This window comes from Oncorhynchus mykiss, chromosome 25 (genome assembly GCF_013265735.2).
Source record: "Oncorhynchus mykiss isolate Arlee chromosome 25, USDA_OmykA_1.1, whole genome shotgun sequence".
Classification (NCBI taxonomy): domain Eukaryota; kingdom Metazoa; phylum Chordata; class Actinopteri; order Salmoniformes; family Salmonidae; genus Oncorhynchus; species Oncorhynchus mykiss.
The window spans coordinates 37,000,530-37,112,738 of NC_048589.1; the positions used below are offsets into that span (position 1 = coordinate 37,000,530).

The 112,209-nt window shown below is 43.3% G+C and overlaps 4 protein-coding genes and 1 long non-coding RNA gene across 15 annotated transcripts; 2 read left to right on the forward strand and 3 right to left on the reverse strand.

Annotated features, from left to right (window-relative positions):
* Positions 1-1,434: 1,434 nt before the first annotated feature.
* Positions 1,435-20,772, reverse strand: LOC110505866 (forkhead box protein O3). 6 transcript variants are annotated; one of them, XM_036962693.1, is made up of 5 exons: positions 20,539-20,772; positions 20,020-20,149; positions 19,312-19,892; positions 3,272-4,866; positions 1,435-3,178 (listed from the first exon to the last, which is right to left on the reverse strand). In XM_036962693.1, the coding sequence occupies exons 3-4, from the start codon at positions 19,852-19,854 to the stop codon at positions 3,427-3,429; spliced, it is 1,983 nt and encodes a 660-aa protein (XP_036818588.1). In that variant the 5' UTR covers positions 19,855-19,892; positions 20,020-20,149; positions 20,539-20,772; the 3' UTR covers positions 1,435-3,178; positions 3,272-3,426. The 6 variants fall into 6 exon arrangements, with proteins under 6 accessions (XP_036818588.1, XP_036818586.1, XP_036818587.1 ...); XM_036962691.1 differs by having other exon boundaries at positions 20,354-20,772; XM_036962692.1 differs by having other exon boundaries at positions 20,011-20,149; positions 20,539-20,770.
* A 14,374-nt stretch (positions 20,773-35,146) lies between these two features.
* On the reverse strand, positions 35,147-36,398 carry LOC110505869. The gene is made up of 2 exons (XR_002470897.2): positions 36,273-36,398; positions 35,147-35,817 (listed from the first exon to the last, which is right to left on the reverse strand). It is a non-coding gene; the product is annotated as an uncharacterized LOC110505869 (long non-coding RNA).
* On the forward strand, positions 35,724-55,278 carry LOC110505867 (sex comb on midleg-like protein 4). 4 transcript variants are annotated; one of them, XM_036962683.1, is made up of 9 exons: positions 35,724-36,014; positions 43,995-44,213; positions 44,387-44,610; positions 45,970-46,099; positions 49,994-50,194; positions 51,113-51,274; positions 52,016-52,234; positions 52,465-52,610; positions 53,666-55,278. In XM_036962683.1, exons 3-9 carry the CDS (start codon positions 44,392-44,394, stop codon positions 53,789-53,791), a joined length of 1,203 nt encoding a protein of 400 aa, XP_036818578.1. In that variant the 5' UTR covers positions 35,724-36,014; positions 43,995-44,213; positions 44,387-44,391; the 3' UTR covers positions 53,792-55,278. The 4 variants fall into 4 exon arrangements, with proteins under 4 accessions (XP_036818578.1, XP_036818580.1, XP_036818581.1 ...); XM_036962684.1 differs by lacking the exon at positions 35,724-36,014 and adding an exon at positions 43,374-43,669; XM_036962685.1 differs by lacking the exon at positions 43,995-44,213 and having other exon boundaries at positions 35,762-36,014.
* A 676-nt stretch (positions 55,279-55,954) lies between these two features.
* Positions 55,955-65,359, forward strand: vsnl1b (visinin-like 1b). The gene is made up of 4 exons (XM_021585340.2): positions 55,955-56,191; positions 58,655-58,821; positions 59,105-59,320; positions 63,130-65,359. The coding sequence occupies exons 2-4, from the start codon at positions 58,660-58,662 to the stop codon at positions 63,325-63,327; spliced, it is 576 nt and encodes a 191-aa protein (XP_021441015.1). The 5' UTR covers positions 55,955-56,191; positions 58,655-58,659; the 3' UTR covers positions 63,328-65,359.
* A 252-nt stretch (positions 65,360-65,611) lies between these two features.
* On the reverse strand, positions 65,612-103,548 carry smc6 (structural maintenance of chromosomes 6). 3 transcript variants are annotated; one of them, XM_036962385.1, is made up of 27 exons: positions 103,464-103,548; positions 102,158-102,311; positions 101,949-102,066; positions 101,588-101,693; positions 101,297-101,433; positions 97,271-97,332; positions 96,611-96,691; positions 96,331-96,432; positions 95,372-95,491; positions 95,145-95,240; positions 93,169-93,315; positions 92,851-92,939; positions 92,041-92,211; positions 90,740-90,918; positions 90,273-90,474; positions 89,839-89,953; positions 81,470-81,630; positions 80,103-80,238; positions 79,728-79,808; positions 79,417-79,587; positions 79,080-79,217; positions 77,712-77,857; positions 75,780-75,905; positions 75,391-75,496; positions 74,911-75,063; positions 67,007-67,104; positions 65,612-66,806 (listed from the first exon to the last, which is right to left on the reverse strand). In XM_036962385.1, the coding sequence occupies exons 2-27, from the start codon at positions 102,287-102,289 to the stop codon at positions 66,716-66,718; spliced, it is 3,264 nt and encodes a 1,087-aa protein (XP_036818280.1). In that variant the 5' UTR covers positions 102,290-102,311; positions 103,464-103,548; the 3' UTR covers positions 65,612-66,715. The 3 variants fall into 3 exon arrangements, with proteins under 3 accessions (XP_036818280.1, XP_036818281.1, XP_036818282.1); XM_036962386.1 differs by having other exon boundaries at positions 103,005-103,479; XM_036962387.1 differs by lacking the exon at positions 103,464-103,548 and adding an exon at positions 102,877-103,011.
* Positions 103,549-112,209: the final 8,661 nt, after the last annotated feature.

The following is a 112,209-nucleotide window of genomic DNA, read 5'->3' on the forward strand; positions in this document are numbered from 1 at the left end:
CAGAATTTCATTATCTTTGAATGACTTCAAGGGAACGTCAAGGGAGATAAATGCACTATGCTCTTGTAAAATATTGTAATTGATAATATACACCGAGTGTACAAAACATCAGGAACCCTCCCCTGTCTTTTGTCCTCAGAACAGCCTCAATAGTCAGGACATGGACTCTACGAGGTGGTGAAAGCATTCCACAGGGATGCTGGCCCATGTTGACTCCAATGCTTTCCACAGTTGTGTCAAGTTGGCTGGATGTCCTTTGGGTGGTGGACCATTCTAGATACACACGGGAAACTGTTGAGCGTGAAAAACCCAGCAGTGTTGAAGTTCTTGACACAAACCGGTGCGCCTGGCACCTACTACCATACCCCGTTCAAAGGCACTTAAATCTGTTGTCCTGCCCATTCACCCTCTGAATGGCACACATACACAATCCATGTCTCAATTGTCTCAAGGCTTAAAAATCCTTATTTAACCTGTCTCCTCCCCTACACCTTTAACCTGTCTCCTCCCCTTCATCTTTAACCTGTCTCCTCCCCTTCATCTTTAACCTGTCTCCTCCCCTTCATCTTTAACCTGTCTCCTCCCCTCCATCTACACTGATTGGAGAGGATTTAACAGGTGGCATCAATAAGGAATCATAGCTTTCACCTGGTCAGTAGGTTATGGAAAGAGCAGTGTTCCTAATGTTTTGTATACTCAGTGTATTTAGCAGATCTTATCTTTAAAAAGTTATAATTACAAGTATAAACTTCCGCCGTACAAATCCAAAACCATTATCAGTGATGCCAGGTGCATCGTGATCTCTCACCTGTAGATATTTACCCTGCTGTACCTTTCAAATATTGAATTATTATATCAACTACCCTAGCTGGATTGAAATAGCTCAACATGTTCACTTCTCTTGGATACAGGGAAACTGATTGGCTCCAACAAAGGATGGGCACATCCAATAAGAAATGGTCACAAGGTGCACTTCCACCAATAAGTGCACAAGGACAAGGGATTGTTCTAATTCCTTTGTCACAAGGAGAGGAGAAGGCTGTGATCGCCTGGACTGAACTGCACAATGAATCAATGACTGTGGATAGATGATTAACAATAATGAAATATGGTTTGTTGTTGAATTTATGAATCAAGTTGGTCTCCACACAGCATTGTATTCCTATCCCAACAAAACAGAACTATAGAAATGCACAGAATCTGGATGCAACCCCCCCCCCCCCCATTTTATAGCAGCATGTCTCCTTAGCAACCATTTCCTATAGCAGGATGTCTGAGGACAAATGACATATAGGAAATCTAATAACGATCTAGTGAAAGACTTCCCTTTGTCTCAGAACAGAGACCTTCAGAGTAAACATTTTTAAATACACATTGAGATTGATATAAATATTCAATACAATAGAAGAATAACATCCATTTAAGACAATTATAGTGCTTCACAAAGCTTTTATTGACATGCACCATTTCTCAGACATACATAACATAATGCAAAGTGGAAAAATACATGAGGAAAAGCCAACCGAAATCAAATATGGTTGTGGTCAATCAAATTTATTTATAAATGTATTTTACATCCGCAGATGTCACAACTCAAACAGCAAGCAATGTAGAAGCAATTGATGGAGGACCGGTGAGGTAAATAAGAACAGGTAGGCAGGGTGTTGATCTACAGTACGTGTAGTAGTGTTAATTACTTTAAAGACGCAATCTGCAGTTTGAACAACAACAAAGAGGACACCTCCACCACTGATTTGGTTTCAACCATGCTGAGGCTATATAGTGTTTGTTTACATGTTGGGTTTAATGGGTTACGACAGTTGAGGTAAGCATCTCTTGTTACGTTCAAGAATCAAGGGGTATGCATCATTCATTTAAAAGTCTATAAACAGACATAGCAAGATGCTCCGTCAATCTGCAGATTGCTCCTTTAATGATACAAACAACTTGTTTCAGCATAAAAACAGCCTGTCAAATGGTTAACCATCCCAAAACCAATCACTGTATTCTAAATATGTTGTATTAGGAGTTTAAATCCGTCAAAATTAATTACCAAGACCTCCTTTGGTGTTACTATGAAGTTAGTTAACATCGCGTCACGTAATCCTACTCCATGTGGGAAATCTACTCAAAATATTGACTTATATATTTTTTGGGCAATAATTCAGAACATTGAGAGTTTATTGCTTCTGATTCTACATGTAATGTTATTTTCCATATTCATATTTTAGGCCTAGCCTATATGTCAATATTTAGCATGAGTAAATGCTTATTCAATGTAAATGTTCAGAAGAAATTGATTTTTGTAAGCTGTAAAAAAAGTGTCAGATTTGGAGTGCTGATCTAGGATCAGGTCCCCCCCCCTTTACAAGCAGAAACTTGTCATCCTTCTGAGGGTTTATCACAGGAGTATTGAATACTAAAATCACTGAAGAAAATTAAACACAAGTTACATACAGTACAATCAACACAATGTGGATTACCTTGGACTTGATATTACTCATTATTATATAGGTGTATGGAATTGTGCACTGATGCAAGGCTTTTTAAAAACAATTGTTTATTTTGTCCTCTTTTCTGCTGAGAACACACCAGTAAAAGCACAAAAAGCTGAATCGAGTATCTACAACAAAAAAAGGTCACATTCGCTGGAGCTTGTTAGATGTAAACAGGCAGTCAACCACTGGACTGACAAATGGTTTGGTAAAAATAGCGTTGGTTCATGGTTGGTTAAGAAATATGACATGGGAAAGCAGGGTAAAAAGTGTTTACAATCCACCACATAAGGACAAATCCCTGAGACTTAAAAGCAGTGTCTTTCACATTTACATCTAAAATCCCACTGATAACACTGGTGTTAAAAAAGGTTGTTTTTTATTAAAAAAAATAAAAACTAATTGTCACTGTCCCAACTTCCAACAGATTAGACACAGCTCTACAGTCCAGGGCCTGTATTCACAAAGCACGAGTGCTAATCTAATATCCGTTTTTGCCTTTCAGATCATTATGAATAAGAGTGGTCCTGGTCCTAGACCATCCCTTCTACTGGCAGACGGTTTGTGAATACATGCCCTGAAATCAGACTCAAGCTTCCTTGTTTTTGGAACATGGTTTAGGGTACAAAGAAGCTCCTCTCCATCTTGTCTTCCAGACACTTGCAGTTCTAGATATGGAATGCCTGATAATAAAAACAAGAAAATCATTGAATACTTGACACTTAGCCCTGCTATACAATCAAGTTGCACAATATGCATGAGTTATGAAAGCTCACCTGCAATGATCACTCTATACTGATCAGGGTTGGGTTCAATTCCATGTCAATTCAGCAAGTACACAAATTCCATTGAATTTCCTTAACTGAAATTCAAACTGTCCCCAAGCCTGACACTGTTCTGAAACCGGGCACTGGGTAGGACACTACCTCAGCTAGCTTGGAACCCAGCTTGGGGAAGAAGAGGTTTGTTTGGAGCTGGAGAATCCCCCTCCTGTACTTAAGTTATTAGTGGTCTGAGTACCAGAGCGCAGGGGAGAGCGGTCAAAACATAAGCCAAGGCAGTCAGCGTCCATCAGCTCATTACGTATGTCACAGTCCGGCCTGCCGTTGAACACCTCCAGATCAGGGTCTGAAGGTATTGGGAAGTGGTCCTGAGCATTCAACTGCAAAAGGCTTCCAGATCTGCCGTTGGTACCAGAGCCACCAAGCTGCATACAATAATTTCTACTGGGAGATGGGAGGTGCTGGAGAATCTGGTTGGCCTGCTGGGCCAATTCATTGCTTGAGCACAAGATTTCATTGTCAGGTGTTGACAAGCCAGCCTGAGCCCACCAACCGGGCACTGGGGGAGTCTGTGAATTTGGACCTGCAGCACAGTCCCGGATTGATGATGACATAGGGTCCTTGCGGAGTAGCATAGCATTCCGCTGGTAATTCAGGGGCAAAGTCACAGAGGCGCTGGCTTGTGACATCATCGGGTCAGAGTGTGTGAGCATGACGTCACTGACATGGCTGCCATGGGTCTCCAGGTTCATTTGGTCTTGCAGAGTGTGGTGGTTGTTGAAACGAGAGGACAGGCAGGAGAAGGAAGCTTGGTGGTTCTCCTGGATGGTCTGCATGGGGGACTGACGTAGGGAGGCCACTGAGGAGGGTGGAGGGCTGAGCAGGAAGATGGTGCCGGGAGGGCCGAAGCTGCCGGAGGACGGGACGACCAGACTACTGCTGCTTCCTGGACACGTGTAGGTAAACACTGAGCTCCCCGTCTGATTGGTTCTGCTCTCCACTTCCTGCCCCTGGGGCTGCTGGGACGCCGTCAGGCTGATGTTGTCAAGAAAGTCGCCCATCAGGTGGTCAGGGAGCCCGTCGTTGAGGTTCATAGTAAGGGCCATGTCGCCCAGACCGAGGGTGGCGGTGGAGGGGGACAATCTGCTGGGACTGGAGTAGAGGGGCGCGATCGAGTCGTCATCCAGAGGCTCGTCCAGTTCCGGGTTGGCCAGGATAGGGGAGAGGCGGCCACTGACCGTGCTGGCGTTGGAGTTGGTACGTGACCTGAAGTCTGTCCAGGTGTCCAGTTCGTCGCTGCTGCGAGACGTCGGACTTCCTGTCCACTTGGACAGGCTAGAGGACAAAGATAAACTCTCGGAGCTGCCATCTTGGAAGGTCTGTAGGCCTAGAGATGCCTTCTTCGCGGCTCGGCCTCGAGCACCTTTGATCAGCTTGTTGCCGTTGTCCATGGATACGGCCCGTCGTCGTGGAGCTTTGCCACTTTTCCCAACCTCTGGGTTGACCATCCACCAGGAACTCTTCCCCGTTCCTTCATTATGCACCCGCATAAATCGACTGTGGAGAGAGAGGTTGTGTCGGATGGAGTTCTGGAGACAGAGGAAAGGGTTGGTTAGAATTAGGTCACTTCAGTTGTGTAATTAGTGTTACTACACAGGTTTAAGAGCAACACTATAACGTGATCATTTTTTTAATGGTGTGAGCCCAATACACTTGGATTTAGCAGTTTTGATTTAATTGCTGATGCAAATTTGTGAATTATCTTTGATGTTAAAGATTATTGGCGGTAAGTGGTAACTTCGCTCCAAAAAGTTGTTATTCATATGGAGACTTATGATATTCTCCACAACCTCTGTACTCAATTAAACAAACTGGGCACTAAGCAGAAAAGCTAAATAAAAGGAGGAAACACTAATATACACTGGTTATTACAGTATTACAATATATGGATACAGTATTCCACTGCAGTTAGTTACACAATGTGTTTGTCTTCTGGGAGATACAGTATTCTACTGCAGCTGTGACCTATTTTCTGTCTTCTGGAAAAGGTCTAATGGCGTTCCCTGGAGATATTCTCAACCATGTAGCGTTTAAATGAAAGTCTGTATTCAGGCTACACTAACAGAGTGCTGCAGAGGAACCAGCGCAGTAAGTCATCTCCGGCACTGCAGCACCAGGGCTCAGAGGGCTGGGCTAATGAGATGTATGGATGGGAGTGGTTCTAGTCTCCCATTTAGGGTAGCGTTAGCTGACCGCTTGATTGGTGGTATACAAATTAGATATGTCCCATATGGTTTTAGGTTTAATTTTTTCTGCATAATAGCCTTCGGTAAGCATTCCGCTAGAATCACCTAATAGTCTACAAAGCTGGGAAGTTCTGTGATGTGAGAGATATGACTGACCAAGCCTGTCCACGATGTACTGTGTGTCATTGGGCCTGACCAAGCCGGTCTAGATTTTACTTTGGGTCAATGGGCTGGTCTTGTGAAATCAAACTGTTAGCAAAGCCCTCGCTTACTCCAAGCCAATTAATTACAGGGTTACACCAACCCGTTAACCTTTTCATCACCCAGTCAGTAAGGAGTTAAACATGCTTCTCTTCTCCTTAACTCTTAATAACTCAGCCCGTCTTTCTTTTATGGACTAGCCTGGAAAGGTGGTCATGACTAAGGTTAGCGGATCAGGGTAACACAAACCTACCTCATTAAGATCCAAAATGTATTCTTTGTTACATCATTTCGATTATACATTAAGGAAAATACAATCAAACTACAAAGGCTCATTCTTGAGGACCCATGTAGCCCAATCCAGAACTTTTCCTTGTAGGCCAAGTCATAGAATATAAACATTTGATTGTTGTGATGCCTCAAAAAACTATACAAAGCCTCTAGGTGTTTTTTTGTTTTAGCTCAGCCGGGACTGATGTCAAAAGGAAGGTAATTATTTGTGGCCGAGACGGTCAAAAGCCCCTTTCCACTCCCACATTCTAGGCTTTTCCAAGATCTTGGAACTTCACGTTGACTATTCAGTTAAATGAATGGCTTTGTTGCCAAGCTATGTAGTTGGAACTCAAGCCCGCTATGGAAGAGTAGGAATAACATTTCCCACAACCCTCAGGCAGCGACAAGTCCCAGCCCATGTATATGAAAACCTCCTCAAAAAAGTATTGTGCAGCGTGCAGACTTCGCATTTCTCTCCCAAGTGCTCTTCCGCGTGGAGAAAGAAACAGGGGTACGCATGTTGGCTTTCTCTTCAAACCTGTCACACCAGTAGGCTAGCTGGCTGGCCAACGTGGCCACATCTATAAAATTTAAAAAAAGATGTCCATCCCCATGTCAGTCGACGTGTGCAACACTACCACGAGGCCTGTGAACTGAATACCTTGTAATTAATTCTGCTTTCGTCACTGATATGACATTAAACAAACACATGGTAAACAACCCTCTTCCAGTTGTGGAAAATCTATCAAAATCAAGTCAACTAAGCAACATCCTATGGATCCTCTGATGGAATTGCAGAGTGAAAAGATATGACATCTAAAATGTGATCTCTATACTGTACGTGCTTCCTGTAGAAAGACTGTGCCAAAAGCACCCAGTGTAGTTAGTGCTCCCTTCCCCCACCCTGTCAGCGCACAGCAGCAGCCGGCAGCAGCCTTTAAGCAAAGCCTTGTGAACAGACCGGGCCTCTCCCTCACACTTCTCGCTCTTCCTCCATCCCACATATCTGTCACCCTCTACACCCCCCCCCCCCCCCCCCCACCCCTACTTCTCTCAGGCTCTCCTGCTATCTCACTGCTGACCAACAGTTTCCAGTCAGCTGATTGATTGTGCTCAGGCCACCAGCCAATGAAAAAAAGGAGGTATGGAGCACAACTGCCAATGGCAAGCCTTCCATTGATTTAAAGCTAATCGTAGTAGGTAGGCCCATAACACTGCATCAGAGCATTAGCTAGGGCTGGCACAATTAGCTAGGGCTGGCACAATTAGCTAGGGCTGGCACAATTAGCTAGGGCTGGCACAATTAGCTAGGGCTGGCACAATTATGGTATTATCGTGTAAGTAACCAACAATTACAGACAATAAGGTGAACAAAAACGCATAACGGTCTTAAGTAGACAGTTACCCTAATAGCAGTTTATACTTTCTACATGGAGGGTAAAGTTGTTCATTTTTGGACGAGCGCAGTACAATGGTACAGTCGGGAGTAAAAATCTTTGTTTCCAAAAGTTTCAAGTGGTCAAAACCATTTGTTTTTGAGAAGTGGGTTTCACCAAAAATGTGTTGTATTAATTAAGGATTTCATAGCTCATTGTCAAAGACGCATTATGATGGATTACAAGCTCAACATCTCTCAAACCAAAATGATTACGGTCAATTGCAAGACAATTCATCGTTACCCAAAACTCCAGAACCGTCACATGCCTACAATAGCTACAGCAAAAGGGTTGGTGATCCATCCAGCAAGCTTCACAATGCATAGAATCAATACTCTAAAAATAAGGTTAGTTACATGTTGAACGAGTTGGGTTGACTGCAAGGTTAAATAAAAACTACATTCAAGGTTGAATACAAGAACTGGTGTATGACAAAACAGCGATATCACAGTGTGAGCTGGATTAACTACTGTACATCAGAGATAATATGTACATGTATTTTTACATGAATTTCACCCCTTATTTGTTACTAAGTCTCTATACAGCACATTCGGAAAGTATTCATCTCCCTTCACTTTCTCAACATTGTTATGTTACAGCCTTATTCTAAAATTGATTTACATTTTCTTTTTTCAAACATAATACCTCATAATAACGAAGTGAATAGGTTACATTTTTGCAAATGTATTCAAAAAATAAAACAGAAATACCTTATTTACATAAGTATTCAGACCCTTTGCTATGAATTTTGAAATATAGCTCAGATGCTTCCTGTTTCCATTTATCATCCTTGATATGTTCCTACAACTTGATTTGAGTCCACCTGTGGTAAATTCAATTGATTGGACATGATATGGAAAGGCAGACACCGGCCTATAAAGGATGATAAATGTCCCACAGTTGAGTCTTAAATGAAGAAGTTTGTAACCACCAAAACTCTTCCTAGAGCAGGCCGCCCGGCCAAACTGAGCAATTGGGGGAGAAGGGCCTTGGTCAGGGAGGTGCCAAGAACATGATGGTCACTGACAGAGCTCCAGAGTTCCTTTGTGGAGAAGGGAGAACCTTCCAGAAGGACAACCATCTCTGCAGCACTCCACCAATCAGGCCTTTACAGTAGTGGCCAGGCTCCACCTGACAGCCTCCTTGGAGTTTGCCAAAAGGCACCTAAAGACTCTCAGACCATGAGAAACAAGAGTCTCTGGCCTGAATGCCATGCGTCACGTCTAGAGGAAACCAGGCAGCACTTAGCACCTAGCCAATACCATCCCTATGGTGAAGCATGGTGGTAGCGTCATGCTGTGGGGAAGTTTTTCAGCAGCAGGGAGACCAGCCAGGATCGAGGGAAAAATGAACGGAGCAAAGTAGAGAGATCCTTGATGAAAACCTGCTCCAGGGCACTCAGGACCTCAGACTGGGGTGAAGATTTACCTTCCAACAGGACTACGACCCTAAGCACACAGCCAAGACAGTAGGAGTGGCTTCGGGACAAGTCTCTGAATGTCCTTGAGTGGTCCAGCCAGAGCCCGGACTTGAACCCGGTCGAACATCTCTGTAGAGACCTGAAAATAGCTGTGCAGTTATGCTCCCCAGCCAACCTGACAGAATTTGAGGGGAACTACAGAAGAATGGGAGAAACTTCCCAGATGCCATGATTCTGAAACAGGTCTTTGAAAACCTCTTTAGGAATGGGTTTTCATTGAGGGAAGGGTCTGAATACTTGTGTAAATGTGATATTTTTGCAAATGTATATAAAAACAAATACATTTGTCATTGTTGGGTGTTGTGTGAAGATTGATGAGAAAAAAATAATAATTTAATATACATTTGAAAAAGGCTGTAACGTGACAAAATGTGGAAAAAGTGAAGGGGTCTGAATACCTTCATTAACCAAACGGTACCGGGGGACCTTAAGACAGATGTTGTGAAGCCTGTGTATAACCACCATGTATGTGTTGGTGAGAGTCTCACCTTTACACAGAGGGGTTATATTATTGTGTAACCCAAACTGTTCAGACGATCGTGAGAAGACCGATGTCTCATGGTCTGACACACACCGCTCTAGCTCGGTCATTTCAACGCAGATGCGGAAGTGTTATATAGGCAGATGTGGTGGATTGGGACACAACCAAAAAAAACACAGATCTCTAGCTTAAAGTGATGGATTTATAATGGTGATTTTTGTATTATGCTAATTAGATTTCCACATGGGTGCAGACATGGGCCTTATTAAAATGTTCCCCAAATAAGCTTTGTTGTACAATAAAAAAAAAAGTTAAAAAAGGTCAAATACACTATTTCAAACAGTCAGCAATAAACGAATTCAGGGCTTATACCTGGGCTAAAAATAAACCTTCGACAATGATAATTTCATCCAAACAGTTTACCCTTTTTTGCAATAATTACGGATGTGGCTTTGAAGTCTTAAGAAAATGCCCTTTCATTCCTCTTGTAAGATTGTTTTATTTTAAACTGCATCGTTGGGAATGGCTCGTAAGCATGCATGTCACGGTAAAGGTTACATCAATTGTATTCGGCGCATGTGACAAATACAATTTGATTTTACTAACGTGTAGCAGGGCATTACAGAAAATGAACAAACGTCTCGTAAACGATCACTCAAGCACACATGCTAGTGAGTAGCCAGCTAATCTTCATATTTAAAGTTGAGCCAAATTGGATCCATTTGCTATCTAACAGGGTTATGAACACACCCTTCTGTCCATCTCAACTTATTGAACAGCATGCTAACCTGTCCACCTTGTTCAGATGTTGAAATCAATTGGCCTACCTTATTTCTCAGATTGAGAACGAGTTGCCAATTCCTTATATAAATTGTGTTTATGCTTATTGCACAGACTAGACTGCTAGTATAACAGTCTTCGGCTAAAATGCTGTTAGTGGTGTGTGGTACCGCAATAAACACGACACACTGAGCAAACGTTTTCTAGAATGAATAAAGGTTCATAGATACTCCTATTTGAGTAGTGTCTGCGCCGCATGTAATTTGAGACATAAGGGTGTCATTAAAAAGTCATCTATTACAGTCAAATCATGTCTTCGTGTGTTTAAGCCCAAATGATTGATCTGGTCGGACCAAATCTCAAATGGCGAGTTCAAACCGCTCGTCAGAGAAGAAGTGATCTCTCATCTTTGTTGTAGTGTGTGGCAGGGGGAGAGGATTGGTGTGTGTAAACAGGAAGAGGTGAAGCGAGAGGTTTCACTCTCGCCAAAATAAGCCCAATGTGTTTCTATGGGCTTATTTTGGACCTAAACTTGTCACCTGCCTTCAGCACAACTCCTATTGTTAGGACGGAGACATGAGCATCTCCTCATTATATCCAGATCTCTGGTGTAAATGGGAAGGTACACACAGCACAGGAGTTAAATAGAGGAGACCAAAAAGACAACATGAACGAACCAGCAGACAAATGCTCATTAAAAAAATACAAATAATAAAAAATACACGCATTAGGAATATCCTGCAAAACAAATACAAATTAATTTAATGAGTTTGATATATGACCCAGCCCTATGTTATCACTATGATCATTATTCCTTTCCAATGTCTTCTGGAAAACAAGCGTTTCACTACACCCGCAATAACATCTGCTAAATATGTGTATGTGACCAATAACATCTGCTAAATATGTGTATGTGACCAATAACATCTGCTAAACGTGTATGTGACCAATAACATCTGCTAAATATGTGTATGTGACCAATAACATCTGTTAAATATGTGTATGTAACCAATAACATCTGTTAAATATGTGTATGTAACCAATAACATCTGTTAAATATGTGTATGTGACCAATAACATCTGTTAAATATGTGTATGTAACCAATAACATCTGCTAAATATGTGTTTGTAACCAATAAAATGTGATTTAAATGGAGACAAACCTCTATTCCGCATCCAACAGTTGTAACGGATTACAAACCTAGGTTATTTCTATTTCCAGACCCCCCCCCCCATTTCAATCCAGCAAAGCTGAAGCTTTCATTAGACTTGATTCCATGACGGATGGATTGGTTTTCCAGGCCAAACTAATCCCTGGAATGAAACCGAGGCAGGAGACGAGAGAGAGCAGAGAGCCTTGCAGACCAACATAGACTGACTAGACTGCGTTTAACCACATAAGGGCACTAGGAGAGGCCTGGGGTGTACTCACTTCGAACCAAGCGGAAGCAAACGGGCCAAAACAGAGACCTACTACCTGAACTCGGGGAAAAAAACAAAACAAAGCATTTATGGGACATTGCAAAACATTTTGCTACGGTGTGCACTAATGAATAGCCTAATCAAACCTGGGAAGGGAGTCCCACTAGTCCTCAGCAGCCTAATCATACCTGGGAAGGGAGTCCCACTAGTCCTCAGCAGCCTAATCATACCTGGGAAGGGAGTCCCACTAGTCCTCAGTATCCTAATCATACCTGGGAAGGGAGTCCCACTAGTCCTCAGTAGCCTAATCATACCTGGGAAGGGAGTCCCACTAGTCCTCAGTAGCCTAATCAAACCTGGGAAGGGAGTCCCACTAGTCCTCAGCAGCCTAATCATACAGTGCCTTGCGAAAGTATTCGGCCCCCTTGAACTTTGCAACCTTTTGCCATATTTCAGGCTTCAAACAAATATATAAAACTGTATTTTTTTGTGAAGAATCAACAACAAGTGGGACACAATCATGAAGTGGAACGATATTTATTGGATATTTCAAACTTTAACAAATCAAAAACTGAAAAATTGGGCGTGCAAAATTATTCAGCCCCTTTACTTTCAGTGCAGCAAACTCTCTCCAGATGTTCAGTGAGGATCTCTGAATGATCCAATGTTGACCTAAATGACTAATGATGATAAATACAATCCACCTGTGTGTAATCAAGTCTCCGTATAAATGCACCTGCACTGTGATAGTCTCAGAGGTCCGTTAAAAGCGCAGAGAGCATCATGAAGAACAAGGAACACACCAGGCAGGTCCGAGATACTGTTGTGAAGAAGTTTAAAGCCGGATTTGGATACAAAAAGACTTCCCAAGCTTTAAACATCTCAAGGAGCACTGTGCAAGCGATAATATTGAAATGGAAGGAGTATCAGACCACTGCAAATCTACCAAGACCTGGCCGTCCCTCTAAACTTTCAGCTCATACAAGGAGAAGACTGATCAGAGATGCAGCCAAGAGGCCCATGATCACTCTGGATGAACTGCAGAGATCTACAGCTGAGGTGGGAGACTCTGTCCATAGGACAACAATCAGTCGTATATTGCACAAATCTGGCCTTTATGGAAGAGTGGCAAGAAGAAAGCCATTTCTTAAAGATATCCATAAAAAGTGTCGTTTAAAGTTTGCCACAAGCCACCTGGGAGACACACCAAACATGTGGAAGAAGGTGCTCTGGTCAGAAGAAACCAAAATTGAACTTTTTGGCAACAATGCAAAACGTTATGTTTGGTGTAAAAGCAACACAGCTCATCACCCTGAACACACCATACCCACTGTCAAACATGGTGGTGGCAGCATCATGGTTTGGGCCTGCTTTTCTTCAGCAGGGACAGGGAAGATGGTTAAAATTGATGGGAAGATGGATGGAGCCAAATACAGGACCATTCTGGAAGAAAACCTGATGGAGTCTGCAAAAGACCTGAGACTGGGACAGAGATTTGTCTTCCAACAAGACAATGATCCAAAACATAAAGCAAAATCTACAATGGAATAGTTCAAAAATAAACATATCCAGGTGTTAGAATGGCCAAGTCAAAGTCCAGACCTGAATCCAATCGAGAATCTGTGGAAAGAACTGAAAACTGCTGTTCACAAATGCTCTCCATCCAACCTCACTGAGCTCGAGCTGTTTTGCAAGGAGGAATGGGAAAAAATTTCAGTCTCTCGATGTGCAAAACTGATAGAGACATACCCCAAGCGACTTACAGCTGTAATCGCAGCAAAAGGTGGCGCTACAAAGTATTAACTTAAGGGGGCTGAATAATTTTGCACGCCCAATTTTTCAGTTTTTGATTTGTTAAAAAAGTTTTAAATATCCAATAAATGTCGTTCCACTTCATGATTGTGTCCCACTTGTTGATTCTTCACAAAAAAATACAGTTTTATATCTTTATGTTTGAAGCCTGAAATGTGGCAAAAGGTCGCAAAGTTCAAGGGGGCCGAATACTTTCGCAAGGCACTGTACCTGGGAAGGGAGTCCCACTAGTCCTCAGCAGTCTAATCAAACCTGGGAAGGGGGTCCCACTAGTCTAATCATACCTGGGAAGGGAGTCCCACTAGTCTAATCATACCTGGGAAGGGAGTCCCACTAGTCTAATCATACCTGGGAAGGGAGTCCCACTAGTCTAATCAAACCTGGGAAGGGAGTCCCACTAGTCTAATCAAACCTGGGAAGGGAGTCCCACTAGTCTAATCAAACCTGGGAAGGGAGTCCCACTAGTCCTCAGCAGCCTAATCAAACCTGGGAAGGGAGTCCCACTAGTCTAATCATACCTGGGAAGGGAGTCCCACTAGTCCTCAGCAGCCTAATCATACCTGGGAAGGGAGTCCCACTAGTCCTCAGCAGCCTAATCATACCTGGGAAGGGGGTCCCACTAGTCCTCAGTAGCCTAATCAAACTAATCAAGATCACTATAAAAAGGGACTCATTTGGAACACACTTGTGTTTAACTGCCCCTTGGTTATGATTTTGTAACTGTCAACTGTTCTAATAAATCCACTTAAATCACTAGCAGTTTTGTATTTATTTAAAAATATATATATATATATATATATATATATATATATATATATATATATAAAAAGCAAGTCAGTTAAGGACAAATTCTTATTTATAATGACGGTCTACCCCGACCAAACCCTAACCTAGACGACGCTGGGCCAATTGTACTCCACCCTAATGGACTCCCAAATATGGCCGGTTGTGATACAGCCTGAAATTGAACCAGGGTCTGTAATGACGCCTCTAGCGCTGTAATGCAGTGCCTTAGACCGCTTCTCCTCTTGGGAGCCCAAAACAATTGGTTAGCCTAAAGTGTTTTAAAAGTTGCAACTAGTGACAAAGATTCCGTTACAAGAAGAGTTTGTTGTGATTATTGATTTGCATGGAGGCCTGCAGGCCTGAAGTCCTTTACTACACGGTTTCCCCGGACTCAGTCCTCGGCACGCCAAGGGGAGCAAGTTTGGGTTTTTGCCCTAGCACTACACAGTGGATTCAAAATAATCAACAAGCTTTGGTAATTTGAACCAGCCGTGTAGTACTACGGCCAAAAACGTGTACCCCTTGGGGTCCTGAGGACCGAGTTGGTTTTTTCCCCTCTCTCTCTCTCTCAACACTGCTCTACTGCATGCAAATACCCTTAGTCTCAGGTTGACACTAGTTACCACAGCCACAACGGCTAGATCGTTTTCAGTTCATTTTTACAATGTTATGAATTTAAGGTTAGGCTACCCCATTCATAGACGCAAACTGTTTTAGCGCCTATTGACAAAAGTATCTTCTGACTGGGAGAGTTTTGTTAAGCACCCTGATGCTTGATGTAAACATTAACACGTCGCTTGCAGCACTGTTTTGGAAATAAAGAACATATATTTGGGATATCAGCAGGAAATACGTTTTTTAAAAAAGAGGTTCAATTACTACACAACTCTTTATAGGGTTAGCGTTCCCACACGGCCAAATCTCCATGTTACAGACCTTATATACAGATTAGCGATGTTTCTAAACGTTCAACACACAGCGTCGGGATTGTAGTTCACAAAACAGACGTGGGCGAAGCTAATGGCTGAAAACTTAGAAGGCAGAATGCCGCCGAAAGTTTAAGAGCTAGGGTTAGACATAAGGTTAGCAGTGTGGTTAGGGTGAAGGTTAAAAATCAAATTAAACGATATCAGGGGTCGTTACCTCAACCAAAACTTCATAAACCCTGCCTATAACTGTGTCAGTCAGAGGAACTCCAGAATCCTAGTAGCCTAGCCTGGATCTAAAATTAAGTAGATCTATTAAGTGGATCTAACAATTAACCTATAACCCAACTCAACCAAACCAGAGAAATAATGTAAAGTATTCAGAACCCTTGACATTTTATTACAGCCTTAATCTAAAACGGATTTTTTTTAAATTCCTCAATCTACACACAATACCTCATAATGAAAACGCAAAAACAGGTTTAAAAATGTTTACAAATGTATTAAGATTTTTTTTTAACCTTATTTACATTAGAATTCAGACCCTTTGCTATGAACCTCGAAATTGAGTTCAGGTGCATCCTGTTTCCATTGATCATCCTTGAGATGTTTCCACAACTTGATTGGAGTCCGCCTGTGGTAAATTCAATTGATTGGACATGATTTGGAAAGGCACACACCTGTCTATATAAGGTCCCACAGTTGACAGTGCATGTCAGAGCAAAAACCAAGCCAAGGAAAAGGAATTGTCCATAGAGCTCCGAGACAGGATTGTATCGAGGCAAAGATCTGGGGAAGGGTAGCAAAACAATTCAGCAGCATTGAAGTTTCCCCCAAGAACACAGTGGCCTGAATCATTCTTAAAATGGCAGTTTGGAACCATCAAGACTGTTCCTAGAGCTGGCTGCCCGGCCAATCGGGGAGAAGAGCCTTGGTCAGGGACCAAGAACCTGATGGTCACTCTGACAGAGCTCTAGAGGTCCTCTGTGGAGATGGGAGAACCTTCCAGAAGGACAACCATCTACGCAGCACATTTGGCGTTTGTCAAAACGCACCTAAAGACTCTCAGACCATGAGAAACTATTTTCTCTGGTCTGATGAAACCAAGATACACAGTTGAAGTCAGAAGTTTACATAAACTAGTATTAATGACTCCAACCCAAGTGTTACAACCACTCCACAAATTTATTGTTAACAAACTATAGTTTTGGCAAGTCGGTTCAGACATCTACTTTGAGCAAGACACAAGTATTTTTTCCAACAATTGTTTACAAACGGATGATTTCACTTATAATTCACTGTACCACAATTCCAGTGGGTCAGAAGTTTACATACACTAAGGTGACTGTGCCTTTAAACAGCTTGGAAAATTCCAGAAAATTCTATGGCTATAGAAATTTCTGATAAATTATGTCAATTAGCCTGAGTCAATTGGAGGTGTTCCTGTGGATATATTTCAAGGTCTACTTTCAAACTCTTTGCTTGACATCAAGGGAAAATCAAAAGAAATCAGCCAAGACCACAGAAAAAAAATTGTAGACCTCCAGAAGACTGGTTCATCCTTGGGACCAATTTCCAAATGCCTGAAGGTACCACGTTCATCTGTACAAACAATAGTAAGCTAGTATAAACAATATGGGACCATGCAGCCGTCATACCGCTCAGGAAGGAGACGCGTTCTGTCTCCTAGAGATTAACTTACTTTGGTGCGAAAAGTGCAAATCAATCCCAGAACAGCAAAGGACCTTGTGAAGATGCTGGACAAAACAGGTACAAAAGTATAAATATGCACAGTAAAACGAGTCCTATATCGACAACCTGAAAGACCGCTCAGCAAGGAAGAAGCCACTGCTCCAAAACCGCCATAAAAAGCCAGACTACAGTTTACAACTGCACATGGAGACAAAGATCACTTCTTAGATAAATGGTCTGGTCTGATGAAACAAAAACAGAACTGTTTGGCCATAATGACCATCGTTATGTTTGGAGGAAAAAGGGGAAGGCTTGCAAGCCAAAGAACACCATCACAACTGTGAAGCACGGGGTGGCAGCATCATGTTATGGGGTTGCTTTGCTGCAGGAGGGACTGGTGCACTTCACAAAATAGATGGCTTCATGAGGATGGAAAATTGTGTGGATATATTGAAGCAACATCTCAAGGCATCAGTTAAATCTTGGTCACAAATGGGTCTTCCAAATGGACAATGACCCCAAGCATACTTCCAAAGTTGTGGCAAAATGGCTTAAGGACAACAAAGTCAAGGTATTGGAGTTGCCATCACAAAGCCCTGACCTCAAGCCTATAGAAAGCTTGTAGGCAGAAATGAAAAGGCGTGTGTGAGCAAGGAGGCCTACAAACCTGACTCAGTTACTTCAGCTCTGTCAGGAGGAATGGGCCAAAATTTACCCAACTTACTATGGGAAGCATGTGGAAGGCTACCCGAAATGTTTTACCCAAGTTAAACAATTTAAAGACAACGCTACCAAATACTAATTGAGTGTATGTAAACTTCTGACCCACTGGGAACGTGATGAAAGAAATAAAAGCTGGGGGGAGGCAGAGGTGGCTTCTGTGCAAGTCTTGATGTCCTTGTGTGGCACAGCCAGAGCCCGGACTTGAACCCGGTCAAACATCTCTGGAGATACCTGAAAATAGCTGTGCAGCGACACTCCCCATCAAACCCGACAGAGCGTAAAAGCCCCATATACTACCCACTACTGCGACCTGTATGCTCTCGTTGGCGACGAATATGTAGTGAGGGCCAGCCAAACCCACTGGCAAAGGTAAAGCCCCACCTTGTCTCAGCTCACCGGTCACCATAGCAGCACCCACCCGTAGCACGCGCTCCAGCAGGTATATTTCACTGGTCATCTCCAAAGCCAACACCTCCTTTGGCCAGCTTTCCTTCCAGTTCTCTGGTGCCAATGACTAGAATGAATTGCAAAAATCACTGAAGTTGGAGACATATCTCCCTCACTAAATTTAAGCATCAGCTGTCAGAGCAGCTTACTGTCCATTACACCTGTACACAAATAAATAAATATGGGGATTAGGTAGTTGGGTGTTTTATTTATTTGCTCCTTTGCACCCCAGTATCTCTACATCTATCACTCCAGTGTTGCTAATTGCTAAATTGTAATTATTTTGCCACTATGGCCTATTTATTGCCTTCCCTCCCTAAACGTACTTAATTTTCTCACACTGTATATAGATTTTTCTCACACTGTATATAGATTTTTCTATTGTGTTATTGACTGTACGTTTGTTTATCCCATGTGTAACTGTGTCGCACTGCTTTTCTTTATCTTGGCCAGGTCGCAGTTGTAAATGAGAACTTGTTCTCAACTGGCCTACCTGGTTAAATAGAAGGTGAAATAAAACAATTTAAAATAATCTATTTTCTATTTAACAAACTAGCAAAAATTTCCAAAACCTGTTTTTTCTTTGTTATTATGGGGTATTGTGCAGATTGATGAGGAATTTGTTTTTAAATCCATTTTAGAATAAGGCTGTAACGTCACAAACCATGGAAAAAGTCCAGGGGTCTGAAAACTTTCCCAATGCACTGTACATGTCTCTGTCCTAAACGCGAGACAACACCTGATTGTCCTCAATTTCTCCAAATGGTCTTCATCAAGAGGGCTGAATGACAATTGGTGCATCTTTTTCTGCGGGGGGAGCGGGCAGTCCCTGATGATTGGGTACATTCTGGGATCCCCCCGTTCTTAAATCAGGCAGCCATACACTGTCCAATCTTAGTTGGTTGTCATTAAAAAGAACAGCATCACCTCATGCCATTTAGGGCCTAACCATCTCGTCTAATACACGCCGAGAGACATGGTCTAACATACCATACTGTGGTCCGCATGTGATTGAATGCGTCGCATGCACCTTTAAAATGTTGGAATACTTCTTGATGTAATGTGATTCAAATGAAGTATTTAACATGCGTGTGTGTCTGTGTGTGTGTGTGTGTGTGTACACCTGTCCACTACAATATGTACATTATGTACCTAAAAGGTGGATTTTCTCCAAGCGAAAGCAATGTATTTCTTTATCAATTCAGACGCCACCTTCAGATGACAGTGTACCTTAAAAACACATGGGCTCAGTCACACAGCGCTCCGTTAGTGTTCTGACTGAACGCATAATTCCCATATCAGTGATGTCACCCCACTACCACTGCTTACCTTCCAGCCTGCAGAGCTGTTGCTGTCCCCTTTGTCCTTGAAGTAAGCGACAGATCTCACCATCCAATCATAGATCTGGGCTAATGTCAGCCTCTGGTCCGGGGAGCTCTCTATGGCCTGGGCGATGAGGTCCGCATAGGAGTAGTTCCCCCAGGCATTCCTTCGAGTTGAGGACTTCCTAGGTTGGGAGGCCAGGCCATTGAGAGCTGTGATAGCATGCGTCTGTGAAGACCCGGCCTCCTCTTTTGAAGTTGGGGTTAGTACTTCTTTCTTAGTGGTGATGGGGAGGGTTTGGTGTTCAGATAAGTTATTTGTGTTCTGAGGTATAGTTATGCCACCATTCAAATTGTTGACAGGAGTGGAGCTTGAGATGCTGGGCGCTGTGACATAATCCTCCTCGTCCTCCGGGATGATGTCATCGTTCGATTCGGGCTTCCCTGTGTTGGACTCCGGTCGAGGCAGAGGCCAGGTACAAGACCTCGGTCGTTTCTGGGGCTCGAAGTCCGGATCGATGTCAATATCATTGTGCGGTACTTCAGCCATATTCCTCTCCTTGGTTTGTCGCTTGTATTCGGTATACACTGATTAACAAAATTGCATTCCATTAATAAAATGTTATTTGTTTGGTTATCATGCATAATATCAGCATGACATTACCAGACTCATATTAAAACAATGAGTACAATAACTAGTACCCACATTCCACACCTCCAGCTGATGGAACCCCACGTGCGTACAGTCGACTGTCTTCTCTCTGCTGATCGCAGCAAAATTGATGGCGCGACTTAAAAGCCCCTTTTTTACGTGCATTGAGCTAGTACTGCAGCGTCTGTTTGTACTTTGTAAAAATAAAAAAATATATCAAATGTGTTAATACATACGTTAGGTGGTGGAATTATATTGAATCCCTTATCTTGGGAATGGCGTGTAGCGCGTCCTCAATGAATAGATAACGTTAGCTACTCAATCAACAGCGTTCCGTTTGCCCGTGTTTCTTAACCATTTCCAATATGCGGGTTACATCAAAATGTAAAACTAGCACCTTCACATTCCGAATGCAGCTGCCATCTTGACCATTTCCTTTCGAAGTCCTTTATTATTCGTTTAGCTAGGAGCAGAGCACCACCGAGAGCTTTCTTTCCCTGCCTCCAGTGAGCTAGCTACTGGTTACCATCGAGACATTTTCAGCATTTGCACCGAGTCCAATTGTAGAGTTAAGCTACTTACAAAATGTTGCATGTCGAAATTCGAATAAATAAAACATTCGCTCCGTCTGTGACTCTGTGCTTCCTCTCCTCATCTCGAGTAGTCGTGCACACCACACACTCCACCTCTAACTGGCTACTAGCACTGTAGTACAATACAATTAGCCTAGCAACTAGTAGTCCCAGAGGACAGAACAGACCTGCGCTAAAGGAATCGGCTTTTAAAGAGACACGCTGTATCACATCACATTGACAGGTTGGAACATTTCAAGTGACGTTAAGTGAACGCAACATACTAATGCCGCGTTCATGTGCTAGTCGGAACTCGACAATTTCCGACTTGGTACTGCTGGTAGTTAATCAAGTACTGCGTTCAATGAATTAGCTAATTTGAAATTTCCGAGTTTCCTAGTTCAGACTAGCACCTGAATGCAGCACAATAGTATCATTTAAAGGCGCAATATGCAGGACTCTAATTTCCGTTTATGTGACAAAACAAGCACTCAGAATGTAGAGAATCATTGTACCATCTAAACCACTGTGAAATATATTTTTAATAACCAAAAATGTTGTATTTTCAAAAATAGCTAGAAGCTAGTGTACAAAACTTTAAGTACAAAAACCAAAAACGAAATGTAAGAACTGAAAGCATAGAAATAGCACACATAGTACATATCTACCGCTTCGTAGACTTGCTTTCAATGGGAATTACAGATCTATAACTCAATTTCTATGCGAATTGGGTCAGGTCACCCAAAAAGTTATTGCAGCTTTAATACAGCGACGTGTCATCATAATTCTACAGAATTACAGAGGTATTTACTTGGAATTTAAAATAATAATTATAATACTATTATGATCATGAAATCGCTTCGGAGGGCAAAATTACACAAGGTACTGCACAGTCAAGATATGTCATCTTGTCTAAAATTACAAGGCTATGCCCAGTAATCTATGTTTCCTAGCCTGCTCCCAGATCTGTTGTCTCCTTCTATAGCCTTGGCCCAGATCTGTTGTCTCCATCTGTACCCTGGGCCCAGATCTGTTGTCTCCTTCTATAGCCTGGTCCCAGATCTGTTTGTGTGCTTGCCAACTGCATTGCTTATTGTCAAGCCAATTGTTTGGCATGACAATTAGTGACAAAGCGGTGACATGAAAGCACATCACAGACTGGTACTCAGGCTACAGTAATCTCTGTTTCCTAAATAAAATGTAAGACTATGAAGAAGGTAGGTGGCAGGATGTTGCCTTCAACATTAAACAAGCAGCCTTAAATACATGATATTATTCACCCTACTGTAGTAGTTCTCTCTTAGTGATCGTTTTCATTAAATAATACAGTACATCACTTATTAAAATAAACAATACTTTTCATCACCAGATTTCAATCAAGGAGTTCCATTTGTACAAGTGGATTCCCTTGAAGACTTCTTTGCAAAAGCCATTCACACTATTCCCCCGCTAGATACTGTACATGTACTGCATAGTAAATGTAAATTAATCAAATATAGAAAAAAAATCAACGGATACCAGAGGTTTAATGTGAAAATATTCTACACAATATAGTCAGTTTGTATTATTCTTTTTATTTTATTTTTTAAAGTTTTTACTATTTGACCCCTTTTTCTCCCCAATTGGTAGTTACTGTCCTGTCCCATCGCTGCAACTCCCGAACTGACTCGGGAGAGACGAAGGTCGAGAGCCGTGCGTCCCCCGAAACAACCCAGCCAAGCCGCACAACTTCTTGACACAATGCCTGCATAACCCGGAAGCGTGTCGGAGGAAGCACCGTACACCTGGCGACCATGTCAGCGTGCCCAGACCACCACAGGAGTTGCAATGGGACAGGAATATCCCTGCCAGCCAAACCTTCCACTAACCCGGACGATGCTGGGCCAATTGTGCGCCGCCCCATGGGTCTCCCGGTCACAGCCAGCTGCGACAGAGCCTGGACTAGAACCAAGTCCTCTAGTGGCACAGCTAGCACTGCCTTAGACCACTGCACCACTCAGGAGGCCCATATGGTCAGTTGGTAAAGTACAATGGCAAAGTAAAATCAAAGGCTTGAATTCATACGGTCTTACCTTCTGATCAAACCAGCTCAGAGCTTGCATCTGCGTGCGCCATCGTGCGCATGTTGATTTTTTCTATCCCCACTCGACACGTTCATGACACGCAAGTTAATACCAAAAACCACTGTGAACCAACTATATTAATTTGGGGACAGGTCGAAACACACATGAAACATTCATGGACATTTAGCTAGCTTGCTGTTGATAGCTAATTTGTCCTGGGAGATAAACTTTTGGTTGTTATTTTATCTCTTTTCTTTGTAGAATTTTGGGCCATTCTTTACTCTGGCAATTAATCCACATAGAAAAAGGGGAAACCTAGTCAGTTTTTAGTACATTTTCTTTGATTAATCTCTCCTCATTCATCTTTTTTTCTTCTGTGGATTTTATATGGTGGTTTGCAACCAACTTTAAGGTGCATTACTGCCACCAACTGGACTGGAATGTAGACCTCATTCATTGTTCTATCACTAATTTGGGTATATACTCATAAAAAAACAATGAGAAGATAGGAGAGGCGGGACTTGCAGCGAATCAAGCATCTAAAATAGAACCAATTTCTATTTTAGCGCATGGCTATGTAGACGCCCATGAGCAGTTGGGAAGAAATGATTGAATGGCAGATATGTGTAAATGTAAACTCAATGTCCCTTTTTCAGGACCATGTCTTTTAAAGATAATTCATTAAAAATCCAAATAACTTCATAGATCTTCATTGTAAAGGGTTTAAACACGGTTTCTCGTGCTTGTTCAATGAACCATAAACAATTAATGAACATGCACCTGTGAAACGGTCTTTAAGACACTAACAGCTTACAGACTGTAGGCAATTAATGTCACAGTTAGGAAAACGTAGGACACTAAAGAGGCCTTTCTACTGACTCTGAAAACACCAAAAGAAAGATGCCCAGGGTCCCTGCTCATCTGCGTGAACGTGCCTTAGGCATGCTGCAAGGAGGCATGAGGACTGCCGATGTGGCCAGGGCAATAAATTGCAATGTCCGTACTGTGAGAAGCCTAAGACAGCACTACAGGTAGACAGGATGGACAGCTGATCATCCTCGCAGTGGCAGACCAAGTGCAACAACACCTGCACAGGATCGGTACATCCGAACATCACACCTGCGGGACAGGTACAGGATGACAACAACAACTGCCAGAGTTACACCAGGAACGCATAATCCCTCCATCAGTGCTCAGACTGTCCGCAATAGACTGAGAGAGGCTGGACTGAGAGCTTGTAGGCCTGTTGTAAAGGCAGGTCCTCATCAGACATCACCGGCAACAACGTCGACTATGGGCACAAACCCACCGTCGCTGGACCAGACAGGAGTGGCAAAAATTACTGTTCACTGACGAGTCGCGGTTTTGTCTCACCAGGGGTGATGGCCGGATTCGTATTTATCGTTGAAGGAATGAGCATTACACCGAGCCCTGTACTCTGGTGCGGGATCGATTTGGATGTGGAGGGTCCGTCATGGTCTGGGGCAGTGTGTCACAGCATCATCGGACTGAGCTTGTCGTCATTGCAGGCAATCTCAACGCTGTGCGTTACAGGGAAGACATCCTCCTCCCTCATGTGGTACCCTTCCTGCAGGCTCATCCTGACATGACCCTCCAGCATGACAATGCCAACAGCCATACTGCTAGTTCTGTGCGTGATTTCCTGCAAGACAGGAATGTCAGTGTTCTTCCATGGCCAGCGAAGAGCCCGGATCTCAATCCCAATGAGCACGTCGGAGACCTGTTGGATCGGAGGGTGAGGGCTAGGACCATTCCCCCCAGAAATGTCCGGGAACTTGCAGGTGCCTTGGTGGAAGAGTGGGGTAACAGCTCACAGCAAGAACTGGCAAATCTGGTGCAGTTCATGAGGAGGAGACCCACTGAGGTACTTAATGCAGCTGGTGGCCACACCAGATACTGACTGTTACTTTTGATTTTGACCCCCCCTTTGTTCAGGGACACATTTCTGTTAGTCAAATGTCTGTGGAACTTGTTCAGTTAATGTCTCAGTTGTTGAATCTTGTTATGTTCATACAAATATTTACACATGTAGAAAGAGGAGGAAGGGAAGCGCTACTAAGGTACACAATAGTACATTTTGGTAGATAGAAGGTGCTCTTTGGTCATCAAAAAGAAAGGAGGACCAAGGCACTCTTCACATAATTGATTAAAATGCCTTTATTAGTATGGCATGTTCAATAGAAACAACGTTTTTTTTAAACCTAAGCGTTTATTATTATTATTTTATAACACTCCTTCCGTGGCCTCCAACTGCTCTTAATTGCTAGTAAAACTAAATGCATGCTCTTCAACCGATTGCTGCCCGCACCCGCCCGCCCGCCCGACTAGCATCACTACTCTGGACGGTTCTGACTTAGAATATGTGGACAACTATAAATACCTAGGTGTCTGGCTAGACTGTAAACTCTCCTTCCAGACTCATATTAAGCATCTGCAATCCAAAATTAAATCTAGAATCGGCTTCCTATTTTGCAACAAAGCCTCCTTCACTCATGCTGCCAAACTTACCCTTGTAAAACTGACTATCCTACCGATCCTTGACTTCAGCGATGTCATTTACAAAATAGCCTCCAACACTCTACTCAGCAATCTGGATGTAGTCTATCACAGTGCCATCTGTTTTGTCACCAAAGCCCCATATATTACCCACCACTGCGACCTGTATGCTCTCATTGGCTGTCCCTCACTACATATTCGTCACCAAACCCACTGGCTCCAGGTCATCTATAAGTCTTTGCTAGGTAAAGCCCTGCCCTTATCTTATCTCACTGGTCACCATAGCAACACCCACCCGTAGCACTCGCTCCAGCAGGTATATTTCACTGGTCATCCCCAAAGCCAACACTTCCTTTGGCCACGTTTCCTTCCAGTTCTCCGTTGCCAATGACTGGAACGAATTGCAAAAATCACTGAAGCTGGAGTTTTATATCTCCCTCTCTAACTTTAAGCATCAGCTGTCAGAGCGGCTTACCAATCACTGTACCTGTACACAGTCAATCTCTAAATAGCACACCCAACTACCTCATCCCCATTTTGTTATTTATCCTCTTCCTCTTTTGCACCCCAGTATCTCTACTTGCACATCATCATCTGCACATCTATCACTCCAGTGTTAATGCTAAATTGTCATTATTTTGCCTCTATGGCCTATTTATTGCCTTACCTCCCTACTCTTATACATTTGCATACACTGTATATATAATTTTCTATTGTGTTATTGACTGGAAGTTTGTTTATATGTAACTCTGTGTTGTTGTTTTTGTCGCACTGCTTTACTTTATCTTGGCCAGGTCACAGTTGTAAATGAGAACTTGGGCTCAACTGGCCTACCTGGTTAAATAAAGGTGAAATAAATAAAATACAAAAAATCTGTGTACGCAACCAATAAACTTTGATTTCATTTTGATTTGGGAAGAAGTGCTCAACCAACACGAGTTGAGGTGCCACCAGAAAATGTGACAATTTAAAAGGCGAAACACTCGCTCATCATTAAAAACTTGTTTTATTTAAGCAAAAAGTAAAAGATTTAGATTGAACTTTGCTTAAAGAAAACACTGAGTTTGTAATGGTAAGTGAAAATTGCGCCTTTTCCTTTTCAATGGTTTAGTTAAATGACAAATAATAAAACTCTACATGATGATCACGATGAGTCTCATGGTATTTTTAAGTAAACCATGTTCATAAATCAATAATGTATGGATATCTCAAACCAACCCCTCTTCATCTACACTCAAGGACAAAATTAGCCTCTTACTGTCGTTCCGTTTGAAGGCCAGTTTGTCAAAAATCTTGTCCAATGTCGCCTTCACACCAGGTTCACTTGATGTGGCAAAAAAGGGTCACGTCACAAAATATGATTAACCATATTATTTGAAACAACACAAAACTATACTGATTAAACACAATAGGCTTGAAAGAAAGATGTCCATGTTAAAATAAATACTACCTTACTAAACCCCAATACAGTGAGTGGGGCATTGAAATGCTTCATGATTGTATCCATGGTTTGCACCATGCAGTCATTACAGGAAGTACAGTTATCCATCCGACCATCTGTTTCTCCTGCGGTAGATTATCCCATAGCAACGATTAAAACATTCCCAAACCAGAAACCGTGGATTGATGGCAGCATTCATGTGAAACTGAAAGAGCGAACCACTGCTTTTAATCAGGGCAAGGTGACCGGAAACATGACCGAATACAAACAGTGTAGCTATTCCCTCCGCAAGGCAATCAAACAAGCTAAGTGTCAGTATAGAGACAAAGTAGAATCTAAATTCAACGGCTCAGACACAAGAGGCATGTGGCAGGGTCTACAGTCAATCACGGATTACAAAAAGAAAACCAGCCCCGTCACGGACCAGGATGTCTTGCTCCCAGGCAGACTAAATAACTGTTTTGCCAGCTTTGAGGACAATACAGTGCCACTGACACGCCTGCAAACAAAACATGCGGACTCTCCTTCACTGCAGCCGACATGAGGAAAACATTTAAACGTGTTAACCCTCGCAAGGCTGCAGGCCCAGACGGAATCCCCAGCCACGCCCTCAGAGCATGCGCAGACCAGCTGGCTGGTGTGTTTACAGACATATTCAATCAATCCCTATCCCAGTCTGTTGTTCCCACATGCTTCAAGAGGGCCACCATTGTTCCTGTTCCCAAGAAAGCTAACGTAACTGAGCTAAACGACTTCCGCCCCGTAGCACTCACTTCCGTCATCATGAAGTGCTTTGAGCGACTAGTCAAAGGACCATATCACCTCCACCCTACCTGACACCCTAGACCCACTCCAATTTGCTTACCGCCCAAATAGGTCCACAGACGATGCAAACTCAACCACACTGCACACTGCCCTAACCCATTTCGACAAGAGGAATACCTATGTGAGAATGCTGTTCATCGACTACAGCTCGGCATTTAACACCATAGTACCCTCCAAGCTCGTCATCAAGCTCGAGACCCTGGGTCTCGACCCTGCCCTGTGCAACTGGGTACTGGACTTCCTGACGGGCCGCCCCCAGGTGGTGAGGGTAGGCAACAACATCTCCACCCCGCTGATCCTCAACACTGGGGCCCCACAAGGGTGCGTTCTGAGCCCTCTCCTGTACTCCCTGTTCACCCACGACTGCGTGGCCACGCACGCCTCCAACTCAATCATCAAGTTTGCGGACGACACAACAGTGGTAGGCTTGATTACCAACAACGACGAGACGGCCTACAGGGAGGAGGTGAGGGACCTTGGAGTGTGGTGTCAGGAAAATAACCTCACACTCAACGTCAACAAAACTAAGGAGATGATTGTGGACTTCAGGAAACAGCAGAGGGAACACCCCCCTATCCACATCAATGGAACAGTAGTGGAGAGGGTAGTAAGTTTTAAGTTCCGCGGCGTACACATCACAGACAAACTGAATTGGTCCACCCACACAGACAGCATCGTGAAGAAGGCGCAGCAGCGCCTCTTCAACCTCAGGAGGCTGAAAACATTTGGCTTGTCACCAAAAGCACTCACAAACTTCTACAGATGCACAATCGAGAGCATCCTGTCGGGCTGTATCACAGCCTGGTACGGCAACTGCTCCGCCCACAACCGTAAGGCTCTCCAGAGGGTAGTGAGGTCTGCACAACGCATCACCGGGGGCAAACTACCTGCCCTCCAGGACACCTACACCACCCGATGTCACAGGAAGGCCATAAAGATCATCAAGGACGACAACAACCACCCGAGCCACTGCCTGTTCACCCCGCTATCATCCAGAAGGCGAGGTCAGTACAGGTGCATCAAAGCTGGGACCGAGAGACTGAAAAACAGCTTATATCTCAAGGCCATCAGACTGTTAAACAGCCACCACTAACATTGAGTGGCTGCTGCCAACACACTGACTCAACTCCAGCCACTTTAATAATGGGAATTGATGGGAAATTATGTAAAATATATCACTAGCCACTTTAAACAATGCTACCTAATATAATGTTTACATACCCTACATTATTCATCTCATATGTATACGTATATACTGTACTCTATATAATCTACTGCATCTTTATGTAATACATGTATCACTAGCCACTTTAACTATGCCAATTTGTTTACATACTCATCTCATATGTATATACTGTACTCGATACCATCTACTGCATCTTGCCTATGCTGCTCTGTACCATCACTCATTCATATTTCTTTATGTACATACAGTGCCTTGCGAAAGTATTCGGCCCCCTTGAACTTTGCGACCTTTTGCCACATTTCAGGCTTCAAACATAAAGATATAAAACTGTATTTTTTTTTGTGAAGAATAAACAACAAGTGGGACACAATCATGAAGTGGAACGACATTTATTGGATATTTCAAACTTTTTTAACAAATCAAAAACTGAAAAATTGGGCGTGCAAAATTATTCAGCCCCTTTACTTTCAGTGCAGCAAACTCTCTCCAGAAGTTCAGTGAGGATCTCTGAATGATCCAATGTTGACCTAAATGACTAATGATGATAAATACAATCCACCTGTGTGTAATCAAGTCTCCGTATAAATGCACCTGCACTGTGATAGTCTCAGAGGTCCATTAAAAGCGCAGAGAGCATCATGAAGAACAAGGAACACACCAGGCAGGTCCGAGATACTGTTGTGAAGAAGTTTAAAGCCGGATTTGGATACAAAAATATTTCCCAAGCTTTAAACATCTCAAGGAGCACTGTGCAAGCGATAATATTGAAATGGAAGGAGTATCAGACCACTGCAAATCTACCAAGACCTGGCCGTCCCTCTAAACTTTCAGCTCATACAAGGAGAAGACTGATCAGAGATGCAGCCAAGAGGCCCATGATCACTCTGGATGAACTGCAGAGATCTACAGCTGAGGTGGGAGACTCTGTCCATAGGACAACAATCAGTCGTATATTGCACAAATCTGGCCTTTATGGAAGAGTGGCAAGAAGAAAGCCATTTCTTAAAGATATCCATAAAAAGTGTCGTTTAAAGTTTGCCACAAGCCACCTGGGAGACACACCAAACATGTGGAAGAAGGTGCTCTAGATGAAACCAAAATTGAACTTTTTGGCAACAATGCAAAACGTTATGTTTGGCGTAAAAGCAACACAGCTCATCACCCTGAACACACCATGCCCACTGTCAAACATGGTGGTGGCAGCATCAGGGTTTGGGCCTGCTTTTCTTCAGCAGGGACAGGGAAGATGGTTCAAATTGATGGGAAGATGGATGGAGCCAAATACAGGACCATTCTGGGAGAAAACCTGATGGAGTCTGCAAAAGACCTGAGACTGGAACAGAGATTTGTCTTCCAACAAGACAATGATCCAAAACATAAAGCAAAATCTACAATGGAATGGTTCAAAAATAAACATATCCAGGTGTTAGAATGGCCAAGTCAAAGTCCAGACCTGAATCCAATCGAGAATCTGTGGAAAGAACTGAAAACTGCTGTTCACAAATGCTCTCCATCCAACCTCACTGAGCTCGAGCTGTTTTGCAAGGAGGAATGGGAAAAAATTTCAGTCTCTCGATGTGCAAAACTGATAGAGACATACCCCAAGCGACTTACAGCTGTAATCGCAGCAAAAGGTGGCGCTACAAAGTATTAACTTAAGGGGGCTGAATAATTTTGCACGCCCAATTTTTCAGTTTTTGATTTGTTAAAAAAGTTTGAAATATCCAATAAATGTCGTTCCTCTTCATGATTGTGTCCCACTTGTTGTTGATTCTTCACAAAAAAATACAGTTTCATATCTTTATGTTTGAAGCCTGAAATGTGGCAAAAGGTCGCAAAGTTCAAGGGGGCCGAATACTTTCGCAAGGCACTGTATATGTACTTTATCCCCTTACACTTGTGTGTATAAGGTAGTAGTTTTGGAATTGTTAGCTAGATTACTTGTTGGTTATTACTGCATTGTCGGAACTAGAAGCACAAGCATTTCGCTACACTCGCATTAACATCTGCTAACCATGTGTATGTGACAAATAACATTTGATTTGATTTGATTTGAGTCTAGCCGAAGCTCATGGCAATAGTTCTGCATGAGAGAAGAGCGGCAGACTACTTACTATAAGACAACCCTTGTCTGCTGTTTGCTTTGTCTAATATACCAAATAAACAAATCAGAAAATTATTGATTTACCTTCAACACAGCAATGAATGGCACAAAGTTGACACTCTGTATTCCATTCTTGTACAAATCTAGAAAATAGGACTAGACCTGTCTAGATCAGTAAAGAGGAATATACCTGTCTAGATCACTAGAGAGGAATATACCTGTCTAGATCACTAGAGAGGAATATACCTGTCTAGATCAGTAGAGAGGAATATACCTGTCTAGATCACTAGAGAGGAATATACCTGTCTAGATCAGTAGAGAGGAATATACCTGTCTAGATCAGTAAAGAGGAATATACCTGTCTAGATCAGTAGAGAGGAATATACCTGTCTAGATCAGTAAAGAGGAATAGACCTGTCTAGATCAGTAGAGAGGAATATACCTGTCTAGATCAGTAAAGAGGAATAGACATGTCTAGATCAGTAGAGAGGAATATACCTGTCTAGATCAGTAAAGAGGAATAGACATGTCTAGATCAGTAGAGAGGAATATACCTGTCTAGATCACTAGAGAGGAATACACCTGGTTGTATCAGTGTAGATTGTCTTCTATGGATTGTACTGAACCCAGCTCAATAAAGCTATTCTACTTACCCTCTGGGGGCCGGTTGGACGTGTCCACTACAACAACCCCATTCCTAAAGAGGTTTTCAAAGACCTGTTTCAGAATCATGGCATCTGGGATATCCGTCACCTGTGAAGTGAAGTAACAACCAATACACTTAGATATTGCTCTATCCTGTGTAGGGCTGTCAAATTACTTAAATAATATAAATTAATAATAATTCAGTTAATGGCATGAGTTAATAGCGATTAATTACAATTTTAGAATTAGCAAAAATGTGCCCCTAAATAAACAATTCTACATTTAGAAAGCTGTGCTTTGAGTTATATGTATTTTATTTCACCTTTATTTAACCAGGTAGGCTAGTTGAGAACAAGTTCTCATTTACAACTGCGACCTGGCCAAGATAAAGCAAAGCAGTGCGACAAAAACAACAACACAGAGTTACACATGGGATAAACAAACATACAGTCAATAACACAATAGAAAAATCTGTATACAGTGTGTGCAAATTAAGTAAGGAGGTAAGACAATAAATTGGCCAATAGTGGCGAAGTAATTACAATTTAGCAATTTACACCAGAGTGATATATGTGCAGATGAGGATGTGCAAGAAGAAATACTGGTGTGCAAAAGAGCAGAACAACAAAAACAAATAGGGGGATGAGGTAGGTAGTTGGTTGGATGGGCTATTTACAGATGGACTGTGTACAGCTGCAGTGATCGGTAAGCTGCTCTGACAGCAGACACTTAAAGTTAGTGAGGGAGATACAAGTCTCCAACTTCAGTGATTTTTGCAATTTGTTCCAGTCATTGGCAGCAGAGAACTGGAAGGAAAGGCGGCCAAAGGAGGTGTTGGCTTTGGGGATGATCAGTGAAATATACCTGCTGGAGCGCGTGCTATGGGTGGGTATTGCTATGGGTGGGTATTGCTATGGTGACCAGTGAGCTGAGATAAGGTCGGAGCTTTACCTAGCAAAGACTTATAGATGACCTGGAGTCATTGGGTTTGGCGACGAATATGTAGCGAGGACCAGCCAACGAGAGCATACAGGTCGCAGTGGTGGGTAGTATATGGGGCTTTTCTGACAAAACAGATGGCACTGTGATAGATTGCATCCAATTTTCTGAGTAGAGTGTTGGAGGCTATTTTGTAAATGACATCGCTGAAGTCAAGGATCGGTAGGATAGTCAGTTTTACAAAGGTAAGTTTGGCAGCATGAGTGAAGGAGGCTTTGTTACAAAATAGGAAGTTGATTCTAGATTTAATTTTGGATTGGAGATGTTTAATGTGAGTCTGGAAGGAGAGTTTACAGCCTAGCCAGACACCTAGGTATTTATAGTTGTCCACATATTCTAAGTCAGAACTGTCCAGTGTAGGGATGCTAGTCAGGCGGGCAGGTGCAAGCAGTGATTGGTTGAAGAGCATGCATTTAGTTTTACTAGCAATTAAGAGCAGTTGGGAGGCCACGGAAGGAGAGTTGTTTGGCATTGAAGCTCGTCTGGAGGCTTGATGATTGGTTGACAAGTTGACAATCAGGTGTGCTTGTCCGGGACTACAAAGCTTGAAGAATTTTGAAAAGAATAACAGGCAAATTTTGCTCAATACAGGTGTGTAAAGCTCTTATGAGACTTACCCAAGAAGACTCACAGTTGTAATCGCTGCCAAAGGTGTTTCTAACATGGATTGACTCAGAGGGATGAATTCTTATCTAATCAAGGTATATTAGTTTTTTTATTTTCATTAATTTTAAAAAAATACAAATATTTCACAGTAGAGTATTGTGTGTAGATCATAGACAACAAATGATAATTCATTCCATTTTAATCCCACTTTTATAGCAAAGTGTGAAGAAATCCAGGGGGGTGTTGACTTTGTATAGGCGCTGTATTTGATGCTGTCAAAAACATTATGGGATGTTATACTATTTTTGGCCAGACAGCATCAGATACATGGCGTACATATAGAAATGACAGAGGGGCGCTGTTTCGCTTTCTCTGATGCTTTCTTCTGTGAGATAGTTTCAGCCACTTGTGAATTGAAGGACAGTTGGCGGTTGCACAGTGCACTGTTCATATGCTGGAATTATTTTGGATGAACCTGCGAAGCTAAGGACCTTGGGACTAAACACCTCCCTCTGCAACTGGATCCTGGACTTCCTGATGGGCCACCCCCAGGCGGTAAGGGTAGGCAACAACACATCTGCCACGCTGATCCTCAACACTGGGGCCACTCAGGGGTATGTGCTTAGACCCCTCCTGTACTGTCTGTTTACCCACAACTGCATGGACAAACGACTCCAACACCCTCATTAAGTTTGCTGACGACAAAACAGTGGTAGGCCTGATCAACGACAATGATGAGACATCCTATAGGGAGGTCAGAGAACTGGCAGTGTGGTGCCAGGGTAACCTTTCCCTCAATGTGAGCAAGACAAAGGTGCTGATCGTGGACTACAAGAAAAGGCTGGCCGAACAGGCCCCCATTAACATCAACAAACTATCATGGTCCAAATACACCAAGACAGTTGTGAAGAGGGCATGACAACACCTTTTCCCACTCAGGAGACTGAGAATACCTGGCATGGTACCCCAGATCCTCAAAAGGTTCTACAGCTGTACCATCGAGAGCATCCTGACCGGTTGCATCACCGCCTGGTGTGGTCTGACCATAAGGCGCTTGAGGGTAACACGTACCGCCCAGTACATCACTGGGGACAAGCTTCCTGCCATCCAGGACCTATATACTATGCGGAGTCAGAGAAAAGCCCCCAAAATTGTCAAAGACTCCAGTCACCCAAGTCATAGACTGTTTTCTCTGCTACCGCACGGCAAGCGGTCTGGGACCCAAATGCTCCTTAACAGCCTCTACCCCCAAGCCATAAAACTGCTGAACAATTAATCAAATGGCCACCGGATTATTTACATTGACACCCCCACTCGCTGTTTATTATCTATGCAGTTACTTCACCCCTACCTACATGTACAAATTACCTCGACTAACCTGTACCCCCGCACATTGACTCGGTACCCACTGTATATAGCCTCGTTATTTTACTTTCTATAATTTTTTACTTAATTTGGTAAATATTTTCTTCAACTGCACTGTTGGTTAAGGACTTGTAAGTAAGCATTTCACGGTAAGGTCTACACCTGTTGTATTCGGCACATGTGACTAATAATGATTTGAAGGTGACCTACTTTTTGAACTGATTCGTTTCAAAATCTGGTGAAAACACCATGGTTGTGTTCATGGCACATTAAAAGGCAATTCAATTTTACAGTTAAATTACATATCTTTACAGTAAATCCCATACATTTGTTAAGACATGCCTCTGCCTGGCGCCACTGTACATTATTGAATGTGTTTTGTTAGTGTGCACACCCGTTTCTAAAATCAAAGTGCATGCATAGGAATCCGATTACCTTCGAAAAAGATGGACGTAGGCTGGTTGCTGTATTTATAATTTTATTAAACAGTAACATGCGAAACAGAACAGCCAGAGGAATTACACAAAAGACAGAAAACTAAATACAAATCCACATAACAAATACCGACATGTAGCAAATACATTTTTTTGACATTTTGTATACGTTTGAATGATTCCAAATAGTTCTCCAAATCAGATACAAAAATTAAATGTGCTTTTTCTTCATAAAATGATTTGTGTATGAAAATAAAGATATTTAAGATATTTATAACATACCGACATGCAATTGCGGAAACACTGTAGTAAAACAATGTCAAACTTAGATATTTCAATGGTTGAATGCATTATGTTTCCAAGACATAGTTTTTCATCAGTCCAGAACACCTCACTATGAAACAATGACAGAATAAGTGTTCAACAGATTCCGTTTCTAGCTCACAAAAACTTTATTCACTGGTAACATCAGGTATATATTTAGAAATCAAGCTATTACACGGGTATAACCTATGGATAATCTGAAAGGAGATCTCCTTTACTTTATTGGTCACCATACCTTTGTTGGAGTGAGCCAAGCACGGTGCCAGTTTACATCAAACGATGAAGTCCAACAAAATATAGCAGAGGGGATATAATTCCTGTAGAAAATATCCCTTAATAAACTATTGTTGAAGTTCTTATCTAGTAACCCTATGCTATTCATCTGGATATAGCTTACAAAAGATGTTCCAAAATATGCATTATTCTGAAGTAAATATTTTATCCCACAAGGTATAGATTTTATAACAGTGTCATATTCCTTGCTTGAAACCTCAAAGTGGTATCTTTCCATTAATTCTCTCAGGGTAAATAGATTCCCACTAATACTAAGTAATTGGTTGACAAGGACAATGTTGTTCGAGAACCGAAGCTGGTTGCTGTAACCTCGTAGGGTTTTGTGCATTTTATCCAAGGTCTGAGCCACGGCTTTCTGATGCGGGTCCTCTCGCAGCGCCCAGTCCATGACCAGACTGGTGTAGTGCTCCAGCGGTCCGCTGTACGCTGCGGCGGCATTGCTGTCTTCTGCAGCAGTCTGGAGAGCATCTCCATCTGTCGAGTAGCCTGACCAGTAGACAAGACCACGGAATTAACGTTAACATCCTGATGCTGTGGAAGTAAGATATATAGCTAGACCCCTGTGGAGGTTTAACGTTACGTGTTTAGAGGAGCAAAAACTGTTATCCAGTTAACGTTACGAAGTTAGCAAGAAAGCTGTCCAAAGATTTGTCAGCGATTCGTTATTCCCTCGTCTCAAAAAGGTACGTTTGTCAGCACCGTAACAATGCAGCTAGCTAGCTAGCTATTGATGTCATTATAATAATGGCTGATTTATGTGCTTGTTGCCAGTTAATTAGTTAGCCAGCCTGACTGGACGAGTCTGGAATGAAATTAAGTTTGACAGGTTAAGGTAACTAGCTAACTTTAGCTATACTAACTATTAACTAACTGTCAGTTGATACTCATTTGAAACGACACACCAAAATAATAACAAAGTGATACCAAAATAATATTCTCACCTCATCTGGAAGTTTCTGTCACACCGTTACATATCGTTGTCGAGGAACAGGACTGCTCTTTCAGTAGAAGTCTAATGATGGGCGACATTTTTGACGACAACATGCACGTCGCCATTTTGGCTTCAAATGCAACTTTATTGAATCAGAAAAAAATTAACAAAATTATTCTTAAGTGAGCCAGGAGAGGGCCGTATTTCTCATTTAGTTAAGGACTGCAGTTCACATTATGCTTATTTTTTTCATGAATAAAGAATAAAGTAGCTTACTAAATATGCATTTTTTTTTTGCAGTGTTGGTCTATTTGATCTCAATTGGCAATGAATGGCATTGGCAGTAATAGTCTATGGGCCAGACCCCTAAATTCGTGAAGATGCCTCATAGTGATTTTCTTGGTCTATTATGTCCCTAGTTGGAACATGTGTGATAGCAGTGCAGCAATGGCAGCTTTCTCTGTGTTATCACTCTTTATTTCATCCCTCCATCTCATTCATTTTTCCCATAGGGATTTTACTATGACAAAACAATGTCAGTATACAAGTTATTTCCCACATATACCCATTAATCAGATATAATTGAAAAGCTAAGATTAACAGCTATCCATCAGATACAATTTCGGGAATGTTCACGTCAACAGAACTTTGACATTTGACCTCTAGTGTACATATCAGAATGACCTGTATAAATTGCTTTAAAAAGGAAACCCTGGTTTTGAAAGTTCATGAAATTATGTTTCAACCGATGTACAGTGCCTTCAGAAGGTATTCGTACCCATTGACTTATTTTGCCTGTGCCTAGTTCCATTCCGCTTATTTTTGATCCTGAATAACCATATGCCAGTCATAAGTCCCAATGAGGGTGTTTTGTCCTGTTGGTGCATTCATCACAGTCATCAGTCCCAGTCTCCCGAGTGGCACAGCAGTCTAAGGCATTACATCTCAGTGCTTGAGGTGTCACTACAGACACCCTTGTTCGAATCCAGGCTGTATCACAACCAGACGTGATTGGAAGTCCCATAGGGCGGCACACAATTGTCCCAGCGTCGTCCGGGTTTGGCCAGTGTAGGACATCATTGTAAATAAGAATTTGTTCTTAACTGACTTGCCTAGTTAAATAAAAACATCTGCGATATAGCATTGGGTTAGGTACATATTTGTCATCAATGTGTGTACATTTACAAGGGTAATGAAATGGTCAATTTTAGGAAATGTTACTTAACATACTATTTATAAGTAGAATGGAATGGTCTGCCTTGTGTGTTAGGATTGTGAGCTTTGACACTCTTATGTAGGTGTCATAACCAACCATAAAATATTGCAATATACTGGTATGTCACAACATATGTGTCATTACAGTGTTATGACAATGCTATGACATGGTTATGACCGTGTTATGACACTAGGTGTCCAATAAAGTGTTACCAAAAGGGTCAATGCAGATAGTCCTGGTCGCTACAGTATTTGGTTAACTATTAAACTAACTACAGTATTTAGCAGTCTTATGGTTTGGGGGAAGAAGTTGTTCAGGACTGTTGGTTCCAGACTTGGTACATCGGTACCGCTTGCGGTGACTTGGGTGGCTGGAGTCTTTGACACTTTTTAGGGCCTTTCTCTGACACCACCTGGTATAGAGGTCCTGGATGGCAGAGAGCTCGGTCCTAGTGATGTACTGTGCTGTACGCACTACTCTCTGTAGCACTTTGCGGACGGATGCCAAGCAGTTGCTATACCAAGCGGTGCTATACCAAGCGGTGATGCAGCCAGTCAAGATGCTCTCAATGGTGCGTGCCAAATTTTTTCAGCCTTCTGAGGGCGAAGAGGCGTTGTTGTGCACTCTTCACGACTGTGTCGGTGTGTGTGGACCATGATAGATCCTTAGTGATGTGGACACAGAGGAACTTGAAGCTCTCGACACACTCCACTACAGCTCCGTCGATGTGAATAGTGACGTGCTCAGCCCTCCGTTTCCTGTAGTCCACGATCAGCTCCTTTGTCTTGCTGACGTTGAGGGAGAGGTTGTTATTCTGCCAACACACTACCAGGTCTCTGACCTCCTCCCTATAGGCTGTCTCATCGTCATCGGTGATCAGGCCTACCACCGTTGTGTCATCTACAAACTTAATGATGGTGTTGGAATTGTGCGCGGCCACGCAGTCGTGGGTGAACAGGGAGTACAGGTTGGAGACGAAGCACGCCCCCTGAGGGGCCACCGTGTCGGGTCAGCGTGGCAGATGCGTTGTTGCCTACCCTCAACACCTGGGGGTGGCCCGTCAGGAAGTTCAGGATCCAGTTGCAGAGGGAGGTGTTCAGTCACAGGGTCCTTAGCTTAGTGATGACCTTGGAGGCCAATATGGTGTTGAACTCTGAGCTGAAGTCAATGAACTGCATTCTCACATAGGTGTTCTTCTTGTCCAGGTGGGAAAGGGCAGTGTGGAGTGGGAATAGGAGTGGGTCCAGGGTGTCTGGGATGATGGTGTTGATGTGAGCCATGACCAGCCTTTCAAAGCATTTCATGGTTACAGATATGAGTGCTACGTGGTGATAGTCATTTAGACAGGTTACCTTGGGGTTCTTGGGCACAGGGACTATAGTGGTCTGCTTGAAACATGTAGGTACAGTGGGGCAAAAAAGTATTTAGTCAGCCACCAATTGTGCAAGTTCTCCGACCTAAAAAGATGACAGAGGCCTGTAATTTTCATCATAGGTGCACTTCAACTATGACAGACAAAATGAGGGGAAAAAATCCAAAAAATCACATTGTAGGATTTTTTATGAATTTATTTGCAAATTATGGTGGAAAATAAGTATTTGGTCAATAACAAAAGTTTATCTCAATACTTTGTTATATACCCTTTGTTGGCAATGACAGAGGTCAAACGTTTTCTGTAAGTATTCACAAGGTTTTCACACACTGTTGCTGGTATTTTGGCCCATCCCTCCATGCAGATCTCCTCTAGAGCAGTGATGTTTTGGGGCTGTTGCTGGGCAACACGGACTTTCAACTCCATCCAAAGATTTTCTATGGGGTTGAGATCTGGAGACTGGCTAGGCCACTCCAGGACCTTGAAATGCTTCTTACGAAGCCACTCCTTCATTGTCCGGGCGGTGTGTTTGGGACCATTGTCATGTTGAAAGACCCAGCCACGTTTCATCTGCAATGCCCTTGTGGATGGAAGGAGGTTTTCACTCAAAATCTCACGATATATGGCCCCATTCATTCTTTCCTTTACACGGATCAGTCGTCCTGGTCCCTTTGCAGAAAAACAGACCCAAAGCATGATGTTTCCACCCCCATGCTTCACAGTAGGTATGGTGTTCTTTGGATGCAACTCAGCATTCTTTTTCCTCCAAACACGACGAGTTGAGTTTTTACCAAAAAGTTATATTTTGGTTTCATCTGATCATATGACATTCTCCCAATCTTCTTCTGGATCATCCAAATGCTCTCTAGCAAACTTCAGACGGGCCTGGACATGTACTGGCTTAAGCAGGGGGACACGTCTGGCACTGCAGGATTTGAGTCCTCCCAGCCTGGTGCAGGTCTACAATTTTGTTTCTGGTGTCCTTTGACAGCTCTTTGATCTTGGCCATAGTGGAGTTTGGAGTGTGACTGTTTGAGGTTGTGGACAGGTGTCTTTTATACTGATAACAAATTCAAACAGGTTCCATTAATACAGGTAACGAGTGGAGGACAGAGGAGCCTCTTCAAGAAGGTCTGTGAGAGCCAGAAATCTTGCTTGTTTGTAGGTGAACAAATACTTATTTTCCACCATAATTTGCAAATAAATTCATTAAAAATCCTACAATGTGATTTTCTGGATTTTTTCTCTCATTTTGTCTGTCATAGTTGAAGTGTACCTATGATGAAAATTACAGGCCTCTTTCATCATTTTAAGTGGGAGAACTTGCACAATTGGTGGCTGACTAAATACTTTTTTGCCCCACTGTATTATAGACTGGATAAGGGAGAGGTTTAAAATGTCAGTGAAGACACTCGCCAGCTGGTCAGCACATGCTCTGAGTACACATCCTGGTCATTTGTCTGGTGAATGTTAACCTGTTTCAAGGTCTTACTCACATCGGCTACAGAGAGCTTGATTACACAGTCGTCCGGAACCGCTGGTGCTCTCATGCATGGTTCAGTGTTGCTTGCCTTGGAAGTGAGCATTGAAAGCATTTAGCTCATCTGGTAGGCTTGCATCACTGGGTAGCTCGCGGCCGGGTATCTCTTTGTAAACCGTGATAGTGTGCAAGCCCTGCCATATCTAACGAGCGTCAAAGCCGGTGTAGTAGGAGTTGATCTTAGTCCTGTATTGACACTTTGCCTGTTTGATGGTTTGTCAGAGGGCGTAGCAGGATTTCTTATAAGCGTCCGGATTAGTGTCCCGCTCCTTGAACGCGACAGCTCTAGCCTCTAGCTCTCAGTGCGGATGTTCTGTAGCTTAGTACCACTTTCATATTGAGCGCGTTAGAATGGTCAGGATGGAATGGTCAGGCAGGCGGGTATGGACTCCAGAAAATAGGCAAGGGTCAAAACCGGGAGGACTAGCAAAAAACGAATAGAAGCAAGTACGGGAAAACACGTTGGTTGACTTGAAAAACATACAAGACGAACTGGAAAATAAGTGACACCTGGAGGGGGTGGAGACAATCACTAGGACAGATGAAACAGATCAGGGTGTGACACCTCTAGTTGCACACGTGACATGCTGGTAGAAATAAGGTAAGACGGATTTTAGTTTTCCTATAAAATGTAGTGGGAAAGCTATGTTTTTGGATTGTATGTTTAGTGATAGAAGCACCAAATTGCACACACATAGCTAGAACAGGGTTTTAAAAATATTTGTGGATACAAGGCCAATATGGCCGCCAAACAACTCAATGGGGTCGTATCGGATCAATTTCACATGACCATACCTGTATGAAATATAATGGTGGTATGCCCAATAATATCTTAAAATGTTCATAGGGATGTAGAATACACAACCAGGTGTGCCAGCTATATTAAGATCTTAAATTATTCACATAATTGTGGTAAGACTGTGCCCAAAAAACTGGACAAATCGCTGATTTCTGAAGCCTACCACTCTAGAAATGGACACAAGCAATAGATTGACAATGACTTTAAACATGGGATGGGATAATATTATGTTCCTGGGATGATATCACCTCAGTGACTGCATTCTGAAACACACTCACACCAACACACACTAGTGCTGAGCGATTAACCAGAAAGAATGTTCTTTTTCATTTTTTAAACAACTAATTGACCAATGTCGGTTAAATTATTTGAATTAAAGCCTCCGGATTGCCGCAGCGGTCTAAGGCACTGTATCGCAATGCTAGAGGCGTCACTACAGATCCGAGTTCGATCCCGGGCTGTGTCACAGCCGGCCGCTACAGGGAGACCCATGAGGCGGCAGACAATTGGCCCAGCGTCGTCCGGGTTAGGGGAGGGTTTGGGCGACTCCTTGTGGCGGTCTGGCGCATGCACACTGACTTCAGTCTGCAGCTGTGCGGTGTTTCCTCCGACACATTGGTGCGGGTGGCTTCTGGGTTAAGTGTGCAGTGTGTTAAGAAGCCGTGTGGGTTGTCGACCTTTGCCTCTCTCGAGTCCGTCCGTAAGGGAGATGCAGCGATGGGACAAGACTGTAACTACCAATTGTATATCACAAATTGTAAAAAAAAATGTATGAAAAAATATTTTTCATCTATTTTTTTACATTTGAATTACATTTCATTCTGTATTTTCCATGAGCTCAATGCAGTTTCTTTACAGATAGGCTAAATCAGATCAAGCCCGAACTGTGCGATGTAGTTGTAGTTTACAACAGGCCAATAGTCTACATAGTTTAGCGCAGAAAAAGTGGAAATGAACTACATTGACCGTAATCCATAGCGCACCTATTGTCCGGTCTGTGTGTTTATTTTATGCCTGCTATGTTAGAGAGAGAGAGAGAGAGCGACTGAACAATGCGCGATCAAGGGGGATTTAGAGCAGTTGCTCAAGGTACTGTACATGTATCTTTAACAGAAAATACATCTAAGTGATTGATCATTGGTATTAAACTACTAAAATAGTGATTTTGTCAGGCAGCAGCTTTAGAGATGAGATGATGACTTGGAATGAAATTATAAAGTAATTAAATAAAACAAATGTAATATACACAAGTATACCAGACATTAAGGACACCTTCCTAATATTGAGTTGCAGCACCCCCTCCCTTTTGCCCTCAGAACAGCCTCAATAGTCGGGACATGGACTCTACACGGTGTTGAAAGTGTTCCACAGGGATGCTGGCCCATGTTGACTCTACATGGTGTTGAAAGTGTTCCACAGGGATGCTGGCCCATGTTGACTCTACATGGTGTTGAAAGTGTTCCACAGGGATGCTGGCCCATGTTGACTCCAATGCTTCCCACAGTTGTGTCAAGTTGGCTGGATGTCCTTTGGGTGGTGGACCATTCTTGATACACACAGGAAACTGTTGAGTGGGAAAACCCCAGCAGCGTTGCAGTTCTTGACACAAACCGGTGCGCCTGGCACCTACTACCATACCCCTGTTCAAAGGCACTTAAATCTGTTGTCCTGCCCATTCACCCTCTGAATGGCACACATACACAATCCATGTCTCAGTTGTCTCAAGGCTTAAACATCATTCTTTAACCTGTCTCCTCCCCTTCATCTACACTGATTGAAGTGGATTTAACAAGTGACCTCAATAAGGGATCATATCTTTCACCTGAATTCACCTGGTCAGTCTATGTCATGGAAAGAGCAGGTGTTCCTAATGTTTTGTCCACTCAGTATACACAACAACTGAAATATTTAATTAAAGTAATGTGAATAAGTGATGGTTAAGAAGTGATAAGCAGTAATGGACGGTCCCTACCATCATGTGACTTTATTCATTATATTATTCTGTGTTGTTACAGCATTCAACCCACATAATGGATAGTGCTTTAAAATTGAAACCGAACCGACCTAAAAAAGCACTAATCGCGGGGCACACACACACACACACACACACATATCTATGTACACTCTCAACACTTTCAAATGAATTCCTATTGTAATTAGCGGTTGGTTTGAGGGTGTCTTCTATACTAATTATACATCCACCCAGTTTTGGGCCTGAGTATCAAGCAGCAAGACATGGGAGATACAGCCGGCAGGGTGTTACAGGCTTGTTGCCATGACAACAGGAGAATGTTTCCCAGCACTGGCAGACACACACACACACACACCATTACAGTGGAATCCGCCTTGCTTGGAGATTCCGCTCTGCGGTGCAGTTGAAGACATTTAGAAGCAGGCAAAGACACAGACAGGACAGAGGATGATTCAATAGGAGAACCACTGAAAAGGGACATACTCTCCAATCCTCATTCATTCTGATGGTGTGTGCATACCGCCTCTGTTTCGTCCCTTTATTTTCTGTTGTCTTTGTCTGCACAAAGGAAGGATGAAGCATGCTGCATGCTAATGCTATGTTTAAACCACTGTAATGATTCAGCATGGCCTGTGTGTCTAGCCTTCTGCGCTCTACATATGAGACATGCATGTTGATGTTGTTTTCATCAGTTGGCTAGGCTGGCTCTTGAGGCTGCTGCTTTTCTAAGATTATGGTGAGCGCTGTCATCGTAATGCTAATTCATAGCTGTGTAGCCATGGTGAAGTCAATCCCCCCCCCCCCCCTTCCTCTGCCACTGCTGAATGCATTAGTGTAATGAGGAGTCTGAAGCCAGCCAGCCTGTGTGCCGTGCAGCAGAGACGAGAGGAGCAGAGAGAAAACACAGCACAGCAGCTAAAGGCAAGATGGCTTCAACAGCCTGCTGAGGCAGTGTGCAGGGTTTAGAACCTTCTTCTGCTATTCTGGAATCTAACCGGGATCTAAGAAGGGAAGCGCTTGGTTCTCAAGCGTTCTAGATCAAAGGAGATCAGGTAATGGAAGCTCTGGGAGACAAGCAGACAGAATGTTGGGGTTCATGCACATTGAGGATAGGATGGACTGGATGGTGGAACTGCCACTGTTTTTTTATTATGTGCCATGCAGTCTTCAATTAATATAATTATTTCTCGCTTTGTGTTTCCCTCCTTCCTGTGTCTCCCTCCAGCTCCAATGAGTGTACCTGCAGCAGCACAGAAAGCAGACAGCAACAGTGAAATGCAGTCGCCTGCAGTGTCTCCCTCCTTCCTCCCCAGCCAGCCAGGAAAGATTCCAGGCAGGAAGAGGGGGAGACCCCCACTACATCGCAAGATGGATTTTCCAACCCGCTATCCTGAATCCCTCCCTCCCCTCAAAGTGCCCAAGAAGAGGGGAAGAAAACCTGGCTTCAAGGTCAGTGTCAGGGATGGGAGGAGAGAGAAAGAAGAGGGTATTAGAGGAGGGGATGGAAGGAGAGAGAGGGGAGGGGATGGGTGGAGAGAGAAAGGGGAGGGGATGGGATTGGAGGAGAGGGAAAGGGGAGGGGATGGGATTGGAGGAGAGTGAAAGGGGAGGGGATGGGATTGGAGGAGAGGGGAAAGGGGAGGGGGTGGGATTGGAGGAGAGGGAACGGGGAGGGGATGGGATTGGAGGAGAGGGAACGGGGAGGGGATGGGATTGGAGGAGAGGGAAAGGGGAGGGGATGGGATTGGAGGAGAGGGAAAGGGGAGGGGATGGGATTGGAGGAGAGGGAAAGGGGAGGGGATGGGATTGGAGGGGATGGAAAGAGATAGAAAGGGGAGGGGATGGGAATGGAGGAGAGGGAAAGGGGAGAGAAAAAGGGGCTAGGATGGGATGGGAGAGAAAAAGAGGGGGGGGGGTGGGATCGGAGGAGAGAGAAAGGGGAGGGATGGGATTGGAGGAGAGGGAACGGGGAGGGGATGGGATTGGAGGAGAGGGGATGGGATTGGAGGAGCGAGAAATGAGAGGGGATGGGATTGGAGGAGAGGGAAAGGACAGAGGATGGGATTGGACGAGAGGGAAAGGAGAGGGGATGGGATTGGATTGGACGAGAGGGAAAGGAGAGGGGATGGGATTGGAAGAGAGGGAAAGGAGAGAGGATAGGATTGGAGGAGAGGGAAAGGAGAGAGGATGGGATTGGACGAGAGGGAAAGGAGAGGGGATGGGATTGGACGAGAGGGAAAGGAGAGAGGATGGGATTGGAGGAGAGGGAAAGGAGAGGGGATGGGATTGGAGGAGAGGGGATGGGATTGGAGGAGAGAGAAAGGGGAGGGGCCAGTGGGGATGCAGGATGTTAATAAAATACATATGATGATGTAGCTTGACAGACTTAACTTCATTTATATTTAGTGGGAGTAATATATAACATGAGGTAGCCTTTGTTTGTTTAATTGAAAACAGTTTTAATTGATATTCCGATTGGTCCTGTATATGCCTAGCAAAATTAAATGCTTGGCAAATATTGCAATATGAAGAGGGGAGAAGTTTCTGAGTAAAAATATCAATGTGTAGATTTCTGTTGAGTGTTTATGAATGCCAATTGAGAACCGTCATTTTTTAGTCTATTGTTGCTATCTCAGACTGTATGGCATGGCGCTTGCAACAAGAGGGTTGTGGGTTCGATTCCCGTGGGCCACCCATATGTAAAAATGTATGCACGCGTGACTCATTCGCTTTGGACAAACGCGTATGCTAAATTGCATGTATTATTTACAATTAGATACTGAGATCCAACCCCCTGTCTTCCTGCAGCTGAAGCCCAGGATGGTGCTGAATCCCCTGGCCATCTCTCCTCCCAGCAGCACCCCAGAACCAGACATGAGCTCCATCCCCCAGGATGCTGCTACCATCCCCCACTCTGCCACGCCCCAGGTGCTCACAGGTAACTATACCCACTCTGCCACGCCCCAGGTGCTTACAGTTAACTATACCCACTCTGCCACGCCCCAGGTGCTCACAGTTAACTATACCCACTCTGCCACGCCTTAGGTGCTCACAGTTAACTAAACCCACTCTGCCACGCCCCAGGTGCTCACAGTTAACTATACCCACTCTGCCACGCCCCAGGTGCTCACAGTTAACTATACCCACTCTGCCACGCCCCAGGTGCTCACAGGTAGGCCCCACCCCCACTCTGCCACGCCCCAGGTGCTCACAGGTAGGCCCCACCCCCACTCTGCCACGCCCCTGGGGCCTCATTTTTCAACCGTGTGTAAATGTTGTACAAATTTCTGGCGTATGTGGAGATTGTAGGATTTGCATGCACAACAAATTCTTGGGATTTATCAAACTGTCGTACGCAACATATACACATGTTTTCATTGATAAATCAGAGCCATACTATATTTGTACTACAAACCCGCCTGGAAAACGCCCTTCATTCACCTTTTATGGGAACAAAAACACCCTCATTTGCTGTATGATTTGGGACTGTTGGAACTGGGCCATGACAGTTTCTAAAAGAAAGCACAATAGCTTAATGTTATCACATTTCTATCCAGTTGTGGGCAGAATGTTTTCATCTTTTGCAGTAACCTTTTTTCAAACTAAGAATGCATGCCGCCAATAGCAAGTGCCCAACACTGACCTCACATCCTCGATGATTGATCGTCTGTTCAAACAATAAATAAATAAATGCTACACTTCTTTTGTTTGTCAATAGATCATTGTGTTAATATCACCTGTCTTGGTATAGTCTCTGAGATTAAATAGACAATGATGTTGCGCTCCTACGAAGGATGCGATCTTACCGTTAGGCTACGTTTGAATGTTTTTCCTAGCAACGCTTGATTATAATTCCCTTGTGTCAAACACTCAAAACAACAGTATTGACTTGTAATACAATTCTTCAACCACTAGAAGTTGACACTTTCCCGTCAAATTCTAATTTGATAACTACCAACCTTTGCGGGAAAAGTGGTGCACGAAGGTTGTCTTTTTTGTGCTCATCTGATAAACAAGGCCCTAGGCGCCCACAGAGTTTGCCTCACTTTTCCAATGTCTCCCTCCATAATGCTTTGTCTGGTGAAACATCTTGGGTGTTATGAAAAGTCATGTTGGTAATCACATTTCAAATGTAATTTGTATTCTGGTAGTTATAAGCATGTACTCGTTAGTTTAAGGAAAGCAACGTCACCAAAGTAGCCGACCTAAGTATCTGTGTCTCCTCTGTCCCTCCTGCTGTGTGTCCTGCAGTGTGTATCTATGTACATCAAACAGGTTGACATGGTTACTAACCCTCGCTCCTACATCATCAAACAGGTGGACATGGTTACTAACCCTCGCTCGTACATCATCAAACAGGTGGACATGGTTACTAACCCTCGCTCCTACATCATCAAACAGGTGGACATGGTTACTAACCCTCGCTCCTACATCATCAAACAGGTGGACATGGTTACTAACCCTCGCTCCTACATCATCAAACAGGTGGACATGGTTACTAACCCTCGCTCGTACATCATCAAACAGGTGGACATGGTTACTAACCCTCGCTCCTACATCATCAAACAGGTGGACATGGTTACTAACCCTCGCTCCTACATCATCAAACAGGTTGACATGGTTACTAACCCTCGCTCCTACATCATCAAACAGGTGGACATGGTTACTAACCCTCGCTCCTACATCATCAAACAGGTGGACATGGTTACTAACCCTCGCTCCTACATCATCAAACAGGTTGACATGGTTACTAACCCTCGCTCCTACATCATCAAACAGGTGGACATGGTTACTAACCCTCGCTCCTACATCATCAAACAGGTGGACATGGTTACTAACCCTCGCTCCTACATCATCAAACAGGTTGACATGGTTACTAACCCTCGCTCCTACATCATCAAACAGGTTGACATGGTTACTAACCCTCGCTCCTACATCATCAAACAGGTGGACATGGTTACTAACCCTCGCTCCTACATCATCAAACAGGTGGACATGGTTACTAACCCTCGCTCCTACATCATCAAACAGGTGGACATGGTTACTAACCCTCGCTCCTACATCATCAAACAGGTGGACATGGTTACTAACCCTCGCTCCTACATCATCAAACAGGTGGACATGGTTACTAACCCTCGCTCCTACATCATCAAACAGGTGGACATGGTTACTAACCCTCGCTCGTACATCATCAAACAGGTTGACATGGTTACTAACCCTCGCTCGTACATCATCAAACAGGTGGACATGGTTACTAACCCTCGCTCGTACATCATCAAACAGGTTGACATGGTTACTAACCCTCGCTCGTACATCATCAAACAGGTGGACATGGTTACTAACCCTCGCTCGGAAATCATCAAACAGGTGGACATGGTTACTAACCCTCGCTCGTACATCATCAAACAGGTGGACATGGTTACTAACCCTCGCTCCTACATCATCAAACAGGTGGACATGGTTACTAACCTCGCTCCTACATCATCAAACAGGTGGACATGGTTACTAACCCTCGCTCCTACATCATCAAACAGGTGGACATGGTTACTAACCCTCGCTCCTACATCATCAAACAGGTGGACATGGTTACTAACCCTCGCTCCTACATCATCAAACAGGTGGACATGGTTACTAACCCTCGCTCCTACATCATCAAACAGGTGGACATGGTTACTAACCCTCGCTCCTACATCATCAAACAGGTGGACATGGTTACTAACCTTCGCTCGTACATCATCAAACAGGTGGACATGGTTACTAACCCTCGCTCCTACATCATCAAACAGGTGGACATGGTTACTAACCCTCGCTCGTACATCATCAAACAGGTGGACATGGTTACTAACCCTCGCTCCTACATCATCAAACAGGTGGACATGGTTACTAACCCTCGCTCGTACATCATCAAACAGGTTGACATGGTTACTAACCCTCGCTCGTACATCATCAAACAGGTGGACATGGTTACTAACCCTCGCTCGGAAATCATCAAACAGGTGGACATGGTTACTAACCCTCGCTCGTACATCATCAAACAGGTGGACATGGTTACTAACCCTCGCTCCTACATCATCAAACAGGTGGACATGGTTACTAACCTCGCTCCTACATCATCAAACAGGTGGACATGGTTACTAACCCTCGCTCCTACATCATCAAACAGGTGGACATGGTTACTAACCCTCGCTCCTACATCATCAAACAGGTGGACATGGTTACTAACCCTCGCTCCTACATCATCAAACAGGTGGACATGGTTACTAACCCTCGCTCCTACATCATCAAACAGGTGGACATGGTTACTAACCCTCGCTCCTACATCATCAAACAGGTGGACATGGTTACTAACCTTCGCTCGTACATCATCAAACAGGTGGACATGGTTACTAACCCTCGCTCCTACATCATCAAACAGGTGGACATGGTTACTAACCCTCGCTCGTACATCATCAAACAGGTGGACATGGTTACTAACCCTCGCTCCTACATCATCAAACAGGTGGACATGGTTACTAACCTTCGCTCGTACATCATCAAACAGGTGGACATGGTTACTAACCCTCGCTCCTACATCATCAAACAGGTGGACATGGTTACTAACCCTCGCTCCTACATCATCAAACAGGTTGACATGGTTACTAACCCTCGCTCGTACATCATCAAACAGGTGGACATGGTTACTAACCCTCGCTCCTACATCATCAAACAGGTTGACATGGTTACTAACCTTCACTCCTACATCATCAAACAGGTTGACATGGTTACTAACCCTCGCTCCTACATCATCAAGTAGTACTAACCCACGCTCTCTCCACTCTTGTGTATCCTGCAGTGTGTATCTACATCAACAAGCATGTCAACATGGGTCCTAACCTGGACAGGAAGAAGCTGCAGCAGCTCCCAGATCATTTTGGGCCTGACAGGCCCTCGGTGGTGCTGCAGCAGGCCGTCCAGGGGTGCATCGACAGCGCCTTCCAGCAGAAAGCCGTGTTCACTCTCCTCACACAGGGCTACGGAGGGGAGAAAATATCAGGTATAACTAGGGCCACGTGCTTTGGTTAATCATGTCACATGACCTGGATTTGAACCTTTTATGTTAAGCCTTTTCCAGAAATGAGAATTAGACCAAAAATGAAAGCATTTGTCTGAGAATTGGTGCTTGGACCATCTGACATACAAATAAAAAGAGACAGTTTGATGAAAAAGCTTTGAATAAAGGTTAGAAAATGACATGATTAACCATAACACAGGCCACTAGGAAAATACCACAGACCCACCTATTGTACAGTGTCACTGAGATTTTGGTTTTGTATTTAATCATTTTATTCGTAGCAACTGGCCTGAGGGAAATGATAGAAATTGACATACACTGATTAGATAATCTAGTAACCATGAGAACATCCGGATCTGTTACCCCGGGGTTATTGGCCATTTCCATCTTTTGAATGTCAGTGGATGAAATGCATTGGCCGTCCTAGGTTGGAACTGTGGCTTTGAGACATGGCTGTAGACCTGTGTCCCCTGGAGCAAAGTTAACTGCAACAAGATTTACTGCGATGGGAAATTAAAATATATTCCAGCGCTGCGTCCCAAATCGCTCCCTATTCACAGAGCAACACTTCAAATCAAATGTTATTAGTCACATGAGCCAAATACAACCTTACAGTGGAATGCTTACTTACGAGCCTCGAACCAACAATGCAGATTCAAAAAATACGGACAAGAATAAGAGATAAACGTAACAAGTAATTAAAGAGCAGCAGTAAAACAACAATAGCAAGACTGTATACACAGGGGGGTACCGGTACAGAGTCAATGTGCGTTGGCACTGGTTAGTTGAAGTAGTATGTACATGTAGGTAGAGTTATTGAAGTGACTATGCATAGATGCCATTGGCTCTGGAATAGGGTCGCAACCCAAGGGGTTAATCAAGTAATTCTTTGTGTTCCAGCCACTTTCGATGGGAAGCAACACCTTCTGAGTCTTCCTGTGGTCAACAGCATGGGCTACGTTCTACGCTTTCTCAAGAAGCTCTGTCGCAGTTTGCACTGTGAAAACCTCTTCAGCGACCAACCAATCCCCCAGCATAATAATGCCTCCTACCAATCAGAGGGTAATGCACTGTCCTATATTCAATTTAATTCAAAATGCTTTCTTTATCCCACAAGGGAAATGGTATAGGCAGAAGTGCAGATATGATGCATTGATTGTTTAAGCAATAAGGCCCGAGGAGGTGTGGTATATTAGCCATATACCAGAAACCCCTGAGGTGCCTTATTGCTATTATAAACTGGTTACCAACATAATTAGACCTGTAAAAATGAATGTTTTGTGATACCCGTTGGTATACGGTCTGATATACCACGGCTTTCAGCCAATCAGCATTCAGGGCTCGAACCACCAGGTTTATAATACTTTTTAGAACAATCCTGTGCCTTAACAAGAGCTTTTGAAGATATCGCCCCTCAGACATTTTGTGGGCTCAGTTCCTGAAATATTGTGCTATATTCCGTCAGATTGCACATGAAAGCACAGAATGACATTTTGTCAAATACACATAATTTGGTGTTTTACTTGTGTAATCCCTGGTAATCCTAATCCATTACCCAAATCCCTGTATTCCAACCTAAACAAATGAGACCTCCATGCCAGAACACTACCTAGAACATTCTCTTGTACCTAAACAAGAGCACCAGGGAAACCCTCCAAACAGTGTTTGTTTCTTCTGATTGGACCATAAAAGCACAGAAGGACATTTGATAGACATCTTTAAAGGCTTCAGCTTCTATCGAAAGTTATTCAAAGTATTGCCAATATGTTTTACTTATGTAATCTCTTTTTATTCATATCACAGCTGAAACCTCCATGCCAGAGGAGTATCTTCTGGACCCGTCAGACAAACGCTACTCAATGGACCCAGGTGACTCCGCCTTCAGTGCCATAAGCTCCTCCTACTCATCCAAACCATCCTATGGGTTCCGCTCCTCGCAGCAGTTCCCCAATGGCTCCTCCCCCTTGGGCATGTGTAGACAGACATCCAGCCCTAACTCCTTCCTGGAAGGCAACAGGATAGGTGAGAAATTGGAGAGTGGAGACTGGGCTTGCAGAATTCCGGTAAATTTCCCAAAATGCCCAGGTTTTCCGGAATATTCCCTCCCGATTCCGGGAATCTTCCAACCGGGATTTCTGGAAAACCTGGGGATTTGGGGAAAATGTGTTTATTGCTATAATCACAATGCCCTAACCAGGTAAAATAGACCAGCATAGAAATCCTTCTTGACCTCTTTCTCTTTTCTCATGCAGCGTACAATCCATCTCAGGACTCCCAGGAGTCCAAGCCACCCCCCAGTAAGGACCCTTCCACCTGGAGTGTAGAGGATGTGGTGTGGTTCATCAGAGACGCTGACCCGCAGTCCCTGGGCCCTCACGTGGACGTCTTCAGGAAGCATGTAGGCTACCCCTGGGCTCACTCATAATGAATATTTCCTTGATACCTCGTATCCTCTCTCCGAAATTTCTCAAAACGCCTTGGAGGAGAAGGTCCTTGGGGAGGGACCTCGGACCTTCTCTTTACAATCCAGTTGAGGATGAGACAAGGATGTGAGGAATCGCTGAAAGACAAATTGAGATTGAGGCCTGGATCTGCAACAGTTGGGGGAAATCCCATTTCTTTTTCAGTTGTTCTGTTTCATGTGATGTTTTGATTTGAGTAGTTGGATTATATCTGGATGTGATGTTTTGATTTGAGTGGTTGGATTATATCTGGATGTGATGTTTTGATTTGAGTGGTTGGATTATATCTGGATGTGATGTTTTGATTTGAGAGGTTGGATTATATCTGGATGTGATGTTTTGATTTGAGAGGTTGGATTATATCTGGATGTGATGTTTTGATTTGAGTGGTTGGATTATATCTGGATGTGATGTTTTGATTTGAGAGGTTGGATTATATCTGGATGTGATGTTTTGATTTGAGTGGTTGGATTATATCTGGATGTGATGTTTTGATTTGAGAGGTTGGATTATATCTGGATGTGATGTTTTGATTTGAGTGGTTGGATTATATCTGGACGTGATGTTTTGATTTGAGTGGTTGGATTATATCTGGATGTGATGTTTTGATTTGAGTGGTTGGATTATATCTGGATGTGATGTTTTGATTGGAGTGGTTGGATTATATCTGGATGTGATGTTTTGATTTGAGTGGTTGGATTATATCTGGATGTGATGTTTTGATTGGAGTGGTTGGATTATATCTGGATGTGATGTTTTGATTTGAGTGGTTGGATTATATCTGGATGTGATGTTTTGATTTGAGTGGTTGGATTATATCTGGAAGTTATATTTTGATTTGAGTGGTTGGATTATATCTGGATGTGATGTTTTGTGAAATACTTACCAGGATGGAGGTCACTCCCAATTCAGTAAATAACCCTGATACATGTGTCCACTTTACTTTTAGTGGAGATTTAATATAACCTGAGCTTCTGTTTCTATCCCACAGGAGATAGATGGCAACGCTCTGTTACTTCTAAAGAGTGACATGATGATGAAGTACCTAGGACTGAAGTTGGGGCCGGCCCTGAAGCTCTGCTATCACATCGACAAACTAAAACAAAACAAGTTCTAAATCGGAACATTTTTTCACGTCATCAATCTGTGGGACCCAACTTTGTGGATGCGTTCCAAATGGTACCCATAACCCACTCGTTTTGACCGTAGCCCTATTGGCCCTGGTTAAAACGAGTTCAATATATAGGGAATAGGGTGCCATTTGAGACGCTATATTTTACTGATTATTTTTTTGCATTTTCATACATCATGTATCTAAAGAAAACAATGTGATCGTGTGATCGTGACAGAATACGTTTTTGGATATTCTAGTTTTTCTGTTGAAACAAGGTTTTGGTTTATACAGATGACAAAATATGCAAATTGTGGAATGCATAACTGATACACTGGTTGATAATACCTGGAAGCGAGATACAGCTGTCCTATAAATGAGCTTATTAAGGCACCTATACGCCCTGGTAAAACATACCAAGTTACGTTTATGATCTGTTGAGAAGTGTGGATTCTTTTAGATAAACCGTTATTTATACTTGGTCTCAAATCTGCGGAATAACTTTGTTTTAATAGATATAGAAAAAGAGGGGTCTCCACAAATGTGACAAACACATCAAAACGGTCCTGTATGGTTTCATTCTATACTTTTACAAAAGTGACTTGAATATGTAGTAGGGTTGGTTTGATGAAGTTCTTAACACATCAATGCATGTGATTTAAAAACAGGAAGCTACAGTGATGTTAAACATTACTATACTTGGTTTTGTTATTTACACAAAGTAATGTAAACTAAAATGGTTTTGCATATTGTTTTACATATTGTTTTGATAAAATTGCCAAAAAGATCATGTTTGTGCTGCAACACATAACGAGACATTTCTATAATTTAATAAAATAATGATCTCCAGCCTCTTTTTTTTATAATTTTGTATTATTATTTATTTTACCTTTATTTAACTAGGCAAGTCAGTTTCTTATTTTCAATGACGGCCTAGGAACGGTGGGTTAACTGCCTTGTTCAAGGGCAGAATGACAGATTTTTACCTTGTCAGCTCGGGGATTCGATCTTGCCTCCTCACAACGTATTTACTATGGACATTTTTTTTACCACATATCATTCTCGAAATGGAGTTGGAGAGCAATGGACGAGAACCCTCACTGCATACCTTCAATTGACCTACAGTATTGGGTTATTAGGCCATATAGCATTGCTTGTGTACGCCAGTTTGGCAGTATGTGTACTCTTTAGTAACCTGTGTACGTCAATGCTGCTGGATACAATTACATGTAATTCATGCCAAGTCAAATCAACCTGGGACTAGGTATTTTATTTTGAAAAGAATATTGGAAAGATCTATACTGTAAATCAGAGAATAACCACTGTATGGATTAATTCATTTGTACTGGTGCTAAAGAAGTTCTCAATGTAATGAATATCTCATGTTTGCTTTTGTGTTGTGAGACTTAAATGGAAATCAATCAATGTGTGTATTTAACCCGGCTATGTATCCTATCTAAGTAATAAAATTAAGAAAATATTAAGGAAACAGGGTGTGGTCTAACAAGCATCTTTCTTGTTGATATCAAGCATATTTCAGAATGAAATCAAGCTTGGGACTCATTTAAAAAATAATAATGAAATGTTACCCAATGTGACACAATCATGTGTCAATTCAGACAGTTATGTTTTCTCCTGATGCAGAATAATGTATTAGCCTACAGGTTTACTTCAGTATATTTTAATTAGTTAAACAGTATGGCCTATCCTTTGTTTGGCTCATGGTCTATCCTTTCAGTCATGTTTGTTTTGGGATTGACCTGGCTATTGTAGTTTAGGCTATATGCAGAAACAGGTACACGTAGACCTAGGCCTTACTGCAGTAGGCTTTGCAGTTGCATGTACATTTGAATCTGAATGAATATAACTGTTAAAATTGAATTATTTATTGTATATCCCATCAACAAAACAGCATGCAATCCACCAGGTAAAATAATTGTTTAGTTCATCCACGATGTGTTTATTGACTGGTTTTGGTCACCACTTTCTTAATTTATCCATAAACCTATCCAACAATATCATTGTTTGTGCTGAAAGGGAACAAGACTATTAAGTCATAGACATCCCTATACTTATTTTATCGATGCAAACGTATAAGATCAAGCAATGGAGCAATGCACGGAGCATGGGCAACAGTCAACTGAAGACTGTTGACTGGTGGGGTGACGCCGTATGTCTATAGTCGCATAACCAACGACGAGACGAGCGTGGGATCGGTCCCAATACTGCCGCTGCTGCCTGCCTCATTTGGAATAGCACGGAAAACCGTTCTTTTTTTCTCTGCGTCCTGAAGAGGCCAATTTCAGGGATAGTCCCATTTGGGCATTCTTGATCATCGGAAGGTTTTTACAGTGTCTAACAGACGACAGTACAGACTGCCATTAGCGGTAGCATCTCCAAAATAAGGTAAGAAGCATTTGTCTGCAGCAGACACAGTGAATGTTGTTGTTGTGTTGTCAATGCATGTATTTTTCATTATTTTATATGATTGTCTAGAGACATAGGCTAATCATTTCCATTCACGATGTATCTCATAATGGGGTTATCCTGCCCTTAAAAATTAATTAAGATTAATGAGATTTGGCGTTTTATTTGGGGGAGGAATTGTCACCTGCGCATCCATCATTAGAATGAATGCATAACGTTTTAAAAAACATCCTGAGTTAATTCATTATATTTAGAAAATAATATCAAAATCGTGTTTTTCTCGTTGTTCTATTCAAATTTCATGAGAATGACCAGACAATCGTGTAATTGTATGGGTTGATTGTCAGTTTTTGTCATATTTGAAGATTATGCGCATGGTGAAAAATGACACGTTAAATAGAGTGGTGTGATTTCAAGCGGGTTATCACTTACGATGTTTAATTCCCTCACCACTGCGTCGTTTCTATCGGAATGCACTTGCATACCTCTCTCTCTCTCTCTCTGTCCGAGCAGACTCGTACCATGAACTGGATAACTGAAACGACATGTTCTATCTGAAAATAAATAGCCTATATCTATCCACATCACATGTTAGTTTCGCGCGTACATGTGAGGTGGACACCTATACCTTGTTAAATGTCTAACGACGTTAATCTTAGATGAACAAATAGACCGTAGGAGCCAAACCCATTTTCACCTTGCCCCTGATCATTTCTCTCTCCTATCTTCGCTCAATATGTTTCTCCTCAAGGTCATTCGATGCATAGTAGCCTAATGATTTAGGTTCATTTTATGTTATGTAACATCTAAATTATTTCAACACAAGCCTTTTGGTTGCATCATCTAAATATATGTCATTTTTTTAATGAAAAATATAGTTTGCGCAAAATGTTGGGTATGCAACATAGCCTACATTGCAAATAAGCCAAGCCCATATCAATATACTGTGCCGGTGTATCGTGTAATGGTTATGTATGTCAGGGGTGTCAAACTCCTCCCATGGAGGCCCAACTGTATGCTGGTTTTTGTTTTTCCCTTTCAATGAAGCCCTAGACAACCAGGAGAGGGGATTTCCTCACTGAATTCTGACCTTAACACGTGGTTGTTGGTTCAAGCACAGTGCTCGCTGACCATGACTACATGACAATATACCATATGCATATCCTACTGCATAGCCTACACCCAGTGCCATCAGTTATCCTGATCTCCCTCAATTGTCAATTTTATAAATAGTACCGAGTTAATTTGATTTGGATTATGTTTTCCAGGACAGGTCAGGATAACATCTGACATTTCGCATATAGGCTACAATATGAACACCCAGATAGTTAACATTATATACTGTGGTCAACAGATTTGCAAGACAGGTGTCAGCAGCAGCTAATGTTAATCCAGGCTGTGAGAATTGCACGTTTTTATTATTGAAGAGGATCAGAGAGCAGCTCACCAGATGGGCTGATTCCCTTGTTTATTCATTAGTCAAAAGGCTTTATATGATCACCGAAGTACCAACGATAGCCTGTTGCCCATTCACCCTACGGGCTACACAATGACTTCATCTAATCCCTCCACTATGTGATGGATACCTTATCACTCACTCTGTTTCCATTAATGAACAGATTCCTCTGGAGGTTTCTACATTGAGGTTATTAAACATAAACTGCAATTAAAAGCCCAGGTGTATGTCCCAAATGGCACTCTGTTCCCTATATAGTGCACTAATTTTGAGCAGAGCCCTATAAAGGAAATACGGTGTCATTTGTGAAGCATCCCATGTGTCAGGCTACAGGTAATCATGGAGCCAAAATTGGCGTACGACAGTCTGTCACACAAGACTACAGGCTACAGGTAAAATGCAGACCGGTAACCTGATAGGTGATGATCGAACGCTTGATGAAGTGGTCGTGCTGACGGCAGTGCTCCTGTCCGACACTGTGTGATGTCAGGCCAGATGCGATGTGGTGCCAACAGATTTAGAGAACACAAATAGAACACTGGCGTCAGGCAGGGAAAGCATCTGTGCATGTCAAAATCAACCTCAATGAAATCAACCAAGCAATTCATTATTGTCGTTTTTTTGGTGTTGAATTTTTTACAAAAGGACTGTTTGACACAAAACAGGTTTGAGAGCAAAATTGTTGGTAAAACTTCATATGAAAACCCTCCCATCATAATACATTATAAGCATGTTTATAACATCTTATGCGCCATGCATAACGCACTATAATGCACAGCATACATTTGAATGTGTGATAGGCTTTTTCTATAACCATGATAGAAATAAAATAAAGGCATGTCTTACATACTGTGCTATATTGTACTACATGTTAGTAGAACAATACCTTGATGAAGGTTTATTGAGACCGAAACACTGGTCTATGATCTATTAAATGTGTGCTGGAGTTTCCTTTCTATTCAAAATAAATCCTTTCTGCACCACAGGCATCATGGGAAAACAGAACAGCAAGCTGACCCCTGAGGTGATGGAGGACCTGGTGAAGAGCACAGAGTTTAACGAACACGAGCTGAAGCAGTGGTACAAAGGCTTCCTCAAAGACTGCCCCAGTGGTAGACTGAACCTGGACGAGTTTCAACAACTCTATATCAAGGTGTGTATGAGGTGTGGTACACCCGATGCTGGAGAAATTATGTATATGATGTTATAGCTTCTAGCTAGGGAAATGATTGATATCCTGATTATATAATGTGATTGTAAGAAACCTTTGGGAAGCTAGAACAGACAGAATCAGGGTTTGACTTCTCTATATTAGAACTATACTGTTGTTCATGTTTTCCCCATCATATTAACCAATCATAATGCTAGTTAAGAATATATGTTTTTAAATAGTTGGATATCACAGCTGTCTCTCAATAAATGTTACAACCCCGCAGTTCTTCCCGTACGGCGATGCGTCAAAGTTTGCACAGCACGCCTTCAGGACCTTCGACAAGAACAGCGACGGCACCATCGACTTCAGAGAGTTCATCTGTGCCCTGTCCATCACATCGCGTGGCAGCTTCGAGCAGAAACTCAACTGGGCCTTCAACATGTACGATCTGGATGGAGACGGCAAGATCACCCGGGTGGAGATGTTAGAGATCATCGAGGTAAGGAATAACACCGATGGCTGGCTTCCCGGACACAGATTACGCTGTTTTAGTCCACTACTAGGTTTTAATCCGTGTCCGGGAACCAGCCCTATATGTTTTTTCATTTACTTGTACCCATGAAGCTTATACTAGCTGTTTAAGTTGTTTATCCAGTTTTAATTAATCAGCAGTGCATGTTATTTGAATGTATGCTACAAAGGCAAACATTGAGACAGAGGACGATCAAGTTTAGCCACCAGATAAATCAGGAGAATGTGTGTCCCTAGGGATAGCAGCAGGTAAGTGACCGTTGAGGGGGGTGGGATGTCCCTAGGGGGAGCAGCAGGTAAGGTAAGTGGCCGTTGAGGGGGGTGGGATATCCCTAGGGTGACCAGCAGGCAAGGTAAGTGACCTTTGAGAGGGGTGGGATGTCCCTAGGGTGACCAGCAGGTAAGGTAAGTGACCTTTGAGGGGGTGGGATGTTCCTAGGGAGAGCAGCAGGTAAGGTAAGTGACCTTTGAGGGGGTGGGATGTCCCTAGGGTGAGCAGCAGGTAAGGTAAGTGACCGTTGAGAGGGGTGGGATGTTCCTAGGGGGAGCAGCAGGTAAGGTAAGTGACCGTTGAGAGGGGTGGGATGTCCCTAGGGGGAGCAGCAGGTAAGGTAAGTGACCTTTGAGGGGGTGGGATGTCCCTAGGGGGAGCAGCAGGTAAGGTAAGTGACCTTTGAGGGGGTGGGATGTCCCTAGGGTGAGCAGCAGGTAAGGTAAGTGACCGTTGAGAGGGGTGGGATGTTCCTAGGGGGAGCAGCAGGTAAGGTAAGTGACCGTTGAGAGGGGTGGGATGTCCCTAGGGGGAGCAGCAGGTAAGGTAAGTGACCTTTGAGGGGGTGGGATGTCCCTAGGGTGACCAGCAGGTAAGGTAAGTGACCGTTGAGAGGGGTGGGATGTCCCTAGGGGGAGCAGCAGGTAAGGTAAGTGACCTTTGAGGGGGTGGGATGTCCCTAGGGGGAGCAGCAGGTAAGTGACCGTTGAGAGGGTGTGGGGAGAAAATGTCAATTGGGGGAGTAGGTTGCTGACTATTCAACAGCCTGATGGTCTGTGGGTAGAAACTATTGGCCAGTCTTCCAGTTTTTGCCATGATGCTCCTGTACTACCCGCATCTGAGTGATTGAAGCAGGGAGAACAGGGCGTGTCTTGGGTGGCTTGGGTCCCTGATGATCATCTTAGCCTTCCTGTGACACTTGGTGGTGTAGGTGTCCTGTAGGGCAGGAAGTGTGCACCCAAATGGTGCGTTCGGCTGCACGTATCAACCTCTGACGTGCATTGCTGTCTGGGGTGGTGGAATTGCCGTACCAGGCTGTGATGCAGACTGACAGTAATGCTCTCGATGCTGCTCCAGTAGAACACTGAGGGGCCTCGGGGATAGCATCCTGAGGTTGAAAAGTTGCTGTCGTTTCTTCTTCCCCATGGTCTCCGAGTGGTTTGACCATTTCAGCTTCTAGATGTGTACGCAGAGGAATTTGAAGTTATTGACTGTCTCCACGGCTGCCCTGTTGATGAGGATGGGAGTGTGTCCAGCCTGGTTCCACCTGAAGTCCACAGTCAGCTCCTTTGTTTTGCTAACGTTGAGGGAGAGGTTGTTTACCTGGTGCCACGCTGTCAGAGTGCCTACCTCCTCCCTGTAGGCCGTATCGTTGTTGTTGGTAATCAGGCCTACTGCTGTCGTGTCATCAGCTAACTTGATGATGGAGATGGAACTGTGTGAGGCCAGTCAGTCGTGGGTATACAGGGAGTACAGGAGGGGACTGAGGACACACCCTTGTGGGGCCCACGTGTTGAGAATCAGTGTAGAGGTGGTAATGTTGCCTACTTTCCCCACCTGGGGGCTGCCCATTAGCAAGTCCAGGACACAGTTGAATAGGGAGGAGTTCAGACCCAGCGCTGATTGTAATGAGCTTATAGAGCACTATGGTATTGAAGGCCGAGCCATACTCGATAAACAACATCCTCACATACAGTGCATTTGGAAAGTATTCAGACCCCTTGACTTCTTCCACATTTTGTTCCATTACAGCCTTATTCTAAAATTGATTAAATAAATAAAAAATCCTTATCTACACATAATACCCCATAATGACAAAGCGAAAACAGGTTTTTTTTGCAAATGTATAATTATTATTTTTTTTTACGTTATTTACATAGGATTTCAGACCTTTTGCTATGAGACTTTAAATTTAGCTCAGGTGCATCCTGTTTCCATTGATCAACCTTGAGATGTTTCTACAATTTGATTGGAGTCCACCTGTGGTAGATTTTATTGATTGGATACGATTTGGAAAGGCACACACCTGTCTATATAAGGTCCCACAGTTGACAGTGCATGTCAGAGCAAAAACTAAGCCATGATGTCAAAGGAATTGTCCGTAGAGCTCCGAGACAGGATTGTGTCGAGGCACAGATCTGGGGAAGGGTACCAAAAAAATGTCTTCAGCATTGAAAGTCCACAAGAACACAGTGGCCTCCATCATTCTTAAATGGAAGAAGTTTAGAACTAACAAGACTCTTCCTAGAGCTGGACACCCGGCGAAACTGAGCCATCAGGGCAGAAGGGCCTTGTTCAGGGAGGTGAACAAGATGGTCACTCTGTCAGAGCTCCAGCGTTCCTCTGTGGAGATGCGAGAACCTTCCAGACGGACAACCATCTCTGCAGCACTCCGCCAATCAGGCCTTTATGGTAGTGGCCAGACGGAAGCCACTCCTCAGTAAAAGGCACATGACAGCCCACTTGGAGTTTGCCAAAAGGCACCTAAAGGACTCAGACCATGAGAAACAATATTCTCTGATCTGATCAAACCAAGATTGAACTCTGCCTAAATGTCAAGTGTCACGTCTGGAGGAAACCTGGCACCAACCCTTTGGAAGCACGGTGGTGGCAGCATCATGCTGTGGGGATGTTTTTCAGCAGCAGGGACTGTGAGACAAGTCAGGATCGAGGGAAAGATGAACGGAGCCTAGTACAGAGAGATCCTTGATGAAAACCTGTTCCAGAGTGCTCAGGAACTCAGACTGGACCAAAGGTTTACCTTCCAACAGGACAACAACCCTAAGCACACAGCCAAAACAACGCAGGAGTGGCTTCGGGACAAGTCTCTGAAAGTCCTTGAGTGGCCCAGCCAGAGCCCGGACTTGAACCAGATCGAACATCTCTGAAGACCTGAAAGTAGCTGTGTAGCAACGCTCCCCATCCAACCTGACAGGGCTTGAGAGGATCTGCAGAGAAGAATGGGAAAAACTCCCCAAATACAGATGTGCCAGGCTTGTAGCGTCATACCCAAGAAGACTTGAGGCTGTAATCGCTGCCAAAGGTGCTTCAACAGAGTAAAGGGTCTGAATACTTATGTAAATGTGATTTCATTTAAAAAAAATGTTTTTAAACATTTGCACAAATGTCTAAAAACTTGTTTTTGCTTTGTAATTATGGGGTATTGTCTGTAGATTGGTGAGGGGAAAAAAAACAATTGAATACATTTTAGAATAAGACTGTAACGTAAGAAAACATGGAAAAAGTCAAAGGGTCTGAATACATTCCCAATGCGCAGTATGCATTCCTTTTGTCCAGGTGGGTAAGGGCAGTGTGTTATGTTATATATATTTATATGTTACAGTGGGGAACATTGGTATATAAATCCAGAAGTATCAAGATTAAACTTTGAACATGTTAACGGATTAATAACCAAGACTGTGTGAAAATAGGTCTTTCTTGAATTCATTACACCCCTGTTCCTTTCTGTGGTATCGCCTCACCTAATCAACCCTGGTTGTCTATAGGCCATATACAAAATGGTGGGCACTGTGATCATGATGAAGATGAACGAGGATGGCCTGACACCGGAGCAACGGGTAGACAGGATCTTCAGCAAGATGGATAAGAATAACGATGACCAGATCTCATTGGATGAGTTCAAAGAGGCGGCCAAGAGTGATCCGTCCATCGTGCTCCTCTTGCAGTGTGATATGCAGAAGTGAGGAGGTGCTCGTCTGTATAAAACCAGACATGCACACACTCTGCGGACAGGCAGCACATGTTTTAAATGTTTCATTAAGTTCTTCTTCTCAGCCTTTTCCACAGGAAAAAACAAATTATGCTTGGACTATTTTTCAATGAACTTGCTTCTTGTGGTTGTATGCATGAGAATGTCAAATAGCGGAATCATTTTTAATATATTACATTACACAGTGTCATGATACATTTATATTTTATCGAACCTGACCTGCCAATGTGAATTGTGCACAAGTAATCCTATTCCACTTACCCATTCACTTTTAGGCTAGCTTGTATATCAGTGAAGCGCTTATACATTGAATGATTCTGTTCCTGCAGTATTTAGATGATCCATGTCCACTTCTGCAGCTAGCTGCTAATGCTAATGCTTAACATGCTGGTAATGAACAATCATTCCTATGATCATTGTAACTTGTCTCTATAATACCCAAACGTCTTGAGCTCTTGGAAAAATAGAGGAGATCCTTGTTCTTAAGGTGTTCTGTTCAGACTGACTGGAACTGATGTGTAGGTTCTAATATTTGCATGCATGTGTTTTGTGTTCAGACTCTATACTCGAACCTCTTGTTAAATTGTTGCATCTGCAAGTGGGATATTCAAGGAGACCCCCCCCCCCCCCACGAAAAGCGTTTGGTATTGTTGCATGGGATGTACAGTAGTGATTCACCGACCATTACATGATTAACCTTCTGTGGGCGGCTGCTGCCCTCATATTTAATAACGTATACATGTGGAATTAATGTGACACTTGAGTTCTTGAAAGACAGATAATATGGGCCCTGGTTGTAACCTCTCACACACACAAAAGATGTATCTGAAAATTTAGTATTGAATTTAAAGCACAGCAGTAATTGAAAAACTAGAGAATAAATCTGCTGCTGATAATATACTACCCACTGGGCAGAAACTGGTTGAATCAATGTTATTTCCACATTAAAAAAAAAGATAATCCAATTTTTTTTTTTGTTTTACCCAACTTTGAACCTAAATCCAATGACATGGTGACATTTGTTGTTGATTTCACGTTAGTTGACAACTCAACCAAATGTAAATCAAAACTAGACGTTGAAATGACGTCCGTGCCCAGTGGTTATCCATTATATTATTCTGTTGCTATCAATCAAAATCAATCAATCAATCACCAGGCCAATAATAATCTATCTTCAATACCAGTCACCCATCTTAGCATTGCTGGATACATTATACGCCAGAACATCCTAATAGGTTGGATTTCTCAGCCTGTACGTTTGCCAACTATTTACAATACAAAGTTAGGTCATACATATCACTTTGTTTACCGTGTCTGGGCGTCTGGAGCTTGTAAATGAAGCGCTTATTTCCAGAGCAGAAAAGCCTTACATGAGTTTACCGGACATACTGCATTATTACCGACGGTACTTTTATATTCACATTTTAAAAATTATCAAAAGGTTTCATCTTCTAATCGCAATCTACGTTTACAATGGTCTTTAAAAGACGCCGAATCCTCCACGAGATACAGGTGCTAGGATGAAAACATAGCTTCTGAAACTAAAGGTTGTAGTCCTGTGTCAAATGTACACCTATATGGATTACAGATATTGTGAAAATGTACTTTTTATTGAACATAACCAGACTGATTTACCACTTGGAAGCTATGCAGGCATGTACTGGCAGACAGTCCACTTACTGTACCAATGGAATCTGGCCCTGTTTTCCATAGTTCTGGATACAGCATCATGTGGACTTGAATGCTCATAGCTGTTTATTATCATTAGTCTATATTATTACTACATCAGGGTGATCCTAACTCCATGGCGACAATCTTTGTCAAGTAAATGTTTATACTAAATTTGAAAAATCCAATTAAAAAAAAAAAAAGATAAGTGTATTTTGTTACCTTTGTTCTTTTTTTGCATGTTGCATGTGTTGCACCCAAAATGACACGGTTCCATTCTTTATGTAGTACTAAAGAAACTCAATCAAATAAACATCTATGGGCTTTTACAAAAGGCATGGTCTGGTAAGTGTGATTCTATTTATTATCCAGGCCATCAAGAATGGTACATATTTTCTTGCTTATCCAACATTTCTTTTAAAATGATGCTGTTTAGCAACCTGTTAGGTTCCAAACATGTTGTTGTTGTTCCGAGGTGAATTATTGACCTTTCAAGATTCTCTAATTTAAAGATACAGGTATTTCCATTTGTTTATTTTTCCCCAATGTCTGTAATATGATGTATTACAACCAATGACAGTTGGATCAGCTAATATTTGTTAATCCATTTTATTGTAACAATGTAACAAGAATTAACATATAAATTAGGTTAGAAAATATTGGATGCGTAAAACATCTTTCAGTTGACAGTAGTTTAAAGCACATCATCAGCATTCAAATAGTTTTAAAAACAAATACAGTAACCTAAACATATTACAGTTAAATCAATAGCAGGGTCGGGCAAATTGTTTATGAACAAGGAATGAAACAAAACATAATTCCCAATGTATCAAAATTATACAGTGTCTTACTAACTGTAATCAAAGTCAAAAGATATCTACATCTAGTGTACACATACAGTAAGCTGAAAAAAGTAAAACAAAATCAGCCAAAAACAAATTTACAGAATTTAAATTACAAGCAATTAAAGATGCACTATGCAAAAATCGCTCTCCATTTCCTGGTTGCTAAAATTTGAATAGTCGACTAATTTCAGTTCATGTAACAAAACAAGCAAGTATATTGTAGAGAATCATTGTACCATCTAAACCGCTGTGAAATATATTTTCCATAAACAAAAATATAGTATTTTCAGCTGTTTGAAGCTGGTGTACAAAACCCAAAGTAAAAGAGACTAAATTTAAGAACGGGAAGCATAGACATAGCGCACATAGAACAGACCTGCCACTTCTTAGACTTGCTTTCAACGAGAACTATAACACACATTTCTAAGCAAATTTGGTTGGGTCACACTCAAAAAGTTACATATTGCAGCTTTAATATTTAGAAAATGTGAAATATGCATAGAGATATGTGAAAGTAACGGTGTTGACAATACAACAAAGATGTATCCACACAGCCACTATGAAAGTATATAGGCCTACATACTGTGTCATAAGGGGAATTCTTCATAATTCATCCGTCTGCATGGCGCACAACAATAAAGCAGAGTCTTAAGTCTCCCAGAGAGGCTTATGTATAGAATGTGTTTAAAAATCCCACACTGTTCGAATGGCTTGTTCGGCATGACGATGGCCTAATCCACCATCTATCAGGGTTGGGGTCAACTCCATTTCAATTCCAGTAAATTCAGGAAGTTCAAATTGGAATTTGGTTTACTAACCAAATTGACCCCAGCACTGACATCTAATCATCTACCCCAGGTCTTCATCTCCTGTATGTCCTCCTGTCCTCTCTGGATCCTGCAGCTGGTGTATCTTGATGTGGTTACTTTTTGGCAAATTGCTGAAAGAAAAAAAGTGAGAGAATCCCCCAAAAACACACCTTTAATGTTCTGTGTCAGATCAATAAGGGATGAGGGCAATATACACAATATAAGGGCAATATACACAATATAAGGGCAATATACACAATATAAGGGCAATATACACAATATAAGGGCAATATACACAATATAAGGGCAATATACACTGTCCTCCTCCTACCTGGTAGATAGGGGGGTGATGAAGAAGAACTGACGAAGGTGCTGCCGTTCTGACAGCTCCAGGAGGAGATCCAGTGAGATACGACGATTGTGCATGTCCTTTGAAAAACAAGTTGGAGACCATTTTTTTTTACCAGCGTTGATTCAGTAAGACCTACTATTTTCCTATTTTGTTGGGATCCCCAATTAGCCGCTGTCAAAACAGAGGCTACTCTTCCTGGGGTCATAAGAGGATATAAAAACAAGTAAAATATACTGAACAAAAATATGAACGCAACATGCAACAATTTCAAAGAGTTTACTGAGTTACAGTTCATTCTAGACGATTCTGTGCTTCCAGCTTTGTGGCAACCGTTTGAGGAAAGCCCTTTTCAGCTGTCCACAAAGGGAGGTCCATACAGAAATAGCTTGCCGAGATCGGTGTGGAAGAACTTGACTGGCCTGCACAGCGCCCTGACCTCAACTCCATCACCTTTGGGATGAACTGGAATGCAGATTGCGAGCCAGGCCTAATCACCCAATATCAGTGCCCGACCTTACTAATACCTGTGACTGAATAGAAGCTATTCTTTGCAGCAATGTTCCAACATCTAGTGGAAAGCCTTCCCAGAAGACTGGAGGCTGTTATAGCAGCAAAGGGGGGGACCAACGCCAAATTATTGCCCATGATTTTGGAATAAGACGTTTGACGAGCAGGTGTTCATACACTTTTGGTCATGTAATGTCCCCCCCCCCCCCCCCCCCCCCCCCAAAAAAAGAAGGGGCCTCAGGATCTCGTCAAGGTATTTTTTGTGCATTCAAATTGCGATCAATAAAATGAAAATGTGCTCGTTGTCCGTAGTTTATGCCTGCCCATACCATAACCCTACGGGGCACTCTGTTCACAATGTTGACATCAGCAAACCGCTCACTCACACAACGTCATAGACATGAAATGCGGTTGTGAGGCTGGTTGGACATAAAGCCAAATTCTTTAAAACGACGTCGGAGGCGGCTTAAGGAAGATTAACAAACATTCAATTATCTGGCAACAGCTCTCGTGGACATTCCTTCAGTCAGCCTGCCAATTGCACACTCCCTCAAAACTTCAGACATCTGTGGCATTGTGTTGTGACAAAACTGCACATTTTAGAATGCCTTTTATTGTCCCCAGCACAAGGTGCACCCATGCAATGACCATGCTGTTTATTCAGCTTCTTGATATACCACACCTGTCAGGTGGATGAATTATTTTGGTAAAGAAGAAATGCTCACTAACAGGGATGTAAACAAATTTGGCATGGTGACTGGAGGAATGCCCACCAGAGCTGTTGCCAGTGAATTTAAATGTGTATTTCTCTACCATAAGCCACCTCTAAAGCCGTTTTAGAAAATTTGGCAGTACGGCCAATCGGCCTCACAACTGCAGACCACAAGCAAGTATGCCAGCCCAGGACCTCTACTAGAGGTCGACCGATTAATCGGAATGATTTATGATTAATTAGGGCAGATTTCAAGTTTTCATAACAATCGGTTATCGTCATTTTTGGATACCGATTATGGCTGATTACATTGCACTCCACGAGGAGACTGCGTGGCAGGCTGACTACCCGTTACACGAGTGCAGCAAGGAGCCAAGGTAAGGTGCTAGCTAGCATTAGCGGTATCTTATAAAAAACAATATTAACATAATCACTAGTTAACTACACATGGTTGATGATATTACTAGTTTATCTATCTTGTCCTGCGTTGCATATAATCGATGTAGTGCCTGTTAATTTATCAGCAAATCACAGCCTATTTCGCCAAACAGGTGATGATTTAACAAGCGCATTCGCAAAAAAAAGCACAGTCGTTGCACCAATGTACCTAACCATAAACATCAATGTGTACCTAACCATAAACATCAATGTGTACCTAACCATAAACACCAATGTGTACCCAACCATAAACACCAATGTGTACCTAACCATAAACACCAATGTGTACCTAACCATAAACATCAATGTGTACCTAACCATAAACACCAATGTGTACCCAACCATAAACACCAATGTGTACCTAACCATAAACATCAATGTGTACCTAACCATAAACACCAATGTACCCAACCATAAACACCAATGTGTACCCAACCATAAACACCAATGTGTACCTAACCATAAACACCAATGTGTACCCAACCATAAACACCAATGTACCCAACCATAAACATCAATGTGTACCTAACCATAAACACCAATGTGTACCTAACCATAAACACCAATGTACCCAACCATAAACACCAATGTGTACCCAACCATAAACACCAATGTGTACCTAACCATAAACACCAATGTACCCAACCATAAACATCAATGTGTACCTAACCATAAACACCAATGTACCCAACCATAAACACCAATGTACCCAACCATAAACATCAATGTGTACCTAACCATAAACACCAATGTACCCAACCATAAACACCAATGTACCCAACCATAAACATCAATGTGTACCTAACCATAAACATCAATGTACCCAACCATAAACACCAATGTGTACCCAACCATAAACACCAATGTGTACCTAACCATAAACATCAATGTGTACCTAACCATAAACACCAATGTGTACCCAACCATAAACACCAATGTGTACATAACCATAAACATCAATGTGTACCTAACCATAAACACCAATGTACCCAACCATAAACACCAATGTACCCAACCATAAACACCAATGTACCCAACCATAAACACCAATGTACCCAACCATAAACACCAATGTGTACCTAACCATAAACACCAATGTGTACCTAACCATAAACACCAATGTGTACCCAACCATAAACACCAATGTGTACCCAACCATAAACACCAATGTGTACCTAACCATAAACACCAATGTGTACCCAACCATAAACACCAATGTGTACCTAACCATAAACACCAATGTGTACCCAACCATAAACACCAATGTGTACCTAACCATGTGTACCTAACCATAAACATCAATGTGTACCTAACCATGTGTACCTAACCATAAACACCAATGTGTACCTAACCATGTGTACCTAACCATAAACACCAATGTGTATCTAACCATGTGTACCTAACCATAAACACCAATGTGTACCCAACCATAAACACCAATGTGTACCCAACCATAAACACCAATGTGTACCTAACCATGTGTACCTAACCATAAACATCAATGTGTACCTAACCATGTGTACCTAACCATAAACACCAATGTGTACCTAACCATGTGTACCTAACCATAAACACCAATGTGTACCTAACCATGTGTACCTAACCATAAACACCAATGTGTACCCAACCATAAACACCAATGTGTACCCAACCATAAACACCAATGTGTACCCAACCATAAACACCAATGTGTACCTAACCATAAACATCAATGTGTACCTAACCATAAACACCAATGTGTACCTAACCATAAACATCAATGTGTACCTAACCATAAACACCAATGTGTACCCAACCATAAACACCAATGTGTACCCAACCATAAACACCAATGTGTACCTAACCATAAACACCAATGTACCCAACCATAAACACCAATGTGTACCTAACCATAAACACCAATGTGTACCCAACCATAAACACCAATGTGTACCTAACCATAAACACCAATGTGTACCTAACCATAAACACCAATGTACCCAACCATAAACATCAATGTGTACCCAACCATAAACACCAATGTGTACCTAACCATGAACATCAATGTGTACCTAACCATAAACACCAATGTGTACCTAACCATAAACACCAATGTGTACCTAACCATAAACATCAATGTGTACCCAACCATAAACATCAATGTGTACCTAACCATAAACATCAATGTGTACCTAACCATAAACATCAATGTGTACCTAACCATAAACATCAATGTGTACCTAACCATAAACATCAATGTGTACCTAACCATAAACACCAATGTGTACCTAACCATAAACATCAATGTGTACCTAACCATAAACATCAATGTGTACCCAACCATAAACACCAATGTGTACCCAACCATAAACACCAATGTGTACCTAACCATAAACATCAATGTGTACCTAACCATAAACATCACTGTGTACCTAACCATAAACATCAATGTGTACCTAACCATAAACACCAATGTGTACCTAACCATAAACATCAATGTGTACCTAACCATAAACATCAATGTGTACCTAACCATAAACATCAATGTGTACCCAACCATAAACACCAATGTGTACCCAACCATAAACACCAATGTGTACTCAACCATAAACATCAATGTGTACCTAACCATAAACATCAATGTGTACCTAACCATAAACATCAATGTGTACCTAACCATAAACACCAATGTGTACCTAACCATAAACACCAATGTGTACCTAACCATAAACACCAATGTGTACCTAACCATAAACACCAATGTGTACCTAACCATAAACACCAATGTGTACCCAACCATAAACACCAATGTACCCAATCATAAACACCAATGTACCCAACCATAAACATCAATGTGTACCTAACCATAAACACCAATGTGTACCTAACCATAAACACCAATGTGTACCTAACCATAAACACCAATGTGTACCCAACCATAAACACCAATGTGTACCTAACCATAAACACCAATGTGTACCTAACCATAAACACCAATGTACCCAACCATAAACATCAATGTGTACCTAACCATAAACACCAATGTGTACCTAACCATAAACACCAATGTGTACCTAACCATAAACATCAATGTGTACCTAACCATGTGTACCTAACCATAAACATCAATGTGTACCTAACCATGTGTACCCAACCATAAACACCAATGTGTACCTAACCATGTGTACCTAACCATAAACATCAATGTGTACCTAACCATGTGTACCCAACCATAAACACCAATGTGTACCTAACCATGTGTACCTAACCATAAACATCAATGTGTACCTAACCATGTGTACCTAACCATAAACACCAATGTACCCAACCATAAACACCAATGTACCCAACCATAAACACCAATGTGTACCTAACCATAAACACCAATGTGTACCCAACCATAAACATCAATGTGTACCTAACCATGTGTACCTAACCATAAACACCAATGTACCCAACCATAAACACCAATGTACCCAACCATAAACACCAATGTACCTAACCATAAACACCAATGTGTACCTAACCATAAACACCAATGTGTACCCAACCATAAATATCAATGTGTACCTAACCATGTGTACCTAACCATAAACACCAATGTACCCAACCATAAACACCAATGTACCCAACCATAAACACCAATGTACCTAACCATAAACACCAATGTACCTAACCATAAACACCAATGTACCCAACCATAAACACCAATGTACCCAACCATAAACACCAATGTACCCAACCATAAACACCAATGTACCCAACCATAAACACCAATGTGTACCCAACCATAAACACCAATGTACCCAACCATAAACACCAATGTGTACCCAACCATAAACACCAATGTGTACCTAACCATAAACACCAATGTGTACCTAACCATAAACATCAATGTGTATCTAACCATAAACACCAATGTACCCAACCATAAACACCAATGTACCCAACCATAAACACCAATGTGTACCTAACCATAAACACCAATGTGTACCTAACCATAAACACCAATGTACCCAACCATAAACACCAATGTGTACCTAACCATAAACACCAATGTGTACCTAACCATAAACACCAATGTGTACCTAACCATAAACATCAATGTGTACCCAACCATAAACACCAATGTACCCAACCATAAACACCAATGTACCCAACCATAAACACCAAAGTGTACCCAACCATAAACACCAATGTACCCAACCATAAACACCAATGTACCCAACCATAAACACCAATGTGTACCTAACCATAAACACCAATGTGTACCTAACCATAAACACCAATGTACCCAACCATAAACACCAATGTGTACCCAACCATAAACACCAATGTGTACCTAACCATAAACACCAATGTGTACCTAACCATAAACACCAATGTACCCAACCATAAACACCAATGTGTACCCAACCATAAACATCAATGTGTACCTAACCATAAACACCAATGTGTACCTAACCATAAACATCAATGTGTACCTAACCATAAACATCAATGTGTACCTAACCATGTGTACCTAACCATAAACACCAATGTACCCAACCATAAACACCAATGTACCCAACCATAAACATCAATGTGTACCTAACCATAAACACCAATGTGTACCCAACCATAAACACCAATGTGTACCTAACCATAAACACCAATGTGTACCCAACCATAAACACCAATGTGTACCTAACCATAAACACCAATGTGTACCTAACCATGTGTATACTAACCATAAACATCAATGTGTACCTAACCATGTGTACCTAACCATAAACATCAATGTGTACCTAACCATGTGTACCCAACCATAAACACCAATGTGTACCTAACCATGTGTACCTAACCATAAACATCAATGTGTACCTAACCATAAACACCAATGTGTACCTAACCATAAACACCAATGTGTAACCTAACCATAAACATCAATGTGTACCTAACCTTGAACATCAATGCCTTTCTTAAAATCAATACACAAGTATATCTTTTTAAACCTGCATATTTAGTTAATATTGCCTGCTAACCTGAATTTCTTTGAACTAGGGAAATTGTGTCACTTCTCTTGCGTTATGTGCAAGCAGTCAGGCTATATGCAGCAGTTTGGGCTGCCTTGCTCGTTGCGAACTGTGTGAAGACCATTTCTTCCTAACAAAGATGGTAATTAATTTGACAGAATTGTACATAATTATGACGTAACATTGAAGGTTGTGCAATGTAACAGCAATATTTAGACTTGGTTCTATATTTCACTGAAAGAAAAAATTGCATTTTATTGATGACAATTTGAATGCACAGAGATACCGTGACGCGATCCTGAGGCCCATTGTCGTGACATTCATTCGCCACCATCACCATGATAATGCACTGCCCCGTGTCGCAAGGATCTGTACACAATACCTGGAAACCGAAAATGTCCCAGTTCTTCCATGGCCTGCATACTCACCAGATACGTTACCCAATGAGAATGCTTGGGATGGTCTGGATCGATGTATACGACAGCATGTTCCAGTTCCCGCCCATAACCAGCAACTTCTCACAGCCATTGAAGAGGATTGTGACAACATTCCACAATTCTCTTCAATGGCTGTGCAAACAGCCTGATCAACTCTATGTGAAGGAGATGTGTCGTGCTGCATGAGGCAAATGGGTGGTCAAACCAGATACGGACTGGTTTTCTGATCCACACCCCTAACTTTTTTTTGTTAAGGTATCTGTGACCAACAGATGCATATCTGTATTCTCAGTCATGTGGAATCCATAGATTAGGGCCTAATGAATTTCACTTGACTGATTTCCTTATATGAAATGTAACTCAGTAAAATATTTTAAAATTGTTGCATGTTAAGTTTAGATTTTTGTTCAGTGTATTACATTAAGGTACTTAGTTGTAACCCAGAAATGATTTCATATGAATAAAAAAGATGACTGCATTGGGTCTTTAAATTAGTCATAGAAGTTGTAATCTTCAACGATTTCAAAATGTCTCATCAGCACGTCAGCTCAAACTAAGGTCTTGGAGATGAGCATTAACTTTGATTAAATACTATTTTACAAACTATGTGAATCCAGGTGTGTAAATAACAAGCATGTAGGTCTGTCTTACCATGTAGGTCTGTCTTACCATGTAGGTCTGTCTTACCATGCAGGTCTGTCTTACCATGCAGGTCTGTCTTACCATGCAGGTCTGTCTTACCATGCAGGTCTGTCTTACCATGCAGGTCTGTCTTACCATGCAGGTCTGTCTTACCATGTAGACGTCAAACTCGTCCAGGCACCTGAAGGGGGACTCAGTGATCTCCCAGAGGGAGAGGATAAAACACACTGTAGAGAAGGATCTCTCTCCTCCAGACAGAGACCGCATGTCACTCATACTGTCGTTCTCGCGGCCTGGCGGCTTCACCTGTACACACAGGCCCAGGAGGTTAGAGAGGACAGACAGACAACAGGACACATTGAGTTGGGGTTCACACCTGTAGCATGAGTGTCTAGTTAGTTTGATCAGGTTGTTGTTATGTGGGTCCTGTTGTCTGTAAATACTGATTATTTAATGCCAACTTAAACTCAGTCCTCTTGAATGCCAAACACATTCCTGCAAAAAGCTAAATAAATGAACTGAACAATTATTATGAAAATGTATTTGTCAAATTGATTCTGACGAATACAGATACTTTATTTTATGTAAAAGCTACGGAGGCCATTTGAAAACTATGAGGATTAGCACACATACCGAGATGGACAGCGTCTCACTGTTGTGATCAAACATCATGGACCCGCAGCAATTCATCTTTATCAGGAAATTATTAAAGTATAACTTGCATCTCACAGAGAGGGACCTAGGTACATAAAAGTCAAGAGTGTGGGAATAGTCAACATACGGTATTCGACAATCAGTATTACTAGGGCGAGTTGTGTACTAAAAGGGACAGTCGTGTTCTAAAAAGCATGCTCAATGGAGATCATCCATTTGTACAGGCTTAAGCTTAATCTGTATCTGGGAAATGAGCCATAGAGTATTATTTTGGGGGGTTTAGAGCGGTTTAAATAAATAACAACAGTCATGAGCATTTTTAAAGTGGAATTGTCCTTTATGAAATGCGTCAAATGATCACAAATTACCTGCGCATTATTTTGTACCGGGTCTGCCTGTCGGACATTATGTTGTCAAGACGATCTATGAACTTCTTCAGATCTCTCACTTGGTTTGATTTGTCCCTGTAGTTAGCCAGGGCCTCTGCATACTCTCTGGTGAGGAGAAAGATAGTTGAAGTCGGAAGTTTACATACTTACTTTGGAGTCATAAAAACTATTTTTTCAACCTCTCCACAAATTTCTTTTTAAGAAACTATAGTTTTGGCAAGTCGGTTAGGACATCTACTTTGTGCATGACACAAGTAATTCTTCCAACAATTGTTTACAGACAGATTTGTTCACTTACAATTCACTGTATCACAATTCCAGTGGGTCAGAAGTTTACATACACTAAGTTGACTGTGCCTTTAAACAGCCTGGAAAATACCAGATAATGTCATGGCTTTAGAAGCTTCTGATAGGCTAATTGACATAATTTGAGTCAATTGGAGGTGTACCTGTTGATGTATTTCAAGGCCTAACTTCGAACTCAGTGCCTCTTAGCTTCACATCATGGGAAAATCAAAAGAAATCAGCCAAGACCTCAGAAAAAAAATTGGAGACCTCCACAAGTCTGGTTCATCCTTGGGAGCAATTTCCAAACGCCTGAAGGTACCACGTTCATCTGTACAAAAGTATAAACACCATGGGACCATGCAGCTGTCATACCACACAGGAAGGAGACGCGTTCTGTCTCCTAGAGATGAACGTACTTTGGTGCGAAAAGTGCAAATCAATCCCAGAACAACAGCAAAGAACCGTGAGAAGATGCTGGAGGAAACAGGTACAAAATTATCTATATCCACAGTAAAACGAGTCCTATAACCTGAAAGGCCGCTCAGCAAGGAAGAAGCCACTGCTCCAAATCCGCCATAGACTGCACATGGGGACAAAGATCTAACTTTTTGGAGAAATGTTCTCTGGTCTGATGAAACAGAAATAGAACTGTTTGTCCATAATGACCATCATTATGTTTGGAGAAAAAAGTGGGAGGCTTGCAAGCCGAAGAACACCATCCCAACCGTGAAGCACAGGGGTGGCAGCATCATGTTGTGGGGGTGCTTTGCTGCAGGAGGGACTGGTGCACTTCACAAAATAGATGGCATCATGAGGCCGGAAAATTATGTGGATATATTGACGCAACATCAAGACATCAGTCAGTAAGTTAAAGCTTGGACGCAAATGGGTCTTCCAAATGGACATTGACCCCAAGCAAAGTTGTGCCAAAATGGCTTAAGGACAACAAATTCAAGGTATTGGAGTGGCCATCACAAAGCCTCAATTCCATAGAAAATGAAGAAAGAGTGTGCGAGCAAGGAGGCCGACAAACCTGACTCAGTTACACCAGCTCTGTCAGGAGGAATGGGACAAAATTCACCCAACTTATTGTGGGAAGCTTGTGGAAGGCTACCCGAAACATTTGACCCAAGTTAAACAATTTAAAGGCAATGCTACCAAATACTAATTGAGTGTATGTAAACTTCTGACCCACTGGGAATATGATGAAAGAAATAAAAGCTGAAATAAATCTCTACTATTATTTCACATTCTTAAAATAAAGTGGTGATCGTAACTGACCTAAGACAGGGAATTTTTACTAGGATTAAATGTCACGAATTGTGAAAAACTGAGTTTAAATGTATTTGGCTAAGGTGTATGTATACTTCCCACTTCAATTGTATATACAAAAGCCTTGAAAAGTAATATTTCCAAAATGCATTGACACAGTAGTTATAGCATGTTATAGCAGGCAGAAATGTCTTCTAACATCACAATCTCCATTACTAAAATCTTGCCTAATTTGGTGTTTACCTAATCTGTCCACGAGAGAGGAAACATTACAAGACGACAGACAGTTAAATGAGCAATGTTTTATGAAATAATCATGCCGTTTGGATATGTACTGATGGAGTACCCTACCTAACCACCTGCTCGTGGTCTCCATGGCTACTCTCCTGAACGCTGATCTTCCTCCGTAACCTCGTGATCTCCACATCAATACTCCTGGCGCTGCGATCTACCTGTTGGCGCTCTGGGCTGATCTCTTTGGCTTTGGCCACAAATTCCTGTCAACAGTTTATAAACAGATTAACAACTGCCATTTACAGTATGTTCATTTCACCCAATTTGGCCCCATCATTGTTTTTTTATTTAGCAAAATAACATGCAATTTAAATTCATCTTATATAATTCACCAATAAATATCCATATATGGGTTGATTTGTGTTTTTTGAGGTCGGTTCTGTTTCGGTTAGATTATTTGGGTTGAATGCTGTAACACAGAATAAAACAACAAAAGTCCCATGATGGTAGTGACTGTCCATTACTGCTTATTACTTATTAACCATCATTTATTCACATTACTTTAATTAAATATTTCAGTTGTGTATATTAGGCAACATTTGTTTTATGACTATTATTTAATTCCAAGCATAATTTTATGACTGCTGAAGACCAGCTATCAATCACTTAGATAATGTATTTTCAGGTAGTGATATGCTAAGCAACTGCTCTCTAGAACTGCTCTCTAGATCCCCTCACAATCACAAAATGTCGCTAAGCAACAGCTGCTCTCTATGTCCCCCCATGATCACAATACGTCACTAAGCAACAGCTGCTCTCTAGATCCCATTACATCACGATACGTCGCTAAGCAACAGCTGCTCTCTATATCACATCACGATGAGTCGCTAAGCAACAGCTGCTCTCTATATCACCTCACGATCAAAATGCATCGCTAAGCTACAGCTGCTCTCTATATCACCTCACGATCAAAATGCATCGCTAAGCTACAGCTGCTCTCTATATCACCTCACGATCAAAATACATCGCTAAGCTACAGCTGCTCTCTATATCACCTCACGATCACAATACGTTGCTAAGCTACAGCTGCTCTCTATATTACCTCACGATCACAATACGTTGCTAAGCAACAGCTACTCTCTATATCACCTCACGAGCAAAATGCATCGCTAAGCTACAGCTGCTCTCTATATCACCTCACGATCACAATACGTTGCTAAGCAACAGCTACTCTCTATATCACCTCACGATCAAAATACATCGCTAAGCTACAGCTGCTCTCTATATCACCTCACGATCACAATACGTTGCTAAGCTACAGCTACTCTCTATATCACCTCACGATTACAATACGGTAAAATAGACTATATGGAATTCAAATAATTGAACCGACGTTGGTTTATTAGTTGTTTAAAAAAAAAACATTTTGGTTAATCGCTCAGCACTAGGGTTGATTCCAACATTGGGACAAATATTATCGCTTACTGTGACCTCCTCTTCTTTCAGAGCCAGATCACTCCTCATAGCCTGCATGTTGTCCTGATGATCCTTGAATTTCTTCTCTAAGATCTTCAGGCTTCGTTCCAGTTTACTGCACTGTGCTTCAGCCTTACCCTGTTCCTCCTGATCAGTCAAGAACAAAACAATAACACACAAAGCACAACGTCATCACAAACACTTTTGTGTTTGTACCAAATAACTCACATTTCATTAGGTACCATTTCAACTATTAAAGTTACTCTGTATAAAAGTGTCTGTCAAGTGGCATTATTAAGCGCTGTCATCTTTACAGCATCAGGAACTCCAAACGTGTCTACAGTACCTTCAGTGGCTCTGTCTCCTCAGCCAGCTGTTCTATCCTGTTTCTCACGTCAACATACTGGCAATCAACTTCCTTGGCAGTTCTCTTATGCTCCTCCAGCTCCTCCTTCGCTTCCTCCACAGTTTTCTTCTCACCGTCGATTCTCTGCTGGTTCTCTTGAGCCACTTCTTCCTGTCGCATTTGATCAAGTTAAACGTTTAAATTAAATGCACCGTGTTAACACTTGAATCAATCCCAACCAACATAGATCATCTCTACAGGAAATCATGGCATCATTTGGAATCATGGATAAATAAAAGTTATTTTTTTACCAAAGTGCTGATGTCATCAGTCTGTTCCTCCTCAACATTCTCCAGCTCGGTCACACCGGCCTTGACCTGATTCACTGTGGCCTGGATGCAAATATACAGGTAGACTGTTACACAGCATGCATGTCCTACGTAACATATTCAACAACAGATCGCACCCTGCATTAATATACAGGACATTTGTCAATATCTTTCAGATACATCTACAGCAATGCTTACGTTTACAACACCACCAGGCTTTTTCAGAGTAGTGATGGTGCAATGCATCGGACTGCTGTCAGTTCAATGTGTCAATGTTTTCATTGCTATTCAAATTAACAATTGGGGAAGAAAACTGAGCAGTGACAAACACATTATAAACACAGTTCATCATATTACCAGAGTCTTTTTCAGAGTCATGATTGTGCTGTGTAGTTTGGCCTCCATGCGCTGGATGTCCTCATTGACTGAGCTCAGGTGAAGCTGAAACCGGGAGAGCTGTGCCTTGTAGTTCTCCAGCTCTGACTCCACCATGCTGTGCAATGACAAAGAACAATAAAAGTACAAATCAATACAATGCTCAAGGACAGTACCATCTCATGAGATGAAGGCGGCAGGTAGCCTGGCAGTTTAAGAGGCTTGCCAGTTCAAATCCCGGATCTGACTGGAAAAATCTGAGTGAGTGGGCGGGGGGAGGGGGAACGTGAGCTGGCAACCGAAAGGTTGCTGGTATCAAATCCTTGATGCCATTGCCTGCTATTGTGCCCTCGAGCAAGGCACTTAACCCCCCAAAACAACTGCTCCCCGGGCGCCCAGTGTGGCAGCCCCCCATAACTCTCCTAACCCTGTATATGTAAATATTAGGGCTGACACCATTTAGTCGACAGGTCGGTTGTAGTAAATTAATTGTGCCCCTTTTTTTATTTTTTAACATGGTGCACAAGACACCTGTCTGATTCATGCCTGTCTCAGTAGACTGTTACATGGCGGAGGCCACAGGTATGGCACATTCCATCACTCTAAAACATACGATAGTGAAATGGTTAAATCATGTAAAAAATAATGGTGGAACACTAAACACATTTAATATAATTTAATAACAAATACGCATTCTACCGCGTTGTATATGGTCACTGTCCAAGGTTCTGAAACATGATAGTCAGCGCACTGTAGAATTGGCACCTTCCCCTATGTTGCTATTGTGCAAAATAGCAAAATTACCCAGCATATTGGGATTGAGAACAATGCTATGGAGGCAGCAGCAGAGATGAGGAAACAGCCCTTGCCTTAGCCTAAATATCCAAGAAAATTGAGGAGAGAGGAAACCAACTTAATTAGGTCTATAATCAATAGCCTAACTGTTAAATGAGCCTGGCTTTATAAAATCATCCATATATATATACACATATGTATGTATGTATGTATGTATGTATGTATGTATGTATGTGTGAATGAATGAATATACACACGCACAAACATATATATTTATTATAGTGTATATGACTCCAAACTTTTGAACGGTAGTGTATGTATGTGTGTGTCTTTCGGAGGGAAAAGGGTAAAAAACTGAAGTCAGATTTCCGTTGGCCCTTGTGTGCAATTGACCAATAATGTGATCTTAATCTGGTACTTCCTGGTTAAATAAAATAAATAAAACAAATATTTACTACTGATGTGTTTCGGAACAAGGTACTTTATAAGAGCATACCACAACCGTACCAAAATAAAATGTAATAAGAGTCCAGATTAATAAAATAGATACTTGCCGAATTTCTGTTTCCAGATCTCCCCCGAGGTATTTGGCCATGCTGAAGTCTGGAGTGTAGTACCGGTTAGGGTACACCTGGTCTCCCTCCACAGTGAAGGCCTCACGACAGTTCCTCGGGGGTCGGCCTTGTTGCATCACTCTCCTGGCTGCATTCTTCTCCTGCAATCACAACCGGGACAAGAGACATTGGTAGCTGGGAACTTACTCATGTTTGTTTATTTCACCTTTATTTAACCAGGTAGGCCAGTTGAGAACAAGTTCTCATTTACAACTGCGATCTGGCCAAGTTAAAGCATAGCAGTGTGGCAAAAACAACAACACAGAGTTATTCATGGAATAAACAAACATACAATCAATAATACAGTAGAAATAATCTGTCTGTAAACAATTGTTGGAAGAATTACTTGTGTCATGTACAAAGTAGATGTCCTAACTGACTTGCCAAAACTATAGTTTGTTAACAAGAAATTTGTGGAGTGGTTGAAAAACAAGTTTTAATGACTCCAACCTAAGTGTATGTAAACTTCTAACTTCAACTGTAGATGACAAAGTTACTTTTAGATTTGTAGAATTTTTAATTTAGCTAGAATTGTTATTAAATCAGATTACAATGATTTGAGATACGAAGACTTTATGAAACTGTTCCACGAAAATGTGCATATGAAAATCCTAACTGGCACGCAGATCGGTAGAAATGGTAAGATAAATTGACACTCCAAATGGAAAAGGTTGCCGACCCCTGGTGTAGCCTATTACCGGTAACTTCGGGAGCGTAACGACAAAATCTGCGAAGGCCAGCAGCAGTGGGAGGTGGTGGTTCGGGAACAGGGTTTTCAATCCTCTGGTTATGTTATCTTTATCTCTGGCTGCCTAGAGTCATTTGTGTGTCTTAATTATTTAAATCACAGTGTGCTTAAAGCGTCAGACAAGCCCAGTAGCCTACATATAGTTGACTGTCAAAACACATAGGGTGTGTCTATCTGGAAAAATACACATTTCAAAATTTCAACCAGTCGATTGGTCGAAAGAACAGGCAACTTTTGGTCAACCAAGATTATTTAAATATACAGTGCCTTGCGTAAGTATTCGGCCCCCTTGAACTTTGCGACCTTTTGCCACATTTCAGGCTTCAAACATAAAGATATAAACCTGTATTTTTTTGTGAAGAATCAACAACAAGTGGGACACAATCATGAAGTGGAACGACATTTATTGGATATTTCAAACTTTTTTAACAAATCAAAAACTGAAAAATTGGGCGTGCAAAATTATTCAGCCCCCTTAAGTTAATACTTTGTAGCGCCACCTTTTGCTGCGATTACAGCTGTAAGTCGCTTGGGGTATGTCTCTATCAGTTTTGCACATCGAGAGACTGACATTTTTTCCCATTCCTCCTTGCAAAACAGCTCGAGCTCAGTGAGGTTGGATGGAGAGCATTTGTGAACAGCAGTTTTCAGTTCTTTCCACAGATTCTCGATTGGATTCAGGTCTGGACTTTGACTTGGCCATTCTAACACCTGGATATGTTTATTTGTGAACCATTCCATTGTAGATTTTGTTTTATGTTTTGGATCATTGTCTTGTTGGAAGACAAATCTCCGTCCCAGTCTCAGGTCTTTTGCAGACTCCATCAGGTTTTCTTCCAGAATGGTCCTGTATTTGGCTCCATCCATCTTCCCATCAATTTTAACCATCTTCCCTGTCCCTGCTGAAGAAAAGCAGGCCCAAACCATGATGCTGCCACCACCATGTTTGACAGTGGGGATGGTGTGTTCAGCTGTGTTGCTTTTACGCCAAACATAACGTTTTGCATTGTTGCCAAAAAGTTCAATTTTGGTTTCATCTGACCAGAGCACCTTCTTCCACATGTTTGGTGCGTCTCCCAGGTGGCTTGTGGCAAACTTTAACCAACACTTTTTATGGATATCTTTAAGAAATGGCTTTCTTCTTGCCACTCTTCCATAAAGGCCAGATTTGTGCAATATACGACTGATTGTTGTCCTATGGACAGAGTCTCCCACCTCAGCTGTAGATCTCTGCAGTTCATCCAGAGTGATCATGGGCCTCTTGGCTGCATCTCTGATCAGTCTTCTCCTTGTATGAGCTGAAAGTTTAGAGGGACGGCCAGGTCTTGGTAGATTTGCAGTGGTCTGATACTCCTTCCATTTCAATATTATCGCTTGCACAGTGCTCCTTGCGATGTTTAAAGCTTGGGAAATCTTTTTGTATCCAAATCCGGCTTTAAACTTCTTCACAACAGTATCTCGGACCTGCCTGGTGTGTTCCTTGTTCTTCATGATGCTCTCTGCGCGTTTAACGGACCTCTGAGACTATCACAGTGCAGGTGCATTTATACGGAGACTTGATTACACACAGGTGGATTGTATTTATCATCATTAGTCATTTAGGTCAACATTGGATCATTCAGAGATCCTCACTGAACTTCTGGAGAGAGTTTGCTGCACTGAAAGTAAAGGGGCTGAATAATTTTGCACGCCCAATTTTTCAGTTTTTGATTTGTTAAAAAAGTTTGAAATATCCAATAAATGTTGTTCCACTTCATGATTGTGTCCCACTTGTTGATTCTTCACAAAAAAATACAGTTTTATATCTTTATGTTTGAAGCCTGAAATGTGGCTTAAGGTCGCAAAGTTCAAGGGGGCCGAATACTTTCGCAAGGCACCGTATATATATATATATATATATATATATTTTTTTTAGTCGGGGACAGCCCTACTATCCAGCAAGGGGAAACATTTGCATGCAGCAAAGTCTACTGCCGATCTTCATAAAACTTCAGCTGCATACTATTCCCACCAGTGGTGGATTTAGGTATGGGCGACATGGGCAGACGCCGAGGGCGGCATCTTGCCGGGGCGCCCGCACCAAAATATGATGACATTTGCGCGATTGGTTTTCTATTGCTAATTTGCACGTCACGTCAATGATATCATGTCACCATGTGGTAATGTGGGTCAATTAACCTTGTCGGAGTGGGGTAGGTTATTTATAAAATTTCGTGGTATCCAATTGTTTTTTTAGTAGCTCATCGCTACAACTCCCCGTACGGGCTCGGGAGAGACAAAGGTTGAAAGTCATGCGTCCTCCGATACACAAGAAAGAAAGAAACACTGTGCACCTGGCAACCTTGGTTAGCGCGCACTGTGGCCCGCCACAGGAGTCGCTGGTGCGCGATGAGACAAGGATTTCCCTACCGGCCAAACCCTCCCTAACCCAGACGATGCTAGGCCAATTGTTACGACAGAGCCTGGGCGCGAACCCAGAGTCTCTGGTGGCACAGCTGGCGCTGCAGTACAGCGCCCTTAACCACTGCGCCACCCGGGAGGCTGGAGTGGGGTAGGTTGACCTCCGGTCTCCCCACTGGAAGCCCGAGGTAGGGGGAGTGGGGGAATCTATCAAATAGCACACTAACTTTGTACTACTAATTTACTAATGCAATTAGTAAATTAGAAATTAGAAATGCCTGTAGCAGCATCCCCACCAAACCCTGCTGCTGAGGATGAACCACTGTCTACAGACCCTGCTGCTGAGGATGAACCACTGTCTACAGACCCTGCTGCTGAGGATGAACCACTGTCTACAGACCCTGCTGCTGAGGATGAACCACTGTCTACAGACCCTGCTGCTGAGGATGAACCACTGTCTACAGACCCTGCTGCTGAGGATGAACCACTGTCTACAGACCCTGCTGCTGAGGATGAACCACTGTCTACAGACCCTGCTGCTGAGGATGAACCACTGTCTACAGACCCTGCTGCTAAGGATGAACCACTGTCTACAGATCCTGCTGCTGAGGATGAACCACTGTCTACAGACCCTGCTGCTGAGGATGAACCACTGTCTACAGACCCTGCTGCTGAGGATGAACCACTGTCTACAGATCCTGCTGCTGAGGATGAACCACTGTCTACAGATCCTGCTGCTGAGGATGAACCACTGTCTACAGATCCTGCTGCTGAGGATGGACCACTGTCTACAGACCCTGCTGCTGAGGATGAATCACTGTCTACAGACCCTGCTGCTGAGGATGAACCACTGTCTACAGATCCTGCTGCTGAGGATGAACCACTGTCTACAGACCCTGCTGCTGAGGATGAACCACTGTCTACAGACCCTGCTGCTGAGGATGAACCACTGTCTACAGACCCTGCTGCTGAGGATGAACCACTGTCTACAGACCCTGCTGCTGAGGATGAACCACTGTCTACAGACCCTGCTGCTGAGGATGGACCACTGTCTACAGACCCTGCTGCTGAGGATGAATCACTGTCTACAGACCCTGCTGCTGAGGATGAACCACTGTCTACAGATCCTGCTGCTGAGGATGAACCACTGTCTACAGACCCTGCTGCTGAGGATGAACCACTGTCTACAGATCCTGCTGCTGAGGATGAACCACTGTCTACAGATCCTGCTGCTGAGGATGAACCACTGTCTACAGACCCTGCTGCTGAGGACGGACCACTGTCTACAGACCCTGCTGCTGAGGATGAATCACTATCTACAGACCCTGCTGCTGAGGATGAATCACTGTCTACAGACCCTGTCTACAGACCCTGCTGCTGAGGATGAACCCCTGTCTACAGACCCTGCTGCTGAGGATGAACCACTGTCTACAGACCCTGCTGCTGAGGATGAACCACTGTCTACAGATCCTGCTGCTGAGGATGAACCACTGTCTACAGACCCTGCTGCTGAGGACGAACCACTGTCTACAGATCCTGCTGCTGAGGATGAATCACAGTCTACAGATCCTGCTGCTGAGGATGAACCACTGTCTACAGATCCTGCTGCTGAGGATGAACCACTGTCTACAGACCCTGCTGCTGAGGATGAACCACTGTCTACAGACCCTGCTGCTGAGGATGTACCACTGTCTACAGACCCTGCTGCTGAGGATGAACCACTGTCTACAGACCCTGCTGCTGAGGATGAACCACTGTCTACAGACCCTGCTGCTGAGGATGAACCACTGTCTACAGACCCTGCTGCTGAGGATGGACCACTGTCTACAGACCCTGCTGCTGAGGATGAACCACTGTCTACAGATCCTGCTGACTGGCCTTCAGTTCTGACTGACAGAATTAAGACACAACTAGTTTGCAGAGGACCAAGTGAAGTACCACCTAACTGTGTTTTCCCAAGGAATGAGAGTGATGGAAGAAGTTGCCACCACCAGTATTTCAGGAAGATCTTGGTGAGTGGTGAAAAAATCCCTAGAAGTTGGTTGGTGTATTCTGAAAGAAACAGCCTCTTCTGCTCCTGCTGCAAACTCTTTTCGAAGAAGAAAATTAATTTGGCAAACTCAGGACTGACAGACTGGAAACATGCAAGTTCTTTGCTGACTTCACATGACAGCAGTCCAGAACACCAAAACTGCATGAAAACATGGAAAGAACTGGCAATGAGGATCAAAAAAAGAGGAAACAATTGATAATCATGAGATGACACTTATGGAGGCTGAGAGGATAAGATGGAGCGAGGTGTTGATACGTCTGACTGCTATTGTGCAGTCTCTGACCATTAGAAACTTGGCACTAAGGGGACACACAGAAACACTGTACTCTCTATCAAAATGGACATTTCCTCCAAAGGAGGTTAAACTGATGGCACAATTTGTTGAAGTCATGAAAGAGCACCTTAACCGTGTCCAAAAAGGGACCTCGAGTCACACCATCAGCTACCTCTGCCACCAAATACAGAATGAACTCATTGATTTGTTGAGCAGCAAGGTCTTTTCAATAATGGTGAGTGACATCAAGCTGGCAAAATGCTTCTCTATCATTCTAGATTGCACCTCAGATGTCAGCCACACTGAATAATTGTCAGTTGTGATTAGAATTGTGTCACTGAAGGAGGAACCCCACATAAAGGAAAGTTTTATGGGGGTTTTGGAGGCAGAGGAGTCCACGGGCCAACATTTGGCATCCCTGATTCACAAAAGATTAGAGGAGCTAAAAATTCATTTTGAGGACTGCAGAGGACAGTCTTATAATAATGGGTCCAACACGAGAGGCAAAAGATGTCCAAGCCAGACTCCTGGAAATGAATCCAAGAGCTCTATTTGTGCCATGTGGGGCTCGCACATTGAACCTGGTTGTGGCTGATGCTGCTAAAAGTTATGTCGATACCACAGGTAACTTTGGCACCTTTCACAAACTGTACACCTTGTTCTCAGCCTCCACATAGCGATGGGCCATCCTGAAAAAACATGTGGACATCACTTTGAAGATGTGGACTGAGACAAGGTGGGAGAGTCAAGTTAAGTGTCCAGCCACTGAGGTGTCAGGCAGCAGCAGTGAGAGAGGCACTGAGGTGTCAGGCAGCAGCAGTGAGAGAGGCACTGAGGTGTCAGGCAGCAGCAGTGAGAGAGGCACTGAGGTGTCAGGCAGCAGCAGTGAGAGAGGCACTGAGGTGTCAGGCAGCAGCAGTGAGAGAGGCACTGAGGTGTCAGGCAGCAGCAGTGAGAGAGGCACTGAGGTGTCAGGCAGCAGCAGTGAGAGAGGCACTGAGGTGTCAGGCAGCAGCAGTGAGAGAGGCACTGAGGTGTCAGGCAGCAGCAGTGAAAGAGGCACTGAGGTGTCAGGCAGCAGCAGTGAGAGAGGCACTGAGGTGTCAGGCAGCAGCAGTGAGAGAGGCACTGAGGTATCAGGCAGCAGCAGTGAGAGAGGCACTGAGGTGTCAGGCAGCAGCAGTGAGAGAGGCACTGAGGTGTCAGGCAGCAGCAGTGAAAGAGGCACTGAGGTGTCAGGCAGCAGCAGTGAGAGAGGCACTGAGGTGTCAGGCAGCAGCAGTGAGAGAGGCACTGAGGTATCAGGCAGCAGCGGTGAGAGAGGCACTGATTGAGGTGAGGGATCAAACCAAAGACCCTGTGATAAAGATTGAGGCCCAGTCCTTGTCAGAGGAGGTGGGATCATACCGCTTCAGCATCTGTACAGTGGTGTAGTATGACATCTTGAGCCAGATCCAACATGTGTGCAAGCTGATACAGTCTCCCAGTATGCATGTGGATGTTGCAGTCAGTCTTCTCAGAAAGACAGAGAGAGGTCTCAGCAACTACATGGCAACAGGCTTTATGACTGCACAAACGTCAGCCAAGGATATTTGCGAGGTTATGAATGTAGAGGACGTTCTACGACAAAAAAGGCTGAGGTCCTTTTCATACGAATCATTTGATGAGGCTTTGAATGATGCCCTGAAGAAGCTGGAGGTGACATTTTTCAATGTCGTTGCTGATGCTGCAACCTCAGCCCTTCAGGAAAGATTTTACACACTGGAAAATGTGGGAGAGAAGTTCGGAGTGCTGTCAACCTTCCTAAGTCTCTCAAATGAGGAGCTGACAGAACAATGCGAGGCCCTTACTATGACACTACACTGTAAAGACACTCAGACTTTGATGGCAGAGAGCTTGCACAGGAACTGAAGAACTAGCCTGACTTGCCATCGAAGACACGAAAGGGAGCCCTCAGAAAAGTATCCACATTTGTGGACTGCTCTCAGAATTTGTCTTACTCTTCCAGTGACCGTAGCTAAAGCAGAACGGAGCTCTTCAAAGCTGAAGCTCATCAAATCCTACCTGAGCTCCACCATGTCACAGGAACGCCTTAGTGGCCTTGCTGTTATCAGTATTAACCATACAATTGCTGGGCAGATTTCTTATGATGATGTCATTGATGACTTTGCATCAAGGAAGGCAAGAAAGGTCAGGGTTTAGACGGCAGTTGTGCAATTTAGTTTGTGTGTTTCCTGTTTGAAGTGCAGTAGTGTAATAATCAGGTTCTCTTCTTTATAAGTGTGTTATTCTATTTGTGTATTTGATGTCGGATGTGTGCAATTTAGTTTGATTTGTGTGTTTTTTTGTTATTAATAGGGTAATAGTGTAATAATTAAATTATCTTTTTTATTTGAATTTATATGCTACAATTTGTTTCTATTGGTCTTTGTTACTTCTTTTTGATATTTATGAATCTTCTTTTTGTATATATTTATATAGTTTTAAGGGGGGGTTTCGCCCAGGGAGCCATGATGATCTGGGGTCTGTTGCCTTTAGAGAAGTAGCGTGACATTAGATCCTGGAGGACGGCCTCGTCCTTGTAGTTGTCACAGCAGAAGGTCTTCATGAAGCTCCTCAAGCTGCTCTCCACTGCTACAGCTAAGGCAGGGTCCTTCACCCAGGGAGCCATACAAGCTAGAACCTGGCTCCCAGTGGTGGAAACATGATAGATGCTGTTGTTTCTATCTTCCAATTTACCTTTGTCGTATCGTGCCTCAATGCAAACTCCTTCAAACAAACAGTTTGTTGGACTGCACATTCAACTAGGAGCTTAAATCAGGGAAGAAACTAACCTTGATTATGAGAATGGATTCTATGCCTCTCATGTCGATGAGACAGTTTGCGATGACTGGGTTGGCTATGCTCAGAGAGTCCAGTACTGAGGGGTAGTCTGGGTGATTGACTCCACTGAAACACAACCAAATACAAAAAACAAATTAGCTTTACTGACAACAACAACAACAACAAAGTATAGATACAGTTTGTTATGAACATCTAACAAAACAATTTGGTAACAATGAGACAATGTATTCATAAGTCCATACAGTTTCACTCTAATAATATCTGTAACCAAATATGGTCAAGGATCAAATACGGTCCATAGTAGCTACAACAACAAAACAATATGTGTTAATGTCCCAAATGGCACCTTATTCCCTACATAGTGCACTACTATTGACCATGTAGGGAATACGTTGCCATTTCAGAGGGAGCGATTGTGTCTCACCGTCCTTGAACCTTGTAGACGGAGCCAGAGAAGGGGCTGACGATGATCTGGGGTCTGTTGCCTTTAGAGAAGTAGCGTGACATTAGATCCTGGAGGACGGCCTCGTCCTTGTAGTTGTCACAGCAGAAGGTCTTCATGAAGCTCCTCAAGCAGCTCTCCACTGCTACTGCTAAGGCAGGGTCCTTCAGGTTTATACATGCCCCTGATGGGAAACCATGGATGGATGGATGGGTAGATGGATGGATGGGTAGATGGATGGATGGGTAGATGGATGAATGGATGGATGGATGGATGGGTAGATGGATGAATGAACGGAAATAAAAACAGATGAATTAATGTTAAGTACATCTTTCTGAGGTTTCCCCACAGGGGGTAATTAGGAAGAGTGTTGCACATGACCGTGCCATTCGGCCAGATCACTATATGATTGGGCTACACTAAACATTAGAAGGTGGAGAACCACTGACCTATAGGGCCAAGAGGTTTCTTGGTAAAACGTCCTTGGATGTAAGCCTTGTCTATGTTGTCTAGCAGGTCAGGCATGTTATCTCCAAAGCGCTTCAGTTTGTTGGATCTACTGGCCAGGAGCTGGTTCTTCCTCTTCAGTTTGGCTTCCATCGACACCTGAATATTCTTCTCTTCCAACCTAGAGCATTCAATCAACACATGAGCATTACAGAAGTTTGAGTACTCATACTAAAAGAAGAACGTGAGAGCAAATGGTTGATGCAGAAAGGTGGTTGTTATCACGTTGCTGAAGCCTATATGTGAGTCTTCCGGGCCACACCCTATCGGGCCACACCCTACTCCAACACCAAGCTTCTCAGTCTCAACCACGAATGTATAATAAGAACTGGAGACTGTGTCCAAGATGTCCGACCGTGGTTTCTGAGGTAATCTACTCAGGTTCGCATACGCCGATTCATGGACCGTCCTTATACGGGTTGCATTCCGGTATATAATATAAATATTAATATAAAATGTTAATATCTTCGGCAAAGAGTGATAAAATAAAAAGGCTTCAGCGACAATTATTTGAATAATTTATGGATGTTTTATGAACAAAGTTGATGACTAAAGTGTCTTATTAGGAATTTCCAAATCTGACTTCTCTATGTGGCTGTGTACGGAAATGGTCATTCTGGGCCGGGCGTCAGTTAAACTGCAGTACCGAAGGAAAACTGTAGGAGAAGTCGACACAGTGCTTCTAGAACGCAACCATGGCCCCTTAGGTCTCAACACCGTGAGGATGTGTAAAATTGCTAATGGTCCGTAGGTATTTGTTGTAGTACTTGTTTCATACTGTAGAAGAATGCTACAGGTGGAAGAATGCTACAGGTGGAAGAATGCTACAGGTGGAAGAATGCTACAGGTGAAAGAATGCTACAGGTGAAAGAATGCTACAGGTGAAAGAATGCTACAGGTGAAAGAATGCTACAGGTGAAAGAATGCTACAGGTGAAAGAATGCTACAGGTGGAAGAATGCTACAGGTGAAAGAATGCTACAGGTGAAAGAATGCTACAGGTGAAAGAATGCTACAGGTGAAAGAATGCTACAGGTGAAAGAATGCTACAGGTGAAAGAATGCTACAGGTGGAAGAATGCTACAGGTGGAAGAATGCTACAGGTGGAAGAATGCAAACAGAATTCATCGGACTTAATCATTTAAAAATAACAGGTTTTTATCTGATCTTATCATACTGTACAATATGATAAGACCACATTCTTGGAAGAGAAAGAAAATAGCCTTTGAATCGTTTTCCATTACCGTAGTTTGTCCAACTCCTCCTTCCCTTTGAACAGAGCCTGTTGCCTGTCCTTGATCTCCTGATTCAGTGCAGTGCACTGCGTCTCATGCTTCTCCAACTGCGTCTTCAGACTGGAGATCTTCTGCAGTCTCTTGGTGTGCTCTGCCTCGGCCTTCTTGTTCTGACTCCCACTACAGGGTTACATCAAAAGATCATTTCAACAAAAGCTGAATGTATGCAAGCAAATCAAAACGACAGTAGTTATGTAACTAGAAAATGTGGACCAGACCACAATGCAATGACTATTCATGCTTACGTAGTAAATCAGTGTGTTGACGAAGCTACTCTGAAAACATAGTTTGTGAAGCTACCAATTACTTCACACTGGAAGAAGTTAAGAAAAATGTAGTTTACTTTGAAAAAGCAGTTCAGTACATCCAAACTACTTAGTGAAAAATTATTCTATCTAAATCTGAGATGTTATAGACCACAAATTGAAAGAACAGATCGATCTGGAGTCGGATGTTACCAGAACGTGTAATTTAGACTATTAAAACACAAAAACTGTTTCAAGTCAGAATTAGGAAGATGTGATGCCTACTTCACCCGTACTTTCAGTTATTTTTGGGGAAAAAAGTTCCAGTAGTTAGCTAGACTGCTACATGGCTAAAAAGTAATGAACTACTGAAAACACTACCTAGATGTGAATTTAGTTTAACTACCACCTAACTACTGCAAAACATAGTTCAATTACTACTATCCAACACTGGCAGTTAATCCTTTCGCAGTATATTCTACCAAACATTGACTATCACTCAAAAATCTCTCACATATTTTTCACTTTGTGAATTCTCTCGTGAAGAAGGGACTGTTCCTTCTCTGATTGCTTCAGTTTGTTCACAGCGCGGAAATACACCACCTACAATAGAACAGCATAAAATACAGCTCAGACAAAGGTATTGCATTTCCTCAAAGTGCTGCATGTTAGTCCTAAACAGCACCCTATTCCCTATGAAGTACACTACTTTGAACAGAGCCCTATGGGCCCTGGTCAACAATGGTGCACTACATAGGTAATAGGTGCCATTTGGGACCGTAAGCCTACATTCACTTCCTGGAATGGGACGGACCTCAACCCAGCCTCTTACCTCCTGCTCTTTCTGAGCTTTATTCTTTGACTTGACTTCTTCCTTTATCTTCCGACAGTCCTCTGACAGTGACTCCTCCTCTTCTTTCCGACTGTGAAGCCTGCTCTGGATCTCCTGCAATTTCTTTTCAGCTACTGTCACTTTATTCTGGAGGGAAAAGAGAGGAAAACATTAAAAGCCCAGTGCAGTGAAAAACAAGATTTTCCTGTGTTCTATGTACATTTCCACGCTATGTTGAAATAATACTGTGAAATTGTGATTATAATTATATGCCCTTTTAGTGTAAGAGCTGTTTGAAAAGAGCACCTGAAATTTCAGCATGTTTAGGTGGGATGGAGTTTTGGCCTTCCATGGTGACATTACCATGCAATAAATTAGTTAATAGACCAATAATAAGAGTTCTGAACCTCTGTCAATAAGAGTTCCATTTCGGTTTCCCCCTCCCCACTAACAGACAGTCCTAGCAAAATTCCTGCTTGAGAATTGTTTTTAAAGCTAAGAATCTTTAAAAAAAAACTATGTTTTTACATTCACAGTAAGGTACTTAAAATGTTACCCAGATATGATTAAATATGGAGATAAAAATGGCTGCATTGGACCTTTAAGATATAACACAGGCAGGATTTCTAAGAAAATCATAAGAGTTTCTCCAATGGATTTCTCAACAGATCCAACTGGCAAGATATATATATATATATTTATTACACACACACATATACACACACACACACACACACACACACATATATATACACACACACACTCACAAAAACGTATGTGGACACCCCTTCAAATTAGTAGATTCGACTACTTCAGCGACACCCGTTGCTGACGTATAAAATTGAGCATACATCCATGCAATCTCCATTGACAAACATTGGTAGTAAAATGGACTTACTGAAGAGCTCAGTGACTTTCAACATGGCATCGTTATAGGATGACACCTATCCAAGAAGTCAGTTTGTCAAATTTCTGCCCTGCTAGGGCTGCCTCGGTCAACTGTAAGTGCTGTTATTGTGAAGTGGAAACGTCTAGGAGTAACAACGGCAGTGGTAGGCTCACAGAACGGGACCGTCGAGGGCTGAAGTGTGTACCGCGTAGGAATTAAAAATCGTCTGTCCTTGGTTGAAACACTCATTACCAAGTTCCAAACTGCCTCGAGAAGAAACGTCAGCACAAGAACTGTTCGGCGAGAGCTTCATGAAATGGGTTTCCATGGCCCACACAAGCCTAAGATCACCATGCGCAATGCCAAGTGTCAGCTGGAGTGGTGTAAATCTCGCCGCCATTTGACTCTGGAGCAGTGGAAACACTTTCTCTGGAGTGATGAATCACGTTTCGCCATCTAGCAGTCCAACGGACAAATATGGGTTTGGCGGACCTGTCCCAATGCATAGTGCCGACTGTAAAGTTTGATGGAGGAGGAATAATAATATGGGGCTGTTTGTCATGGTTCAGGCTAGGCCCCTTAGTTCCAGTGAAAATAAATCTTAACGCTACAGCACACAATGACATTCTAGACGATTCTGTGCTTCCAACTTTGTGGCCACTGTTTGGGGAAGGCCCTTTCCTGTTTCAGCATGACAATGCCCCCGCTGCACAATGCGAGGTCCATACAGAAATGGTTTGTTGAGATCGGTGTGGAAGAACTTGACTGGCCTGCATAGAGCCCTGACCTCAACCCCATCGAATGCCTTTGGGATGAATTGTAACACCAACTGCGAGCCAGGCCTAATTGCACAACATCAGTGCCCAATCTCACTAATGCTCTCGTGGCTGAATGGAAGAAAGTCCCCGCAGCAATGTTCCAACATCTAGTGGAAAGCCTTTCCAGAAGAGTAGAGGCTGTTAAAGCAGCAAAAGGGGGACCAACTCCATATTAAAGACCCATGATTTTGGAATGAGATGTTTGACAAACAGGTGTCCACATATTTTTAGTCGTGTAGTGTACTTAGACAAATATACTTCACAAATACCTGACAGAGTTGAAGGTTTTCTTCGTGTTTGTGATTACTTTCTTCTGCGTCTATCTGTTCCTGTAGCTGTTGGACCAACCGCTCCTTTTCCCTCACCTGAAAGTAACAAAACAGAGGTGACATGAATTTATGCAGTTTTTCAAAGAACTTCCAACACTTTTGAATGGCGTTGACTTAGCCCAAACTAAACTAAACGGTGAATGAGAAACAACCAAGTAATGTCCTACCAAGCACCATGCCATCATCTTCTTCAGTTCCTCCAGAGTCTCCTTCATCTTACCAACAGATGACAGGTTTTCGTACCTCTCCTTCTTCTGCAAAAACTCCTGCTTGAGATCCTTTAGACACTGAAAGCAAAATATAAAACATGGTTAGTCTTAACTTACTGTCCTATTTATATACTAATCAAAAATAGAAATGAAACACGTAAAGTGTTGGTGCCATGCATCATGAGCTGAAATAAAATATCTCAGAAATGTTCCATATGGACAAAAAGCTTATTTCTCTAAAATGTTGTGCACAAATTTGTTTACATCCCTGTTAGTGAGTATTTCTCCTCTGCCAAGATATGCCACACCTGTTAGCTGGATGGATGATCAAGAAGCATGATAATTACACAGGTGCACTTTGTGCTGGGGACAATAAAAGGCCACTCTAAAATGTGAAGTTTTGTCACACAACAATGCCACAGATGTCTGAAGTTGATGGAGTGTGCAATTGGCATCCTCACAGCAGGAATGTCCACCAGAGCGGTTACCAGAAAATGTAAGGAAATGTGTCCCGCTACATGAGGCAAATGGTGGTCAAACCAGATACTGACTATTTTTTTTATCCACGCCCCTACGTTTTTTTTTAAGGTATCTGTGACCAACAGATGCATATCTGTATTCCCAGTCATGTGAAATCCATAGATTAGGGCCTAATGAATTTATTTCAATTGACTGATTTCCTCATGTAAACTGTAACTCAGTAAAATATTTTAAATTGTTGCATGTTGCGTTTATATTCTTGTTCAGGGTAATTTAATTGAAAACCGCTAACAAACCGGGTACATATATAGTATTACATGATCTTTTTTTTAATGTAATAAAAAAAATTCATTTTTCGTTAAGTGTATGTGTGACCATGTATGAAATGCAATATTTTTGGGCCACCATAAAATGTCATTTCCATGCGATAGCATTACCTCTTCTTGCCTCTCAACCTGTTCTCTGGTCACTGCTTTAGTCTGTTTGATGTGGATGTAGTCTCTCTTCATCTGCTCCAGTAGAGTCGCTTTCATGAAGAACTACAGAAATATTTTAAAAAATGAAATCCCCAGAAGGAACTTTGGTTGCGCATGATGAAGTGGACATAGAATTAGAATTGCATATGGGACAAAAATGGTTGACAAAAAACAAGCATGTAGACAAGAAAATGTCAGAGCTTAAATTACAAAACAAGGACAATTTAAATTACAACTGTACCTTATACTTATCTGCTTCACTTTTTGAATGGAGAAATTGCTTACTCATTTCTTGGTTAAGAATTGAGACTGGGTTATCCACCTGTGATTTACAGTGAACAGCAAAAGAGGCTTTTCAAATACGGACATACACCACCTTTCCAAAGTTTGGGGTCACTTAGAAATGTCTTTGTTTTTGAAAGAAAAGCTCATTTTTTTGTCCATTTAAAATAACATCAAATTGATCAGAAATACAGTGTAGACATTGTTAATGTTGTAAATGACAAGTACATTAGAGGACAAGTACATTAGAGTGTCTAGTTTGAGAAACAGACACCTCACAAGTCATCAACTGGCAGCTTCATTAAATAGTACCCACAAAACAACATTCTCAACGTCAACAGTGAAGCGGCGACTTCGGGATGCTGGCCTTCTAGGCAGAGTTGCAAAGAAAAAGCCCTATCTCAGACTGACCAATAAAAATAAAAGATTAGTATGGGCAAAATAACACACACTGGACAGAGGAACTCTGCCTACAAGGCCAGCATCCCGGAGTCGCCTCTTCACTGTTGACGTTGTGGGTGACCCCAAACTTTGGAACGGTAGTGTAATTAAAAATAAATAACAAGATTCACTTTCAATAAAAACACACACGCACTCTATATATACACACACACAATACCTGGATGTTGAAGTGATCCAGAATTGCAGTCAATTCGTCCTTTTTATTTGAAACCAAGTGCCCTGGAATAGAAGGTAAAGGTTGATTAAAATAGAGAAGAGATAAAGAGAACGGCCAGACAGACACCGACCGATCTGACGGCCAGACAGACCCCGACCGATCTGACGGCCAGACAGACCGGGCGGCCAGACGGCAAGACAGACCGACCGACCTGACGGCCAGACAGACAGACCGACCTGACGGCCAGACAGACAGACCGACCTGACGGCCAGACAGACAGACCGACCTGACGGCCAGACAGACAGACCGACCTGACGGCCAGACAGACCGACCGACCTGACGGCCAGACAGACCGACCGACCTGACGGCCAGACAGACCGACCGACCTGACGGCCAGACAGACCGACCGACCTGACCGCCAGACCGACCGACCTGACCGCCAGACAGACCGACCTGACCGCCAGACAGACCGACCTGACCGCCAGACAGACCGACCTGACCGCCAGACCGACCGACCTGACCGCCAGACAGACCGACCGACCTGACAGACAGACCGACCTGACCGCCAGACAGACCGACCTGACGGCCAGACAGACAGACCGACCGGACGGCCAGACAGACAGACCAACCGGACGGCCAGACAGACAGACCGACCGGACGGCCAGACAGACCGACCTGACGGCCAGACAGACCGACCGACCGACCTGACGGCCAGACAGACCGACCGACCGACCTGACGGCCAGACAGACCGACCGACCGACCTGACGGTCAGACAGACCGACCGACCGACCTGACGGTCAGACAGACCGACCGACCGACCTGACGGTCAGACAGACCGACCGACCTGACGGCCAGACAGACCGACCGACCTGACGGCCAGACAGACCGACCGACCTGACGGCCAGACAGACCGACCGACCTGACGGCCAGACAGACCGACCGACCTGACCGCCAGAGAGACCGACCGACCGGACCGCCAGACAGACCGACTGACCGGACCGCCAGACAGACCGACCGGACCCCCAGACAGACCGACCGACCGACCTGACGGCCAGACAGACCGACCGACCGACCTGACGGCCAGACAGACCGACCTGACCGCCAGACAGACCGACCTGACCGCCAGACAGACCGACCTGACGGCCAGACAGACAGACCGACCGGACGGCCAGACAGACAGACCGACCGGACGGCCAGACAGACCGACCGACCGACCTGACGGCCAGACAGACCGACCGACCGACCTGACGGCCAGACAGACCGACCGACCTGACGGCCAGACAGACCGACCGACCTACCTGACGGCCAGACAGACCGACCGACCGACCTGACGGCCAGACAGACCGACCGACCTGACGGCCAGACAGACCGACCGACCTGACGGCCAGACAGACCGACCGACCTGACGGCCAGACAGACCGACCGACCTGACGGCCAGACAGACCGACCGACCTGACGGCCAGACAGACCGACCGACCTGACGGCCAGACAGACCGACCGACCTGACGGCCAGACAGACCGACCGACCTGACGGCCAGACAGACCGACCGACCTGACGGCCAGACAGACCGACCGACCTGACGGCCAGACAGACCGACCGACCTGACGGCCAGACAGACCGACCGACCTGACGGCCAGACAGACCGACCGACCTGACGGCCAGACAGACCGAACGACCTGACGGCCAGACAGACCGAACGACCTGACCGCCAGACAGACCGACCGACCTGACCGCCAGACAGACCGACCTGACCGCCAGACAGACCGACCTGACCGCCAGACAGACCGACCTGACCGCCAGACAGACCGACCTGACCGCCAGACCGACCGACCTGACCGCCAGACCGACCTGACCGCCAGACCGACCTGACCGCCAGACCGACCTGACCGCCAGACCTGACCGCCAGACAGACCTGACCGCCAGACAGACCTGACCGCCAGACAGACCGACCGGACGGCCAGACGGCCAGACAGACCTGACGGCCAGACAGACCGACCGGACGGCCAGACAGACCGACCGACCTGACGGCCAGACAGACAGACCGAACTGACGGCCAGACAGACAGACCGACCTGACGGCCAGACAGACAGACCGACCTGACGGCCAGACAGACAGACCGACCTGACGGCCGGACAGACAGACCGAACTGACGGCCGGACAGACAGACCGAACTGACGGCCGGACAGACAGACCGACCTGACGGCCAGAGAGACAGACCGACCTGACGGCCAGACCGACCGACCTGACGTCCAGACAGACCGACCTGACGGCCAGACCGACCTGACAGCCAGACAGACAGACCGACCTGACGGCCAGACAGACAGACCGACCTGACGGCCAGACAGACAGACCGACCTGACGGCCAGACAGACAGACCGAACTGACGGCCAGACAGACAGACCGACCTGACGGCCAGACAGACAGACCGAACTGACGGCCAGACAGACAGACCGACCGACCTGACGGCCGGACAGACAGACCGACCGACCTGACGGCCGGACAGACAGACCGACCGACCTGACGGCCGGACAGACAGACCGACCGACCTGACGGCCGGACAGACAGACCGACCGACCTGACGGCCGGACAGACAGACCGACCGACCTGACGGCCGGACAGACAGACCGACCTGACGGCCAGACAGACAGACCGACCTGACGGCCAGACAGACAGACCGACCTGACGGCCAGACAGACAGACCGACCTGACGGCCAGACAGACCGACCTGACGGCCAGACAGACCGACCTGACGGCCAGACAGACCGACCTGACGGCCAGACAGACCACAGACCGACCTGACGGCCAGACAGACCACAGACCGACCTGACGGCCAGACAGACAGACCGACCTGACGGCCAGACAGACAGACCGACCTGACGGCCAGACAGACAGACCGAACTGACGGCCAGACAGACAGACCGACCGACCTGACGGCCGGACAGACAGACCGACCGACCTGACGGCCGGACAGACAGACAGACCGAACTGACGGCCAGACAGACAGACAGACCGACCTGACGGCCGGACAGACAGACAGACCGACCTGACTGCCAGACAGACCTGACGGCCAGACAGACCGACCTGACGGCCAGACAGACCGACCTGACGGCCAGACAGACCGACCTGACGGCCAGACAGACCGACCTGACGGCCAGACAGACCGACCTGACGGCCAGACAGACCGACCTGACGGCCAGACAGACCACAGACCGACCTGACGGCCAGACAGACCACAGACCGACCTGACGGCCAGACAGACCACAGACCGACCTGACGGCCAGACAGACCACAGACCGACCTGACGGCCAGACAGACCACGGACCGACCTGCCGGCCAGACAGACCACAGACCGACCTGACGGCCAGACAGACCGACCGGACGACCAGACAGACAGACCGACCTGACGGCCAGACAGACCGACCTGACAGACAGACAGACCGACCTGGCGGCCAGACAGACCTGACGACCAGACAGACCTGACGACCAGACAGACCTGACGACCAGACAGACCTGACGGCCAGACAGACCGACCTGACGGCCAGACAGACCGACCTGACGGCCAGACAGACCGACCTGACGGCCAGACAGACCGACCTGACGGCCAGACAGACCACAGACCGACCTGACGGCCAGACAGACCACAGACCGACCTGACGGCCAGACAGACCACAGACCGACCTGACGGCCAGACAGACCACAGACCGACCTGACGGCCAGACAGACCACAGACCGACCTGACGGCCAGACAGACCACAGACCGACCTGACGGCCAGACAGACCACAGACCGACCTGACGGCCAGACAGACCACAGACCGACCTGACGGCCAGACAGACCGACCGGACGACCAGACAGACAGACCGACCTGACGGCCAGACAGACCGACCTGACAGACAGACAGACCGACCTGGCGGCCAGACAGACCTGACGACCAGACAGACCTGACGACCAGACAGACCTGACGACCAGACAGACCTGACGACCAGACAGACAGACCTGACGGCCAGACAGATTTAAACTATTACCTGTTTTACTCTTCAACCTGCACGTCCGAACACCATCACTAGAAATCCTTTGTTCAATAGAAATGCATTCTCCGTAGACATCCCCTTTGTACGCGTCTGGTCCTCTGTTCCTCAGTTTCACTGTCACATCCGCAGTGCTGGAAATAAGTTCACCCACATGGACAGTGTATTGGTCTATTGTTTACATTACATTCAAAATAACTATTTGCAAACTCAGCGGTAATGAGAATTTACACCGTCCATAGAAAAAGAGATATGGAATGGGAGTCAATATAAGTAACTAGAACTGACCTTTCACCATTTTTCACAAAACCTTTCAAAGATGCTCCTCTGTTTGTGATGGTGGCCTTTCCACCAAGGCCCACTATTAGAGCAGTCAGTATGGCACTTTTCCCACCTGCAAAACAAAATCAGGTGAAAATCCCATGGCACAACAACATAGCAGAAATAGGTCCCACTCGCAGTACAATGAACAGCAACTAAGCCATTACAGACAGGGGTGTGGGGGGGGACTGTAACTTGAATTCAGCATTCAAATTCAGTTATAGTGACTGTTGGAGAAGGGTTAGAAAGTTAAGGGAAGGCATGGAAAACATGTGTATGGGGAGTCCTTTAACCAATACAAAAGTATCAGTTTAAAAATCTTTCTTACTTCCATTGTTGCCAACAATGAAGTTCACATTGGGCCCGAACTGGAATGGACCGAGCAAATGGTGACACATGAAATTCTTTATGGTGATGCTTTCGATAACTCCAATATCTCCCAAACCCTAAAAATGAACAACAAAAAATAGAAGAAAACTGTAAGCCATTACAAATCAATCTATTCAATCAATCAGATAATTGATGGGAGGCACCGACCGAGGGAGAGGTGGAGTGGTCATTAAATGATGTCCCATGATCCTCTCTGCCATCTTCTTCCTCTTTAACCGCTTCCAATCTACGTTTCTTGGTGAATTTTTCATCATTCAGTACTTTGCTTTTCCGCTTCATTTTAGTAACATCTGGGTCCACGCTGTTGAAACAAAATATAGATATTAGTAATTATAAATATTAGTAATTACATGCCGAAGTCATGTTAGTTTACTGCCAGAGCACATAGGGAAGATTCTGGAGAGACATATGGGTCTCAAATGGATTGTTGCCAATGTTGCCTGTCTTGCTGTAGGCTACACTACAGATGTGGCTATCGCGTTTGAGTCGCTCTGGATGGCGCCGGAAGGGATGGCTGCCGTTTTACGGGCTCCTAACCAACTGTGCTTCTACCCCCAAGCCATAAGACTGCTGAACAATTAATCAAATGGCCACCCGGACTATTTACATTGACCCCCCCCCTCCCCTTGTTCTTACACTGCTGCTACTCACTGTTTATTATCTATGCATAGTCACTTTACAAATGACCTCGACTAACCTGTTACCGGTATCGCTTGTATATAGCCTCGTTATGTAATTTTCTTGTGTTACTAAATAAACTAAAGTTTTAAAAAATGAACAAGTAAATATTTTCTTAACTCCATTTCTTGAACTGCATTGTTGGTTAAGGGCTTGCAAGTAAGCATTTAACGGTAAGATCTACCTACACCTGTTGTTTATATGTAAGTGATTTGACGTCTGATGACGTCTGGTGTCTTGAAATCGGTGGCTTGAAATGATCCTCAGGGGGAGAAAAAAATCATTGTAAATATTACAAAATGTGTACTTGTCTTACAGGTGGAAGGGTAGGCTTCAGTGTAGACCCCTACCACACAGGAAGGCGCCATGAAAGTACAAAGCTTGACATCTTCCATAAGAACGCGCAGGTGCAGACTAACATTGTAACGTTCCAATCCGAACTGATACAATCTAACATTTTTACGTTTCGTATTCAACTATATAAGGGCTGCTGAAGTTCCATATAGAGGGTGATATGACAAATACAGCTACAATAGGCCTACTCGATACTTTCTTTTGCGAAGCATAGGCTATCTTTGTTTGTAAGATCAGTGCATTAAAGTTTTAAACTGAAGAGACAAAAGCGTTCACCCCCGTCAGTCACAGGTCCAGACAAGCAGTCTTATTCTACTGCCTTTCGTTCAGGATAGTCTTAAACTTCTAAATGTCCGTTTATGAGGTTGAATTATGCATTATGTGTTCTTCAAGAACAGATAAAAATAGAGCGCGTACGTACCCGACTCTGACTTCCTGGTGTGGAGGACGTGCTGCGAAACGGAGGAGGAGAAATGTGGGGGAGTGTGTTAACTTTGTATCAGGCTGTTTTCAAAGAGGAACACCTATTCTTCTTCGGTTTGCGTCAAATATGTTGCATTACCGCCCCCAACTGGACTATAATATAAATCCATTATACTTTGCAATACAAAATAGGAAAAGGGGAAAATAAAAAACATAATTGACAAATCTAAAATAAAACACACCCTTCAAACTAACCTTACACTCATTCAAAACCCACTAGCCCACTCCAATACTTTGTCCCCATCTGCTCATGCACCATGCCAACGGCCTGGGAGGCCGGTACACCACCACTCGACACACCCTGTTGACGTCAAATCTCGTATACCCAAATATATTTCTCTGCAACTGTCACTACAACATCTGTTTTCTGTGATTTACATTCCATTTCTGCGGTAAAGTTGATAACCGTTGCTATGAACGCTAAGAAGCCAACCTTACTGAAGCATATTTAACTCGTTGGCCTATCCCTTGATGGAGGCATAGGTCTACTACTCACAGGGATCCTCTCAGGATCCCTCACCCTTGACGCATCCTCCTCTACTTTCCTCACTACATCAGTATACGACACCTTCTGCACTAGTCTGACTCTAGCCACCTCAACCTGCCTCTCTCGCACCGGACATGTTCGATCCACAGAAACATGGGCACCCCTGCAGTTGACACAAAACTTTATCCACCAAAAACACCACAATATTCTATCCCATGCCCTCCTGCACACTTCCCACATCTCGAAATCTCCATCCTACAAACTGCTGTGGCATGACCATTGTCCAGAGACTTAACATTAGTGAGTAATAAGTGGTGGATGGTGTGCATGCCTAGAAGTCCACTCCGAAAATCTCTTCTCCGCTGATGGCGACTTGGAGCAGCCTCCGGGATAAGTTCAATTGCCCTGGGGTGTACGATTAAAGGATCCAATTCGAGAAAGTCGTATTCCAGGTCGTAATGCTGGTGAGTTATCTCCGCACTGATATCCAAAAGTGATTTCCAGCTGTATGTAATAACAGAAAAAACACCTGAAACAGAGCAGGGGATTCAGCACAAAAGGCTCTAACAGGATAACTGCTATATATCCTAACATGACTTTGTCTGGTAGAGACTCTGACTAAACGAGTGCCTGCTCCCTCTGATCAGAAGAAACACACAAACATATCACAAGTCCACTAACGTTACAGGTTACCTTCACTGATTCTACTGCACCCAAGTCCTTTCCCACCCAGCCTGAAACCACACATGGATCTGTCAAAAGGCAAGGATTCACTTTCTCCAAAAATGTAACTCCTACTGGACCGGATTCTTCTTTATCATGTCCATTGATGCCAGGCTCTGGTTCCGAACTCTTCACCACACTTTCCACTTTCCCTTCCATTTCACCTCCAGAACTCGGTCAGGTGCACAGCTCACTCTATTTGCACTCAAGACCAATCTTCTTTTTCCACCTCCATCTCCATTTTTATGGTCATCTTCCTCAGATTCAAATCCAACCTCTGCTTTCATCATTCTCTTCGATCTCTTCTTCCTCTTTTTCCACCTCCATTCCTCCTCAGAAATCCACCATTCTGTGTCCCTGTCCAAATGTTCCTCTTTTCCCCGACCTTGCATGCGGCCCGGTGGCATCCCAACCTAACTCCATCTCATAATCATGCTGCTCACCTCGGACGAGGAACACCTGTGTGAAGCTAGCCACAGTATGAGTCATAATACCCATAAAACCTAGCGTTAAAACCCTGAAATGGTTCCAATCGTTTTCCCACTATTAAAATTTCTGTAGGGGATTTTAAAACTACTTCATTTAAGGTCTGTGTTTTGTGTAGGCTAACCCTGGCATGGCATTTTGATAACCCCCCCCCCCCACAGAATTAAATGCTAAACAGCTGCTAATATGGCTATCATACAGAACTACACATCCTGTGCTCTGACATAATCACTCAAGGTGCAGCGTGGAACCCCCCCCCACCACCACCACCCACATTTCTCTAACCTCAGTGACCTCACAGCTTGGGGTTTTAACTTCCTTCTTGAGAATTTGAATCTTAAGTAAGGTCGTATAGCTTATTGCAATAGTTCACCTCTTCGGGCAAATAGTACCATATAGACTGTCCTGATCATCTAGTTAAGCATTCCAGATGATTCCTCCATCCCAGCAGAAATGTCCCATCCACATAGAAGGATTTGAGATGTGCAGAACCCAGTCTATTTTTACCATTACTATAGTCAAGTCTGTGGGTTATGGTATTTTAATATAAATGTTACCATTTTAGTAATCAAGTTAGCTAGCTAGTAAAAAAAAAACCTTTAAAAGTATTTCAGATGGGCAGACCAGAAACCCAGTTACCACACTCTGGTCTGCAGCTGCCATTTTCCAGTGGAAAAGAAAAATGACCCTGTATTTATCAGAAAATGTAGCTCATCCACCATGGCAGAAGAGGGAGATACACCATGTTGATTGGGATACAAGAACGAACAAGGAGGCATGAGGATTGGGTGTTGAGGGATCACTTGTCATATTGTCCAAGGTGGGTTTCTGTTATGATAAACAATACCTTTTCTGTCCAGATAAAGATGTAGATACAGCTTTGAAAAAAGAGCCGCCTGTTTGTTTTCCAGGCCAACAGGAGTGAACCCCTCAGGCCCTCCGGTGCATGGACATCCTCTACACGTGTGATCCGAGCGCAAGTGTCCAGTTGTAGAGACGACAGCAGATTGAGTCTGTGGACGGAGATACGATACAATAAATGCAAAGACATTTTGACTTTATGTCCCTTTCTCCCCATGTTTAAGACATGAGGCGTGACATGCGGGACATCAGGCTCACCCCACGAGAAGCAGTGCAGGATCAACGCCACCCTCAGCAAGGAGATCTGCTGGAAGGGATGTACTCTCTCACTCTGGGGGTAAGACATCATTTAAACCTCACCGGTATAAATTCCCACTCATGCCCATGATTACATCGCAATGTGAATTGTGTTGTACTACTGAATGAAACTGAGGAGATGCACTCAGACCAGCCTTTGTGATTGAACTTACTTTAACTACATTACTTTAGATAGCTGCTTTGAGCAACACTTGAAGGTAATACATTATAACCTATTCTAGGAGCCTATTGTTTGTGTATGATCTTTAGTCACTGTTCACTTGTTTTTCAACAATGTCAGGTGCAGGCAAGGATGATAAATTCCCACTGTGCCCATGAGAAAGTTAACTACATTAATGTATGTAATATAACCTATTCTGAGAGCCTAACGTGTGTGTGTGTGTGTGTCTGTGCGTGTGTGTGTGTGTATGTGAACTGTGGAATATTTATGGGCCATTGTCTTCCCTTAAAACAGGTACTGACAGGAGGAACAATGTTTCTGTCAGAGGTCGTCAATTTTGAATGTCAATAGATGTTTTGATTCTATCTCATTCATGACAACATTCTAGAACTGAGTTGTCACTCATCCTGGGAAATCTGGTTAATGATTATATAATTGATTAAGTGGCTCTTTCCTTATAGAATGTTGACAGCTCTATATACCAAATTATATTGCCGAGATGCTCAAACTTAACTTAATAGCTACACTCACCGATACAGGATCAACTTTATCCCTCATGCTGGTCCTGATTAAACTGGTAAATTGCCCATCACCATAGCTGCACTTCTTCACATGGCCAGATCTATAGTGGTCTAGTAGTACAAAAATATTTTTGATCTACTGCTCTGCTAATTAGCTAGCTAAAGCATAGGCAGTGGCTAGCTATGACAGAGAACAGGAAAGCTCAGCACTTTATTCATTTCAATACAGCACATGGATTCATCATGGATTGGGCACAGGTCTCGGATCGCGCTGGGGAACGGTGGCTGACAGTGTTGGGCAGAGATGACATGCAGGAATTTCCTGCAGGGATTTGCAGAAATTCCTGCATGTCATCTACAATTCTTCTGTGCCCAATCCATGATGAATCCATGTGCTGTATTGAAATGAATAAAGTGCTGAGCTTTCCTGTTCTCTGTTGCTAAATAGCATTTTGAGTAATGCTAAAGTAAATTGAGGCAAATATACAGTTGATGTCAGAAGTTTACATACACCTTAGCCAAATATGTTTAAACTCAGTTTTTCAGAATTCCTGATATTTAATCATAGAAAATAATCCCTGTCTTAAGTCAGTTAGGATCACCACTTTATTTTAAGAATGCGAAATGTCAGAATAATAGTAGAGAATTATTTATTTCAGCTTTTATTTCTTTCGTCACATTCCCAGTGGGTCAGAAGTTCACATACACTCAATTAATATTTGGTAGCATTGCCTTTCAATTGTTAAACTTGGGTCAAACAAAATAAGTTGAGTGAATCTTAGCCCATTCCCCCTGACAGAGCTGATGTAACTGAGTCAGGTTTGTAGATCTCCTTGCTCACACACGCTTTTTCAGTTCTGCCCACACATTTTCTACAGGATTGAGGTCAGGGCTTTGTGATGGCCACTCCAATACCTTGACTTTGTTGTCCTTAAGCCATTTTGCCACAACTTTGGAAGTATGCTTGGGGTCATTGTCCATTTGGAAGAGCCATTTGCGACCAAGCTTTAACTTCCTGACTGATGTTTTGAGATGTTGCTTCAATATATCCACATAATTTTCCTACCCCATGATGCCATCTATTTTGTGAAGTGCACCAGTCCCTCCTGCAGCAAAGCACCCCCACAACGTGATGCTGCCACACCAGTGCTTCACGGTTGGAATGGTGTTCTTCGGCTTGCAAGCCTCCCCCTTTTTCCTCCAAACATAACGATGGTCCTTTATGGCCAAAATGTTCTATTTTTGTTTCATCAAACCAGAGAACATTTCTCCAAAAAGTATGATCTTTGTCCCCATGTGCAGTTGCAAACCGTAGTCTGGCTTTTTTAATGACAGTTTGCAGCATTGGCTTCTTCCTTGCTTGAGCAGCCTTTCAGGTTATGTTGATATAGGACTCGTTTTACTGTGGATATAGATATTTTTGTACCCGTTTCCTCCAGCATCTTCACAGGGTCCTTTGCTGTTGTTCTGAGATTGATTTGCACTTTTCGCAGCAAAGTACGTTTGACTCTAGGAGACAGAAGGAGTCTCCTTCCTGAGCGGTATGACAGCTGCATGGTACAATGGTGTTTAAACTTGTGTACTATTGTTTGTACAGATGAACGTGATACCTTCAGGCATTTGGAAATTGCTCCCAAGGATGAACCAGACTTGTGGAGGTCTACAATTATTTTTCTGCGGTCTTGGTTGATTTCTTTGGATTTTCCCATAATATCAAGTAAAGAGGCACTCAGTTTGAAGATAGGCCTTGAAATAAATCCACAGGTACACCTTCAATTAACTCAAATTATGTCAATTAGCCTATCAGAAGCTTCTAAAGCCATGAAACCATTTTCTGGAATTATCCAAGCTGTTTAAAGGCACAGTCACCTTAGTGTATATAAACTTCTGACCCACTGGAATTGTGATACAGTGAATTATAAGTGAAATTATCTGTCTGTCAACATTTTGGATTGTTCTTATTCTCCTAAATTAAATTGGAAAAATAGGATGATCGAGCAGCAGTGAGGGCTCTTCGATACTGCACGGTACTGTCTTTCCAAGCTAGTCGGAAGACTTCCAGTTTGGTTTAGCGCCATTTCCGTTCCAATTTTCTGGAAGCTTGCTTCAGGGCTTTGGTATTTTCTGTATACCAGGGAGCTAGTTTCTTATGACAAATGTTTTTTGTTTTTAGGGGTGCGACTGCATTTAGGGTATTACGCAAGGTTAAATTTAGTTCCTCAGTTAGGTGGTTAACCGATGTTTGTACTCTGACATCCTTGGGAAGGTGGAGGCAGTCTGGAAGGGCATCTAGGAATCTTTGGGTTGTCCGAGAATTTATAGCACGACTTTTGATGATCCTTGGTTGGGGTCTGAGCAGATTATTTGTTGCGATTGCAAACGTAATAATATGGTGGTCCGATAGTCCAGGATTATGAGGAAAAACATTAAGATCCACAATATTTATTCCACGGGACAAAACTAGGTCCGGAGTATGACTGTGGCAGTGAGTAGGTCCAGAGACATGTTGGACAAAACCCACTGAGTCGATGATGGCTCCGAAAGCCTTTTGGAGTGGGTCTGTGGACTGTTCCATGTGAATATTATAGTCACCAAAAATTGTAATATTATCTGCCATGACTACAAAGTCCGATAGGAATTCAGGGAACTCAGTGAGGAACGCTGTATACGGCCCAGGAGGCCTATAAACAGTAGGTTTAAAAAGTGATTGATTAGGCTGCATAGATTTCATGCCTAGAAGCTCAAAAGACAAAAACACAGTAATTTATTTTTTTTGTCAATTGAAATTTGCTATAGTAAATGCTAGCAGCACCTCCGCATTTGCGGGATGCACGGGGGATATGGTCACTAGTGTGCCCAGGAGGAGAGGCCTCATTTAACACAATAAATTCATCAGGCTTAAGCCATGTTTCAGTCAGGTCAATCACATCAAGATTATGATCAGTGATAGTTCATTGACTATAACTGCCTTGGAAGTGAGGGATTTGACATTAGGTATCCCTATTTTGAGATATCACAATCTCTTTCAATAATGGCAGGAATGGAGGAGGTCTTTATTCCAGCGAGATTGTTTAGGCGAACACCACCATGTTTAGTTTTGCCCAACCTAGATCGAGGCACAGACACGGTCTCAATGGGGATAGCTGAGCTGACTACACTGACTATGCTAACAGCCTGCTACCTGGCCTGCACCCTATTTAGCAATGAATCCGCCGATAGGAACATTGAAAGATGCCTAATGGCTCTTTTAAACAAGGACAACCATATCTACATGCACAAACATCCATAGTGCGATCAGTATAAGATAGAGCCTTCGAAATGACACAAAGCAGGACTACATTTATTAAAGAGCAGCAGTAAAAAAAAAAAAACATTATAAACAGGGGGGTACCGGTACAGAGTCAATGTGCGGGGGGCACTGATTAGTTGAGGTAGTATGTACATGTATGTAGAGTTATTAAAGTAACTATGCATAGATGACAACAGAGAGTGGCAGTGAAGTGGGGAGGGGAGGGGTAATGCAAATAGTCTGGGTAGCCATTTGACTAGATGTTCAGGGGTCTTATGGCTTGGGGGTAGAAGTTGTTTAGAAGCCTCTTGGACCTAGACTTGGCTCTCCGGTACCGCTTGCCGTGCGGTAGCAGAGAGAACAGTCTATGACTAAGGTGGCTGGAGTCTTTGACAATTTTTAGGGCCTTCTTCTTACACAGCCTGGTATAGAGGTCCTGGATGGCAGGGAGCTTGGCCCCAGTGATGTACTGGGCCGTACGCTCTACCCTCTGTAATGCCTTGTGGTCAGAGGCCGAGCAGTTGCCATACCAGGCAGTGATGCAACCAGTCAGGATGCTCTCTATGGTGCAGCTGTAGAACCTTTTTAGGATCTGAGGACCGATGCCAAATCTTTTCAGTCTCCTGGGGGGGAATAGGTTTTGTCGTGCCCGCTTCACGACTGTCTTGGTGTGTTTGGACCATGTTAGTTTGTTAGTGATGTGGACACCAAGTTTCTTAAAGCTCTCAACCTGCTCCACTGCAGCCCCATTGATAAGAATGGGGGCGTGCTCTGTCCTCTTTTTCCTGTAGTCCACAATTATCTACTTTGTCTTGATCACATTGAGGTAGAGGTTGTTGTCCTGGCACCACCCAGCCTGGTCTCTCCCCTACCTCCTCCCTGTAGGCTGCCTCATTGTTGTAGGTGATCAGGCCTACCACTGTTGTGTCATCGGCAAATTTAATGATGGCGTTGGAGTCGTGCCTGGCCGTGCAGTCATGAGTGAACAGGGAGTACACGAGGGGGCTGAGCACGCACCTCTGAGGGGCCCCTGTGTTGAGGATTAGCTTGGCGGATGTGTTGTTACCCACACTTACCACCTGAGGGCGGCCCGTCATTCATATTGCACTGTACTGCCTTACCTATGTATTGTGAATCCATGAATTGGGAGTCTACTCATCGACACCCACAGAACAAATCTGTTTAGCGTTTACATAGAATGTCATATTTAATATTAGCATTGCAGCTCTTATTGTGGGACTTGACTACCCCATTTTATTGATCCACAATCCATAGGTAAGGCTGTGCAGTGCAATATGAATGTCAAATATACATAATAGTTTGACTGGTAAGCTTAATGTGGCTCACTTCACAGTGGTTTCAGAATCCAGCAATATTGAGCTACGATGCTCATATTAGTGTAAACTCTTCACAGTTGTGTTCCGTGGGTGTCACTGAGTAGACTGATACCCCATTTCATGAATCCACAATTCATAGGTAAGGCTGTAGTGAAATATAAGTATACCACCAATGCAATTGTAAAATCTAATACATCCACAGTGCGATCAACTGATTTTTAAAAAATGTATATAAAACTTTCCAAACTTGTTTAACATTATCTAGTCTAAATATGGCAAGATTCCACTATTTGTATCAATGAAAATTAGGGACCTTTATTTTGAAGGTCGAACCGCAAATTCCACTATTGTGGCTAATCCTTATTTTGGCTAGCTTCACATAGGTTAGAGGACCGACCCGTTTGTGTTGGTTTGTTGCCAGGAGCGCGCAACGGTCAGATATGAGCTGCATTCAGAGTCGCACCGTTAAAAAGGTTCTACATGGTCTGGTTAAGGTCTATTT

Bases quoted from the DNA above. Each gene is read 5' to 3' on its own strand.
- LOC110505866 (XM_036962693.1), bottom strand. From the start codon at position 19,854: ATGGCTGAAGTACCGCACAATGATATTGACATCGATCCGGACTTCGAG. The intron at 4,867-19,311 runs GTAAGCAGTGGT...CTCTGTCTCCAG, and splicing joins ACAGCTCTGCAGGCTGGAAG to AACTCCATCCGACACAACCT.
- LOC110505867 (XM_036962683.1), top strand. From the start codon at position 44,392: ATGAGTGTACCTGCAGCAGCACAGAAAGCAGACAGCAACAGTGAAATG. The intron at 44,611-45,969 runs GTCAGTGTCAGG...GTCTTCCTGCAG, and splicing joins GAAGAAAACCTGGCTTCAAG to CTGAAGCCCAGGATGGTGCT. The intron at 50,195-51,112 runs GTATAACTAGGG...TTTGTGTTCCAG, and splicing joins CGGAGGGGAGAAAATATCAG to CCACTTTCGATGGGAAGCAA.
- vsnl1b (XM_021585340.2), top strand. From the start codon at position 58,660: ATGGGAAAACAGAACAGCAAGCTGACCCCTGAGGTGATGGAGGACCTG. The intron at 58,822-59,104 runs GTGTGTATGAGG...ACAACCCCGCAG, and splicing joins TTCAACAACTCTATATCAAG to TTCTTCCCGTACGGCGATGC. The intron at 59,321-63,129 runs GTAAGGAATAAC...GGTTGTCTATAG, and splicing joins AGATGTTAGAGATCATCGAG to GCCATATACAAAATGGTGGG.
- smc6 (XM_036962385.1), bottom strand. From the start codon at position 102,289: ATGAAGCGGAAAAGCAAAGTACTGAATGATGAAAAATTCACCAAGAAA. The intron at 81,631-89,838 runs GTTAGTTTCTTC...TTGTGATTGCAG, and splicing joins AATCCATTCTCATAATCAAG to GAGAAGAATGCAGCCAGGAG. The intron at 79,588-79,727 runs GTAAAAAAATAA...CAAATGCGACAG, and splicing joins CTGATGACATCAGCACTTTG to GAAGAAGTGGCTCAAGAGAA.